Source organism: Saccostrea cucullata, unplaced genomic scaffold (genome assembly GCF_032062105.1).
Source record: "Saccostrea cucullata isolate Sc308-1 unplaced genomic scaffold, CSIRO_AGI_Scuc_v1 ctg530, whole genome shotgun sequence".
Classification (NCBI taxonomy): Eukaryota; Metazoa; Mollusca; class Bivalvia; order Ostreida; family Ostreidae; genus Saccostrea; species Saccostrea cuccullata.
In genome coordinates, this window is record NW_026934319.1 from 446,071 (window position 1) to 590,249 (window position 144,179).

General features: G+C 34.3%; 2 protein-coding genes across 3 annotated transcripts; both read right to left on the bottom strand.

The window, feature by feature from the left end:
* Positions 1–37,736: 37,736 nt before the first annotated feature.
* Positions 37,737–42,589, bottom strand: LOC134240482 (uncharacterized). 2 transcript variants are annotated; one of them, XM_062722567.1, is made up of 3 exons: positions 42,451–42,589; positions 39,776–39,911; positions 37,737–37,952 (listed from the first exon to the last, which is right to left on the bottom strand). In XM_062722567.1, exons 1-3 carry the CDS (start codon positions 42,564–42,566, stop codon positions 37,749–37,751), a joined length of 456 nt encoding a protein of 151 aa, XP_062578551.1. In that variant the 5' UTR covers positions 42,567–42,589; the 3' UTR covers positions 37,737–37,748. The 2 variants fall into 2 exon arrangements, with proteins under 2 accessions (XP_062578551.1, XP_062578552.1); XM_062722568.1 differs by lacking the exon at positions 37,737–37,952 and adding an exon at positions 38,489–38,720.
* Positions 42,590–52,181: 9,592 nt separating this feature from the next.
* Positions 52,182–91,236, bottom strand: LOC134240473 (NT-3 growth factor receptor-like). The gene is made up of 13 exons (XM_062722557.1): positions 91,004–91,236; positions 67,859–67,933; positions 66,962–67,033; positions 62,501–62,569; positions 61,293–61,477; positions 60,713–60,985; positions 59,948–60,259; positions 59,105–59,241; positions 58,622–58,895; positions 58,039–58,345; positions 55,699–55,936; positions 54,591–54,749; positions 52,182–53,001 (listed from the first exon to the last, which is right to left on the bottom strand). Exons 1-13 carry the CDS (start codon positions 91,234–91,236, stop codon positions 52,810–52,812), a joined length of 2,526 nt encoding a protein of 841 aa, XP_062578541.1. The 3' UTR covers positions 52,182–52,809.
* Between the last annotated feature and the right edge of the window lie 52,943 nt (positions 91,237–144,179).

Below are 144,179 nucleotides of genomic sequence, written 5' to 3' on the forward strand. Positions count from 1 at the left end.
TTCAGTTACAGAAGCAAAAGCCCCGATGACACACGCACGGAAAGTCGTGACCTAGTTTCCGCAGCCTGCCAAGAGAACGACTACAGTCTTTTCTGTACAGAAATATAATAAGTACTTGTTTTTTGTCTTGGTTTTTAGCTCTACTGGTCAGAGACCAGAAGAGCTTATGCGACAGTAATGCGTCCGGCGTCCGTCTGTCTGTAAACAATTTTTCAAAATGCTACTCCTCCTACAGTTTTGATCTGATTTCAATATAACTTGGCATAATTGTAGACAACACTAAGATACATAATTCTGAGTATCGGTTTTTGATTTCCATGAACGGTGTTGCCGTGGTTACTAAAAATAGAAATTTCTGTGAAATTCTTTCAAAATGCTACTCCTCCTACAGTTTTGGTCTTGATTTCAATATAACTTGGCACACAAGTAGACTACACTAAGATACATAATTCTGTGTATCGGCTTTTGATTACGATGAACGGTGTTGCCGTTGTTACTACAAATAGAAAGTTCTGTGAAATTCTTTCAAAATGCTACTCCTCCTACAGTATTGGTTTGATTTCAATATAACTTGGCACACAAGTAGACTACACTAAGATACATAATTCTGTGTATCGGTTTTTGATTTTGATGAACAGTGATTTTGTTGTTACTAAAAATAGAAATTTCTGTGAAATTCTTTCAAAATGCTACGTCTCCTACAGTTTTGGTCTGATTTCAATTTAACTTGGCACAAAAGTAGATTACACTAAGATACACAATTCTGTATATCGGTTTTGACTTCGATGAACATTATTGCTTTGGTTACTAAAAATAGAAATTTCTGTTAAATATTCTCAAAATGCTACTCTAAATACAGTAGTTTTAGTCTGATTATAATATAATGTGGCATGCAAGTAGACTTCACTAAGCATAAAGGGACTTAATCAAGGAACATTATTCCATTTATTGCTGTTGTAAAGTTTCAATTCCCAACTCTCTTCCTTTGCTACAAGTACAAACCAGTAGAACTTCAGTCTTGACAGAGACTTCTGGTTAGCTCTTCGTTTGATACGAAACGATAATATCTTCTCCACAGCTACTTTCACTTCTACAGTCATTTTCCCGAACGTCGTTTAAATACGATCTCTCTGATTTGTCAAAATTTTAATGAATATTTTTATTAGAAAGATCACCCTAGGAAGATGACCCTGAATGGGGTTTCTTCAGATCCTTGTGTAGCAATCTATGTGAGCGGATCAAAGGATCTGATTTTAATCAGATTTCTGATTTGCCAAAAGGATGAGCATTGTAAGAAGTGGGGAGTTTTTTTGTTGAGGAAATCGTGTAGTTTTTTTTAGCTTGCCTGGGCTCATTAGAGCTTTTTTAAAATAACATTTTATCTGTAGTCTGTCCATCACTCTGTCTATAAATTTTTCACATTTCGGCTTCATCTCCACGCCCAATAGGCCAATTTCAATCAAACTTGCCACAATGCATCCTTTGGTAAAGGGGATTCAAGTTTGTTCAAATGACAGACAGACTGAGCCTTCTTTAAAAGGAAGATTGATTGTACATGATGTATATTGTTTGATGTCCCATTCGAGTTTAAAGGAAGATATGTAATTCAGAGAGGGTAAAAATTTGGTGGTATATTTTGAAAAATGTTCCTCTCAAGAATCATTGGACCAAAATTTGAAACTTAAAGGAAACTCCGTTTATAGTATAAATACATGTTTTGTTCAAATGATAATGCCCTGAGGTAGAGTAAGGCCACAATCGGGGATCAATGTTTTACACAGGAATGTATTGAGAATTAACGTTAAAATTCTTCAAGCCATTATTAACCATATAGAAATGGAAACATCCTCCGTAGTGTAGGTTTGGATTTGTTCAAATAATTAGCCCGAAGTAGGGTGGGGATCACAGGTCGGGATGAAAGTTTTTCATAGGTGTATGAGTAAAAGATACTTTAAAAAAGTTTTCTCAAGAACAGCAATGCTATGTTAAGGCATATAGATATTAAAACATTTTCAGGTGTTGTACATTCAAATGATGACTCTAGTCGGGGATAGAGTGAGAACACAATGATGATCATTTTTCTTACATACGATTTTATGAATAAATAACATTATATACTTATTGCAAGTTATTAGGTAAAGTATTCTTCCTTTTCTGCCACAATTATCACTTTATTCAGCAGATAGTTAACCATACAAGGATATGGTAAAAAGCTGTAATAACAAAATAAGAAAAATTAATGACAGCTACGGCTTTCCGTAGAAAAAATTTCACAAACAGGTGTTCTTAAAAGTAAGGCAAGCAGATAAACATTTTACACAATAATAAATTTCTTAAACTGAAGAGTTAAGCGTATTACTACGAAAAGATTATAATACATATTCACTCAATTTTATAGATGACAATACATGATTCAAAAACTGTTGTACATAATGGCGCACCATACTTTGAGCACATGGAATATCAAGATTTACAAATTTTATAAAAATGCAAAAGTTAGCATCTATAGCATTTAACACACAAGTAATATAGATAATGACCGAGAGATTTAACATAAAATAAAATCTATTATCAACTTACACTGTAGATAGCCGGGGTTCTAACAGAACGACAAATTCAACAATCGAGTATCGCGGCAATCATGTACAAATTAAGTTGTACGATAAATATTAGTTCGTACTTCAAATTATTCTATGAAATCTAGCCAAAATAGGAAAATTATAAAAATGAAGCCAAAACACTTCCCGAAAACAGAAAAGCCCTGTTTAATGATATTGATATGGAATTCGAAGCATCCTCGGGCAGTGTACATTAAAGTTTATATAAATGATGACCCCTGGGGGAAGGGTATGGCCACAATGGGCGATCAAAATTTTATATGGGAAGATAGGGGAAAATCTCAAGAACAAAAAACACATGTTTAGTTATATTGATATGGAAGCATTCCCATGCAGGGTAAAATTAATCCACAACCCACCCAACCTGTAAACTTTTCAATATTGAACCGATTTCTGCTTTTTCTGAGCCAGTGTGTTCAGTTGAGCGATGTGGTCCCTTGGCCTCTTTTACAAAGACGAACAAATGATAATCATTGAATTAAATAGTCCTTTTTAAATTTAAAAAAAATTGGTGGGAAATTGCATATTGCCATGCAATTGCAGCCCGAAGGACCGGGCTGCTCTATACATATAAGTTTAAGTGTTGGTGTATGGGGATTGAGCTGGGAGACGTTATTCAGAATGAAAGGTTTTCTAAACATTAAAAAGATTGTTAATCACAATGTTCTTTCCTTTTATAAATTACGAGATACATAACATATTTACTTCCATAAAGTGAATCTGTAAAAATATTTGTGTTTTTCACATTTAATATATAAAGTTGCTTATCATTTACTATCGAGAAAACGACAGGTCCCTTTTCCTAGAACACCGAATTTTATATGTCGCATAAAAACGTACACTACACAATTCGTGTTTTATATTCTTAAAGTGAAATGCATTTTTATTCAATAACTAGGTGATGCATGTGTCTGATTTCAATTTATATTTATGCAGCCAACATTTATTTGAGGAATTGATAAAGTTTAAAAGGGTATCGTTTTCGATTTTCATCCGACTATCAGTATTTAAAATATTCTCGACAATAGTCTCCATCATTTAGACGCATGCCTTTTTCACACATATATCGAAGCGGTTTGATAATCAAGAATATTTCCATTGTTTACTTTATTTATTTCCCGGGCGACAATTGATGGTCACATCAGTGTTTTAGGTCACCTGAGTAAACTTAGGTGACCTATTGCTATCTGTTTTCGTCCGTCGTGCGTTAACATTTGAACATTTTCAGCTTCTTCTCTGAAACCACTGAACCAATTTCACCCAAATTTGGCATATAGGATCTATAGGTGAAGGGGAACGAAATGGTGAATTTCATGATCCCTGCCCCCCTGGGGCCTGGGGGGGGGGGAACCACTAAAATTAGTGCAATCTTTAAAAATCTTCTTCTTTACTCCTGGACATCAAGCAGTCAAACTGTTGGTATGATTGTAATCAGCATTAAGTCTTCTATAAAAATTGTGAAATTCATGGCCCCAGGATCAGGGGTTCCAGTGCTAGGGCGGGGCTAAATAGGATATATATAGTGAAAATGCATTATTTCTTTGAAATTCTTCTTTTCTGCTCCTGGGCATTAAATAAACTAACCAAGTGCATAGTTGGGTTGAAAATGACTGCCTCTTCTAAAATTTTGAATTTAATGACCCCAGGGTCGGGTTCTAGTGCTAGGGCGGGGCCATATAGATCATTATAGTGAAATTGCAATAATTCTCTGATTTTCTTCTGTTCTGTTTGCGGGCATTAAATAAACTAACCAAGTACATAGATATGTTAAATAAGGCTTCCTCTTCTAAAATTGTGAATCTACTGGCCCCAGGGTCAGGGCTCTAATGGCAGGGCGGGGCTATATAGATTATATAGTGAAAATGCATTGTTTCTTTGATATTCTTCTTTTCTGCTCTAGGCATTAAATAAACTAACCAAGTGCATAGTTATAGTGAATAAGGCTGCCTCTTCTAAAATTGTGAATTTTATGGCCCCAGGGTCAGGGGTTCCGGTGTTAGGGTGGGGCTCTATTGATTATATAGTGAAAATGCATTATTTCTTTGAAAATCTTCTTCTCTGCTCCTGGGTGTTAAATAAACTAACTAAGAACATGGTTATTATGAGTAAGAGTGACTCTTCCACAATTTTGAATTTTATGGCCCCAGGGTCAGGGGTTCTGGTGTTAGGGTGGGGCTCTATTGTTTATATAGTGAAAATGCATAAACTCTTTAAAAATCTTCTTTTCTGCACCTGGTTATTAAACCATGAACTATGTACATAGTTATGAGGAGGAAGGATGCCTCTTCGAGATTTTTGAATTTCAGGGCCCCTGGGTCGGGGCTTCTTGTGTTAGGGCAGGGCTCTAATGTTTATATAGTGAAAATGCATAAATTCTTTGAAAATCTTTTCCTTTAATCCTGGGTATTATGGCAATGATCTTAGTATATATTTATGACGAAGAAATGCTTAATTTCCTGGCCCCTGGGACAGAGGTACTTGGTTGGGGGGGGGGGTCTGAAAATGATTTAATGCTTTTAAATCTGCACTTTGGTATTATTCAACAACATGATGAAATAAAATTTATAAAATTTCCAAAATTTTGAAAGATGTGGCCCCAGGGTCAGTGGTTCCTGTGGGATGGGGTGCACAACTTATAATGATTAAGTGGAAATGCATTTTCTCTTTGTTACTGTGATGTACATGTACCTCTGGGAATTACTAACCAAAGTACAGTACCGACCGGACACAACCTAACACCAGAGCGGACCCCGAGTTCGCTTCCTGGGTTCGCTCGGGGTCCGCTTCGGGTTCGCTTTCAGAAATTTTGGGACCGCTCCGGGTGCGCTTTGGGTGCGCTCCGGGTTCGCTCGGGGTCAGCTCTGGGTCCGCTAGAGCGAACCCGGCGTTCGCTTCCTGGGACCGCTTTACGCACTGATGCGTGAAGCGGACCCCGTTTTAATCTCACAGCCAGTAAGCCCCGCCCCTTGTATATTCCAGTAATGGTATTGTGGATCGATCATTGTTGCTTATGCGACGATGCAGACATGTACACTGTACATGTAAACAGTGATATAATAGAGAACATTGATAGTTTTCTAAAATTCAACTGTACATTCGACGTAGATTTATGTGTACATGAATAATTGATTTCCTTGATTTCTCAATCCCGAGAAATTCAAACTAATTTAACAGCGGGTTATAAGGCATTTATTTTTCTTAAGTTATAAAGAGAAAACAAAAAAGAAGAGGAAGAAACAAGTGTTGAATTGATTTTCAGTGTATCGAATGGTGTACAAGTGAAACTGACGAAAGAAATCTAAACTAAATACCTTTTAAATTCATGCTTTATATAGTTTCAAAATACATTTGTTATACCTTACGTTTAAATCGTAATTTAAATGTTTGCTTAACACGTGAATTATGATATAGCATTTATAAGTTACATGTAAGCTTTTGTACATCTGAAATATTTAGATTTCATTTATAGTAGTAACACATTAATAGTTCGTAATAAATATATACCGGACATTTTCTTAAAAAAAAAAAGTACACTGTATATATTAAGATCTTTTTCACGGTCAGAATTTTGGAGCGAGTATATGATTTTTATCAGAATAAAGAAAACTGGCAAATAATAATTGTTCTCCCGACCCGATAATAATATATTAATATAGCCCCCCTATTTCACACACACTTTGTCTTTAAAAAATTCTAATTATCTATTTATTTTATGTATGATTTCTCAATTAACGTGTTACATTAAATAATTCAAAATTTACATCAAAATTATTGATCTTCTTAATCTTCTTGGGCATGAAAAAAATGCGTGTATATGAAAATCTTCCTTCTGGATGCACAGATTGAAGTCATTCCGCCCTAATGGTATTAACAAACTGAATGACTTTACCAGAATGAACGTGAATTAGACTCAATTCCTGATGATACTTAACAAGATTATTCTTTCAATTTAGTGTAACTCTACTGTTAGTTTGCGTTACCAACTCTCGAACAACCCACATAACTATGTATTGCTTACGCCTTTATTAATTATTTTTTCCCAATAATTAGTCCTAAAACATTTCAAAATTTATAATAGATCATAATTCATATGTTAGAATATCCCCTCTATATTATATTTCTCTGATTATTCTTCGTCAAGTATAGTTACGCCATTTTGAGAGAACGAAACAATGTACGATTTACTAAATGTCGTGATTAATTAGCGTAATTAATTCGTTCAATTATGTAAATCGCACTTCACCTGATTTACAGTTATGATCTCTCTCTCTCTCTCTCTCTCTTAAATTTTGATGTTTCCTGCATCTATCTATTATTTTTAAATATTGGGAACGTTAATATTCCTGAACTGTTAGTATCTTGAGATGATGAAATTTTACAATAATTGTCGAAGACCAACTATATTTCTTTTCTCCTCTTTTTGTCTGTAAAAATTGTAATATCAATTGATTTCCATTTTCATACATTGACTGATGTATTTACCCAATTTATTTACCAAATGGACTTTAAATACTGGTATAAAAAATAAAGAAAATAAAAACGTAAATATTCATGTATAATTCTAGGTGGAAAATTAAAACATATAAATAATTAGTTGCTTTAATAAAAAAGAAAATAAATATATAAATATAAAATACAACCCGGAGAATTAAAATAAATAAATATTATGTAATATTTTAATTGTCATAATAGATTTACACAGCACATTCACACATTTTGCTTGTATGTACAGTGTTTGGATTTATATCGAATTAAATCAATACGTTCGATTTTATATCCCAATTGACAGATCAATATGCTATTTTGATTGGTTGATGCGCTGATTGGTTAATCGCTAATCCTGATTGACAGCTCTGTAAAGTAATACCGAACCCGCGTTCGCTCTCTGGGACCGCTACTGAATTTGGGTTTCGCTCTCTGGGTCCGCTTCGGGTTCGCTTTGGGTCCGCTCCGGGTTCGCTCGGGGGCAGCCCTAGCGGACCCCGAGCGAACCCGGAGCGGACCCAGAGAGCGAACCCGGGGTCCGCTCCGGGTTCGCTTTCTGTTAGGTTGTGTCCGGTCGGTACTGTATGCTGAATGCATAATTATGATAAGCAATGGTGCATCTTTCAAAATTGTGAATTTCATGGCTTGAAGATTAAAACATGAATCAAATTCAATTGTTGGAAAGTTGTTGCATGATACTCAGGTGACCTATAAGGCCCATGGGCCTCTTGTCTTGTTTGTTATTATTAACTCGTATCGGCTGAATTAGAGTTATTGCTAATGATTGGTCAGCTACTTAATCAAATATAACTGTACTTGTACTTTAAAAGCCAACAGCTGTTCTCTAAATGCGAACATCTAATCACATAGTGCAATAACCTATTTTTTTGATGCGTATGAACTATAATTTTATCCATAAAAGCTAAGAAATCGTGGCAACCTCATTAAACAAGAGGCCCATGGGCCACATAGCTCACCTGAGTAACTTTGGTGATGCCGTTCTTTACCAGATTTCCTCCCCTTTAATACCTATTGTAGCCTCGCCGTTCCCTCCCACCCCATGTCATAATTTTTACAATTTAGAATCTACACTACCCCAGGAGTCTTTCACATAAGTTTCAGCTTTTCTGGCCCAGTGATTTTATTAGAAGATTACTTTTAAAGTTTTTCCCTATATATTTCTATGTAAAACTTTGATGCCCTATTGAGGTCCCGCCCTACCCCCAGTGGTCATGATCTGAACAAATTAGAATCTACGCTACTACCAATGCTTCCATATAAGTTTCAGAGTTTTTTGAACAGTGGTTTTTAAGAAGATTTTTGAATGACCCCACCCTATTTTTGTCTTTTCTTGATTATCACCCCTTTTGAAGGGATTTGGCTCTTTATTTTAACAGAAACCCTTGGCAAGGGAAGATGTTTTTGACCTTCAATAATGATATATTTCGCTATAAATACATTGATTGCTTCTAGTTTTTACAATAAATTGTGTAATAAATCCTTATTCCTGAATCGATTTCATTAAGAAAGCGAAAGATCATTTTATAGATACAGTTACACACGTCAAGTAATTGATTATGCTGACCATCTTCAAACCGAGGCAACATGTATTGCAATCCCTAAAAGGTTTCACGAGGTTTGTTCCAAAAGTTCGTGGGCGATATCAATCTTCGTTATACTGCCTGTACTATTTGAACACACATGCACAACTTGCATGTGACATATTTTCTTGATTCCTCCAAAATTTTAAGAGTTTATTCAGTGTTTTTCTGAGTAAAACACAAATTTGCATCGTTATGTACTGCTCCGTGACGTTTTTAAAACGTTGGCTCATCGTTTCTGTCGTTTTCAATAAGGACTACCAATCTTCTCAAGTTGATTTCTTTTCAACAAAGCAAAATATAAAACCAGAATTTGGTATACGAATCGATGTAACAATTCTTAACTTGAATTTCTAGGTTGTTTTTCGTTTTTGCTCCATTTTACAGAGAATATGACTACAGACATTATATAGTGTATTGTCTGTAACTTACTAAATTTTGACCTGCTCCGCGATCCGATTTTTGCATTTTTAAAATCTGGATAAGTTATGAAAAAATCGTAAATTTTGGAAAAATTTAATTCAAATTATTTGGATTTATTGAAAAATATTTCTACCGAATTTGGACAACATATGACGTCAAATAAAAAAGATATGACAGTTGTCCACGAACTTTTCGAACAACCCTCGTATAAATACCGGTAGTTTTTCAAAACTCATCATATATAAGATATTATATAATTATGAGTCATGTAAATGTTACGAGCTGAAATAAGTGCAATTCTTATTGTCAAATTATGCAAAAAAGCAATGTTGCAATATTTTGTCTATACTCTTCCGCTGATCAAAGAGAAATTAGCTTTTGTTAGGCTTTTGTTAGAGACAGCACAAAATTGAAAAAAAGAAAGCATCATAAACAGGTTAAAATTATTGTTATTGTGAAATGTTAATACGATTTACTGAAACATTTCATTTGTAAATGTGTTCTGTCTTATTGCAAAATATGAACGTAGAAAGTTATTTTTTGTAAGTTTTGCTAAGGAAAATACAAAGGAGAAGCCTATATTAAATTGTCGATCAAATATTACTATGGTAAAGAGTTAAAAGTGGCCTTTTTTGTTAAAATGTCGCCTTCAGCGTTTGCATTAAGAAAAGCTTCTTCAAATATTTTTCGTAAGTTGTTTTTCAAAATATATTTTCCACTATCACGTGTTTTATCATCGTCGCAAACCACGGCCAAAATGTACGATCCTCTCCCTCTCTGGTAGCCGAGAGCTATATGCGGACTCCGGACCGTGGCTTGAGACGATGGTGTTTTATTGATTTTGGAATTGTAGTATCCGCACTAAACAAAAATAATTGAAGTTTTATTTTAAGCTCTACTGGAGACCAGAAGCACTTATAAATGCGAAAGTAATGTCTGGTCTAACCTATACCAGAGATACACTGTGAGGTTACATGTAATTAATTGTGTAATTAATTGTGCGTTTTTGCCAGTATTCTAGTGTTAATTCTGTATTGGGGTATCTCTTAGCTGTCTGTTAACATTTTTTTTCATAACGCTACTCCTCTTACAGTTTTTTTAAGTTTGCTTTCACTGCCTTTCAGTCAAACATGGCGCACAAGCTACAGATCTTATACAATAACAATAGTCAGAGATTCATAGTGATTATATTTTTAGCTCTACTAGTCAGACCAGAAGAGCTTATGCGACAATAATGCGTCCGGCGTCCGTCCGTCTGTAAACAATTTTTCAAAATGCTACTTCCCCTACAGTTTTGGTCTGATTTCATTATTACTTGGCATACAGGTAGACTACACTAAGATACATAATTCTATTTATCGGTTTTTGATTTCGATGAATGGTGTTGCCGTGGTTACTAAAAATAGAAATTTCTGAGAAATACTTTCAAAATGCTACTCCTCCTACAGTTTTGATCTGATTTCAATATAACTTGGCACACAAGTAGACTACACTGAGAAAGATAAATCCGTTTATCAGTGTTGCCGTGGTTACTAAATATAGAAATTTCTGTGAAATACTTTCAAAATGCTACTCCTCCTACAGTTTTAGTCTGATTTCAATACCCGGGTATAACTTGGCACACAAGTAGACAACACTAAGATACATAATTCTGTGTATCGGTTTTTGATTTTGATGAACGGTGTTGCCTTGGTTACTAAAAATAGAAATTTCTGTGAAGTACTTCAAATGCTACTCCTCCTACAGTTTTGGTCTGATTTCAGTACAACTTGGCGCACAAGTTGACTACACTAAGTTACATAATTCTGTATATCGGTTTTGATTTCTATGAACGGTTTCGCCATGGTTACTAAAATTAAAAATGCTGTAAAATTTATTAAAAGCTACTCCTACAGCTGTAGTCTTATTGCATTATCTTGCCACAAAAAGAGCTCAATCAAGCATCATTATTCTGTTTATTACTGTTGTAAAGTTCCAAGTCCCAACTGCTTCATTTCTCTTCATTTGTTATAAGTATAAACCGGTACAGCTTCAGTCTCGACAGACTTCTGGTTTCAACGTTCAGTGAACTACGAGGGTTGTTCAAAAAGCTCGTGGACGCTGTCAATCTTTGTTATATTACTCACTAGAAATTTTAAATAAGCACAATATTATGAATAAAAGTATTTGTTTTGTTGATGTGTGAAGTTTCATTCCATTCGATTAAACAGTAATTTATTTAATTTTAAATTCAACATGTTTTGTACCCGCGGAGCACACTTAAAGGCAATGTAGCATCAAAACATAGCGTCAAGAATGTCTTTAAAAAACACTACCCTTATACATTTCACACCGTGTTATCCAATACCCACTTATTAAAAACCTTTTTCTAATACTTTACATTTATTTTTTAACAATTGTTCTCAATGCATTATTTCCTTTGTTAAGGTTTTAATTTCTTTTATTACTTAACTCTGCTTTCACAGGATAAGACAATCTGAAGCGCATATGTCTTTCCTTGACGTTCCAACATTTTAAAAGGTTTTTGTTCAGATTTTTACAGTAAACCGGTTTTTCACATATTGTCTTCATCCAATACAGAGTCTTTATCACTCAAATACTGCATGTATTAATTTGTCCACATATGCACAACTCGTTTGTGACGTATGTTTTACTCCTCCAGCATTGTAAGAGATTATTCGGAATTTTTCCTGAGTTCAACACAAAATTGCATCGTTATTTGCTGCTCAGTGTTCCCGTTTTTGTCGTTTTCAACACGGGACTACATACCTTCTCAAGTTGGTTTCTTTTCATCGAAGCAAAATATCAAGCCAGAATTTGGAATACGAATCGATGTGACAATTTTTGATTTGAATTTCTAGGTTGTTTTTCGTTTTTGCTCCATTTTACAAAGAATATGACTTCAGACATTATTTAGTGTATTGTTTGTAACTTATTAAATTTTGACCTGCTCCGCGACCCGATTTTTGCATTTTTTAAATCTAGATAAGTTCTTGATATTTAAAAAAAATTAATAAAAATCATTTAAATTAATTGTTAAAATTATATTTCTACCGAATTTGGATAAAACATGACGTCAAATAAAAAAGATATGACAGAAGTCCACGAAGTTTTCGAACAACCCTCGTATATATGAAAATTAAAAGAGGAATGTGTGTACACTTCTTTCAAAGGCTCTTTCTCCTACGGTTATTGTTTGCAATAAAATTTGCCACAAAAAAGACTAAACCAAGGATCATTATTCTATCAATTGCAGTTGTTAAGTATAAAATCCAAGTGCTTATTTTCTTTTCCTTTGTTATAAGTACAATGTATTTGTACAAACTAAACGAAATACAATCTCCTCAAAAATCTTTTAGTCTTCATAAAAAAATCCATCGAATAAAATATTTCTTGAGCAATCACGGTTCTTAGTTTTACAAAATTGGACTTTCAAAACAAATTCTCTACAATAATATGCTTGTTTATAAAACTTAAATTGGCATTCAAAGTAATGACATACATACATGTATATTTACTTTCGAAGAGTTAACCTGAAGGAGTAAAGAAAAAAAAAGAGTAAACATAAATACCCCCTTTTTTATGATTGATTGTATATTGCTTAAGGTCCCTCTCGAGAATTTTTCACTCATATGGAGACGCCACCACTTGCAGGTGGAGAGCTGCAAATTTAGTCCTATGCTCGGCACTCAGGGCCATTGAGCAGGGAGGGATCTTTTACGTGCCAACACGTAGGCAACTGCGACACGGGACCTCGATTTATACGGTCTCATCCGAAGGACCGGTCTCTATGCACGTCCCACAGTGGGATTCGAACCCGCGTCGTGAGGACCAACTCCTTACTTCGCGACTCTAGAGCAGACGCTCTAACCACTGCGCCACGCGGGCGACCCCTCTTTTTTTACAATTAAAATTGGCTAAATAATATTTTTCAGTTTATGAGTGGTCAGTATTTGTTGATGAAAGTTAATACAAAATTTACATTGAGACAACTAACTTCTATCAAAAACACTCTTGGTTTTAGCCAAACTTTCACTCTCAGGGGTGCGGGAACCAAATATTTGACGACCGACACACAGCGAATGATCCCCCGAGTGACAGATGACCATAAAAAACACAAAAGATGCTTACGAGTACAAACACATACAATTTATTTGACAAATTTGGTTAGAAAATGGTATGTTATCAGGTTTATTGCTCATTACATAAGATTTCAGAAAAGTTGGAAATGACTCTTTGATTACCTAATGTTTAATTTACAAGTATTGAAATGACTGCAGCTGAGTTTTAAAAATCTATTAATCGTGACGATATTACATCAATGTCAGTAGAACTGCCTGATTCGAGCATGATTTCCATTATCCATATGAAGAAAGGCAAACTTTTCAATTAAGCATGCTATATCAAATGAATTTATGTTCTCTTACAAATTCAGAAACCATAAACTCTTTTTATGAGAGCTGTTTAAAAGATGAAAGATTACGACTTGTTGACCAAGATTTCACACTTCCAGAATTGCGGCTATTCAACCATAATAAAATGACAAAAAAATATTTTGATTGAAAACCATTTGACATGACGCAGATTGTTCAAATGAGCAAAAGACCAATATAGCTTTCCTGATGTACTCTCACATGAATTTGAAGTTTTTTTTATCGTAAATAAAACTAGAGGTACTTTGAGCACTGAGCTCATTATATGATACCCCCGCCTCCCATAAGATGACAGAGACAACGTTTTACTCGAAGAGACCCGAAATAAGAGTGAGATCAAAAAGTTATTAAAATAGGAGGTGCACAATGGCCTTTATCGTCGTAAACCACGGCCAAAATGTACGATCCTCTCCCATTCTTGCCGTGGTTGAATGAGAAGAGAATATTTCATAGCTCATTAAAATATTGACCAACGCAAGTCGGAAAATGAACTTTGACGTGACCTTTCAATACCCAATCGCAGTTTACAAAATATTTTCGTGAACTGATGATGTAAGTTGTTGATGTCAATCGCGATTGAAACGAATATTGTCATTGATTGAACATGACGTCAATGCAAACAATTAAGCAGAAATATTTGAGATTACGACAATTTATGTGATCAAGCAGCCATGGGTAGGAGATAGCTATAAGCGGACTCTGAATCGTGGCTTGAGACGATGAATGGCCTTATGTAATAAAAAATCTGTGAAAGGATCACTAATTTTTTTCAGTGGTAAAGGAGGGGTTGCGTGAAGGATATGAAGATACATGTAACGAACAGTATTCAATATTAAAGTCCATATGCCTAAAACAATACAAAATAGGAGCAGCGCAAACACGGACCTCCGAAACATCAGAGATGGGATCAGGTGCCATGGAGGAGTGAGCATCCCCTGCTGACCGGTCACACCCGCCGTGTGCTACTTGTCATGATCGGGAAATAACGGCAAAATCCGTCGTCAATTCAGTGTATAAATAATTGACTAACAATTTACATGAAAAACGTCAGTTAGCATTTGACTCAATGATAAAATTGTATTTGCTGACAAGGTCATTGTATCGACCATAGAACTTACGAAATGATGACTTTAAACGAGAATGGTGGTATTCTTGTTTCATCAACTTGTTTGTCACTAATTTACCTCGTTTTGAAAATTGTTCATACGTAGAACATAATCTTGCGTATCGAATCAACTGAGATATACGTATTAAAGCCGTGTATGCAGGTGATGAAGGTATTTTGCTGCATAAGTAAGGGAAGTTGACGATAGAAAAGTTAAAGTCATCACGTTTATCATAGAGCTCGATTGTCAGATAACCATTAACGTCTTTTTCAAGTAAAATATCTAAATATGAAACAGATGTGCCAGACTCTGTGGTATCTTTTATCTCAAGCTCACCAGGATATATCGTATCGACATAGGAATGGAAATTACCATTGATAATTGACAATACGTCGTCGATATGTCTAAATGTTGAATAGAAGACTACAGCAAGTGTTTTCTTTTTTTCACGCATGAGATTTTGTACAAATTCTGCATCAGATGAAGACAAAAACAGGTCTGCTAATAACGGAGCGCAAGTAGTACCCATGGGAATTCCAATAGATTTTAAGAAGACCTGGTCTCCGAAAACCACATAGATATTGTCAATAATAACTCAAGCATCTTTTTGATGTCAATTTCAGAGTACTTGTTTGTGCAATCAGAGTCTGTTTTAACGAAATAATTTTGACCGATGACCAGGTAAGTAAAATTACGAGTTCCATTTTTACTGAAAAAGCAGCTGTCAATGATATCAAAAAGCCTGGACTTTTTGGAAAGTCATAAGTTTTTAAGCTGTTGATTATGGTAAAATCTTGTGATTTCAAATTGTCCAAAAGTTCTTTGGAATTTTTGAGTATCCACATATGATTCACACCTCTTCTTAAATGCATTGTTCAATACTGTCAATATCTTAGTGAGGAGTAAAGAAAGAAGCTTGGTTGAACATTTACTGGAACCTGTAATTTATCTTTGTAAGGATTCTTATGAAGTTTCGAAATCCAATATATATAGGGTTGTTCAAATTTATTTTGGTTCTTCGGAATATTTAAAATATTCAAGACTGACATATGATTTTATACGAGATGGATACCAAGTATGGCAGTGTCCATATTTTGCTATTCCGAAATAATGTAACTGGTCTAAAAATAAAATGAGGTGCACATTGGCACTATGCAACAAAGATTCTATAAAAGTCTCGATAAATTTCATTTAGTAGTTTAAGACTTAGAGGAGTTATTGATACATAACTCATTCTTCAATACTGGTGAATTTTTAAAATATATTTATTTTCTCCTTTATTTTCCAATAAATAATGTGTAAGCAGATAGATTGTTATTGATATGATTTGATACTTGTATAAGGATATAGTATAAATAGTTTTATGAATGTGAGTTGAGGAATAAAAAAATATTGGTCATTGTTGTATTGCATTTAGGGGATTTCAATCACAGAAAATGTGACATAATTTTTGAATAGGCATAAAGATATTGCTTCATTAAAAAATAAAATCATTTGGGATGATATATTTGTACATTGTCTTAGCATATAAATGAAATAATATATTTTTTTTGTCAAACATGCTGAAATTATCCTAATTATTTTTTTATTAACTTAAAAATATATGGTTTATGTTCGTAATGCATTGTGTCCATATGCATTGAAGTTTTTGACACCTCTCTACAAACACTAAACAATTTGTCAAGTTCAATTTTTGTGTTTAATTAATGAGCATTTGTGTTATAGTATTTTTAACAATATGCTTCATGAACATAACTCAGTTCTTTTTGTAATTTTAAAATGATCTCTGATTGTAAAATGTTTGGTGTCTTGACCGTTATGAACATAATCATAGCTTTCAGTATGATTGCTAAAATATCAGCCAATGAATCATAAGTTTGGCCCAGGAAGTCCGTAGCAGTGTTATAATTATAAATTGAAAACAATAGTAGAAAGGTGGCGCAGCTGTCTGCTAGAAAACATGGCGATGCTCACTGTGTCCATGTGGAAAAAAAGAAGTTACGTACATAATAGATTTGGTAAGTATATTCATATTGTATCAATTTGAGTGAATGTTTAACACATAAATACAGTCATTGTATCTTTATATCATGTAGCTATTAATCAGAAACTAAAATGTGTCAATTATGACCATACAAAATGCATAAATCTGTCCGAGTCGAGTACTTTCGGTTTAACATTTGACTTTTGATTCGCGTCTAAATTGTTACGAACATAAGTGTTTTTACATTATTTGTATAATCTATTAATGATAAAGTTATATTTTATTATATTTTATTCTATATTTGTTAGTTTTGTTCTGTTCTTATCAAAGGATGAATACTTATTGAATATTTTTTTTAATATTACCATATCGTTTACGCAATTACGTTCGTAAAGTAGACACGAAAACTTGAAGTAGTGACATAATTTGTGCTTTTATTGCCTTGTTTCTGTTTTTTTTCAAGGATATATAATAAATATAATTAATCAGCATATGTATTGATTACATCATGGTGTATTTTGTTTTATATCTTTTTTTTTCTTTCAGATTTACAAGAAATGACTGAATTATGTTCGTAACAATGACACAAAGATCCACAAGACTCAAAATAGAAGACCTAGGATATTTAGCAATCCATCTGACAATTTACTTGTCTGCATTAATTCTCTTTGAAAGCTAGTCTTTTATTAGGTCACCTGAGTAAACTCAGGTGACCTATTGCTATCACTTTTCGTCCGTCGTCGTTCGTCGTCCGTCGTTTGTCGTTCGTCGTTCGTCGTGCGTTAACATTTGAACATTTTCAGCTTCTCCTCTGAAACCACAGACCCAATTTCAACCAAATTTGGCATATAGCATCTATGGGTAAAGGGGAACAAAAATTGTGAATTTCATGGTCCCTGCCCCCCTGGGGCCTGGGGGGTGGGGCAAAAACCACTAAAATTAGTGCAATCTTTAAAAATCTTCTTCTTTACTCCTGGACATCAAGCAGTCAAACTGTTTGCATGATTGTAATCAGCATTGAGTCCTCTACCAAAATTGTGAAATTCATGGCCCCGGGGTCATGGGTTCTAGTGCTAGGGCGGGGCCAAATAAGTATATAGTGAAAATGCATTATTTCTTTGAAAATCTTCTTTTCTGGTGCTGGGTATTAAATAAACCTACTAAGTACATAGTTATGATGAGCAAGAGTGCCTCTACCAAAATTGTGAATTTTATGGCCCCAGGGTCAGGGATTCTTGTGTAGGGGGGGGGGGGCTCTATAGATTATATAGTGAAATTACATGAATTCTTTGAAAATCTTCTTCTCTGCTTCTTGATATTAAATAAACTAACTAAGTGCAAAGTTATGATGAGCAAGATTGCCTCTACCAAAATTGTGAATTTTATGGCCCCAGGATTAGGGGTTCTGGTATAGGGGTGGGGCTCCTTAGATTATATAGTGAAAATTCATGAATTCTTTGAAAATCTTCTTCTCTGCTCCTGGGTATTAAATTAACTAACTAAGTGCATAGTTATGATGAGCAAGAGTGCTTTTACCAAAATTGTAAATTTTATGGCCCCAGGGTCAGGGATTCTGGTGTTGGGGGGGGGGGGGGGGGGGCTCTATAGATTATAATAGTGAAATTACATGAATTCTTTGAAAATCTTCTTCTCTGCTCCTGGATATTAAATAAACTAAGTAAGTGCATAGTTATGATGAGCAAGAGCGCTTCTACCAATTTTGTGAATTTTATGACCCCAGGGTCAGGGGTTCTGGTGTAGGGGGGGGGGGCCTCTATAGATTATATAGTGAAATTACATGAATTCTTTGAAAATCTTCTTCTCTGCTCCTTGATATTAAATAAACTAAGTAAATGCATAGTTATGATGAGCAAGAGTGCCTCTACCAAAATTGTGAATTTTATGGCCCCAGGGTCAGGAGTTATGGTGTACGGGGGGTCTATAGATTATATAGTGAAATTACACAGATTCTTTGAAAATCTTCTTCTCTGCTCCTAGGAATGAAATAAGCTAATTACATAGTTATGATGAGTAAGATTACCTCTTCCAAAATTGTGAATTTTATGGCCGTAGGGTCAGGGGTTCTAATGATAGGGCGGGGCTCTATTGATTATATAGTGAAAATACATTGAATCTTTGAAAGTTTTCTTCTCTGCTACTTGGTATTAAGCAGATGAACTACCTTTATAGTTATGATGAGCAAGGGTACTAATCTTCCAGAATTGTGAATTTCAAGGCCCCAGGGTCAGGGGTACCATAAAGGAGATAGGGGGGCTGTACTTATATAATGAAACTGGATGAATTGTTCAAAATATGCTCCTTGGTATTAATCAAATATTTTTGAAAAACAAGGGTGCCTTTTCAAAAATTGTGCAATGTGTGGATCTAGGCCTAAGGGTCAGGGGTTCATGTGTGATTGGGGCATTACTGATCATGCTGAATATTACTGATTACTTGAAATGCATTTTTTGTTCCCCTACCCTGCCTATGGGTATTAAGTAAACAAACTAAGCAACTGCTAAGTGTATTGTTATGATGATCAATGGGGCCTCTTTCAAAATTGTGAATGTCATAGCATCTGGATTAAAACATGAATCAAATTCAATCACTGGAAAGTTGTTGCATAATGCTCAGGTGACCTATAAGGCCCATGGGCCTCTTGTTAAGCTTTGAAATGAAATATTAAAAGTATTAAAGACAAGTGTTCGATTGTCTTGTTACTTTTTGTTCCTTTTTAAAGCCTGATTCGGAGTTTGGTGTCCATGTTACTTACATAATTTCTCCTTTTTTGAAACTAGAAATAAAAATTGTGACTTTTTAAATAAATTCCATTTAATATAACACTAAACATGATTTCATCATACCTTATTGATTATATTATTTTCATATTTTAACAACTTGTAAATCTCTAGTAATATGTAACTTGTTTAGTGCTTATGTAAGTAACGGTGTCCATTTGTCTTCTTGGATATATTTTCTGATTATAATGGAATGAGGCAGAAATAAGTCAAGCAATAAAACATGCAAACTAGTGTTTATATACTTCAAAAAGGATTCACCAGAAAAGAATAGCTTATTGATTTAAAAAACAGTCACTGTGGACACCAAGTTACGTACATAAAATTTCAGACATGCTTGTACATTTGGACACCTATCTCTTCTTTAAGACTTCAAATTATCTTCCCGTCAATTTTTTTCAGAAACAGGAAGGGTAATGACTCAATTAATATACATAAATTATGAAATTGATTATTTTTAAAAAATAGCCCTTTGGTCACACATCTGAATTCAGTTCTGAAGAATGAGTTACATGTAAGAGATGGGTACCACGAAAACTTTGTGCTTTTTATTCAAGTTAAAAATCCAATCTGCTTGACGACTACGGCCCGTGCATGGCCTTTTTGCGCCTTGACAGATAATTCTTGATTCCATGTCACCAAACCAGAAGTGAATCCCGTTGGGAATATTTGTTCTTTATGTTACGAAAATTATAGAAAAAGTTTATATCATACAATCAAAACTGTACCCATGTTATCCTTTAATTATAGGATATGGATAAATTTAAATCATAAAAAATGGAATATGTGCTTATGAAATTATTCGGACCCCGCTCTGCAGGCGGCCTTTAGTGATCAGTATGTCTGTCCGAGATTTCTTGTCCCGAGCATATCTTCTCTCTCCCTGGCCTAATCTGACTCATACTTTACAAACAAAGTCCTTTTGAGACAAGGGTGTACAGTGAGCCATGTTTCTAGACCTAAGGTTGAGGTCATAGCAGAAATATTCGAAAAATTCCTTCCGGAGCATATCTTTTTTCCCCTTGGTCCATTGTGGCTCATGTGATTACTTAATTCACAGAGTGCCATTGGTCAATGGATGTGCAGATCTAAAAATGAAGTTTCATCGTCAAGGGTCTAGGTAAAAAAAATAGCCTCCCTGTTTAGAATCTTTGTTCGGTGCATAATTTCTTTCCCTTAAGTCCAGTCAGCCTCAAATTTTACCAACTGACTTAAAGTACGGAACATTTGTGATTTTCCTTCCATATTTTGATAGAAGATATGCAACAATTTTCATAGAGGATATGCAGCATTCGAGATTTTTGTGCCCTTTTTTGACAGAGAGTATGGAGGACTCGTGATTTTTTTAAAAATATTTTTAATTCATTAAATACATATTCTTTTCTTAATTTTTTTTTATTTTTTTCAAAGAGTAGTTACTTAAATGTTCCCTTTAGATTCACACAACACATTCCTTAATAGTACACAAATGTTCACTGGGGCCCTTTGAGATGGCCACCATCTCAATGATATAATTTTATATAGTTTAAGTATAAGCTACCACAAAAGACTACTCTCAGAAAAGGAGGGAGGCTTTCGCTCCCCCGCGACATATAGGTCTGATTAGGTATACAATATTATACATTAGGGATGGCATCTTGTAACCGGTTAACCGATTACTCGGTCGGAACGATGGCAATCGGTTAAAAAATTTGTAATAGGTCAGTCGAAAAAAAAATCCAGCGCAATTTTCTTTAATTTTTTAAAAAAAAAATCGCTGCATATGTGGTTGAAAATATAGCGTTTAACAAAATTATTCAAACTGATTTGGAGATTATTATTGCTCTCCGGGTAGAGACCATGGGATAATTGGTCAGTTTGTTTAGCGTTAATTATTGTACACACACCATGCCGCTATACAGACCGTCCGATATTTCTTTAATGATGATATAATTAATTGAGAGCACAGTCAAATGGTACGTTTGTCGTAATTAGTTCTATATCTAAAATTATTAGACAAACATTGTAAGTTAAGGGCTCCGTTTCAGACTTAGTTTTGATTATTCTGATTATTTTATTTTGCACGACATCTGTTCTATAAACTAGCTTGAGAATTTTTAAAGTTTTTTTTCTCTAAATTGTTTTGAAATTGAAATAAAAATATAGTTTTCTGACACAAAATCCAGAGAAATGAATTGTTTTAATTTCTACCATCTTTTAAATTTTCTATGTACATTAAGAAAGAGCTACATGATCTTTGATAATGTTGTACTTTGATGATACGATTAATCGGTCGGAACGTCTTGCGGTTAACTGATTAGCAATTCTGCATTCGATAGCCGTCCCTACAATACATGTACTATGTAAAATAGAACGGACAATTGCAGGCACATCGAGTTATTTTGAGATCAGTCAAACACAGCGTTGTTATATAAATGGATACCAACGAAAAAAAACACAAGCCCGGTGGTACTGAATCTATGTGTCATTGGCTCTTTTTTTATTAGTATCAGCAGATTGGGTATTGTGCGGAATTGTTCCATTACACAATTCAGAATTGAAGCATTTAACCGATAGGACATTGTTTCGTACAATACTATTATTATAGTGTTTTCTTGACATGCAGGTACATGCCACACAGATCCCAAATTGCTATCATATGAAGCTAGATTCATACTTGTTATCATGCAATAACAGAAGTGTATAATATTCTCTCTCTCTCTCTCTCTCTCTGAAAGAGTACCGTTTAAAATCAAAATGTTATAACTTGGAAAATGATATTTACTCATTCAAATACCGTACGCATGGAATGTAAATTCTTTCTGTCTCTCAAAGCCAACCACCTAAGCATATAAATTCTAGGTTCCCCTTTTGTTTTGACGATATTGACAATTAACATTTAAAAAATATATTCATACTTTTCAGCAAAACACGCTTCCAGCAACCTGCAATAGACGAGCAAAATTGTTTCTTTTTGTAATATATGTACATCATGTCTCCTCACGTTTTTCCTAAGAAAATTGAAAATGAAGTGAAGTTATGTAATGGTTAAAAGATGAACCAAAACAGACGTATAGCGAGAGACGTACAATTGGCTGATAAACAAAGTAACATTTAATGGTTCTGACATTTGTGTCTCTATTAAACGTCATACATTTAGAACATGGAACAGTCACATAAAATGATCCGTGACATTTTTTCAATATTATATTTTTTATATTTTTACCTTGAAATGTAGTCAATAAGTTCCAAGATACCCTAAACCATAATTTAAAAATAATGGCTTAATAAGTAAATTTTAAAATCCAAATTGGAATATATTAATTAAGCATTATATATATGCTACTTGAAAATAGTGTTTTTACACGAAGCTTAAGTCTAAAACCAGTGTGTGATGGTAGTTTTAAGATAAATTACTCGATCGTATAATTGGCAAAAGATCTGTCTTTTTCCTTATCAATAAAAACGATACATTTCTTACGAAGTCGAGCAGAGTGAAATGACTTTCAACAGCTTATCTTATCCCAAACCGCTAAACTATCGCTAGACTCTTAAATCACACAGCCTTGTAATGTTTATCGAGTTCCATAATTCTTTAAGTCAATTTTGTACCACTGACAAAGATTATGATATTTAAGCTGTTAACTCATCCCTTTTACGTTGCGTGAGGTCCCCCCTGATGGGTTAATAACACCCACATCAAAATGAAAGTTGTGAATGTTTTAAAACGTATCCTACTACATATATGTCGTATTTGCACCCTTTTTAGAAAGCTGTCATTGGAGATAAACATCTTAATAAACTGTCAAGAGAGAGGCGTCTTAGTTTATATTACTCATAAGTGTAGGTAATGATTTAATACACAGATATAAATATATGTCCATAGGACACGAATGCCCCGCCGAGTGTATTTTTATAGGGCATTATGAAAAGTTGTACATTGTATTAGTGTATAAAGATTGATGAGAATATCTTGAAAAAAATCTTTAAAATTGACATTGAAATTATTAAAAATGGAAATAGATGATAAATTCTCCCCAAACTATTCATAAGTGCATAAGTTTACTTAAAATATTTTATGTATCGGCATTTTAAGTTTGATAAAATCTTCGATGGTATCTTCAAAACCGAGCTAATTATTTATTATGAAGAGTGAAGTCAAGGTCAAAAGAAAGGTAAAAATTTAACGCAGTTAAATAATTAACATCACTATGCATTTAGCATATGAATTTTTTGTGTGTATCAGAAATAGTTTCTTTAACACTGAGCTAAACACTAATTTAAGAAAGGTGAGGCCAAGGTCAATGGAAATGTCAAGGTCATCAAATTTTTATGCGGTTGAATAGCTTACATCAGTGTATATTTATTTAGCATATGAAGTTTGATAAAAATAGCTTGAATGGTTTCTTAAAAATTAGCTAAACAAGTAAATTTAAGAGAAGTGAGGTCAATGTCACAGGTTAAGGTCAACAAACATTGATAAAATTGATAGCTTGCATCAATATGAATAAGCATACGCATAAGCATATTTCAGCTGGTAAAAATATTTTTGACCTTGTCCTATAAACTTTGACCTTTTTCATAACTTTTGAACAGTAAGAACTAGGGCTTTCGTATTTCATAGGTGTATATCTTGTAAGACCTACCTTTGGGTACCAACACTTTTGACCTTGACCTCTGGAGTTTGACATGAATTTGAGAGAATTCAACCCTTGCCATAAGCTGCCATACGGGGCATAAATGCATCCTGTTTTTTTGTTTTTTTGACATACCTGTATCTTGTACTATCTTCCGTAATGTAAACCTCAGTTCCTTCACTGTTAAACACCAACGAATGGAAACGAGATTAAGGTCTGACCATTGTGTGACCTAAGTGATCTAATATCTCATCGACAGGTCCAACATCTTACCCTAGCGGTCAAACAACTATTTTTTTATGCCCACTCAGTTACACTTTGCATTTTATCATGGGTGTTTATATTTCATGGAGACAAGAACAAAAAGTCAAAAGTGTAAAATTAATAAAGCGGTTATTGACTTTTGAATTCGGTCTACTCGTGACTGTACGGACCTGGTCAGGTATTACCTTACCTCGGCCTTCAGCCTCTGTCAACCAATACCTGACCAGGTCCGTAGGTGATTATACGGACCTGGTCAGGTTTTACTTAACCTAGGCCTTCGGCGTCGGTCAACCAATACCTGATTAGGTCCGTATAGTCACGAGTAGACCTTACTCCTACAAGTAAGAGCCTCGGTTAACGTCCCTACGCTCCTTATATACCTCGGACTCTTACATCCGAAGGCCATTTTCTAACGAGCTCGTTCCGCCTGAGATTTTGGGCGGAACGTATTATGCGTGAAATAAACTGTTAACAAGTAATTTTCAGGTACCTACGTGTTTGCATGGGGTATAAAAGCCACAAGAAATAATAAAATCCATTTTATTCAGTATGCATTATTGTAAATTAATGAAAATTGTCATTATTCCAATTTGTCACCAGAAGTACTTTCGATTTGACTTCACATTAATTTTGCGGATTGCTTGCCAGAAAACGAAATTTTCGTTGCATTACACTAGTTTCGTTTCGTCAGATTTTCTGAATTTTAAACAGACGACTTGTTTCAATTTCTGCTTCGATTTAAAAAATAATGGATTTATTGCTAATACGAGAGGTTAACAGTGTTTTATGCGCAAGTTTTATCGTAAATATTGAGTATTTTATTATTTCGTACCATTCGTTAATATACAAAGCCTTATTTCTTAATAAAATAATTTATTTCCACTTGGGGTTTCAGCGGCGAGAATTTTTACAATGGATGCTACAGGTTACGCGGCGCCAAGTCAAAAGTATCTCGCCGTGAACCTCTAGCATGCTGGAGTAGAGTAGACCTCATCAAAAGTTAATTATTGTATAATATTTCCATTTCTAATTTTTCTATCTGTGATAACTCTTCGAAAGTTAGCGGAGTTAATTTCTTGATAATTCTACCGGAATGTAAATTAGGCAGGTCAATAGGTCAGGAGCTAAGGAGGCCAAATATGCATGAAAATCTCGTGCGGCTGCCGTTGTGTTTGACGTCAGTGGGCGAGGACTATTGAAATTGGGATGGGTATCTTCGTGTTATTTAAATCTATATCTGCATTTTTAAAGTCTAAATCTACAATTTTATTTCACAATGAAATGGAAATATAAGGAATCTCTGTCTAGTTAGTATAGTATGCAAGGGACATCAACAATAGTATGAAACATGGGATAATTTATGCATAACGGGCTTCGCCTGGCATACTATACAAACTAGACAGTGGTTCCTTAAATATAACAGTCTTGTCATGTTTGTTACGAATGCAATTTTCTGTGTTTTTAATACAGAGTCGAATATTAATGTGCATTTTGTATAACTGTCAAAAGATTAAGATTCTTGATCTGTTAACTCAACACTTTAACATTATCGGCCCCTCCTAAGGGGTTATAACACTCACATTTAAAACTAGAAATCTGTGAGCCAATGCTCACTAGTAATACCCCCGCTCTGATGTAAATAAGCACTATCATGTTAATATACACAAGTTCAATTACAGGCAGATGCACAAAAAATATGAAGTTGACATCAGATTCATATCAAAATTAATCCCACCATATGGCATGCCTCAAAAAAGTCTGTAATAAAATTTCAAGCATCTGCTATGAATAGCTAATGAGAAAACTGCGACGAAGATTTGTTATGTATGAAACGGACAGACGCACAGACAAACTGGAAGTTGATATCGGATTCAAACAAAAATGTATCCCACCACATGGCATGCCTCAGAGAAGAGTATGTTAAAATTTCAAGCATCTGTGATGAGTAGTTGCTGAGAAAACTGCGACGAATTTTTTTTATGTATGAAACAGAGGGACGCACAGACAAACAGGAAGTTGACATCGGATTTGAACAAAAATGTATCCCAATGTATGGCATGCCTCAGAGAAGACTGTGTTAAAAGGAGATGGGTGAACATGACGAGAGATAAGCCCACAGCGCGACAAACATGAAGGTGAAAAATTAAATCTCAATTAATTCAAAATTGTCCTCAATATTTCATCTAACATTAAAATATACTTTGTGTAAATCCTCTACAACTTGCACAAAGAATGAAGATTGAAGTAATTTGCCTATGTAATATTATACACACACGAAAGAGGACAAAACGAGTCATTTTTTCCACACTATAACACTATTTTTCGTTATGAGTGGGTCTTCTCTCCATTTTTAGCTCTACTGGTCAGAGACCAGAAGAGCTTATGCGATAGTAATGCGTCCGGCGTCCGTCCGTCTGTCTGTCTGTCTGTCCGTCTGTCTGTAAACAATTTTTCAAAACGCTACTCCTCCTACAATTTTAGTCTGATTTCAATTTAACTTGGCACACAAGTAGACTACACTAAGATACATAGAATAGTGCATGGGTTTTTAATTTTGATGAACGGTGTTGCCATGGTTACTAAAAATAGAATTTTTTGTGAAATTCCTTTAAAACGCTACTCCTTCCACAGTTTTGGTCTGATTTCAATATAACTTGGCACACAAGTAGACTACACTAAGATACATAGAATAGTGCATCTGTTTTTGATTTCGATGAACGGTGTTGCCATGGTTACTAAAAATAGAATTTTCTGTGAAATTCCTTTAAAACGCTACTTCTTCCAGTTTTGGTCTGATTTCAATATAACTTGGCACACAAGTAGACTACACTAAGATACATAAAATAGTGCATCGGTTTTTGATTTCGATGAACGGTGTTGCCATGGTTACTAAAAATAGAATTTTCTGTGAAATTCCTTTAAAACGCTACTCCTTCTACAGTTTTGGTCTGATTTCAATATAACTTGGCACACAAGCAGGCTACACTAAGATACATAGAATAGTGCATCGGTTTTTAATTTCGATGAACGGTGTTGCCATGGTTACTATAAATAGAATTTTCTGTGAAATTCCTTAAAAACGCTACTCCTTCTACAGTTCTAGTTTGATTTCAATATAACTTGGCACACAAGTAGACTACACTAAGATACATAGAATAGTGCATCGGTTTTTAATTTCGATGAAGGATGTTGCCATGGTTACTAAAAATAGAATTTTCTGTGAAATTCCTTAAAAACGCTACTTCTTCTACAGTTTTGGTCTGATTTCAATATAACTTGGCACACAAGTAGACTATACTAAGATACATAGAATAGTGCATCGGTTTCTAATTTCGATGAAGGATGTTGCCATGGTTACTAAAAATAGAATTTTCTGTGAAATTCTTTAAAAACGCTATTCCTTCTACAGTTTTGGTCTGATTTCAGTATAACTTGGCACACAAGTAGACTACCCTAAGATACATAGAATAGTGCATCGGTTTCTAATTTCGATGAACGGTGTTGCCATGGTTACTAAAAATAGAATTTTCTGTGAAATTCCTTTAAAACGCTACTCCTTCTACAGTTCTAGTTTGATTTCAAAATAAGTTGGCACACAAGTAGACTACACAAAGATACATAAAATAGTGCAATGGTTTTTGATAAGTACATACCAGTAGAGCTACAGTCTCGACAGAGACTTCTGGTTTTGAAAGGTAATCCTCAAAGTTTGCATAAAATATACATATTTTGGTTTTCAAAATTATGGAGCAAAGACCCACTATACCTTAAAAATATAATTTCATGACATAACTTTCGTATCTTTTCGAGAAATACTTGAAGTCCCATAAGTCAATGGTCATATCAATGCCACAATTCATCAGGACTTGTGTAGCGAAGTGGTTAGCGTCCTAGTCTCGACATAGAATGCAACTTAGGATTCTTATTGCCAGGGTTCGAATTCAATGGATACCACATTAATTTTTTATATAAAAGAATAAATTTTAACGAAAAATTTTCCTCAAACTTTTTGTTTCTCATGATTTCATAAAAATCAATGATGAGATGTTTACTCTAAATACTAAATTCACAAAATTTGAATATGATTTTTATTATCTGAAGCTATTGGGCTTTCTGCACGCTAAGTTCACCCATCTCCTTTCAAGCATCTGCGATGAGTAGTTGCTGAGAAAACTGCGACAAAAATTTGTTATGTATGAAACGGAAAGACGCACAGACAAACAGGAAGTTGACATCAGATTTGAACGAAAATGTATCCCAATGTATGGCATGCCTCAGAAAAGATTATATTAAAATTTCAAGCATCTGCGATGAGTAGTTGCTGAGAAAACTGCGACGAAAATTTGTTATGTATGAAAAGGACAGACGCTAAGACAAACAGGAAGTTGACATCGGATTTGAGCAGAAATGTATCCCACCATATGGCATGCCTCAGAGAAAATTGTGTTAAATTTCAAGCATCTACGATGAGTAGTTGCTGAGAAAACTGCGGCGAAAATTTCTTATGTATGAAACGGACAGACGCACAGAAAAACAGGAAGTTGACATCGGATTTGAGCAGAAATGTATCCCACCATATGGCATGCCTCAGAGAAGATTGTGTTAAAATTTCAAGCATCTACGATGAGTAGTTGCTGAGAAAACTGCGACAAAATTTTGTTATGTATGAAACGGACAGACGCACAGACAAACAGGAAGTTGACATCGGATTTGAGCAAAAATGTATCCCACCATATGCCATATGGCATACCTCAAAGAAGATTGTGTTAAAATTTCAAGCATCTGCGATGAGTAGTTGCTGAGAAAACTGTGACGAAAATTTGTTTCGGACGGACACACAGACAGACGGACAGACACACAAGGGTAAAACAGTATACCCCCCTCTCCTTCGGAGCGGGGGTATAATAAAAAGTATGTATGTTATAAATCTCCTGCTCTGTCACACACTACTGTTACACCCTTCTTGCAGAGCTGTCAATGAAAAGTAAGGGTAATAAACTGGCGTCTTCAGATACATAAATCCTCAGAAGTAAAGGTTTTGATGCAGTGACGTGAATACACGGATATTAATGATTATTTTCCTCTGTAGAAAAAAATCAGGAATTTTATTACACAAAATAAAACGAACAAAATTGCCTATAATTGAGTATTATTACAGTTACAACCTGACTAAAAGGTTAAAACACGTGTTGTTCTTTTAAGGATTATTCCGTTGATTGTCTAACAAAGTAGTTAACTATAATTTACCAAAGTTAACTTTTAGTAGTTCACTATTGTTAATCGATTAATCGCTCGCTCAAGAGTTCGAATCTCGGCCGCGACTGACCACGGGCAGCAAATGTTCCTTCGCAACGCTCGGTACTTGAAATTAAAGTTACTGGTCCTTCGGACAAGACCCTAAAACCGAGGTCCCGTATCACGGCAGGCATAGGCACTATAAAGATTCGTCACTGCTCAATGGCCCTGAGTGCCAAGTAAAGTTCAAAAATTGAAGCCCTTCACCGGTATAAGGTTCTAGGTCTCTACGTGTGTGAAACATTCTCGAATGGGACGTAAAACAACGTACAACAAATCAATTTACAGCCTTGAAATCATAAAACTCACACCAGTAATGCATTATTTTCGGTCAGAATTCTAGTAATTATGCAAATAAACATTAGTAACACATTTATTATGCCTCCAGGTCAAAAGATTCCGGGGGTATATTGTTTTTGGCCTGTCTATCTGATTGCCTGTTTATCTGTCTGTCTCTCTGACTGTTGTCAAATTTAACCTAGTTCATAATTATTGAGTTGGTGGGGCTATGGCTTTTATATTTCACAGGTGTATTCTTTGTGACAAGACCTTTTTCTTGGTACCACCAAATTTGACCTCTTGACCTTGGAGTTTGACGTACTTTTACAAAAAATACCACACTTTAACCTTAGTAACTTTCTAACAGTTGGAGCTAGGGCTTTTATACTTCACATGTGTATTCATTATGACAAGACCTTTCAGCTGATATAAATGTTTTTGACCTTGACCTAAGAGTTTGACCCATTTTTTAAAAAAAATATATACTTAAATAAAATACACGTTTATGTATTCTGTTACAGTAGTAGTTACTGTATTTTAAAAAAAAAAAGAAAGCACATATTCTGGATGCTCTTACATGTAGCTGATACATTTTTATGCGCCCGGATCGATATATCGGGGGCGCATATTGTTTTTTTCCTGTCTGTCTGTCTGTTGTCAACTTTAACCTTCGACTTAACCATAGGAGATAGACTTCGTATTTGGTATGCATACTCCATTTATTAAGTTCTTTCAAATGACACCAGGTCAATGACCTTATGATCTTGACTGTGACCTCAATCGCCCTCAAGCATGATAGACAACCCCATCAAGTTTACTATAAACCCTGTTTATCTGTATCTGACAGCCTGGGGTTTAATAATCTTGTTACATCATTGACAAAGAGTACATGGATACATGTATATTGTTATTTTTTGTTTTCAGTATTCTCCTTTATAAAACTTTATCAGGTACATTGTAAAGAATTTAAAAAACTTTCAAAGATTGTAAATTATTGTGTTTTTTTTTATCTTTCTGGGTGAAGAATTCTTAAATTATGGAGTAATGAAGAAATCAGCATAATAAAATATGTAATATTTTTATGCAATATGGTAAAATGGGCTTTGTTACAGAGTATATTACATGCTTTTATCTGTAAAGTTAACTAAATACATGTAGCAATCTGACTTATAGTTGTAGTATAAAATTATATTCTTTCAACCGTTGATAAATCAAAGAAATGGATAATGATTCTTTATTGCAAAGGCAAAATCAATTTTACACTCATTTTATATGGATTAGGCCTACACCAGAACTGACAAGGAATTCGATATTTAAAAGATGAAATATATAACTTGATGGATTTCCTTCTGACTTCGATTACTGAGAAATATTCCGAAATGATACTGAGGAATGTAATTTATTTAAACTGTTGTTATAAAGTTTAAATTCATTGAGAACACGATGTACCTTTAATCTCTGTTTTTCAAAAAATAAACTTTATTGGTCAAGTCAAGTTTTTAGTCTCAAGTTATATTGAACTACGTAGTTGACACGAAGAGTTCTATTACAATTTTGTAGTACTTAGCAAAAATACATGTACATTGGCATTAGAAATTTTACTATAAATTTACTCAAAAATGAAGGTAAAATAATAATTTTAATATCCCTCGATCACAGACAATGTCTAACTGTATACTGTTTTAATACGGGTTTTCGGTCAAGAAAAATCGTTCAGAAAAGTAAAGCGGGTCAAAGTGCAAAAAAAAAATGTTATCTCACACATGTAGGCTACACTGTACTACATAATGACCACAGTGCAGGCGTACTCTGCAAATATATTTTACCTAACCAAAAAAAAAAATGCTATGTATTCATTTCACAAAACTGATGAATCAGATTTATTTGAAGTAGAACGGTAAACTTAAAATGACTAGATGCCACATGTTTTAGGTAAGAGAAGATATGACAAACTTGCAAGATATTTAAATAAGGTTATCACCTTCATACGGGTATAGTAAGACAGTGCGTTGATAAGAATTAACAACACTTTCCGACTGTTACAGATAACAAAAATGGCCACCGAGGATTCTGTTCATTTGGTGAAAAGAACTGCACGATCCCTAATTGCAAAAACTAAAGTGATCGAGAAATATCTCGAAGAGAGAGTTAGTGAGGACGATGTAGAATTTGTTCCTAGGGAGCTGACAGAGAAAGATATAGTAGAAATATTTGGAAAACTTATGAAAACTGGCGAAGAGATGCCAATAGAAACTAGTGAATTCCAATGTGAAAATAGCGAATTTAAACGGAGTTCATATTTTTATCTGCCAAGCGACGGTCCCGTTGATTTGTTAAGCAGCGAAAATTGTCAACCAAATGAAGTGTTTGTTTCCAATGATCCTAAACAGATCGTGCTGTCTGATTTCAATGGAGAACCGCTGTGGACGATCCCGGTGAGTGATCCGCCAGAATCCATCACCCATACACCTGATGGATATCTTCTGATGTCCCTTTCCAAACAGCGTGAGCTCCGAGGCATCCGGCAGACGGATTCCAACCTTAAAACTTACTTGTCCGTCAAACCACTCTGCCCTCTTGGAATATACTGCGAATCTGACGGCACTATTCTTGTATGTCTTGTGGAAAAGTTTGATTTCACACCTAACCCAAATAGTCATCGCCTTGTTCGAAGATATGCAAGACAAGGGACTGTAATGAATTCTATTGAAAGATACATGGGGAAGCGCATTTATTTTTGTCCATTTAGAGTAGCAGGGGGATTCTGCAAAAGAGTTCATGTCATCGACATCACCTCTGCTAATGGCGGAAAAATAGTTGTAACTACGCAAGAGGGAAAGCCGGTTTTTAGTTTTGACAATGGGGGTATAGAATCATTTTGCCCTACTGCCCTATCCGTGGACACCGACGGATATTTGTTTGTTACGGAAAGACACACAAAATCGATATTTACCCTGGACAGCAATGGAATATTGGTTCAAAAACTTGATATTTTTCGAACCACGCAGCCATCCTCGTTATCGGTTTGCAACGGACATAAAATTGCTGTCGGTTTCAACAATAACCAAGTCTCCATTTATGAACCCTTCTTTCTGCCCCCAGTATACGAGGAGGCTTGCGTTGAAAACGCTAAAACTGCTGTGTCTGCTTTATAACAATTAACATTATTCTAGAATAATTATTTAAACTATTTAGCCTATAGTTATACAAGAAAAATTAAATATACTGTATTTTTGAATTCAAATGGGTTTATTTTCAATTCTATATAAAGATTAAGTACTGTATTGAACTTTAAGTTGGTCAAGGTCAATTTTCAATAAAATGATCATTAATTCATTGCGTGTATTCTTTTATCTCAAGAAAACTCGCACAAAGAACTTTTCTTTACAGAACTCAGCATTTTATAGATCTATGTGGAATGGTGTAATAATAAAATATGAATCACCTTGTGCAACAATCCATTGTAAAACTGAAACTTGATATAAATACATATTTTCAAGGTGAATTTACACTACCAACCTGACAGAAAGCAGTTTCAGAGCAGTCCCTGGGACTGCATTCTAGGACTGCTTGGGTATCGGATTTAGTCTGGTTGTTACTGTACATGTATACATGCAGTGTACAAAGTTTCATTTACTTTGATTGAGCATTCGGAATGCTCCGCGTACCAGGCTAAGGTGGCATATCATCCTTGTTTGGGTGATAAGAAAAGGGGCATGCTTAATATTTAACTTTGACTTACTTCTAAGATTAGAATATCAGTTTAAACAAAGGAAATTTATTTGTTGTGCCGTTCTTCAGAGAGATTTCAGATAAATATTTTCTTAATGTTGTATGGATATTTTTTGTAACATCTTGTCAGTCTTGATACTTAATATGAGGTTGAATATAAAATTATAATACTTAGTAGTACATTTAATACGAGAACCACAGTCTTAAGTGGACCGATGTATATTGTACATGTTGGTGTATAGTGTATATCGACTTCATAGTCTTGACAATGTTTCCTTAAAAAAAGTAGCATTATCTGTTTTCCCAAAATTTGTTCTGTGTAACAACAAAATGGATGAAATCATGGAAAAGGAATTTTAATTTTGTTTCAAAAAAGACAACATATCCTGTATGCTTTAAAATTCAAATTCTTTATTTGATTATTGTGAGTTTTATATACTGTATTAAGTAGATCATACAATTACCAAGTCTATCGGTACATGTAAATTGTCTGGAAGTCAAAAGAATGATAATCGCTTATAATTTGCAATCAAAGCTATTATCTCCTCGTAACGACGTTAGAAGTGATATATGAACGAATGAGTGTGTGGGTGGGTGAGTAACTATCGGGATCTATGTTCTCAATAGCGAGGGGATACTTTGCGGTGCTCTTGTTTGCATAGATAACACCCTATCCTTAAGATAATTTGTATGTGAAATTAAAAGATAAACTGATAACATCTTATAAGTAAACATACGATTGATATAAACTGTTCACAGTAAGAGAAAATCGCAAGCCGTGAAATACTGCATGAATAATGGAGGATAATCAACGTTCTTTAAATGATCAAGAGTATATTGAATCCATGGCAAATACAATATGCCAAAAAACTTTAAAAGTTAAGCAGTTCTTATTAGAATACGTAAAGAAAGATGGAGCTAAACTAGAAAGAAGAGAAATATTTGAAGGGAATATTTTGCTATTATTTGGGACTTTAAGCATGAACAATGTTGTCGTAGAACAAGTAGACAATGTAGAAAAACAAAATGGGTTTGAGCTAAAGATTCCTGAAGTAAAGAGAGAAGGTACTGGCGCAATTGGTATGCTTTCTGGATCCAACTGTGAAAGAGACGAACTTTTAGTGTCCAATAAACCCAATCAAATTGAACTTCTAAATGTAAGTGGACGTGTTTTGTGGAGATTGTGCATGGACTTCGCCCCTCAAGCCTTCTCTCTGACACCAGACGGTTATTTGTTATTGAGTCATTTTAAATTGATGGAAATTTCATTCGCACGGAAGTACGAAAAAACTGTAAAATCCTACGTATCCACTGCACCACTTTTACCACTTGGTTTGTACTGCGAAAGCAATGGTACGATCCTGGTATGCTTAGTTGAAAGCTTCTCTTTCGTCGTTAATAAAAAGAGCCGCAGGCTAGTCCGACGATACTCAAGCCAAGGAACTTCTTTACATGACATCGAGTTTGCAGACAACAGAAACCGCTTGTTTTGCTGTCCATACCGCGTGGTCGGGCTACCAGATACATGCAACAGGGTGCATGTTCTTGATGTCACAGGTAAAAGTAAAGGAAAAATTACTGCAACGAAAGACACGGGAGAAGTTTTGTATGAATTCAAAGCAGATGGAGAGAATTTTAGTCCCATTGACTTGTGTGTGGACAGATTCTGCAATGTGTACATTGCTGATGCTCATTCCAACTCTATTTTCGTCCTTGATCAAAGAGGTGCAATTGCCGCAAAACTTTCAAACTTCGTGTCAGGGAAACTGTCCTCGATTGCGAGCTTATGGGAATGTTTAGTGGGTGTAGGTTTAGAGGATGGAAAGCTACAAATATATGAATGGACAGATCGCAAGGTGATGTCAGATGAAGAGAATGTGAAAAACATTTCATCCTTTGAAATCGAAAAGTAGATTTGAATGTTGTTTAAATACGGTTTCACAATGAAAAAATTATTTGCAAGTGGGAATTTAGGAAAGTAGATGTGTGGAATTGTCAGACAAAATAGGGCTTGGTTTTGCTTTTTGTCATTTATTGTCATACGCATTTTGTACTCTTCCACATCAAGAGATTTAATTTTTGTAACAGAAGCAACAGTTTCCTGTTATCTTAACACACGATTCCTGCACTTTTTGCCTTTACTGTTAGAGTTACCACCTTGAGTTGCCGGGAATGTGTAAAATCTGATTATTATTATATGTACATTATCTGTTACCTCTAATATATAGGGTCATATACATACCCAGTAGAAAGACGTCAATGTAACAGCAAACTGGGTTTTCCTTGTGTGATCAGAACTGGTATTACTCTAGAAAACAATAAACCTGTTGTGAATTTTCACTTTATTTTACCTAGAAAACTTGCTGGAATGAAATGAGCTGGCCAAGATCATGACACACCCTCGCCTTATATATACATGTATGACCTCGAACTCTGTATAAAGTTCAAACTTCCAATGATTCGTTACAGTCAGGAAAAGAATTTTTAATTTTTCTGCCGATGACCTTGTCCTTGCTAAGATTATCTTGGATCAAGGTCAAGACATATTTTTAGATAGTTTTTTGGGTTAATCCGTTAGATGGACAATGGGATTCCTGTAAAGATGGCTACTGACAGGCTGGTTGCCCCCTCCCCACTTTTTTCTTGCAGTATAATCAAATTAGGGTAATATTATCTGTAGTTTATGTATGATTTAAAAAATCATACTGAAAAAATTTCGACACCACCCCCCCCCCCTCCCCGAATAGGATTTTCGAGTTTGGACAATGAGTTTCCTATTTTGAATTACGGTATTAATTAAATGCATGCTGAAGGATTAATGGATTCATAAGAGAATATATACATTTGTGGTATCTCTCCATTATATAAACATACAGAGAGAAAATATCTTCAATTCTGTATGAAGTTTGTCAGAGGTCAGTACGTGACCTAATCACACGGCGCAATAATATCTACAGGTATAAAATTATAAAATGACCTGCTTTTCATGTTTAAAAATGAATAAAATAAGCAAGTAAAATGATAATTATTTTATTTTAAATGTAAACAAGTATTTCATACAGTTTTTGGGCTATCGATTCAACCTGTGTACACAGAGAAAACTAGGAGCCAAGCGTTTGTTTACATTTTTCTTCATTTTTGTCAGCTGCACAGTCTCTAACGTTCATCCTTATTTTTTGCATAGACCTTTGGTTAAATTTTCATGATAAACTTTTATTTTATCTTTAAATTTTACTCACGATAAATGTGTAAATCTGTTCGAAAATATCTTTGCAATCATGCCATGAACAGCTGCCAAACACCTCGGCGTTTTCGTAGTTAAATGTAAAGCTGTCGCCAGTCTCCGTGTTTATCAGTGTCTTACGATAAGTATGCTTTTAGTTTCCGAAACCGTGGAATGTTTTTGATCAAATTGCAAATTAACTGGCTCGGACAAGTGTCTCAGTCCATCGGATCCATCCATCCCTTTCCAGCGACCGAAATTCCTCCAACTTTTTATCATCAAACTTCGGACGTGTTTCTTGTGTCTTTTCAGCATCGATTATCATTTTTCACGAATAAAATATTCCCAGACAACAATCTGTTCACTATTACTGATCACAAGTAGCCTTTCACAAAATATTCCCTTCGAAATAGATTCATTAGCCTAATGAATTCGAAGCGTAACCGCCATGCAAGCCGATTTACACCTTGCGTCATTTTTCAAAATCTACGACGGACGGTTAGTGCAATAATTTAAATTCGAAAATATTCAATCGTCTGTCTCAATTGTATATATAAGTAATAAATAACAATGCTGACGTGATCAAATCTTCTGAGAAGGCCTTCGGCCTTCACAGGATTTGATTGACCGACCCACTTCAATTCCCATTGAAGTTTATAAACTTGTTATTTATTTCTTAATAAAGGAGAAATTATTCATTCAATGGTAATATTATTTTTTGAATAAGAAATGTATTTTTTTGTTCTTGTTCTTTTTGATTTAAGTTGAGATAAAATGATCAGAACTGCAAAAGAGAAATGTCAATGACTGGTAATAATAATAGGATATTTATTTACAATGAACGTAAAATTAATTATTTATACAGTAATGTAAATCTGTAATCAAATCCGCTCATCCAAAATTCCAGTCGAACAGTTTGAACCAGTAGTAGGTCATATGGTATCCCTCCCTAGAGTCCATTACAAAGCAGTTGGGAAGTAGTGACATGCCGGGGTTCTTGGCCGTTGGGACGAGGTATGTCCCATTGAATTGTATTTCACATTCAGGTGGAGACGCATCCTCAATGACGGAGGAGTGAAAGGTCAAGTGCACAGTCTGTAATGGTAATTTTTTAGTAGTTACATGTACATTATAACATGCTTCTGATTAATTTTTGTGTTTAAAATCTCAGTTTCAAGTACTAGATTAATTTCATGCTCCTTAATATAAATATGATTATATTAGGTTCTGATATGAGGAGGTTAAATCATTAAAACCCCTAAAACCTATTTAAAAGCAAGTTTTATTGTGTTTTAAACTAATACATGTATCTGAAAAAGCGCTGCCAGTTATTTCATTTTTCAAAGATCTGGGAAGAAAGAGCTCGAATAGAAAAGAATAAGCTTAAAATATAATTTAATTCATAGGCATTTTTAAAATGCAAAAAAATTAAAAAGGGACGGCTAATACTTTTTTTATCATTCTGTTTACGAAAAAAAAAATGTTCAGTCCATAAAACAACTAAAACATTTTGGAAACTATTAGTTAATTTTATTTCAAGTTCTAAGGTCATAATTTATTCACGTTCTACATGTAAAACGTCGAGGAGTTACTTCAATGAGGAATAAAAGATTGTTGCATCAAACAAATTTATTCATTTGAAAGTCATATAAAAAATATTCATCCATATGTCCAGTCGAAGATTTTGAACCAGTAATACGTCATATGGTACCCCTCCCTGGAATCTCCCGTCATACAGTTTGGAAGGAGGGACATTTCTCGATCGTCAGCTTTGGGGACAAGATAGGAACCCGTGAACGGAATTTTACAGGTAGGAGGGGACGCATCGACTATCACAGAGGAGTGAAAAGTTAAGTCAACGATCTGAAATAATATATGAACATAATGTTATTATTTAAAATTGTTAAAATGTCAATCCACATTTAACTGGCAAATTTTAAAATTCAAAATTTCATACATCTAGGTCAGTACATGAATCGCTTGAGTGCTCATGCCCCATTTACAGCAAATTTAATGAAACTTCTGGCCCCAAGTCCCTCTAATTGAATTGGTGGTGCTAAAGTATATCGTTTAATTAGATATTATGTTTATAAATTAATAATGAATAACTGTGCTTGGTTATTATTGGATCATGTAATAATAAATGTTAACTTTTTATACTTACAAATAGTTTAATCAGAATATTACTTTGGCCAATACAGTCCATCAGTTTACATAAATAGAGGATATTCAATGTTTTGTAGTTGAATAGTTTAATCAGATATATTGAAAATATTCACGAGTGAAATAAATTCCATATTCAACTACAAAACAGAATTTTCTGTTTATTACATTTAAAAAAAAAATCTTTAAGTCTTTTTTTACATATAATAATAATTAATAAGGAGGTAAAAACACGGTAAACATGGATTTAGCAACATTTTGACAGTTTTATGCCAGAATGGTTTATTTATTTCCATCTACCTTATATTAGGTCAAGGAAGATTTTTTTACAGCGATCTTCGTTATAGGAAGAGAAAACGAGAGTTTTCCCGCACTTCTGATATTCGTCACACCGTGACAGGATATCATTTTGATATGCTTTCACACTGTGACAGGATATCATTTTTATTCAATGAATAGATTACAGTATTTCACAGGTAAAAAATGTAATAATAACAAATAGTACATGTAACATATATAACAATGTCTCTCAATGAGTTGATTGGGGGGGGGGGTTAAATCCCTGTCAAGTGATTCTCAGTATATATTAAGGCACGTGTTTCTATTCATCTATTTATTTTAGAGTGATTATAAAAAAACCTCATTTCTGGAGACAACATTGCTACATTTACAATTCAATACGTAAAGGTTTGACAGATAAAAAATACATGTATCTGTCATCCCTTGAAATAAGATATACCGGTAAATGCATGTACCATGGAAGTATTAGCAGCGTTTTGGCCAGATAAAACATTGAATTCTAATGGTCCTTCATCGCACCCTCCTACAAATATCTTCACCCCCTTTGTCGATGGTTTTATCCATGGAGTCTTGATGGTGGCAATACAATCACTGCAAAAAACAAAAGATGTTTGTGAGACATATTACCCCAAAACGGATCTTGACCTAGAATTTTTTATGATAAATCTGTATACCAAGTTTCATTTCAGTATGACCGTTCACAGTAGCTCAGTCGGTAGAGCGCTCGCTCCGTGATCGGGAGGTCGTTCTCGGCCGCGACTGACCTAGTCGTTAAAATTGGTAGCATCTGTTCCTTCGCCATGCGCTCGGCACTTTGAAGTGAAAGTTGCGGGTCCTTCGGATGAGACCTTAAAAACCGAGGCCATGTGTCAGCGGCAGGCGTTGGCACGATAAAGATCCCTCACTGTTCAATGGGCATGAGTGCCGAGTAAAGGTCAAAATTTGAAGCCCTTCATCGGCATACGGTGACGTCTCCATATGAGTGAAAAATTCTCGAGAAGGACGTTAAACAATATACAATTAATCATTTCAGTAGGGGTGGGACGATACACAGATCTTGCGATACGATACATATCTCGATATATTAGCACGATACTATACGTATCTCGATACTATGATGAATTATAAAACTTATTAAAAAAATAGTATTTCATTTTTTGTCTTGACATTAAATCAACAAATTATTCTTTATCAAATTTAAATTATGTATGCTTTGAAATTAATACTTGAAGTTCATCAATTTCATTAAACTAAACTTGCAAAAACAATAATACATGTACACATTATTATTACCAAATTTTTATTAACAAGTTGTTTACAAATAGTTGACAAGTGTAGTTCATCAAAGAACACTGACTAAAAATTCATTAAAAAAACCCAACACATTTACATTATGATTAATTGCTGAAAGTCTGTAGCCAAGTTGAGATTACAAAAAAGTACGGGATGGACTAGCAATTACTATATAATATGAAATGTTTTGGAAACGGTGCTTTCTGTGCATTGCACGCTTTACATACTGAACTTTTCTTGTCCAATCTTCCGAGGCCGCTTAAAAGTGAAAAACCTTTTATCCCTAATCAACGACTTATTAGTTCTAAAGTGTGTTTTCAATATCAACATCATCTCTTCGCTTCGTACAAGCCGCCATTTTCCAAGGACAGGTACTTTCATTTTCATTTTTGGATAGGTCGTTCGTGTATCGTTTCGTACCGATATTTGAATGCTTGTATCGTAAACCGTATCTTAGAGAAAAATATCGATATGTATCGGTGTATCGGTATATCGTCCCACCCCTACATTTCAGTATGAGCAACCTTTGCAAAGAAAATTAACGGGGAGTGCAAATAATTGGACGCTTTCTAAGTCCAAGGGACACAACGCTGTCGAAAACTGCATGATCGTAACCAAAAACAAAACCAACCTGATTTTGATATTTTTAATATAAATCTGTATACCAAATTGAATCTCATGTGCAACCTCTGTAAGGAAAATGAAGAGAAACGGTTGGTGGACCGACAGACAGCAGCGAAGTATTGTGTCCTCCCTTTTTCGAAGGGGAACATAATAATTCAGTACATGTAGTGTCGCTTTCACAGGATAAAGTAAAATTTTGAAGACCCGTATAAGTAATATGGCACGGGTGTTAGGATTATCAATATCGGGATTGTCCCAAAAACCCGGGAGCTGAGGGATTTTCCCGTTTATAATTCCCCGGTTATTTAGGTATTTTCCTTTTAAAGTCCCCCTCTATTTCAATTCTTAGGGAAACCCTGCAATAAACATGTACCAAAAGTTCTCTATAAAAATGCTCAAGGTAAGGAATACTGTAAAACGAGAATATTTGGATCACTACTAATTTTACCGCCTTTGGCGCAAGAGCCCCTGAGCGCTAAAATATATTGTGCGCTAAAGGATTTCTAAATATCATTTTTTGTGTGTGTTCAACATTTTTTTTTTACATAAGTACATGTAAACCGGGACACGCGATTACGTAATGTCGAAGGGTCATTGGATTTCATATACGTACTAAGACTGCACATGTTCGGAAGACAGAAAGTTCTGCCAAATTAAAATTTAATTAAACTATTGTTACCCCAGTAGTTGTTACCCGATTATTATCACTAGCACCTTCAAAGTTTGGCTTCTCCGCATGTCAATCATCTATTACCTCGAGGTAAACAATGCAATCAAGCATGGCGATTGATCTAACAGACAATACCAGATTAGGATTACCGTTTTATCTAAGTAATTTTCTGTCAATGCATGCATTGTTTTGATATGATTTAAATGAGTAAATATACTCCATTTCTTTCAATTAAAAATAGAAATAAAATAAATGTTAACACTGTACCACGTCTATGTGATAGCAAAACGTACCGCGGTTAATGAATGTTTACTGATATACGGGAGTACTAATATGTTTCCGTCCTTGACTTACTAAAAAGTCAAATACGGACGTGGATAAAAAAAATCACATTTATATATTTTACTGACAAGTGCAAGCGCTAAACTTTATTTGCGCGAATGCATTTCCACTTGCGTTTGCGCTAAAATACGTATGCGCCAAATTTTCTCGTTTTACAGTATCTTTGTTTCACTTTAGTATTGCAAAAGTAATATGACTTACTTGAAGGTCGTGTTAACAGTGACTAGAAATTGAAGAGAGGTTACTTTCTGCAGCTGTCCATTCGAACACCCCACTAAGGCTAGTACAATTCCGAGGACAGGTATTGTAAAGCCCATGATTGTATGAGACAATAACAGGTGTTTGTCCTATAAGGGAAAAATTCGTAGATAAAATTTTAATATATTATCTATCAATGCATAATGGTATAAAAAGATCTTAATGCCCATAATCATATTTGACAAAAATGTGTATTTAATTATTATTTATTGATTACAATATTTTGCAGTAAACATCATGATCTAAGTAAGTTCAAAAGATAAAGAAAGTAATGTGGACTAGAGGTACCGTGAGCAATGATCTCACTAAATGATAATCCCGATTAAAATGGCAAAGTTCATATTTTGCTCTGGGAGACCAAAAAGATCAAAAAGTAAAATAGGAGGTCACAGTGGCAATATCTAATAAAAATATGTGAAAGTATCATTAAATTTTATTCAGTGGTATAAGAGGAGTTAGGGATAAGGGATGGGTACCCTTCAATATCATAGGAAGAATGTCAGCGGGGGTATAAAGACATCACAAGAACTGTCTTATTCGTTTCGTATATATCGACAAAGGCCAACTAACAACTACAATTAAGAAATAAACAACAATGTTACAAAGTTATCTGGGAAATGAACTTTTAGTTGGTCAGGTGATCAAATCCTGTGAAGCCCGAAGGGCTTCTCAGTAGATTTGATCACGTACCAACTAAACGTTCATTTCCCTGTGAACTTTTTAACATTGTTGTTTATTACTTATATTTACATTTGAGACGAATGAATTTCGAGTGAAATTGCACTTATTAAACAAACGGACCGCCGTATTGCTATGTTGTGACGCGCAATGACATAGAAGTTGGTTGGTCCAAGTTAGTTTACCTTGCTCCAACAATTGAATGTTTTCATGTTTAGCAGTCCAGTTCAGGAAATATCTGTATATAGTGAAAGAACAATGATCGCTGCTGAAAATAATCTTACTATTTCTTAAGTTCTCACAATATTTGAAGATAAATGCGGTGGTATCGCCTGTTTTAGTTTACATAACTTCAAAGAAATGTCGGGTTAAAAAGGCAAGTGCGGTTTTAGGCTGACTATAGCATTCAAAACCTTATTCACATCAAAAGAAGATTTATTGTACATCTCGTGATTGAAAAATATCCATATTGCTTACCATTATCTTTTTCATCGTTAGTAAGTTAGAAATATTCCAAATCAAGTTGCACCGTGACAGATATATGTAGACAAAATATCACTTCGCTCTGTGATTCGGTCGTGCTATGACCTCTGACCCCCAAATAGCATTCACACAGAATTGAACATATTTTTTCTTCAATAGGTTCATTTAAGAAAGATATTTGCAAATGTAAATATTATATAAATATTGCATGTAGTTGAGTGTAACATTGAAAATTTTCATCCCAAGAAAACCATTGTCAACCGAGGCGCAGCCGAGGTTGACAATGGTTTTCGGGGGGTGAAAATTTTCAATGTTACACTCAACTACATGCTATATGTGTTATATTATACTGAATGTTTTAAACAAATGCATATAACAGTGAACCGTGTGCACATAAATTCCGCGCAGTCGCTATTTTTTGGAATACCACCCGTCGTCAAGCAATGTTGACTGTTGCTACGCTGGAGGGTGGCTTCATTATTCAGCGGGTAATAGTGTTTTTTAACAAATGTTTCTCGACCAATCAGATTCAACTAATTCACATGAAAGTATTGTAAATTGTATGATATATTATCATCATCTTTTCTTACTTGATATGGAGTAATATCACACATCACCTGCTAATAGCTAGTGTTGATGTTTCCCAGATTTTTGCTACTCATGAGCATGCTTTGAAAACGATAATTATTGAAAACTGAGACAGATACTCACACAAAAGTAGATGTAACAGGGGTTTTAACAACCTCATTTAAAGTTAGCATTTCGTATACGTTGTTTCTGTGGTCGTTGTTTTGACCTTATTAGTAAATATAACCTTTCACTGGGACATAGTTTGCTGACATGATCCTTGTTTTTATACAAGATTTGACTATAGAATGTTCTGTCCATTTGAGCAATAAATAGACCTTACGACTGAGTTGACTTGTCAACACGGGAAAGCTTATTCCTCCAAGGCACCTGATCCTACCTCTAATATTTCCACGGGCCCATGCTATAAGTCCTCTTCACAGCTTTGTATTGCTTTTAGATTCGAGATTGGACACTATTCGTTGGTTAATTATCTTTGCCTTTTTATTAGAAAATCACTCCTGGAGTTATCGCTACTATCGGAGGGTCAGGGAATATTAAAATTTAATTTTATTACGCGATGCTTTATTAAATCAGGGAAATTAAAAACTACAGTGCCTTTGAGTTGTTTTTGGTGATATGAAGCCAGAACTAGGTACAATAATTTCCCTATATTCCTTTATTTTAGAAAGAAAATCAATACACATTCAAACCCTTGGTTAGGGAATTCATAACTTGTTTTGGTTATCTTTCTTATAACGCTGTTGAATCTAAGAATCAAAAAGAATGCTTTATGTACAACATTTGAGAGATAATGTGCATGGTAAGCACTTAATTTCCCAGACAGGATTTTATTTCTAATCATTGACTTTAAATTTAAAAATGAATATTTTTATGTGATTGAACGCTTTAAAAATATACATAATGCATAAAAGCTTGGAATGAAATATATGCCATTGGAGATTTTTCTATATGATGTACATATTTACCATCTTCATTGGAGTACAGTATGTAGAGTTGAAGCATTTTTTCGTACTACATGTATGTAGGCCTATTTCATATCTTCTATTAATAGGTATTTCATATCTTCTATTAATAGGAGAAAGTGGACATTTTCAAATTTTCATTGTTTAAAATGTTGTTCAAAACAAGGGACATAATTTTTGGTGAATTTTCATACGACAACAATTTTTTGCAGATTTTTTATTCTTTCAAAAATAAAAAAGAAACAAGATGTGCTTGTTAAACATTGTGCGCTACGGAAGCGTATTAGGGTCGCAGCAGTATCTTTTTTTTAATTTGTTTTAACAAATTATTAATTTGTTTAAACAAATTATTAATTTGTTATAACAAATTAATAATTTGTTATAACAAATTAATAATTTGTTATAACAAATTACTAACTTGTTAAAACAAATTAATAATTTGTTATAACAAATTACTAATTTGATATAACAAATTATTAATTTGATATAACAGATTAATAATTTGATATAACAAATTGATATAACAGATTAATAATTTGTTATAACAAATTACTAATTTGTTATAACAGATTATTAATTTGATATAACAGATTATTAATTTGTTAAAACAAATTATTAATTTGTTATAACAAATTATTAATTTGATAAAACAAATTACTATTTTTGACAAAATTTGAAATGTGTACAATCTACGAAAGCCAGATCAAATCATAAATCTTAGTATATGTCGGATTTATGAAAATAATTTGCAACTGTCAAAGTTTTTGGGCAATAATAAGGCTTTAGTGGGACTATTGAGAGATTTTCCAGCAGGCTCTTTTTTATTATATAAAAATTTCATGCATACAAAAGAATGGAATGACACAATAGGAATTTAATATTAAATTTCACCAAGAGCTACCCACTCAAGGATATTGTGGTTTAATTTTTTTCGTTCGTTTTCCGGGGAAGGTTGTTACGGAATGTATTTTTTTTTCTTAATAATTTATCCGCAAATTCATTTTGGTCAATGTTGCCTCTGTTGCTCACAGCTTTATACGAAACCGTGGAGGTTCACCACGGGAGCAGATCCAGGATTTTGCATACGTGGAATTGGGTTTGGTTTAAAGATTTTATTCTTTATGTACATGAATTGGGTTGAACAGTAGACATAAATGCCTGTCGAAAAGCAGTATTCAAAGTAGATCATGTCACATGTAAAGAAATTAAGAATCCAGAGAGAGTGAGAGATCTTCAGAGAGAGAGAGAGAGAGAGAGTTAAAATGAACAAAAACAAAACACAGATAAAACAATTTATATTGTAACATTCTGTTGCATGCATCAAATAAGATAATACTTTTTATCTAGCATACGAATTGGGTGATATGACTGTGCAGAGTCGGAAAGGGGGGGGGGCGTATGGACAAAGTTTCATTAAAGTATCTAAGAACAAGTTATAAGGAATAGAATTTAGGACATTGATGCAATTTATCATGACATTGATGTTTGGAGTGAAAACTCTGAGCTGCAAGAAGAAATATATAGGTCAAAAGCTTTGCAGACCGTGTGCTTATTGTTTCACAAATTCAATATTTTAATGAATTCTAATCTGATATAGATTCCATAGTTCTGTGTACATGTCAAATGTCCAAAAAATAGTAATTTGTTATAACCAATTACTAATTTGTTATAACAAATTTTTAATCTGTTATAACAAATTACTAATTTGTTATAACAGATTACTTATTTGTTATAACAAATTAATAATTTGTTTTATCAAATTAATAATTTGTTATAACAAATTACTAATTTGTTATAACAGATTAATGATTTGTTTTATCAAATTAATAATTTGTTATATCAAATTATTAATCTGTTATAACAAATTATCAATCTGTTATAATAACACATTATTAATTTGTTATAACAAATTATTAATTTGATATAACAAATTATTAATTTGATAAAACAAATTATTAATCTGTTATAACATATTAGTAATTGGTTATAACAAATCATTAATTTGTTATAACAAATTATTAATTTGTTTAAACAAATTAATAATTTGTTTAAACAAATTGCTAATTTGTTAAAACAAATTACTAATTTGTTAAAACAAATTACTAATTTGTTAAAACAAATTAAAAAAAGATACTGCTGCGGCCCTAATACGCTTCCGTAGTGCGCCCGGCGGCAACAATAGTAGAAAAAAACTATTTTCAGCAGAAAAGTCACAGTCAAGGTCACAAGGTCATTGACTTTGGTGTCATTTGAAAGAACTAAATTAGTGGAGTAGGCTTACCAAATGTTAAGTTTTTATCTTCTATGCATCAAAAGTAATGGCGAAAGATCGAAAAAGCTATTTTTAGTGTCACTGACATTGATGTCTTTTGAAAGGACTTCATTAGTGATGTGATCATACCAAATATGAAGTCTCTATCATTCATGGTTCAAAAGTTATGGCGAATGTTCGGAAAAAAGCTATTTTAGCATAAAGGTCAAGGTCACAAGGTCACCGACCTTGAAGTCAAAGGCATTGACCTTGGTGTCGTGTCATGTGAAGGAACTTCATTAGTGGAGTATGCATACCAAATATGAAGCCTCTATCTCTCAAGGTTCAAAAGTTAAGGCGAAGGTTAAAGTTGACAACAGACAAACAAACAGATAAACAGACAGGACAAAAACAATATACGCCCCGGATCTATTGATCCGGGCGCATAATAAAAAAAGATCTGTTTGTGAAACACTGATGTCCCAGTATGGCAGCTTATTGCAAAGGTTGAAGATTATCAAATGCAAGTCAAATTCCGAGGTCAAGGTCAAAATTGTTGGTATCAAGAGGAAGGTCCTTTAAAGTAGTCATAATGAATATTTTCACTTATAAGAAGAAAATATGTCAGAAAGACACTAGCACTAATGGTTTAAAAGTTATGACCAAGGTAAAAGTTATTTTTACAAAATGGGTCAAACTGTAAGTTCAAGGTTAAAAGGTTAAAATATGTATACTTACATGTATTGAAAGTCCTTGTCACAATGAAAATTTTAGCACACTCTTTGCTTAGGAATGTCATGTGGTTGGATTCTTTGAATCCTTACGTCATTTTCCTATGTCTGACCAAATTCACATCAGAGCAGAGATACTCCTCCAGTATAACTAATAACCATTGGTTTATAAAGCTTTAGCTAGTTCTCTCTTCTGATTAGCGTTTACCTATCAAAATGTCTTTCAGTAACCTACCAATTTATTCACAAGAGCCTAAAGAAAATAAACAACATGCTTTTTTTAAGAAAATGCGCCCGAATTTAACGTATATTGTTTTTGTCCTGTCTGTCTGTTTGTCTGTTTATCTGTTGTCTGTTTATCTGTTTGTCTGTCTGTTGTCAACTTTAACCTTTGCCATAACTTTTAAACCGTGAGAGATAGAGACTTTATATTTGGTATGCATACTCCACTAATTAAGCGCTTTCAACTGACACCAAGGTCAATGACCTTGTGACCTTGACTGTGACCTATATGCCAAAATTAGCTTTTTAGAACTTCGTTGCCGCCGGGAGCATAGTGTTTCACAAACACATCTATATTGTTCTAATGAAAGTAAATTCCTTCACAAAGTCAAGGATATCTAAAGTATAAACCTAATATGACATGATCAACAGCTGTTAACTATGGAACGCTATGGCTGCCTTATGTTACATATGAACATAATTTTATTTTATACTTTGGGTCTATAATTAAATGCTGTGGGTTCTTAATAATATGCTGTGGAAGCATTTTTGTATGCTGTTGGTTCATAATAATATGCTGTGGTTATATAATTATATGCTATGGGTTCATAATTATATGCTGTGGTTCTATTATTATATGCTGTGGTTCATAATTATATGCTGCGGTTTTATTATTATACATTTATGCTGTGGGTTCATAATTATATGCTGATTTTTTTATTGTATGTTGTAGTTTCATTATTATATGTTGTGGCTTTATAATTATATGTTCCCATCAGCCACAACGGCACTGACATAATATTAAACAAGAGATGTTTGTAAAACACTTATGCCCCCTCCCCAAAATATAGGAATTTTTCTAAGTACGTCCAAAGTACATAACTCTGTCCGAAATTGCTTGATCATACCTAAATCAGAACTTGGTCTAGAAATTCATATCATAAATCTGTATACCAAATTTCATTTCAGTATGTGCAACTGCTGAAGAGGAAATGAACGGAGACTGCAAATGATGGGAATTTTTCTAAGTCCAAGGGGCATAAATCTGTCAAAAATTGCTCGATCGTATCCAAAACATAACTTGACCTAGATAGTCTTATGATAAATCTGTTTACCAAATTTCATTTCAGTATATTTAATATGTGAAGAAATGAACGGATATTGGTGGACCGAGAGACCGACCGACAGACCGCAGCAAAGCAATATGCCTTTTCTTCTTCGAAGGGGGCATAAAATCGAGCATACATGTATATCGATTTTTTGACCTCAAATTTCACTTATTCTTAAAATGATATAAAGAGCAATAATTTTAATTAAACCTCCTTAAAAATTTGAAAATGTAAGACATATTGCCTATAAAAGGAGACCAAAAATATGTTAACCAACGTGAGCAACATTTACCAGGTTCAAATTATTTTAAACAAGTAGAGCAACGGTCTCCCTGGAGAACTTTGGTTTATCAATGTATCGTTATTATGTCGTTCTTTTAAGAGTTTAAGTGGGTGTTTTTCTCCCTTTAATGAAATGAAATTGCATTTTTTCCCTTTTTTTTTTTTTTACAATTTAAATGTCAAACCGAAAAAGAACTTTCACCGCAAATAAACTTAAAAATACCGCGCACGATACAGTATATAGATTATTGCAATGAAAGCCGACTTCTCGAACTATTTATCAAATCATAGTAAGATTAAAAATCGTGAGCATTGTTGATAAAAAAGCAATATTTCCGCGTTGCATTTATTTTTTGCATTTTTTTCAATGGAAATTTAATAAGTTTGATATCATGACATGCAAGGAGCGGCTTCATTTTTCATATAATGCCTTTAAGATTAAATTGATGTAAAATTTGCAAGGAAGATTATTTTATATACTTATAAAGAGGTCAAAGAAAATTAGGTACAGTGTACTTTGTAAGAAAATAATTCTAAATCTTAGGACAATTTTCAAAATACCCAAACAAGCCCCTGCAATTATAAAACAGCTTATATAGAATTTTGCAAAACAATGATAAAATCAATGAAACTTCAGGGGCGTAGCAACGGCCCCCCCACTTTTTTTCCCAACCTTACTTATACATGTACTATAGAAAAGGTTAATTGAAAACCTCGTTGGCCCCCCAGTTTTAGCGATGTTCCGAAAATGAAGTATTAGAATTGGTACTGAAAGTATTTGACACTGAAAAAAGTTAGACTACCCCCCCCTCCCCCCACGAAATAAGATTTTCGACTTTGGGCAACTTTCAATTTTTCTTTCCCCCCCTTTCTTTCTTTTTTTTTTTTTTTTTTTTTTGCTTGTCAACTTTTTCAGGTAAGTAAAAAAAAAAAAATTCCTCTGGCTGGCCCCCCCACTTTCAAAAACGATGCTACGCCACTGAACTTCAAGATTTTGGAAATATTTTATTTGTAACAGGCATGTAAGTGTTTGCATTCACTCAATAAAACTCAATAAAACAATATACATGTACACATTTTGGATTTTTTAAAAATACATTTATAAATGTCTGAAAATAAGAAAAATTCGGTTCCAGCCGTATGAAAAACAATGTTCCATATTTACAAATGTTCCAAGTGTCAGCATCACAGGTACATGTTAAGAGTACAGATTCCTAAATAAATAGAGCCGTACAAGCATCTATAGAAAAGTCTGAAACATGTATGTGTACAATACATATGTACATACAAACTTTCAAAACTAGAAATAATAATTAAATGACCTTCTTTACCAGAACAAAGTATGTAATGTTAGATAAAGCAATTGCACGTTTCATTGTCTCAAAGCGTATTATATGCATTTACAGAACAGTTGATTGCAATTGGAAATTTAATCAGTCTGAAGAAAATATGTGTTTTCAGGTAACTGGCCGACCGACTCTAGTTTTACCACCGCATCTGTTCTATAGTGTATCTTTATTTATACACGTGTATGTACACATGTACATGCCGAAAAGTGTTTTTTGATTAATAAACTGATGCTAACAAAAAAAGTTTTTAAAAAGTTATCACCTAGTGTCTACCCTACTCTTTGGCATGTGTTACCGAAAACACACAATTCTTTTCTTCGGCCTCACACAGTAAGAAGACACTACGATCTCTTACTCTCTTTGATTCTCTTCCTCAAAATAAAAATATTCATATTTCCTGTTAACAACCAAACCAACTGACACCGTAGAAAAAGTCGTGTCAGGATTGATCATCTTCAAGGAATTATTTGGATCAGTTTGTCGCTTTGTCTGAGTCCCCTTGTGGTGCCCCTTTGTCCGGATCAATCGATTAGTTAATAAACTTTGAGTGGCAAATTCCATTAGGTTAGGACAGCAGACTCTATCGAATGTCTCCTTAGTGTTTAAAAAATATCCCATCAGTCCTGTCAACTTATAACGGCAAGTTTGTGTTTGGCTACCGACACAAAAATAAAACAGAAAATTTATGCAAAAGTACAATGTACATGTACTTGCCAGCTTCAAGGAATTTTAGCGCAATTATCGGTGTTTTAACGGTTTTGATCAAACTTGAAAAAAATCTTTCAATAAGTACAACTAAGGTAGTGATTGGCTCTTTCTACAGCAGGCACACAGAGCAATATCATAATTTTAAAGGTTTTTTCTTCCTTGAGGGGCAATATATATTCAAATTAAGCGTTCACGATTTTTTTTTTAAAGAAGCAATTAGATTTTTTAAAATTAGAATACATTACCTTAAAAACCAATTTTTTGAAAAAGAAAAACTATTGATTCTACATTTTTATGTAACCTAATTATATAATTTTTGCAAAGACAATGATAAACATGTAGACCCTACACGGAAATCCTAGAAAATGTCCGTTGAAGACAACACCTGAAAACAAAGTGATTGAGTATTTCAGATATTTCATTTTCTTTGCACGTACATGTACATGGAAATGCATCGTGACACCGGTCGATACCACATTCAGTCAGCAGCATGAAGTAGTGTTATACTGCCAGTAAACTGACAGTTTTTAAAACATTGGAATTCTATATTCAAAGGCAAGTTTATATCAAGTTTCATGAAAAAGAAACAAAGAATGATATTTCTCCACCAAAAATATCCCCTTTATGTTCTCAGCAGACCTGTCTGTTATCTCACGTGGGCACTCAAAGGCCTTTTCATCCCAGTCGATAGCGACCCTTTCATCGTCGAGACTTGTTTTTGTAAATTCCTATAAAAAGGTAACTCAGAACAAATTATATTGATTATCCCTCGAAAACTGTGATAATAAAGAGGATTTTTATATACACATCAGAGGTTCTGCTTCTGTCACTCTCCACAAATGATGAAAAAATCCCGGAAGTCTCGAAGAAACCACGTCTGGAATGAAGCCTTGAGGACACGGCATTATTCCGACTCAGCGCTTATGACGCTAGATTTCAGGCTATTAAGTCCAGATACGTCGGTTGTGACATACATATTCTATCAAGTTTGTAGTGAATTTCTTTTATTGATAAACGATCATGAGGTTGCCTTTTCCAACATGACGCCATCAATTTTGCAACGTCTTCCGGGCATATGTCAGTTCCGGGTGGCTGTAACGTACTTCCGTTTGTTACGTAATGAATGACCTGCAAAAGAAAGCATTTTTTTTTTAGGAAATTGGTATCAAAATGCACTACGTGCAATACTAGGTAGTATACTATAGTATTTCAGTAAGCTTTCACGCGTATGTTTCATCTTCACAGCCCTACTGGTTCTGGAAAATAATATTTTTAGATTACTCCACCCATAACATGCTTCAAAGATGCATTTCAATCATATGCATAGTTTTCAACTTAAATATTGTAAAGTCTTCAATATTAAAGTTAGACTCGTTTTGAAATTTACAGGAGTTATATTATTAATGAAAGAAAAAGTGAGCTAGCTCACATACCCCACGCTCCCCCAAAACTTGACGGTGAAGCACATAATGAAAGCCACAGTGCACTTTAAATACATAGTAAAGATCAAAAAGGGCAATAATTGCAAAAAAATCTTCACATCAAAATGTCTTACATATGAGGACATTTAAAAATAGATAAATAATGGAATCAAAATTTCTTGGCATTATACAAATCCAAACATTAATTTGAAGTGGTGGGGGGGGGGGGGAGAAATTTTCTTGAATAATAGGCAAAACTCTTTGGGATAAAAGAAACTATGTACAACAGTTTAAGAGGAGTGGTGCTAACAAACTGTTCATCTCTATATTCTAAATATGGCCAAAAAGTCTAAGTTGGAAAGTGTGGAAATTCCCGGAAAAATAAAGGAATCGGAATTTCCTGGTAATATGCACATCTACACATTGTGTCCTAAATATCTACAAAGTTTGACGAAATTCTGTGCAGCGGTTTATGAGGAGTTGCGCTGACAAACTGTTCATCTCTATATTCAAGGTATGGCCAAATGCCTAAGTTTAAAAGTGCGGAAATTCCCGGAAAAAATATTGGAATCGGAATTTCCTGGTAATATGCACATCTACACATTGTGTCCTAAATACCTGCAAAGTTTGACGAAATTCTGTGCAGCGGTTTATGAGGAGTTGCGCTGACAAACTGTTCATCTCTATATTCAAGGCATGGCCAAATGCCTAAGTTAAAAAGTGCGGAAATTCCCGGAAAAAATATTGGAATCGGAATTTCCTGGTAATATGCACATCTACACATTGTGTCCTAAATATCTACAAAGTTTGACGAAATTCTGTGCAGCGGTTTATGAGGAGTTGCGCTGACAAACTGTTCATCTCTATATTCAAGGCATGGCCAAATGATTAGGTTAAAAAGTGCGGAAATTCCCGGAAAAAATAATGGAATCGGAATTTCCTGGTAATATGCACATCTACACATTGTGTCCTAAATACCTGCAAAGTTTGACGAAAGACTGTGCAGCGGTTTATGAGGAGTTGCGCTGACAAACTGTTCATCTCTATATTCAAGGCATGGCCAAATGAGGAAAATAACGGAAAAATAAAGGAATCGGAATTTTTAATATGCACATCTACACATTGTGTCCTAAATACCTGCAAAGTTTGACGAAATTCTGTGCAGCGGTTTATGAGGAGTTGCGCTGACAAAAAAGAGGACTGACTGACGGACTGACTGACTGACTGACTGACGGACGGGTCAAAAACATTATACCTCCCGCAACTAGTTGCGTGGGGTATAAAAACAGTTCTCACCTCATGATTTGACAATTCGTACCACGGTTGTCTCCCGTATGTAAAAATTTCCCATAAAACCACACCAAAACTCCAAACATCCGATTCAACGGTAAATGTTCTATAAAGCAAGGATTCAGGTGGCATCCACCTCACTGGAAGCATAGTAGATCCGCCTACCTGAAGACAAAATAATATGATGAAGATTCCCTTTCAAAGAAAGCTATTTATAGCATTCAATGTTTCGTATTTGTCGAAGAATGTTGATAATTGCAAATTACGTCAAGGGGATGGATTGTCTTCGTAAAATTTAATGAACTTGATTTTTTGGCTGATTTTTTTCTCTAGACCAAATTTAATTAACCGAACAATAGAAAATGGATAAACAAATATACATTTTAGTCTCCAGATCACGTGATTCAAAAAATATCTTTAAACCCTCTGATTTTAAAATTACTTTTACTTAAAAACACTCCTTTAATTAATAGGAGTGCAATGGAGTGTAGGGGGTCGATATACATTTTGTACATGTAAGTATAGAGGAAAATTCAACCCCTGCATGTTTTTTGAAACAGTTTTTTGTAGGAAATACCGATTTTTTTTACTTCGAATGTATATTGACTGTATATGTTTCCTATTTATGTATCAACAACGGGAAACTTTAGCCTCGGAGAAATTCTCCAAAGCGCCCACGCGTTAATTTAAATATCTGTCCTTTGTATTCTACGAATCTGTCAATTATTAAACAGAGCTTGAAACCGGAAGAAATGACATCCAAAGATTATTGTACCAATTACACATTAATCTTCCGAACAAAAACAATTTGACTTTCATTCTTTAATCTAAAATATTATGTCATTTTCTCATCCTAATGTCTGTTTGGATTATTGTTAATATCCTTTGTCGTTTATCGAGCTGCTTCTTAAAAGTACAGCATATTTTATAAAGAGGGCAAAAATAATGTCTATTTTGATCGAAAGTCCAAAGTATTTTAAAATGTCGATCTCATAAATTTTTTAAAATTATTTTTATTTACAAATTTCAAACATTTTTATTTTCAAATTTCCAAAAGCCTCTGTAATTTTAAAGAGTTATCATTGCTAAAACTGACTAGAAAAAGTACACTTACCCTGTAATAGTCTGTGCTGTAGACATCACGTGACATTCCAAAATCTCCAATTTTGACGATCATTTTGTCTCCAACCAAACAATTCCTTGTTGCCAAGTCTCGATGAACAAAATGCTGGGACGCAAGGTATTCCATCCCGTTGGCAATTTGATTTGAAATATGAAGTAGTTCGATTTTGGAAAGGGGTTTTACAAACGATGTACTCTTATTGAGGAATTTGGCATCTGGACCGTTGCATCTGAAAGACAGTTTCAAATTTACTAAAGACTCTAAATTACATGTACCAGACTGAAAAGAATGTTACTAATAGACCTTAAAAACAAGAGGCCCATGGGCCACAGCACTCACCTGAGAACATCGGCTAGGAAAAAGCACATATCAGATCAGAACTTAGTTTACTGAGGTAAGGGGGGGGGGGGAGAGGCTTGAATTTTAACCCCCCCATGGGATCATGATTTGAACAAACTAGAATCTACACTACCTGAGAATGATTCCATATAAATATAACTAATCATGGCTTTGAAGTACTTGAAAAGAAGATTTTAAAAGGTTTTCCTATATATTCCTATACAAAACTTTTTTGGCCCCACCCTACCCCCAGGGGTCATGATTTGAACAAACTTGAATTAACACTACCTGAGGATGATTCCACATGAGTTTCATCTTTCCTGGTCCAGAGGTTCTTGAGAAAAAGATTTTAAAAGATTTTTCTTATATATTCCTATGTAAAACTTTGGTCGGCCTTTTTGGTCCCACCCTTGCCCCGGGGGGGTCATGATTTGAACAAACTTGAATCTATACTATCTGAGGATACTTCCACATGAGTTTCATCTTTCCTGGCCCAGTGGTTCTTGAGAAGAAGATTTTTAAAGATTTTTCCTATATATATATATTCCTATGTAAAACTTTGATCGGCCATTTTGGCCCCACCCTAGCCCAGGGGGTCATGATTTGAACAAACTTGAATCTACACTACCTGAGGTTGATTCCACATGAGTTTCATCTTTCCTTGTCCAGAGGTTCTTGAGAAGAAGATTTTTAAAGATTTTTCCTATATATTCCTATGTAAAACTTTGGTCGGCCATTTTGGCCCCACCCTAGCCCCGAAGGGACATGATTTGAACAAACTTGAATCTACACTACCTGAGGATGCTTTCACATGAGTTTCATCTCTCTTGGCCAAGTGGTTCTTGAGAAGAAGATTTTTAAGGATTTTTCCTATATAATCTTATGTAAAACTTTGTTCGGCCATTTTGGCCCAACCCTAGCCCCGGGGGTCATGATTTGAATAAACTTGAATCTACACTACCTGAGGATGATTCCACATGAGTTTCATCTCTTTTGGCCCAGTGGTTCTTGAGAAGATTTTTTAAAAATGCCATTAATTTTTCACTAATTCAGAATTATCTCCCCTTGGAAGTGGGCGTGGCCCTTCATTTTAACAAACTTGAATCCCCTTCACCTAAGGATACTTTGTGGCAAGTTTGGTTGAAATTGGCCCAGTGGTTTTTGAGAAGAAGATGAAAATGTGAAAAGTTTACGCCGACGACAACGACGACAGACAACGGACAAATTTTTTTTAAAGATGTTGCCTTACATGGTAAAACTGTTGGGCCAATCGGTAGGTTGGGAATTTTTTTCCTGAAAATATCATCATAATGGTTGACGGGATTAAAGAAAAGAAAAAATATTATGTCGTGGAATGTAAAAAAAAAAAAAAGGTGCGAGTCGGGCCATTATGTTAGTCGGTCGGGAGATGAAGGCAGAACATTTTTTAAAGATGGCCTTACAGTGTATGTTGACAGTGAAAAATTAAAACTTTTTGAGAGAGAACCGACCGAGGCCCGTAGTTAACATTGTTATATCCAATCTTTACAAGATAGAGATCCTGTTTGAATATTGCTAATTTACGACTTAATTAAATTTGGCAACTGTAAGTTTATTATAATAAACAGATCCTTTTCACTTGTGCATTTTAAAAGTGCGCATTGTCCATTATGGAAATATCGTATCTAAATATAGAGATGAATTCGTTTCCCTGAACTTTAAAAAAAAATCATAATGTACGTTCATCTTTATAATCCCCAAGACACTGAGAAAATAATCACTGGTCTTTAGTAATACAGATACAAGTGTACTTTACGAATAGTTAAATTAAAAAGGAATTGTATAACGTTGATATGTTTTTTAGCGCGCTTTAATAATACATGTCTTGGAATAATTTTGATGACTAGTATCACATCCTGTAATTTTCTATTAAAGGACAGCATTGAATGTTGGAAAAAATATAAGATGCGTTCCTGTAATTTCGTAGATATCATATCATCAAGTTAAAAATACCTTAAAAAATTATTCAGGTCACCATTTTCCATATACTCAAATACCATCATAGAGGTATCCGTGTCGACACACACTCCGTAAAACGTGACTATGTTGTCATGCAGTAAAGTAGCTAATAACTCCGCCTCTCGGTCAAAGTTCACCTTCGCGTCTTCCATGGCAGCATCTTTCAGTGTCTTAATGGCTACCATGGTAACCTCGCCTGGTGACGTAAGGTCCTTACAGGTTCCCAAGAAAACTCGCCCAAACGCCCCTTCTCCTAATTCTCGCACGAATTCAATAGCTGCTCTTTTTATATAAAATATGGCTAAAATGATGAAAATATGTACTTATGTTAAGAATTCTTTTCTTTTATCACATCTTTAAAAGTAAGCATAATTGTAGATTATATGATTTAAGGCATGGTGTTGATTTTGCAAAAGAAAGAAAAATGGCAAAAATAAATTCAGCATACTAGTATATGTAAATATATCTTATTTCAGTTAGGTGAGACTCTGAATTTGATTACAATGAAATCTGTTAAACATCAAAAAGTGATGCCAATCTCTCACTGATTACATCTAACATTGCACAACATACTTACAAGAGTTTTTACAGTTTGCACTCTTGATTTGATATGCTGGGTTTTCTACTATTTTCATGGAGGTCAGAGGCATGACAGTCATTTGATGCGGTTGGGTTTTTGATGACACGGTACTATCAGAATTCAGCAGTGGTCGCTGTGAGCTATTGGATGAGAAGGTCACGTGATGTGTGTGACGTGTAGCTTTTTGGCGATAATGACGAACAACAAAGAAAATGGTCGCCAACACAACGGCGAGGAAAACAAAAACTGATATTCCAATGGCGATATACACCTAAAATAAGAATAATCTTCAACTGCGAAATAGTTCATATAAGTCAATGTCGAATCTACAAGAAAATAAACTTGCGAAATTCAGGCATCAATATAAAATGTTATCAATCGAAAAATGTATATATAAAAACAGAGGTGTTCCGATAAGTCTAGACAAACTTCAATGTAAAGGAATATAAACCGATAAACTGTAGATCACGTGTCACTTACAGCCGGAGAATCCTGTTTCTTTACAAACGTTGTGGTTGGAGGGTCTTTTTCTTTAGAGCTCCTTTGAAAAGGTAATAAGGGATTGACATTTCTCCGTCCCGGAAGTCTGGGCTTCAGAAAAGACCCGGATGCCGGACCTGCATGATTATTAAAATCACAATTTTTTTAAATGGTGCTCAAAGATGGTAAATTTTTATTAAGGGGAGAGAAAATCAGTTTTTATACTTTTTTTTTATGAAACAGAAAAATCAATATTTCAATGATTTTGGTATTTTACTCTTTTGGAATGAAAACTTTCCATATTTCTTTATATTCATATAAAAAAAAAGGTGAAAGTAAGACAACGTAACATCAAAAATGTTCCTGTGCTGTAATTTAATGAATACATGCACTTTCAGAACTTGAATCCCTATTTGAACTCAAAGTACACTCTGTAGGCCTAAAGCACTGCAAGAGTACTAACTTAATGAAATTTAATGATGTATACTATGACAAGATACCTCAGGGAAATATTCTTTTGGTATAATTTTCCCTAAATAATTTATTTTTAAAGACTTGTAGTTCTTTATTTCAAGCGAACACATCATACTTGTTTGAACTTTAACACAGTTAGAAATTACAAAATTCCCCTAAGTCACCTTGCTCATTAAATCTTTATCCCTTTTAAATCAGCATTTTCTTCACATATTCTACGAATGATGGTTCTTGTTCTTAGAAAATGAAGTTAAAACAAAACAAAACAAACAGCAATTTTTGAAGAAAAAAAACCCCAAAAGAAACATAATAGTAAATCAATTATTGTAAATCATTACTTGTAAACTTAATTTTGAGATAGTTAGTTACCGATTACTGCAGCCGATCCGACCATGAAATCAGCTTTTACTGTCTTATTAGCAATTCCAAAGTCATTTTTGGCAATTAAAGTGTAGATTCCATTATATTTAGCATTTTTCATCTCAAAAATTAAACATCCGGTAGTTTTAAATATTCCTTTCGGTTGTTCGGAATAATAGGTGTACACTGTAGATTTCTTTCTCAGCTTCTCGCCCTCGTGCAACCAAGATATCTCCGGGATAGGATATCCGGACACCTCGAATTGGATACAGTAATGGAATCTCTGAACGGGAGGTTTTAAAACAAGGATCTGAGGTGGAGCTGAAAGTACAAAAAAGAACCATAAGGCCATTAAAAATGTGTTTCAACTATTGGTTTGCCCTCTCCGACTGACTAAAACTGGTCCGAATCAAACCTTTTCTTAACCTCCAGGAAAAAAATTATTTTTATGTATTCTGGAAAAAATATTGAACAAATATAGCTTTGAAATTGAAATCTTTTGGTAAATTTATTTTTTCTCACCTACCTACCGACCCCAATTTTTTGTACCCTGAGTCGGGAGAGGATAAGCAAAATTTATTTTAAAGCTGGCCTTATGTGATATTTTGATAAGAATATGCTCACTTATTCCTATGATTCCAGGGGTGTATTTTAATATACACTTAATGTACAATATAGTACGAGGTTTATACTCATAGTTAACTATTTTGAAAATCGATATACTGTGATTTAATTGCATGTGAAAATTTAAAAACATTCTGAATTTAATCTTACAATTTACTCTTAACAGCATTGTGTCTGCTGTTTTTCCCGCCACATTTCGAGCACTGCATGTCAGCCAACCCGAGTCGCTGGCATTGGCACTCGTGATAACAAGGTCAACCACACTGCCCTCTTCTCTGGATTTGACGTAGAACGACGAATTTAGATACTGGGTCTCCCAGGCAACTGTTGGTTTGGGTTCGCCTGTACCCTTACACGTGAGCACGATTTGGCTGCTCTCGTTTATGATAGGCGTTTTTGGTTTGATGTCAACCGACGGTAAAACTGAAATTTTGATGTACATTTTTTTAAAGTTTAGTTTTGTACATTTTCAGCAGAAAACATGTTTATATGAAATAAGAATAAATATCGGTCATCAAAACAAACATAAAAAAAGGGATGTATTTCAAGCAGGGTGTTTTGAGGTTTAAAAATTGAAAAATAAAAATCGTTGTGGTTTAAAATCAGCTTAAGTATAACAAAATAATAATATTCTTAAATAGTTAATGTTCTTACAGATGTACTCTTGTGGTTTCGTTGTTTATTTGCCTTTAACGCTGAAATTTAAGTCTTATTTGGAGAAAAAACTCACCACAACCCTGAAGCCTTACATTCCTGAGTTTTTGCATTATTGGCCCTGATGACTCATCGGTATCCGGTACGAGGCACCTTAAATCTTCAGAGGCAAGTGCCCCTAACACGTGATTTTTCTTTTTCTGCAGCTCTTGAATCCATTTGGAGGAACAATTGCACGGCAAGGGATTATCGTTTAAGTACCTGTGACCGAAAAAAGGGTTTAGAATAACACTGAATAAAAACACATTAAAATTCTATTGGTAAGGTTGTATACATGTAAGTCCATATTTACATATATACCTATTTGCAAGTGTTAGACTCGCACGTACATTGACCCGACATACATAATACCGGTATACTATTTACCAAAAATGCCCCATCTTTTAGAATAAATATGCTCTATAGTTCAGTAATTTAAAAATGAACATTTATTAATAACTTTTTTCTAATAATTCATCCAGACTCCTTTTACCAGTTCTACACCACAAAAACATTTCTACACCACAAAAGATAAAAAAAAAATGGATAAATAAGGATCAAAAGTAATTTTATTTATTTCCAATCGCTCGATGCTACATGTACTATAAGGTTTATATCTTAGACTTTTATTTCAGTTTTAGAGCATTCCTCCAAAAAATCGTATCGTTATTGTTAATATCTTATTCGTTAGCTTCCTGCCTTATTTGAACAATATCTTTGTGTAAAATTTAATCTCTATATTTCAGTATGTTGTTTTAGTCTTTGACTCTTGTTACATTAATTTTATACATGTGAGGAATTTGTTTGACAGACAACGCTTAACAAACTGATGAACTTTTTTTCTTCATTAAAGTCTAGCAGTACCTCAAAGGTCATGAAAACAATCAAAAGAACTATAATTATAGAACAAACTTTAGGTCTGGAGGGATAAAACTAGTAATCTTTTATCCGAAAAAAGCATAAAACACTAGATCTGAATTGAAAAAAAAATGGGATGAGAGCTTTCTGGTAGTAAAACGTAACCACAATTATATAATGGATAAAATTTCCCGAGAAACAGTTAAAGATATCTTCTAAACAAGGGCACCACAAAGCGGATCACCCCCACCCCCATTCAAAGAAATTATCTATAAATCAAAACAATACTACACATCGATCCCGATGCAAATTATCTCACTTCCGTTTCGTAAATTAAAGCGTTAACTCACTCACCCACAAATAAACATTGCATAGAATAACACTCACAGTTTAAGAATCGGCAAATCCACAATTACTTCCCAAGAAAGGTACGTCAGCTTGTTACGTCTTAAAAACCTTTAATTAAAGCAAGAAAAATATAAGAAGAAGGTTAATTAAAACGCAGTTCGGTATTACTATGATGGAACAAAGCATAAAGCCAATCTCAGTTCCATTTCTAAGATCTAATTGTTTTTTCTAAGGGTGACTGAGGTTCATTGTGTTTAATTATCGTAGAATAGCATTTTTTTTAACAACAAAACGTAATTATGAACTCGCAAAACATGACCAAGTCGAAAATAATCTAGCATATACAATTGTAGGAGAGAGAGAGAGAGAGAGAGAGAGAGAGAGAGAGAGAGAGAGAGAGAGAGAAGCTGGATTTATTCATACTATAATTAAAAGAATTCTTGCTCAGTTAGAACATATTAATTTTTTGAAACTCGCCATTGTTTAATAGTAGGCTTGGCTAAAGTCGTACATAAAAGTATTCTCCGAGGTTTTTTCCCCTCAAATTGAGACGCCAAATAAAGTATGCAAACTTTTAATATGTCCATGAGATAAAATTATAATTTGAAGTCTCTCGGTATGTGTTATATTATCGACATACGAAGAGTGCTTTAATTTTGGACTGGTATACTACTATGTTTGTCTTTCATCTCTATGAGAAATGAAATTACTTATTTCCTTTCGTAAATGCAAAAGTTTTGCTTTGTCATTGATAAACTCTTATAACTATATATATTAATTGATAGCCTAAAAACATAATCCAATGATGATCAAAGTTTCTTTCAGCCCGGGCTCACTTGACATTTTGATGAAATTGCTCCAAAAAATATGACTTACGAATGAAATATAGGACTTTTTCCGGGAATTTAAAGATCGTTTTGTTTTTTTATTTTTGTCCTGATATTTTGTAAGCTTTTAATCTCTGTTTAAAAGGTAAAAATTTCGGTAATAATACGAAGTTAAACAAAATTAAGATGAATCCTTCCCATGGGGGACACTGATATCTTATGACTAATCGCTTAAACCTTTAAATTATTCAAGCTTAAAATGTTCAACATTTTTACAATGATTGTGAAGTATTCCAATAATCCAAAAATGAAAAACGAAATAAAATTTGTACTTTTACCGAGTTTTACAGCCTATGTGAACATAAATATCATTGAAATTTTCGCTATATAATAACCAATTATGAACTTTGCAGCAATCACTAGATACTATGACAAAGAAAACGAGTTTTTGAAATCAATTCATAAACATACGTGATAAAATAGTTAACGACACTCAAGGAATTAAATATCATTATGATTACAATGGATACATCCGTAGTGATGAAAACATATCGCAGCTTTGCAAGTTTTGGGTTAGAACACTCGAATTATTTTATGGACTTGAACTATTTTTAGCTTCATGACCTTGATTTTGGAGATGATCTTGATCAGTCAGGTGTTTGAAAATATAAAATCTAATGACCTCATTGTCAAATGATAGAACTTCTTAAGCAAAGATAAAGGTCAAGATCAAGAGCAACATCATAAACTAATTTACAATCCTATCAAATAAATGTTTTATTATTTTTATCGCAAAACAGATTTTTATGAAGAACAAATACTGTTGGTATTGTATGTATCGCTCAATGAGATCTACGTCACCAATCTCATGGGAAAAAAAAAAACATATTTCCTTAGGTTTAATGTTTAATTTTGTCAGGTCTTTCTGTTTTCATTGATAAACGCCTCGAATTCGTATACTAGTATTTCCGGTCTTGATTTAAAGTTGAGTTGATTCCTTTCATTATTAACTAGTTTCTGCCTGACTCTAGCATACGCACAGAGAACTACAATTAATGTTTAAAAAATGTATAAATAATTATAAATATACGATTAAAAAACGGCATATTTTAACTGCATGAATCCGTATACTGTCTATATATTATCAAAATATCAAGCTCCAAAACATTGACTGTTTGCATTTTCCCTTTTCCTGACGATAAATATAAAAGATCTGCCACTTATACTTAAAGTAAAGTACATAGTGTATGTAAATGTTTTTCTACATATATGTATGTATCACAATGTTACCTTTTGTGCATATAAAATCTACATTTCATTTACCATAGACATATTTTACAAAGCCATAGACAGCCATTGGGTGCATAGAACGTATATCCTTGAAAATGAGCCATTAATCACCTGATTTTTCATTTCTCAAGAGAAAAACACTCTTTTTGGTTGTACATAAATACTGTTTCATAAGACATAATGGGTATAATCATGAAGCTTCAGACTGTGGGATGTAGGAAGTCAAAAGATATATGACTAATAGGAGATTTGTCATTGAAAAGGCGTGTTAGGTTAGATTTATTAATTAATATCGTTTTAAATTAACACCTACAGGCATGACCAAAAATATCTTCGATGTGTTACATGTATTTGTAAAGCTTACCTTAGTGTCTATGGCAAATGATGTTAAATTATGAAAAGATTGTTAATTAACTAGAGCATGGTGTTTAACTGAGCAATCATTAATCAGCTATAATCTTGACAATATTTGCTTGATCTGAAATATAATGTTAATCACTTCATTGCTAGAAAACGCTTAAGGAAACCAAATGAACACTTTTCTTAAAATTAAGTTTCTCAGGAATTGGGAGGTATATTCAACTAGTATAATTACAAATCTGGAGTTGGCTTGAATGTCGACTTCACTTTTTAAACAAAATCTTTGGCAATAACTTCCACACTAAGTTTTCTCGTTTACTCGAAACGACACGATAAAAAGCGTACAGCAGGTGTGAACGGCCGATAGAGGATGCTCACTCCTTCATTGCTCCAGATCCTGCCACTGTTTCTGAAGTACCCCGTTTTGCCTCTGCTTACAATTTTTATTGTTTAATGGAGGTTTTCCAGTATGATAATCGTTTTCTTCAAATATCGTTCATTGTAAACTGTATATCTGGCAATAAACCCCACCCTAGCTTCGTAGAAAAGGGGGGGGGTTAAGGGGAAAAATCGTATAATACACTTAAAAGAATTATTATACCACTTTTGAGTAAATAAATAGAAATGAAAAAGCACAGATAATTAAAAACTCACTAATGAAATTTAAGAACCAGTGGTCATTTACAATACAAACGGAATAGTCTTCAAAAGACAAAGAAGAAAATAAAGCATTTGATATGGTAAATATTGGATTTTCATTTACTCGGAACTCTCAAGATAACTTTTGAATCAAACATTAGTCAAGTGCTTTGTTCAATAAGTGATTGTGTTTAGCCCACAGGAGAACAACATGTAGCGAGATTGTTTATTCAATCAGTTCCAAATACTATACTAGTATTTGTGGTTGCCGGCGCAGGGGTTAAAAAGAACAACCATGCAATTCCCGTTTTTCCCTTCTTCCCTTTGAGCCCCTTTGAAAATTTTTCACTCTAAATATGTGGACACCACTAATTGTGAAGAAAACTGCAAAATAGGACCATTTTCAGCTAAGTTTGAACTTTCAGTAAGGCGTGGCATTCTCGACGTTACATAATTATCTTCTAGAATTTACACAGCTTTCCTTCACTGTTGAAATACATGTATACATGGGATAGAAATTCGGGCAAATGTCAATTACTGTATCGAATAACCAATTACATTGTTTCCTCCTGCAAAGAGGTGGAGCTTAAGTCGTGTCGTCGTTGTCAACAACAATTTAAAATTCCTGATGTTATTAATTTTTTAACCAATGAGAATGTATTCGCCATTAGACAGGCGGTAAACATGTAGCGCCGAAAATGCCAGGTCTTACCGAAAGTCCAAACTAAGCTGGCAATGGTTCTAAGATCTAAGAGCATCAAATAATGTCGAATACGGTCATTGAGAAATCGAGAGATTATAAGTGTCTTTCGAACAATATCAAAGATAGGGGGGGGCGTGGTTGTTAGTGTGAATCAGAGATGTTCACAAAGATCTTTTGCTTGTTTGAGCTAGAGAAAATTAAATGAAGACAGTTCGCTTTATTGGTGAAAAAAAAATTACAGAATTGTGTTTTTCATTACCCTCGTCTAGAATGTTTTAGTTTTACGCTCTGGGTGGCTTTCCGCTCTGTCATTATACGCTCATGTTCTATCAAAAGACGGATATTGGATATTAGAGGGGGTGTGCTTTTACAAATTGTAAACATGTTTTTCTTTTATAAATGTGCTATGACAAGATACTTTAATCCGGTCAAAATAACTTTGTGAAACGCTTCCCTGTTTTATTTTTATTCGCCGTAGATTAATTCCTATCAGTAGTCCTTTGAAAACATACTATTTACAATGATTATGTACATTCTTTATACTTGTAAATAATTTTCCATCATCTTAAAAGAAAAGCTCACTTAAGCCACTAAGGTAAATAAAACAAAATTAAAACCATATAAATAAATAATTAAGCTTTTGTCCACAATTTATTATCTAGATGTTAATTATTTACTTACAAAGTTTTCAGCTGTTTGTTCGGTTTGAGAGCATTGGAGTCTATCCACTTCAATCCAGTATCTTCAATCAATCTATTAATAAAATGTTACATAAAATAAAAGTATCTTCAGTTTATGATTTGTATATACTAGTATGCAGTCTTTTTTTAAATAAGGACATTTTGTCCTTGGAAAAAAATGTACGAATAAATGAAAGCTTCCGAAGTACTAGAAGCTATACATGTGTATTTGTACCCTGGTCTATTGTAATATATGCACAAAATTTTTTGTCTGAAAAGTAAAGGATCTGACTAATTGGAGCTCTTATTAACATGACTACAATATATTTAAGGAATCACTGTCTTATTAGTAGAGTATGCCAGGGCATCAACGATAGTTGGAAACGTGGGATAATTTTCATAACTGGCGAAGCTAGACAGTGATTCCATATATTTCCATTTCATTATGAAATAAAATTGTAAATTTATATTGAAAAATGTTGTCCCATAGATTTTAATTTTTACAAGGCCTCCCATGTCAATTTCAATAGTACCCGCCCACTGACGTCAAACACAAGGACAGACGCACGAGATTTTTGTGCATATAAGACATTCTAAGCTCCTGACCTTTCGCTTGACGAAATTTACATTCCGGTAGAATGATCAAGTAATCAACTCCCCTAATATTCAAAGAGATATCACAGAGAAAACAAATAGAAATGGAAATTTCTACAACTGGTTAAAGTTTCAGAAAGATGTATAACAGTTTTAAACTCAAAGATAATCTTGAGTCGTTCATTTTCTTCAAATGTTAGCCGTAAATCGATATGTCAGTACTTAATATCAAACTATCTTGACACTGCTAGCAGTCTTAGAATAGCGTTTATTAAAACTTGATGTTACACTTCGTTTAACTTACAATCGTTCCAGATTTGAGTAGTATTGAAGAGTTGAATTGTCTAGATGTGTAAAATTTGATTGCTTCTCAATTAACCTGAAAGAGAAATTAAAAGATGTAAAATCTGCTTTCTATTATTACAAAACAACTGAAAACAGTTACGAAAGTAGTTACCCGAAAAAAGTTATATTTTGATATATTTGATTTTCTTATATAAAAAATGCATGAATATACACTGTACATGTTTTTTCTTGATTCTGGTTTAAAATGTATATTCTGATAGAGAATACTTTTATACTTGTAAGGTCGGCACAAACAGAATTGTCATTTCACTTAAAATTACCAGGATTTAAAGAGTTTTATCCTGTGTCAATTGCATCTAAGTTAATTTCATCTTTTCTTTTTTAAATTCAGTATAGGAAGAAATCGTGCAAAATGTTTCTAGAAATACACAATTTTCATTTAATTTTCATTACGTTGAGACCATACAGCAGGAAATCACATTTAGGTAATATGAAGACTTTTCTTTAAAAGAATAATTCAATTTATTACAACACTGCCGTCCAAAGGATATTACAATATATTCACGAGTAAGCTTTTTTCTTTATATGAGAAGGGGAATCGGCATTATATTTACAGAATTGAGTTTCACGGCGTTGGAAATTCAGATATCTGTATTCCATCTTCACGATTCGCATTACCTTTAGTTAGTCCGTTGCAACCTGGAATTCCTCATAAATAAAAAGTGGTGAAAGTGTTTTTCGAACTTGTTCAGTCCGATTGGAAACAACACTAAATATTGTTCCAATAATAGACAAGTTCTGTTTTGTTTTAGTTACTTTATTTAGCTTTGTTTTTGAGATTTAATTGATAAGTGTTTCTAAAAAAATTCTTCAAGATGAGGTTCAGGGCAGGTTTATTTCTTATCAACAAAGGGCACCGCGACATCCATCGCAAATACATGTAGCATGACTATAGATAGATCTACAAACCAAGGGATCCCGAAGCAAATTTAGTCACTTCCATTTTCCACAGAGTCAAACAAAATGTAAATACATACACTAACACACACAAGCGTTTTACGATATCCCCATCAACTCCGGTGCAAAAGGATAGCATGCAGGCTGCACTTAAGATAGTCAGTAACGTAATATCGCGATTACCTCGCAGTTATCTAACTTACTACCGCTCTTTTGCGGGGGAGTCGAGAAAGCTCTCAATTTCTTAGGTACATGACATTGTTTACAATAGTGACAATCGAATGATTTGAATAATTTTTTGCCGAAAGTACAATGTATTGCCAAGGCTTAAACTCCAAATAGTAGATTGTCAAATAAGGGAAGTTTAGGATTATATTTTATCAGCTTTAAAATGTGACGATTTCAATGAAAATATAATGAGGAGTCCGCTTAGTTAAAAATATCGTTAAATTTGTAACATTTTAGGATTAGCTCCTCTCAAAAATTGATAAGGCTGGTTCAGCAATTGTTAAGCAAATTCTTTTTTTTTTTACCACCAGATATAAATTCGATCTACAAATTTTGCATTGCATTCAATAGCACATTTGCCCCCATCCAGCAGACGTTTCCTACCTCCATCACGAAAGAGTTAAGCCATAATCGTTAGTTAAGTAATCGGGATACCAGTATCAATTATCAAAGTGACAACTCAAAGAAATTTGAACGCCAAGTTTGTATTCATTAAAGTAGTGTACTAAAGGTAACTTGTTTTTGCCTGCATTTCTTTGGACCTTTTCCATTTTAGTTGTTGGTCAAAATTCAGCCGTTCTGTATGTCGTTGAAATTTATTATTTTTACTAGTATTGAATTCAAACACTTGTAATTTTGACAGATGTTCAGGTCTCCAAAATCAGATAATTACACAAGAGATCCACAAGCCTTATAGGTCACCTGAGCCATGTAACAACTTTCCAGCAATTGAATTAGGAACACAGGAAAAGAATTTTCACATAATTAATGAATTTTCACTATATAAACCAACTTTTATTCGCGACGACTTTATTTCGCGATTTATCAGGAGTAAACTACTTCGCGACGATTAATTTTCGCGATTGAGCTTCTTTTATCTGTAGTTAATAGAAACAGAGACTTTTAGGACCGGTTCGCGGTGAGAAATATTCGCGATTAACAGGCTCTCGCGAACTTCGTGAAAATTTCTCGCACGCGAATAAAAGTTGGTTTACAGTAATCATTAGTTTCAGCCGAACCATAATACCAGAACCCCTGAGCCAGGGGCCATGAAGTTCATAATTTTAGAAGAGGCACCCTTCCTCACCATTACTGTGTATATGTAAAGTGTTGATAGTTTGTTTGATACCAGTAGAAGATTTTCAAAGAATTACATTGTGTAAGTAATTTTCATTATACACTGTATAATCAAAAGATCCCCTCTCTAACACCAGAAACTCGGATCCAAGGGTCATAAGATTCACAATTTTCGAGGAGGTCCCCTTCTTCATCATTGCTATGTACCGGTAGGCAGTTCATTTAATTTAATTTCAAGGAACAGAGGAAAAGCTTTTTAGGAAATAATGCATTTTCACTAGATATTTACTAGAACCCCGCTCTAGCACCGGAGCCTCTGACCCTGGGGCCATGAATTTCATAATTTTGGTAGAGTGTGCTGATTAATTCTGATTAAAACCATGCAACACATAGTTGCTTGATATCCTAAGGTTAAGAGGAAGATTGTTTAATATTGCATTTACAGTGCATTTTGATGGTTTAAGCACCACTCCTCAGGCCCTAGAGGGCCTGCAGGGGCTGAAATTCAAAGATTTTATTCCGGTTTACCCATAGATGCTATATGCCAAAATTGGTTTAAATTCGATCAGTAGTTTCAAAGAAGAAGCTTAAAACATTGGCGTCGGAAGCAAATTGAAAGTGGTGGGCTAAGTGAAAAGACGGACGACGACAGACAAAAGCAGATAGCAATTGGTCATCTGTCAGTAAGTGACCTAATAAAAGTGACCAAATGCTTTGATGTTAAAAGTTTTTACTTAAGATTGGCTTATCGCAAGTAAACATGCAAGCTTTATGTTACTTGTTTATCGTGAAAGTTTCGAGCTGCAGAACTCTAGCCTTATGGTTTTATGTATCAGTTTTTGATTAACGCTACAGATCCCGTAATGCAAAGAAGGTGCAATTTACGGTGCAAGATTATCTGCGCACTGTTTGGAAGAATTTCTCCACTTTCCAGCAATCAATCGACTACCTTCAGTTCTGCAGCTAAAGAATGATGTAAAAAAGAACATTATAATTTTTCCAATAAGCTTTGAATAATATTTTTTTCTTATCAAGTCTAAAAAGGCTACTTTTCTTATTAGATGGAAACCTGATCGGCTCATAATATTGCATTATAATAACATGTGCATATTGCCTTGGACGGACTTTGTACTTGGTCAAAGGTTTATGTCCTCAGAAAACACGGAAATCATCAGTTCAAACTTTCACCACTGCGTCGACCGACAGCCGGAACTTATTGGATAATTTAACGAAGTGGCAATAATTTTTATGATTTTTCACATTAATCCTGCATGTTAATGGAAAAAGTGTGAATAAAATACTTAAGTATATCAACAGAAGCAATCAAGCTTCACTGTCAAGCAAGGTCATGCAAGGCATTACGAAACAGAGTACGATGGAAAAATTGTGTAGGGATTTGGACAAGGATTAGTGCCATCGCACATGTGTTAACAAATGTTACAACAAAGGATTTTTTACAGCATACTTATTATGTGAAATGCACTTTAACTTAATATTACGCGTTTTTATCTCTAGCTTTTGTCAATTATGTTTTTGCCTGTCTGGTCAAAAACAAGCTTAGTTAACTTGGCAAGGTATTTCTAATGTCAATGGAACATGAATATATTTTTGTCTATATCTTTGATCCTTGGCTTGCAAAGTTGATATTTTAAAGGATCAAAACTCGTAAATTATACATAATTGTACATTGTATGTACTTTCAATGATTACCAATCAAGAAAGCAATGGAAATACTTTTTGATTGTCACATCTTCTATTTTCTAACCAGAGAAAAAGGACTTTCAAAGAATTGCAGTTATATCTTCTGTGTCCAAAATATAGAAATGTACAAAGTAACGCAAATGTTGATAATGACTTTTGCGTGACTTTAATGCATTACCTTTGTAAGGAAAATAGTCATGTATTTCAATCTATAGAAATGCTGTTCCCAGAAAAAAAGGCATAGATAATAATTACATGTCACACCTATTTCAAATGGATTTTCTAAATCATTTGTCTATACCACTAGATATCCTGTGAAATCTGCTCTATACCTTTCATAAATGTTCATTTTTGCTCGTTCCTTGAATGGGTTTTTTCTCAGCAGGTGAAACTTCAATGGTACACCAGTTGATTCATTAAATTTGGAAATGACGTACTGAAAATATCAGTGACGGTAATTGGACCCATGGCAATTTTATTGGTTAGTTTATTAATGACATTTTTTACTTTACAAATACCCCGTTATGGTATTCTCTTCAATAACGCTGACGAATTTGGATAAGTGGCAGATTTAAACCACTTTCATTCAATAACTCAGAATAAAGAGCAAATTGCACTTTTGATGCAAATAAAACATCTATTTTTAAAGACAATCCAGACGATTGTTTTTGATCCACTTCAGAAGACAATTTATTGGGTACTTTTTCGTGAACAGTAATTTGACCTTGGTCATAACTATGATTTTTGACCCACGACCTTTAGTCAGGACCTACTTTCAAAATAAATCATAAAATAGACGGGGCGTTCTCAATATAAACGTGCATTACCTTTCAGGAGACGGTGAGACCTTTCAATAGATACGATGATTTTTACCCTACCTTGAACATGTTGAAGTTTGACATTTTTTAAAAATGTTAATTTAAACGTTAACATTGAGAATATCTTTTAATGAGGGAAGATTCAACATGCGCATTTCATGCGAGTAGAAAGTTTCAAAATCAATCGAGCGGAAAAGGACAACAAAACTTAAAAAAAAAAAAAAGATTGCCTCATTGATAACTAGATAGAAAAGAAAAATGTGTCTCAAGAAAGAAGATAAATCAACAGAAATATTGTTATCCATAGAAATCTTAGGTGTTATAATTTGATAAATATGCATGCACATGGGCATGTTTATTTATTCTCTTACTTATATTAAGCAGAACTAAATTTTGTAAAGAAAATCAAAGTACTCAGAATTACAGAGAGCCGGGCTCATTTACAGAGTAGAATGGATTTCTTACATGAATCACGTTTATATTCTGATGAAAAAAATATTTTAAAACTATCAATATAAATGATAAGACACTGACAGTGAGTTTTTCAATCCTAATACCACGGTCCGATTTTGTCAGAATCAGAACTAATCTGGTACCGCAGCTGAATGTTAACAAACAGGCCAGTCTGGTTCCCCCTCCTGCTTTACCTCGTATGTGTAGAGAACTACGGTAACACGGATTATCAAAAATCCTTACGCTAATGAACTATATTCTTTGACTTATGAAGTTTTCAAAGTCATTACTACTAATGTTTATTTTATATAGATAAAACTTCGTTTTATTTTTGTTGCTTTATTTAGCGTTTGTATTATCTCAAAAGCGGTTGAGAGTAAGAAATATATTTTTGCACGTAACTTTGAAATGGCGACTATGGGGTTAACATCCTGCCTTGAACAGGATCACATAAGCCGGCAATTGCTCTTTGAGCAATAAGCCCGGCTAAAAACGAGGAAACAAGAAAAAAAATGTAAGCTTGTTCAGTTGAAGCTTGAACTGATACAGAAATTTGCAATAATGAGGAAGATATTCCCATGTGAATCGCTGGTTAGAATATGCATGAAAGACAAGAGGCCCATGGGCCTTATAGGTCACCTGAGCATTATGCAACAACTTTCCAGTGATTGAATTTGATTCATGTTTTAATCCAGATGCTATGGCATTCACAATTTTGAAAAAGGCACCATTGATCATCATAACAATACACTTAGCAGTTGTTTAGTTTGTTTACTTAATACCCATAGGCAGGGTAGGGGATCAAAAAATGCATTTCAAGTAATCAGTAATATTCAGCATGATCAGTAATGCCCCAATCACACATGAACCCCTGGCCCTTAGGCCTAGTTCCACACATTGCACAATTTTTAAAAAGGTACCCTTGCTTTTCAAAAATATTTGATTAATACCAAGGAGAGATTTCGAACAATTCATCCAGTTTCAGTATATAAGTACAGCCCCCCCTCCTTTATGGTACCCCTGACCCTGGGGCCTTGAAATTCACAATTCTGGAAGATTAGTACCCTATTCACAATTCTGGAAGATTAGTACCCTTGCTCATCATAACTATATAGGGAGTTCATCTGCTTAATACCCAGGAGCAGAGAAGAAAGATTCAATGTATTTTCACTATATAATCAATAGAGCCCCGCCCTATCACTAGAACCCCTGACCCTGGGGCCATAAAATTCACAATTTTGGTAGAGGCACTCTTTCTCATCATAACTATGCACTTAGTTAGTTTATTTAATACCCACGAGCAATGAATTTGATTTTCAAAGAATTCATTTATTTTCACTATATAATCTATAGAGCCCCCCCCCCTTACACCAGAACCCCTGACCCTGGGGCCATAAAATTCACAATTTTGGTAGAGGCACTCTTGCTCATCATAACTATGCACTTAGTTAGTTTATTTAATACCCAGGAGCAGAGAAGAAGATTTTCAAAGAATTCATGTATTTTCACTTTATAATCTATAGAGCCCCCCCCCCCCCCCCTTACACCAGAACCCCTGACCCTGGGGCCATAGAATTCACAATTTTGGTAGAGGCACTCTTGCTCATCATAACTATGCACTTAGTTAGTTTATTTAATACCCAGGAGCAGAGAAGATTTTCAAAGAATTTATGTAATTTCACTATTATAATCTATAGAGCCCCACCCTAACACCAGAACCCCTGACCCTGGGGCCATAAAATTCACAATTTTGGTAGAGGCACTCTTGCTCATCATAACTATGCACTTAGTTAGTTTATTTAATACCCAGGAGCAGAGAAGAAGATTTTCAAAGAATTCATGTTATTTCACTATATAATCTATAGAGCCCCCTCCCCTTACACCAGAACCCCTGACCCTGGGGCCAAAAAATTCACAATTTTGGTAGAGGCACCCTTGCTCATCATAACTATGCACTTAGTGAGTTTATTTAATACCCAGGAGCAGAGAAGAAGATTTTCAAAGAATTCATGTTAATTCACTATATAATTTATAGAGCCCCACCCTCACACCAGAACCCCTGACCCTGGGGCCAAAAAATTTAAAATTTTGGTAGAGGCACTCTTGTTCATCATAACTATGCACTTAATTAGTTTATTTAATACCCAGGAGCAGAGAAGAAGATTTTCAAAGAATTCATGTAATTTCACTATTATAATCTATAGAGCCCCATCCTAGCACTAGAACCCCTGACCCTGGGGCCATAAAATTCACAATTTTGGTAGAGACACTCTTGCTCATCATAACTATGTACTTAGTAGGTTTATTTAATACCCAGGAGCAGAGAAGAACATTTTCAAAGAAATAAGCATTTTCACTATATACTTATCTAGCCCCGCCCTAGCACTAGAACCCATGACCCCAGGGCCATGAATTTCACAATTTTGGTAGAGGCACTCTTGCTCATCATAACTATGCACTTAGTTTATTTAATACCCAGGAGCAGAGAAGAAGATTTTCAAAGAATTCATGTTATTTCACTATATAATCTATAGAGCCCCCCCCCCTTACACCAGAACCCCTGACCCTGGGGCCAAAAAATTCACAATTTTGGTAGAGGCACTCTTGCTCATCATAACTATGCACTTAGTTAGTTTATTTAATACCCAGGAGCAGAGAAGAAGATTTTCAAAGAATTCATGTTATTTCACTATATAATCTATAGAGCACCCCCCCCCCCTTACACCAGAACCCCTGACCCTGGGGCCAAAAAATTCATAATTTTGGTAGAGGCACTCTTGCTCATCATAACTATGCACTTAGTTAGTTTATTTAATACCTAGGAGCAGAGAAGAAGATTTTCAAAGAATTCATGTAATTTCACTATTATAATCTATAGAGCCCCACCCTAGCACTAGAACCCCTGACCCTGGGGCCATAAAATTCACAATTTTGGTAGAGGCACTCTTGCTCATCATAACTATGTACTTAGTAGGTTTATTTAATACCCAGTAGCAGAGAAGAAGATTTTCAAAGAAATAATGCATTTTCACTATATACTTATTTAGCCCCGCCCTAGCACTAGAACCCATGACCCCGGGGCCATGAATTTCACAAGTTTGATAGAGGACTCAATGCTGATTACAATCATGCAAACAGTTTGACTGCTTGATGTCCAGGAGTAAAGAAGAAGATTTTTAAAGATTGCACTAATTTTTGTGGTTTTTGCCCCACCCCCAGGCCCCAGGGGGGCAGGGACAATGAAATTCACAATTTTTGTTCCCCTTTACCCATAGATGCTATATTTTAAATTTGGTTGAAATTGGTTCAGTGGTTTCAGAGAAGAAGCTGAAAATGTTCAAATGCTCACGCACGACGAACGACGACGGACGAAAAGTGATAGCAATAGGTCACCCGAGTTTACTCAGGTGACCTAAAACAAGAATTGTGCTAGTTCCGTCACTGTAAATAACCATATTTAGGAGATACTAAGGAAAGTCCATTTGCTGCAATAGCAAAACACTAGGTCTGATAAAGAAGAAAGTGACATAGACTAACCATCAGTCATTGAAAGGGGATCGAGGGTTTGGTCTCCTCAAAATCCAGAATTTCTGAATTCCACAGGAACCCCTGTCACTGGGCCAAGCATTTTACAAATTCGGAAAAGGAAACCTTGCTGATTTGCTCATAATAAATTTTTGATTAATACCAAGGTGAATATTTCAAAGCATCAATTCGTTTTCAGTATAAGGCACCCAAGGGCATTGTAAATCACAATTCCGGACGAAGAACCTTTGCACATCATATATATGTATATGTACTTAGATATCGGCAAAATACCCAGATTTTCAAAGAATTAATGCATTTTCACTATTTGATCAAATGAGCCCCACCTTAACATCAGAATCCCATGCCCAGCGGCCATGAAATTCACATTTTTTGAAGAGGTGTGCTTCCTCATGATAATACGTACTAACTTTATTGGCTAAATATCCAAGAGCAGAGAAGATTTTTAAAAGAATTAATGCAATTTTACTATATGACCATTAAAGCCCCACCCTATAGCACCAGAAGCCCTGCAGGACCCTGAGCCATGAATTTAACAATTTATTGGTATAGAATGGTCGATGCTCATAACAATCATACCAACAGTTTGACTGCTTGATGTCCAGAAGTAAAGAAGATTTTTAAAGATTACATTAATTTTTATGGTTTTAGCCCTACCCATCTGGTCACAGGAGTAGGGGCCATGAATTTTACAATTTTATTCCCCTTCATCCATAGATGCTATATGCCAAAATTGGTTAAAATTGGTTCAAGATAAGAAGGTTAAAATGTTCAAGAGCTTGCGAACGATTGTCGACGAACGACGACGGACAAAAACGGATAACAGTAGGTCACCTGAGTGACTCGGGTGATCGTAAAAAAAGGAAGACAAGCAAGCCACACAATATAATCAAAATACACTGAACCTTAATAATGATCTCTGTATATAGTCACATCTAAAACTATTTTACTTGAAAGAATTTACTTTTTGAATTAACATATCGAAATTGTTATTTGATTCATGTTTTATGCTCAAAATTAACCTTTTCATGGAAAAGTACAAAGATTTTTACTGGATGTACATGTATGTTACATGTTGAATCTAGCTTTATATATATACATCACATTATAGATATAAATTATATACATTTAAAAATGTAACCACCCTGTATAAACCGAAGGCCCGCGTGTTGCTATTGGAATAGGTGCTGACACAAAAATGATCAATCACTGCTAAAAGACCCTACATGTATCTACCAAGTACAAGCCCTTCGCACTTAAGAAGGGTGCAAATTCTTTAAAGTATGTTAAACAAAACTTTCCCAAAAAGTTTTTTTTTTACTGAAGTGCTCATGCTACATTTATTGAAATAACACAAGCAAGGCAACTTAAGGACTAACTGAAAAAAATATACGTAGTAATATGATAAATCATATCTATTAAATGACAAGACGATAAAGAAATAAAAAAAAATTGTGTTCGGATCAAATTAAAGCTAAAACGTGACTTGAAATGCAATATTCCAATATTCAACCACACGCAGTGGACACTGAAATATTTATATTGTAATGTTTTGCTTGAAATTCTCGAACAATTTTTTTTAAACATTATTATAAAACATAAATTTTATAGTGCACTACAATATCATTTTAATTGACTAGATCGTGCTAGTAATAAATCTTTAACTGCAGAAAAAGGCAAGCGAACAGATAATATGTTCATTGACTTTCCTCACTTTTGCTTTAATTTACATTTTGCATTAATTGCATATTACGTATATTATTACCACTTTCCTACAATTTTTTTTTAATGCGTATTACTTTTGCAGGGGTAAAATTAATAACACTGTGCTTACGATGAAATACAGGGGTGTTGCTAAAATGCGGAAAGGAAAACGGAAAGGAAAGCGGAACGGAACGGAAAACGGAAATTATGTTTTGGATGAAATCACTTAAAATACACAAATTTTATCGTAAACGATATATTTTGTACATATTCAATCCCCCACTATTAAATACAATTGCAAGATGATTTTGTCATGCTCAGTCTCTTATTTACGAAAATCACTACCATAGCAGTCACCTAGAATCGAATTTGAAAAGGGGGAGGACGAACTTGAAAAGTATTTGACAAGCAAAAACACAAAAAGAAGACAATTGTTTGATTCGGAAAAGTTCCAACTCCAACATCTTTCAGTACTATTTTTTTTTTACACGAACTTACTACATGTACATTTATATTTTATAATTAATTACATTCACAAAAAGTGTGAGGATGTCAACTTGAATGAACATTCCCGTAGTAAAAAGGTTATGACTGGGGGGGGGGGGGGTATTTGATATCTAGATGAACCATGGAAAGAGAAATAAAATATTTGAAAAAATTTATAAGGTTACATTTAGGGAAATCTTTACGGCAAGCTCGAATAAACATCTCTTATACACACTGGTTGTTAAAATTTTATTCAAAATAGACTCGCTTTCTGTATATTTAACTTCTGGATAGACAAATTTGGAAAATTTTCATGTGGTAGATATAATGCAGAATCTTTGCATTCAATGAAGTTAAAATTTGTTTGTTTGCGGTACATATGTGTGTGTGTGTTTGGGGGGGGGTGTATATGAATGACCTCGTAATAAATGAGTTTGATTTCCCGCTCATCTGAAAGGTCTGAGAAGTTGTAATAGGTCTGCCCCCTTTTTGTGTCCAAAATATACATAAGGTTTAATAAATCAATTTTTAATGTGGCTGTGGGCCCCTACCCAGGCCCGAAACTGCCACTCCCCCTTTCATGGTTCGTGAATTCGAGACTGCGCGCATAATCTGAATATAATAACTAGTTATTTTTGTCTTTACAGACATTGGCATTGGGAAAAAATTGAAAGAGGGAGTTGCGGGGGTCAGCAAAAAATTTCCAACATACAAAAAATTTCACAAGCAAAAGAAAGGGGGATGTGTCCTTTGCCCAAACACGAAAATCTTATTTCGTGTGTGTGTGTGTGTGTGTGTTTGGGGGGGGGTCGAATTTCTTTCAGTACCATTTTTTTCCCAAACACTACCACTTAACCTTCCTTGACAGAATCTGCGACGGGGCCTGTTGAAAGGGGTTGGGGCATTGCTTGTACACCAGTTCTGAACTGAGGGCGTGAATGACTCAGGAATATTTTACAATAAAGTTTTATTAGAAATGACTTTTACAACAAGAGTATTGCTCTCTTATCTGATTTATATCGAATCTATGTTATTTGTTTGACAAAAATTTTCCGTTTTCCGTTCCGTTCCGTTTTCCGTTCCGCGTTTTAGCAACACCCGAAATACAGAGTAAAATTAATGAACTTTTTGCACACTGAAAGCACGTTATTCACCCAACAATGTGAGAACGCTTGAAGATAAAGGAACGTTGATAAAAATCATACACAAGCAAATTCTTAGTAATGTCGACAGATTGAACATTATGCACTGAACGCCCTCGATGATGTTCAAAGTGTACATGATTTACTTACGGTTTACATGATTAACCTACGGTCGCGGTTTACATAATTTACCTACGGTTAATATGATTAACCTACGGTTGATTACTGTGGACGCGCTTTTGACGTTTAGAAAATTGCCAAAAATCCAATTGGAAATCTATATGCTATGGTGGCATATTTCTGCCCCTTGTGTGCAAGTTATTTTTCTATCAAATATGACGACATGCAAGATAGTTATGCCAACATGCAAGATAGTTATGTCAACATGCAACATAAATATGTTGACATGCAAGAAAATTGCAATCAAATAAATAATATAAAAAAAATCTTCAAAAATCTCAAATATCGCCCACATGTGACATCCAACATGCAAGATGCTACTTATTTATGTTAACGTGCAAGATAAATATGTTGACATGCAACTTATTTATGTTGACATGCAACTTATTTATGCTGACATGCAACTTATTTATGTAAACATGCGACATATTTATGTCGACAAGCAACTTATTTATGTAAACATGCGACATATTTATGTCGACATGCAACTCATTTATTTTGGCATGCAACTTAGTTATGTTGACATGCGAGATAAAAATGTTGACATGCAACTTAATTATGTAAACATGCGACATATTTATGTTGACATGCAACTTATAAGTTGCATGTCAACATAAATATGTCGCATGTCTACATAATTAAGTTGCATGTCGACATAAATAAGTTGCATGTTAACATAAATAAGTTGCATGTTAACATATATAAGTTGCATGTCGACATAAATAAGTTGCATGTCAACATAAATAAGTTGCATGTCAACATAAATAAGTTGCATGTCAACATATTTATCTTGCATGTTAACATAAATAAGTAGCATTTAGCATGTTGGATGTCACATGTGGGCAATATTTGAGATTTATGAAGATTTTTTATGATTTTTATTTTATTGCAATTTTCTTGCATGTCAACATATTTATGTTGCATGTTGACATAGTTTTGTTGCATGTCAACATATCTATCTTGCATGTCGACATATTTGATAGAAAAATAACTTGCAAACAAGGGGCAGAAATATGCCACCATAATATGCAGATGTATTTTGGTCCCTGTTAGTACCCGTTATTATCATTTTTATAAACAAAACATCTATCACTCTTTTTATATCAGTATTCTATAGAAATCATTGATCAGAGAGAAAGAGAAAAAAAACACAATAGTTTACATGCTAGATAATTAACTTTTAACAACAGGAGGAAAAACAACACATAAAAATGGCATTACGTAATCAAGGTGTTCTCAGATAAAAAGGTACTTTGATTGTGATAAACAAGATCTCGTGTATATTGGTTAATTTGTTCCGGAATTCTGAAATCTGGGGACTTACCGTCTAAAGTTAACTAGCAATCGTCGGAAAAAATACCCATTAAATGGTAAAACAAATAATGCTGAAAGCAATTGCTAGTTTTCGAAGACTCTGGATTTTTAAAAAAAAAGAATTGGTGATATAATTTCGTGTCAGATTTGTTACTATTCGTGTAGTCGGAAGACACACATTCATCAATAATTAACAGGCACAAGTCTTTGCCACAAATTAATGTAATTCAGTTTAACAGAATTATTCAGCCGTGATTCCAGTGAAAAGTTAAGCATTCCGTCTAGGCTTTCAGAATAGAGCCACCCTTGTATTTGTTCAGCATTACCTTTGACTTTATTGGGGGTATTCTGAAGATGTTTTAGTCATTATCATGACAGTTTTAAAACCACTCGGGATTTAGCACAAGAAATAGATACATGTACTAATATTTCACATAAAACTAGTGCTAATTGTAACGGGGACCGTTACAGATGTTCCCCAAACGCTCCCCAACTCCCTTTTGGTGCCATATTCCCTGTAAGCTTCATTAAATAAGACAACCTCTATGCATCTGAGATTTTAACAACATTAACAAAGAAGTGTACAAAAATCATTTAAACTTTAGCATTGCACGCGTGCATATGTGAATGCATCATGACCATATCATCTTGTCTACACAATCTATATTTTTAATATACTGAATATTAAAGTATTTAATCCAAAATTATTTTTTTAAAAATACGCTCATTCAAGTGTATGTTTGATTTTACTCATTTCACGTGCACGCACGTGCATACATGAGCATGGTGACCATACCTTCTTGTAGAAGTCCATTACATCTATCTATGTTCTAAATTCCACCCCGTTTGGGTGAAAACTAAGGGAGTTATAGCTGTTTAAAGTTTCAGCCAATCAGATTGCAGCACATGTACACGCACGTGTATGCATGTGCATGGTGACCATACCTACTTGTAGAAGTCCATTATATCTATCTATGTTCCAAATCCCATCCTGTTTGGTTGAAAATCAAGGGAGTTATAGCTGTTTAAAGTTTCAGCCAATCAGATTGCAGCGCACGTGCATGCACGTGTTTTCATGATAATTGCTTTATTTCATGTTGTAGGATATCCTAATGCATGGCTATGTTCAAAATTTCAAAGGATTTCGTCAAAAAACAAGAAAGATATTGAGACTTTAGTTGCAGCCAATCAGAGCGAAGTGCACGTGCATGCGCGTGAGATCTTGCTATTTTCACCATGTCGTCATGTCTATACTACTAATATATCCTCACATAATGAGTTTCAAAGCATTTCATTTAAAAATAGAACAGTTGTGGCTATATCTATTATATTGGTCATTTCACGTGTTGCACGTGCACGCTCTTGCAAGCACGTGCGCGCAAAATGACCTTGATTCCGCAAATCTACATAACATGTCTACTAACCCTAAAAAGGTTTTACTTACATCGGACGAACAGTTTACAAGATCATTCCCGGACAAAAAAGTTCCAGGAAGAAGAAGAAAAATAATAATAATAATAACTAGTGCTAATTGTAACGGGAACCGTTACAGATGTTCCCCAAACGCTCCCCAACTCCCTTTTGGTGCTATATTCCATGTAAGTCTTATCAAATAAGACAACATCTGTGCATTTTTGACTTTAACAACGTTTTCCCAGGAGGATACCAATTATATTCTAAGTTTAACATTGCAGGCGTGCGCATGTGAATGCACGTGCGTAATGATCATATCGTCTTATTAGCTGCAGATCTGTAGCGTTATTTTATATATTTGTATTTTACCATGGTCAAAGACAAATATATAAAAACAATAACGCTACAGATCTGCAGCTAATCGTCTTATCTACACTTTCTATTTATTTAAATATACTCTATATTAAAGCATTTAGTCGAAAAGTATTAAAAATCACCCATTCAATTTCACTCATTCCAAATGCACGCACGTACGTGCATGTGCATGATGACCATACCTTCTTGTAGTAGGCCCTTATATCTATCTATGTTGTAAATCCCATCCTGTTTGGTTGAAAACCAAGGGAGTTATAGCCATTTCAAGTTTCAGCCAATCAGATTGCAGCACACGTGCATCCGCGTGATTTCATGATTTTTTTTTCTAAACCATATTGTAGGATATCCTAATGCATGACTATGCTTTAAATTTCAAAGCATTTCGTCAAAAAACAAAGGAGATATAGCCATTTAAAGTTTCAGCCAATCAGATTGCAGCACACGTGCATGCGCGTGATTTCTTGAATTTTTTGTCTGTCATATTGCAGGATATCCTAATGCATGACTATGTTTTAAATTTCAAAGCATTTCGTCAAAAAACAAAGGAGATATAGCCATTTAAAGTTTCAGCCAATCAGATTGCAGCACACGTGCATGCGCGTGTTTTCGTGAAAATTGTTATATATCATACTGTAGTATATCTTAATGCATGACTATGTTTAAAATTTCAAAGCATTTCCGCAAAAAACAAAAAAGATATTGAGATTTTTGTTTCAGCCAATCAGAAGGCAGCGCACGTGCATGCGCGTGAGTTCGTGATTAATTGACCATGTCATATTATCTACATTATTAATATATCCTCATATAATGAGTTTTAAAGTATTTCAACAAAAAATGTAAAAGTTATGGCCATATAAATTATATCAGTCATTTCACTCACTTCACGCGCCCGCACGTGCATGCGTATGCGCGCAAAATGACCTTCGTTCTGCACATCTACACAACACACCTATTAACCCTAAAAAGGTTTTAACTTTGTTTGGTGAACAATTTCTGAGAACACTCGCGGACAAAAAAGTACCGGAGAAGAAATAAGAAGAAAAAAGAATAATAATAATAATAATAATAATAATAATAATAAGAAACAGAGTAAAAACAATATGTTCCCCAACTTCGTTTGGGGAACATAATAATAAGAAACAGAGTAAAAACAATATGTTCCCCAACTTCGTTTGGGGAACATAACAATACATCTGTTTATTCAATTTTTTTTAAATAATATTGAATCCTCATTTGACACAATTGTGTTGAATTATCTGAGGTTACATATACAAATTTATATACAGTTGTACGCTCACAGTGTAAAATCAATTGACATTTGCGCTTGACCATGCTTTCACATAGAAACAAGTCTAACAGTCAAGATTTGATACATGAAGTTGTATAAATATTTTTCTCCAATAAATATTTCACTTGTTGTTTTCTTTTCCCAAATGTTGAAATGTTTTAATAAAACCTATTTTGTACGAAAAACAAGTTTTAAATTCGGAAACCATCCCAACAAAACATTAGTTTAATGGAATAAAAAACAATTTATAGCCAATAGGCCTAATGCATGTATTGCATTTATAATATGAATGCTTGGAATCAAATAAACAGGTGTCCGGTCCTGAGGTCATTAGTTTTAACAAAGTCCTTGTTTTATTAGAAATGACCAACACTGGTCTGCCTTTGGGCCTCATAACAATAGTCCCGGAGTCCCGTCACAGCGGAGTGCCAATGTTACGTGAAGTCGATATCGAACCAGGTTCTATCGGACAATAGAGGAGTAAATGTGGCTTTAATTAAATTTTGCAAATAGTGTCCATACTTATAATGAAAGAATATCGATATTGGTACTAAACACTGCCAAAAGGACGAATAGTTGTAATTACTGAGTTTCTCATAAGTCAAGAGTGAAATTTTGTTTAAATAATTCACTTTAAGCACATAATTTTATTGATCAACGTTTCTCTTGTTTTTTTTCTCAAGAAAAACAATAATAATAAAAATATGTTCATAAATATATTTTAAACTGTATTATCTCTCACTGATGTGAATAACTACATTCATGTATTAAGCAAGAGGGAAAAAATCTTGAGTCTTGATTTGAATGCACTGTCTTGTTGTAAAATTTTGAATGTACCGGGACAAAATTCACAACATGAAAATACTGTTACTTGCCTTGAACATATTGTTAAGCATTCATTCAATTTTTCGTATATAATTGTGTGACCAATATGAAAAAGACATATATATATATATAAATATTCCACTGTTCTTGTAAAAGTGAAAGCATTTTTTCTTTAAGTATTATATATATTTCGTAAATATACATGTACAGGGCATTAACCTTAGTTTTAAAACAAAAACCTGTTCAGAAAATCCGTCGCGTGTTCTGAGATAAACGTGTTTAAATTCATTTATTTTGTATCTGGCAACTAAAAGCGCAATGCAAGTCTGCAGTTTGCAAGGTTTAAGATATTTTTGTAGACAATTGGTCAAACTCCAAGGTCAATAGGTCCAATTTTGTGGTACCCGAAGAAAAGTCTTGTCATCTGTGAAATTTGAAAACCATAGCTCCACCATTTTAAAAGGTTATGAGCAAGGTTTAAGTTTTTGCGGACAGACAGACGGACGGTCAGGACAAAAAATATGTACGATTACGGGGCATAACCCCTGTTCAAAAATGACTTTCCGCCATTTCATTTGCCAAAAAAAAATATCCTACATGTAAACAAAATCAACAATAATATAATGGGGGTATCATTTTTTTGAGCTCATTAATTTTATTGAAAACAGGCGTATTTACCAACTGATACAAATAAACATGTAAGTTGGTTAATATATGTCCGTCTGATCAAAAAACAACGGTTTTTAAAGCACGGAATGCACTTTTGAGGCACATCGCAACGGTTTAATTACAATAATGCATGCGACAATAAGTACATGTCTCCTCATTGAAAGAAATTATGCAGAGCGATATCACGTTGACGGGATTTTTTCAAAGAAATAAAAACACTTCCACCTAACGTTAAACCATTTCCGTCGATGTTAAATCAAGTAAATGATCGTTTGATGTGGTTAAAATACAACGACATAGTTTTCATCGTTACGGATGACTGAGGATTGAAAGATAAATTGACGTACGATTGGAAATGAATTAATGATGTCACGTGTCACAAATAGCTCAATGCAAAGTACATGTTTGAATGGAACAAAACTGAGTGGTCTTCGCAAAACATTTCAAAGACCAAAATCTCAGAATATTCTAATAATAATTGAAAATTACAGGACGCGTTGTTTTTGAAGTATAAATGTGTTAAATTATTTAAATTTGGCATTTCTTACGAGGACTTAAAATGTTATGATACGTTAACGATGGAATAAAAACAAGACTCCCTTTCCTGCGCAATTTGCATCCATCTGACATATAATTACGTGGGCACCTAGTGAAATAACTGATAGCAGAAAAAAATCATTAATTGTTCTTTTAATTTGAGTGTTTATTCACTTTATTGTAATTAATTAGTTGCCTTTAGATTATATCCTCACTTTTCAACTGTTTGATAATAAAATGATTTTAATTAATGGCACGTTATTTATGCTATTGAATTTTAAATAATTAAATCCAACTATGAAGCTACCGTGTTGTTTTGGTCCTCTGTATAAACATTATTTAATAGGTTGTGGATTGAAAAAAATATATAAAAAGATATAATTCTATAATATCAAATGTTTAAGAATTAGAATTTTCTTTCAATTTGAAAAGCAACAGTTCGAAGGTTAATATTTTATGCCCTACCTTCCGCATGGCGCAGTGGTTAGCGCGTCTGCTCTAAGAGTCGCGAAGTAAGGAGATGATCCTTACGACGCGGGTTCGAATTCCACTGTGGGAAGTGGAGACTGCTCCTTCGGATGAGACCGTATAAACCGAGGTCCCGTGTCGCAGTAGGTGCTGACACGAAAAAGATCCCTCCCTGCTCAATGGCCCTAAATGCCGAATATAGGACAAAAGTGGCAGCTCTCCACCGGCAAGTGCTGGCCTCTCCATATGAATGAAAAATTCTCGAGAAGGACATCAAACAACATACTATCAATCAATCATACGCCCTGTTCATTAGTCTGTGAAACTTGCAGTCGGCTTTTCATTTTGGATAATAAGAGGCTAGAGACATCGAGCAAATTCAACAATTTTTGTCTTTTCGAATGAGGCTGAGTTGGTTTGCTTGTTTCTGATTAATACATTTACATATACATGTTAAGATTAAACTACCATATCAATATACATGTACACTAAATCGGAATCGGCATTCGTCCTAAATTGATTTGGAGTTTGGTAAGGATTGATTTTAACCTTATTAGTTAGGTAAAACTTTTTTTATTTATAAGAAACCTTTGCCGTTTTTAACAACATTTTTAAGAGTTCATTTCTGATCTAACATTTTTGCAAATTGACTAAATCAAAGAGAGATAAAATTTTGAATTTTTTCCCAAATGTTTTGCAAAAACATATTGAAAGGAAAACTAAAATTTGACAAACTCATATAGGTCATTCATTTATTGAAACATTCTTTTGTTTGTCTACATTTTCAAGATTGAAAATCTTGAAAAAAATATTGAGTTGTTTTAATAATTAAATATTATCAAAAGAAATTTATTCATCTTGCCTTAATTAAACAGAATGCACCTACAGAGTTTAATACCAATCACAAAAGAGGGTAAGTGCATTAAAGTCCGAATAATGTAATAATACTTCAACTTTGTACACTGTCTTGTAAGAAATGCTTGTAAGAAATGCCATAATGATAATGATATATAATTGTATATAAAAAATTAATATCTGTCTACTAGACTCTCATAAAAACACATAAATTCTACGCCCAGGAACTATTGTTTCCATTGAAACTAATATATATGTCTTCGAGGTCATTTTGCGCTAAAAATTAACACATCTTTTTTTCCCTGTTTATGCCAGGTTTTCACACAGTAATGATTATGCCACTGGCCAGTATACGATAACGCTACTGGTTGGACAGTGTTTTGTTTTCATTAACCCTGTTGTATATTTTCTTAAACTTACAAATAAATCCCGCTTTAAAAAAGTATTAATGGTAAAAAGTAAACTAATTTTAAGTTTAAGCTGTTGCTTCTAATTTATCTCGATGGGAGAAAATCTATTGATTTTATGACAGGTCCACTGTTGTCATGAACTAATTTTAGTATTTATCCAAGCAGGGAAATGCATAGTACATGTAAAAGAAATATCAAGCTTAAGATTTGTAAAATAGACCCTAATTAAACACAAAACAATGTTAGACTATTCTTTCAAGAAAATAACATACTGGCATAAGGTTAAACTGTTTGCCTTACTTAGGTGTGGTTGTGGGAATGGAATATACTGGAATTAGGCCCTGTATACAGATAAAGAGTTAGGCAAGATAGCTAATGTAAATAGGCCCTGCAAAATACATAAAAAATGAAGCTTGTGTATCCTCATGTGATCACTACCCATGTTTATTCATTAAGTTTTTGACCCAAAGTCTTAGGGCGGACCCAAGCTTCGTATGTTGTTATGCAGTACATGTATCAAAACCTACATGTATGCCGTATCCGGAAAACAAGCAATTTTCTTTCCTTTCACTCGGGTGTTTAAATAAGAATTGCAGCGGTTTTCGCGGTATTTAGATTTTAATCTTCTTCAAAATTGTTCTGCGGCTTTTTCCAAAAGTCTTTGACACTTTCAGAGATAAATGAAAATTCAATAGCTCCTCTGGCATTTCTTTCTAAGAGTGATTTATAACAAAGATGGGCTAAATTCTGACAATGCTATAAATCTACACTTTGAAATTTGTGACAATGCATAGGAAGGCAATCACGCCAAGAGGGATATTGATTAAAGAAATGTACACTTGTTTTTATTTAATTAATGTCACTGATGTCACTGATTTTTATCAGTGTGAAATAGCATTTTAAGCAAAATCTTTTAAAATATCAAAAGACTTTAATATATGATTGAGACTCGCTTTCCCGCTTATTAGTAATATACTAGTACTATACAGGTATATTGACAAGTAAATTGAAAGTTAGCTGCCGATTTTCTAAAGCTTAAATGACTGATTTTTTTTATCAATGTGAAATAGCTTTTTTAAAATACTAATAATCTTTTTAAATATCAAAAGAACTATATCATTGAGACTTGCTTTCCTCCTCATTAGTACTATACCTATCCAATATACTATATATTGACAATTAAATTGAAACAACTTGTAGATTTTCTACAGCTTTAATGACTTCGGAGGGCGTTGCTTGCGCTAACAAAAAAGTGAGACATTTGAAATCGTCACATGGAACTAATATGACGAATACCGTTAAGTATACTTATGTACTGATCCAACATTTCAAATATCTTTGAATTCAATTTAACGTACCAGATTCTAAAAATCAAAATCTACATTTGATGTTGTTGGTATAGGAAAAGTGTAACGTAGCCTGCGTATAGTAATTGTTTTATCCATATTGAAACTGAGAAGTTAGCCAATCTCTAACGAAGCAAGGATAGGAGTTGTAATAGAAACAAACTGCAAAAATCATCTTGTTTTAAAATAAAAACCATACATTAAATCTGTAGTTTCAAATAACAATTAAAACCAGATATATTTGTTTTTTACCTGTCGCGTATGTTTTTACACACTTTACAGTTCATGACCATTCCGGATATAAATTTACTTTATGAAACAAGAATACGAGTAGGGATATATATATATAACTGTACTATGTAACTTTTTATGATTGATTGTACATATGTATATTGTTTAACGCCGAGTCGGGAATTTTTCAGCCATGTTTCGGTGGGCTTTCTATATGGAGAAATCCAGCATACTTGGACAATTTCCCTGGCCAAAAATCTTTGTAATGTGAAAAATCTAGTTATCCCCTCCGTTTATAGTCTTTCCATCGTTCTATCAGTTAAAGCAAGAAGTGGTCCCCTAGGACCCACGATATCGACCAGTCAAAGACCAAAGTGTTTATTATTGAATAATTTCAAGGAAATAAACAGATGTGTCATTTTTCTTTCGCTGGTCTATTGGTTACTTGTATCATCCAGATGGTGGTAGGCGAATTAAAGGAAGAAGAAACGAAATTTAAAGTACAGACGGACACATTTAATTAAGATAGTTATAAATCAGCTATGTTTGATTATTGTTATTTTTTTTAATATTTCATTTTTGCAGATATTGTTAAAGTTCTCTTTAAAAAAAATCTAAAAGGTACCAAAATAGGAGCAAATTGTCATTACACACTGACCAAATTGAAAACAAATAGTACATGTTCATAGTATGTAGATTTAGCCATGTTTAACATTGTAATGAATTCGATTATAATGTACATGTATACTGCTTGGCCGCCCGCGTGGCGCAGTGGTTAGAGCATCTCCTCTAGATTCTCAAATTAGGGAATTCAAACCGATCCTTACGCCGCGTGTTCGAATCCACTTCGGGAGGTGGAGACTGATGAGACCGTATAAACCGAGGTCCCATGTTGCAGTAGGTCCCAAGATCCCTCACTGCTCAATGGCCCTAAGTGCCGAGTGTAGGCCTCCACCTTCATACGAGTGAAAAATTCTGGAGAGGGACGGTAAACAGTTATAATATTATGACATAATATTATATCATCAGGGTGACCATCTCACCTTGATCTTGTTACAAGATCATAATGTAGCCATCTGACATTTACATTTTGTCTGGATATAGATTAGTTTCTACTTACAGCTCGGTGACATTGGCCATTAAATCTGGATCAATTCGAGGGATACCAGAAATCGTATCTTTCTTTCTACACTCCATCACCAAAATGTTTTTGGCGCCTCCGTCTATCTTTTCACAGGTGCAATCACTAGTACAATTTCTGTTAAGCTTGGCTGCCGAAAGCATGGGTGGCAAAACAAAGTCCAGCAAAAGTAAGGTGAGTTTAAACGCAAACACGTGAATACCAGTCTTCATATTTGATTAAATATATATAATATTTTCAACATCTGCTAGATGTTCACATAATTTTCAAGAGTTGACACCTGTTGAAGGAAAAATTGGCTGATCAATTAGTCACGATTCGTATCCATCTAATTAAGCCGTGATAAAAGTAAATCCCTTTTGATGTTGCTCTTTTAATGATTATTCCAATTTTTCATAGAAATCCTGACATATAGAGTCCACTGACAGTGCAGAATCTCACAACATAACTGTTATAATGAAAATCAGAAAATGGACTTAACCCATTTCAACTCCACAATAAGATATCTGCTATACGTATGTGTGGGAAGAGATATTGATTTCTGTTAGCCATCCATACTCTCGGATACCGGTACCTTTAAATGATGTTTCGCAGCTACAGGTGCGATGATTTCCAATGGCCCGATTCATTTATTAATTGGAAGCTGAATGTAGTTATGTTTTATTTATTTTCAGTATAAAAAATTATATTGGCGGTGTTTTCACTGAAGGAATTCATTATGAATTCGCCAAGGAGCATTTGTTGCACTTTGTGCCGAGGTCGATCGCAAGTTCATGTTGGTCATGATAAAAGCGTAAATAAGAAAAATGAATAAATAAACAGAAGCAGGTAGTCTTAGAAATCATATTACGTCGGCGTATTGTAAGTGTTGAGATACCCCCCCCCCCCCCCCCCCAAAAAAAAAATAATAATCCTTTAGTATATATCAATATCAAATAATACCTGAAGAATGTCGAAAGGATTTTTGTTAATTACCTTATAAATTGAAGAAATACAGTTTTTGTAATAATGAAACGTTTAGACCACAGGCTTTTGGATCGCTTGAAAAAAAAAATTGTGTGTAAAAAAAAAATAAAGGTACTGAACTCTTACACCGGGTACCAAATTGCTCTGATAAAATATTTTTTATGCACATGCTTTAAAATTCTACTTTCTATTTAAATGCATTCATAGATAAACATTCTTCATTTCTACCAAAGCTCATTCCGAAATTCCGTATTTTTTCTCGAGATATTCTGAAATCAATCTCAAAAATGACCTACTTTTTTTTACTCGACATTAGCTTGGGCCCCTAGCCATTCACATGTAAACAGACGGTGTTTGAAGTGCAGCGAAGAGTTGCATAGTATTTGCAAGATCTTTCAGCATTTAAAAGTTGATTTCTTACTCCGGATTGTAGGGTTAAGTCCGTATTAATTCCTTTCGCGAAAAATTAACTTGAAAACGTCTGCATCAACAACTACACCGCCATGTTGATTATGAATGTAAAAGAAGCCATGGTCGAACGATTTATTCCTAGAATGCAGTATATACCTTTCGATTTTCAAAACAATTAGACCGCTAAAATGTTGTTTGTGACTAAGTAAGTTAAATCATATTATCAAATTAGAGAAAATCCATGTAAAGCTCGAATGCAAATGAGCAAATATTTATTGAGCTTAGAATAAACTCCGGGGAAAATTTGTCCCGTCGTTCCCGCTTAGAAATTAGTGTAGCCCTCAGATGGCCCAAGCTGATGTCGAGTAAAAAAATTTAGGTCAATTTTGGAATTGATTTCAGAATATCTTGAGAAGTATAAGGAATTAAGGAATGAAATTTGGTAGTAATGAAATTTGTTTATATATGAATAGATATGGATAAAAAGTAAAATTGTAAAGCATCTGATTTAAAAGAATTTTATTGGCGAAAGTTGGTACCCTATGAAAAGAGGCGAAAAGAGTTCCGTACCTTTATTTTTTTTTCAACACCTCAATTTTTTTTCTAAGCGAACTTAAGGCCTGTGGTTTAGACCTTAAAAAAAACTGCTAGGTCATTTTAGTTATCTATTTCTGAAAAGAAAGCATGTATACCATTAATTTGCAGTGGTGGATTCAGAAATTTTGAAAAAGGGGGGGGGGCACTCTCCTCTAAATCCGCAAGTGCTGCATGTATGCCATAAAATAATATAAGAAGGAAACGTGGATTACTATTGATAAACTGAACTACAGTACTTGTCCTCTTTTATACATTGTTATAAATATTACATGTACTTAAAGATAAACAGTACTTCCAAGAACTTTTTGTTCCGCGTTGTACACATACTAATGTTCGCTATGTACACTCCTACAAAGAAAGTGGGCACACTAGATTGGCATTCGGCAGGAATCACTGACACGAAACAATTCAGGTTTAAATGTCCAAGCACCGCGTTGTACTTTTACATATATGTTATACAATAAACCTAGATACTTTATGGGAATAGATTTCTGGATTACTGTTTATTTGTTTATTTGATTTTAATTGTTTCAATTAAAAACCTTCTCGAAAGATAAATTGTCTATGCTGGATACATTTAATAAAATATAATAAAAGAAAAACACTAAATAATGTTTATGCTCCCTTTTCATATTCACTGAAAATATTGAATGTAACAGAACAAAGTTGCTAGTTTTTGAAATATATTCAGTATTTTTCATCAGGTGCAACTTTGTGCTTACAAGTACAATTGTCACATGATGTATGGTTATTTGGAGCTAACATTATAAATGACAGAATCAGAACGCATTGAAAAAATATAACATTGTAAAATAATTTGTAAAATATATTTTGCATCATTTTTTTCAACGGGTAATTATATACTCCCAAATCAATAATTTCAAGAAAAAAAATTAATTTAAAAAAATTACTTCCCCGTATTCGAACCTAAAACGCTACGTATATGTTACACAGTTCCAGCGCCAAACCAATGTAGCTAACCGAGACAGTAAACATAGTGTTTTTAAATTGTTATTTGAAGTCACAGTTCAATACACTTGGACTTAGTCAATTTTCTCTCCAAAATTAAGTGAAAAAGTTAAGATTTTGATGCTTCTGGGTCGTCTCTCCATTTTTTAAACAACTGGAATAAATTTTATGGTTAAAAATACACTGATAACGCATGTCAAATTCATGGAGAGAAGACCCAGAAACAACAAAATAATTAAAAAAAACTGCTTTAAAAGAGCCGATTTTTGCATCTCTTGATTCGTACGGCTATATTCGGGTGCATGTTTAGATGAAATCAAACATATTCAACCGAACATTTGCCCATTTTACATTCATCTACAACACTGTCAATGGATAGGTTTTGAAAAAAATGCAATAATCAATAATATTTTTATTCTTTTTATGTGCCACTATTCCTGCCGAATCGCCATCTAAAGCGCCCACTTTCTTTTCCGTAGAATATTTCCTATCTTACTAATACACGCATATTGTGAGTGTCTAAGAAATCCGCCTAATTTTCTACCTGCGTTTAAACAGAAATAGATATTCCACGGAATTATGAACCCATGGGAAAAAGTACGTCTACAGTATTTAAAAACAAGAGGCCCATGGGCCTTATAGGTCACCTGAGCATTATGCAACAACTTTCCAGTGATTGAATTTGATTCATGTTTTAAGCCAGATGATATGGCAATCACAATTTTGAAAGAGGCACCATTGATCATCATAACAAATGAATACACTTAGCAATTGCTTAGTTTGATTACTTAGGGGAAGACCATTTGATTCTCATGAGGGGGGGGGGGGGGGGGGGGGGGGGCTGGCAAATTTTTTTGAGACGGATTATTTATTTTCATGCCTGTCAAGGACAGATTATTTATTTTCAAGGTCACCGAGGACAGATTATTTATTTTCTTCTTTGTCTTACGGCACCTTGATCGATTGATTCTAAAAGACTAATCATTTATATACCATAGGCGGATTCAGGATGGGGGGCGTGTATAACTTCGTTCAGGAAAGAGGCCTGGGGCCGCCTTAAGGCCCCCAGTGGGTCCTGGGCGAAGCACTGGTGGAGGCCAACGGAAGGAAATTCCCCAGAATCTCTTGGGTTTTCGGGTAGTTTAAGATAAAACCAGGACAATTATACGTGTAGTGGTATTGGTTATTATGTACCAAAGTATGACATTATTAATATTGGTCATGTCATACTTTGAATGAAGGGGGTCCAGGGGGTGAAGCCCCTTGAAGCTCGTGGGTTTTTGTGTATTTTCAGAGTAAAACCAACTGGCACAATTATGTAGGAATTGGTTAGTTATGTTCCAAAGTATGACATAATTAATACTAGTCATATCATACTTTGAATGAAGGGGGCCCAGGGAGCGAAGCTCCCTGAAGCTCTTGGGTTTTTGTGTATTTTAAGAGTAAAACTAGGCACAAAAATATTGGTAATTAGTTAGAATGATCTAACTGTGTCTCGGTACAAGCCCTCACCACAGTTAGAATACGTCCCATATACTTGCAATGTAGCAAATCGGAGCGGATCCCCTCCGAAACGATTTTGAAGAAAATAAAAGGATTTGCACTGGAAATAACTACCAAATTAATCAAAACAAACCTTTTTGAGATTGCTTATGCCTTTTATCCCAGAAAATAATCCATCTAAAGACGAAAATCCAATTAATTTTCTCAACGTTTTTCTCTCGCTTCAAATTTACCTGCCATGTTTAAATTCCGAACTCTCTAGATTGTTCGTAGTAAATGCACTGAGTTATAGTGTGTACGAGTTATCGCCCATGTTTCTTTTGCTACATTACGAATACACGGAACGAATTCTATCGTTAAACCGGGTCCGTAGGACAATATCATTTTAACGATAGAACATTCTATCTAATTGGTATTGTACTAAAGTATGGCAATTATTAATATTATTCATATCATACTTTGAAATTTTAGGGGAGGGGTCATACACATGTACGCCTTCCTTTAATCCGCCACTGTATACCGGGTACTTTGTATCAATTTATCGGGATGTATACTTCTTTGACAAGAAAATTTATCGTTTGTGGTGTTTAAGAACTGGTTGTAAAAAGTGATTCATCACACCTACTGAGTGCACATTGCCATGCTGATCAACTGACTAACAAGTATCCAGTCTAGTAATCTGATTTTAAATACTATTTAGTTCTAAGATGGCGAGCGAAGCGAGCCAAAAAAATGCTGAATTGAAGATTCTGAGGTTAATTACACGGAAATAAAAAGGTATTTTCACAATATTTAAATATCATAAGTCAAGGTCAGATTAATTATTTTCTTTGCAGAGGAGGACAGATTATTTATTTTCAACATTTTCAGGGACAGATTATTTATTTCCAAAATCTGCCAGGCCCCCCCTTCAGAATCAAATGGTCGTCCCCTTAATACCCATAGGCAGGGTAGGGGAACAAAAATGCATTCCAACTAATCAGTAATATTCAGCAATAATCAACAGTGCCCGGTGCCCCTACCACATATGAACCCCTGACCCTTACGCCTAGATCCACACCTTGCACAATTTTTGAAAAGGCATCCTTGCTTTTCAAACATATTTGATTAATACCAAGGAGCAGATTTCAAACAATTCATTCATTTTCAGTATATAAATTTAGCCCCCCCCCCTCTATGGAACCCCTGAACCTGGGGCCTTGAAATTCACAATTCTGGAAGATTAGGGCCCTTGCTCATCATAACTATATAGGTAGTTCATCTGCTTAATATCCAGGAGCAGAGAAGAAAATTTTCAAAGATTTCATGCATTTTCACTATATAATCAACAGAGCCCCGCCCTAACACCAGAACCCCTGACCCTGGGGCCATAAAATTCACAATTGTGGTAGAGGCACTCTTGCTCATCATAACTATGCACTTAATTAGTTTATTTAATATCAAGGAGCAGAGAAGAAGATTTTCAAAGAATTCATGTATTTTCACTATATAATCAATGGGGCCCCACTCTAACGCCAGAACCCCTGACCCTGGGGCCATAAAATTCACAATTTTGTTAGAAGCACTCTTGCTCATCATAACTATGTACTTAGTTTATTTATTTAATACCCAGGAGCAGAGAAGAAGATTTTCAAAGAAATAATACATTTTCACTATGTAATCTAAAACCCCTGACCCCAGGGCCATGAATTTCACCATTTTGGTAGAGGACTCAATGCTCATTAAATTCATGCCAACAGTTTGACTGCTTGATGCATGTCCAGGAGCAAAGAAGAAGATTATTAAAGATTGCACTAATTTTATAGGTTTAGGCCCCACCCCTAAGGCCCCGGGGGGGGGGGGTAGGGATCATGAAATTCACAATTTTTGTTTCCCTTCACCCATAGATGGTTTGTGCCAAAATTCGTTGAAATTGGTTGAGCGGTTGCAGAGAAGAAGCTGAAAATGTTCAAATGTTAACGCACGACGCACAACGCACGACGACGGACGAAAACGGATAGCAATAGCATGTTTTTAGGTCACCTGAGTAAACTCAGGTGACCTAAAAACATGCAGATATAATGGCAATTATGATAGCAAATATGAAAGTTGTGTTCAAAATGGACTTCAATATGTAAAAACAGCAATCGTACGTCACGCTAGCAATTAATCTTGTTACCAATACAAATTGAAAATATTAGATACTTTTAATAACATTCACACTGTGCCATAAATACAATGTAATGATATTTTGATTATCTACTGGTAAGTATTATCCAGATTAAATACTTGTTTCCGATAACATATCGCGTTTGAAATTAATTCAAAATGTATGCGGAGGCGACTATTATAGGTGAAGCTATAAATTGAAGAAACAAGATTTATGGAATCTTAAAGGATTAATTCATATTTTATTATGTGTCCTTGATAGCTACACTGTCCTAGATAATATATCAAAATATATTGTTTACATCTAATCTCAGTATAGTTAACGTTTTAATACATATTAATCTATATTCTAAAGAGACGAATTGTATTTGCATGGTTGTTTGTCCGTCTGACTGTTTGATTGTCAAAACAGTACTATTATATATGCAAAAACATGACTGTATGATCTGATACTATACACCTGAGTGCATACTCGTCTTGTCTTTGTCCATGATCTACAGATTTCAAATTCTACACTTAAAATGTCAGGGTCACGTGGCAATTCGTTTTGAAAATGGCAGTTTGACGAAAACTTGGGAACGCATGAATTAATTCAAACCTTTCATTTGTGGAACAAATATTCCTTATGTCGACTTGATATTTCCCTGTGAAATCGAAATACCGGTAAAAGACACTGTACTGGTATCCGTGTTAACGTTCTCTTTCGCCTAATATGATTAGTCAGTAATAAAACTGTAACTTGTCGACCAATCAGGTAAAGCGAAAAGAAAAAAACAACACCATGAAATCTCCTATATCGCTGTCTTAGAAAATGTCTGTCCGCCTAGCAAGTCTTTTGAATATGGCCTAAGGTGGGATTTATATGGAATTGACGGAGAAATCCAATATCTTTTTTTTTTTCAAAGAAAATGGACTGTATACTTTAGAATGAAATATATGGAAATAGCCAACAGTTTTCGAGCTCGAAAGTCCATTAAATACAAATCAGGATCAGAGCAAACATGGACCTCTAAAACATCAGAGGTGGGAACAGGTGCCATGGAGGAGTGAGCATCCTCTGCCGACCGGTCACTCCCGAACATAATTGGATTTGGGGGTTAGGGTACATATCTCCGTTTCAGGTGCATATGATGAAAATAGATGTAACGTTCACCCAGGGCCAAGTCGCCGCGTGGCGCAGTGGTTAGAGTGCCTGCTCTAAAGCAGCGAACTAAGGAGTTGGTCCTTACGTCGCGGGTTCGAATTCCACTATGGAACGTGGAGACCGGTCGACCGTATAAACCGATGTCCCGTGTCGAAATAGGTGAAAAAGATCCCTCCCTGTTCAATGGCCCCGAGTGCCAAGTATAAAACAAAATTTGCAGCTCTACACCGTTTAAGTGGTGGCGTCTCCATATGTAGAGGGACGTTAAACAACATAAATACAAACACCTAGGGCCAGTTAGTAGGAAAATTTCAATTCCAACTCTGGCAACTCACATCCAAGTGAGTTTATGCACCATTTGATTCGAAGTTGACGCAAAGCAATTAAATACCAACGACTGCGTAAGCTGGCATTCAAAATTTAAAATCTTTTTTATGTGAAACTGATGCAGTAAAATATCCCCCAGTCACCAAAATTTCAAACCTTATAGATATTAGTCGTTGTGACGTACATATTCCGTAATTGTCCGATAGTCGTCTGCCTTTCTCATTTGGTCTGGTTGAATCGTATGTTCACGGAAATGATAATGTACAGTTTGTACTTTTATGTTTATCAATGACACATGATATTCACAAATTTTTACGGAAACAATTAAAGCAAATTAGCTAAATCATTAAAGTGATACACGTAACCATAGAAAAGGAACGGCATTTTGACGACTTTCTTTTCCTTCTTAAGATACAGAGAGTCTATACATATTTATGTTTTTGATGCAAAAGAGCTGAAAAATGACCCCATAAAACTATCCTTCTTTGCGTTTATGAGCACATATGCCCACAAGCCAGCGTTAACGTATTGGTCTTTACAACGCTTCATAGTAAAAATGATGTTATTATGTGGTGTAAGGACTCTCAATTCCCCAAGCCATTCCCATGACACCAGTTGAACTTACATAGAAGTCGGCCTCTAGTACACTGAAGCCTACAGTACTATATATATATTTTTTTTTAAAGTGCAAGCCAGAGGCTAAATCGCACCATGCCTAATTTGATTTTTAGATTAAAGCGCCAATGTGTGCATTTATACGTAATACAATATCATGCATGTACACTATCTAGAGCATTATCTCAAGCCATGGTCTGGAGTCCGCATATAGCATTCTCTTACCTAAATGAGGGTCGTAAATTTTTGCCGGGGTTTGCGACGATGACTTTAGAGCTTCAACATATTCACGTGTATCGAATTAAAATATTGCTACCATTTAAATGAGGAGAGGGAATGGGAACGTTTTGCTCTAGGGCCGTTAAAAAAGGAGTTGATCTCGGGTTCGAACCCCACTGTGGGACGTGGAGATTGGTCCCTCGAATAAAATTGTATAAACTGAGTCCCCTGTCTCATCTATCGGTAAATGCTGAAACAGTAAACACCCCAACCCCTTGCTCACAAGCTGCAAGTGCTTAGTAAAGTTCTAAGGTTTTAGCGCTCAAATTGTAACTACATGTACATGTATCAATGTGATCAAGTGATAAGTTCTCGAATGGACGTGTCGCAGTTAGAGCGTCTGCTCTAGAGTCGCGGAGTAAGGAGTGGATCCTTACGCTCTAGATAACCACATCATGGAATAGTAACGCGCTTGTGCATGTTTGAGGGTGGGTGAGGGAAGATAGTGGATGCGTGCGCAACGGAAGCTTTGCAAGTTAAAGTTAATGTGCTTTTTTAAGGCACTCCGATCATCAGCCAGGAAGGACAACTCTATAATTTATAATTTCAAAAAGTCTGAAAATGAAGCTTGAAAATTAAATCTTTTCATGCAACAATTTTCATTATATACCTCTCAATGTGCTTCAAGGTTCTTTCACGTTCTCAGAAAGGTCTAATTAAAAATCAAAATTTTTACCCCATAAAAGCATTTTAATACCCATTCTCTGTAACCACTTAAACTTTTGTGGCACGCATAGTCACAGATTTTTTTCAAATTTGGCTGAAAAGTACCACCTCATAAACTACTTCAAAAAATATAGTTAGATCATATGAATGTTGAGTAGTTACCATGGAAACGGTGTCTAAAGTTGATTTTTTGTGAAAAAATGCAATATTTGGGAAAGTTTTTTAAAGAAATGCGGCTACTTCAATTCATGTTACTCACAGAAATGAGAAATATAACATCTAACTTTAAAAGGCATGTTAAAACCTTGTTGGTATTCTCTCTATAAATATGAGAATTCTTTGATTAAAATAGCAGACAATAACTTTGAAATTGAATTATCTCCCTTTGATAATTGTGAGCTCTTCAGTGAGAAAGATAAAAAAAAATCATTATACAAAAATGACTGAAAGTTGTTTACAGCATACAGCTCTGTATATCCAGGAATTCAAGTAAAATCAACTGTTTTTCCTGTTTATTTAATTTGCATACAAATTTTAGCATCTGTTTATATCCTAATGCAAAAGAATAATTTTGATATGTGAAAAATGGTGAAATGTACTTGTAAGCTAGACTACATAGTTCAGGAAATCAGCTCTGTACATAAGCATTAGTCTCAAGGTCTAAGGAGTTTCAAAACGGGATTCAAGATAAATTTGAAATATCAGAATTACTTGTATTATGAATTTGTTTTTTTTAAAGAATTACTGTGTCTTACGATCAGTCAGAGTGATATACTTGAGGACTGCAATGAATACGGCGTTAGAAAGCAAATGAATTTTTAAAACTGAATGTTATTATAGAGACTAATATACTGAAAGGAAAAAGAAACGCAGGGTAGCATAATTTTCAATGAAAATTTGACCACATGGCCGAAAATTACGAAAATTGGTCAGAAGGGAAATTTAGTTGCTCTGCATCAAAATCAGTATTCAGAATTACTCAACCGTAAAATTTATGACGTCACGTAGGGAAAACGCTAAAAAGCCCAAAACACGTGCAATTTGATAACGACGAGTTTGTCAACAAATCTTGTTGCATTATTTGATGCATATGAGGTATGCACATCGTTTTTCAATATTAAGAGACATTATGAATTTATTGCCATCTTGGCACAGTTTACGAAAGTTCAATGGGGTCTTGTTTTCGAATTGCCTAATTAATGAAAAAGGCAACAACGGTTTACTAAGCAGTCTCTTGTAAATTTTCCCCCATAAAACGTTTAAGCCGTTGTCAGAGAGGGTCTAGAGTGGTTTTCAATCAACCGTGACGATAACGGTAACGCGAAACAGAGTCATGTTACGAGCGGGTTATTCGTCCTGCCATCTCTTAAATCGCCACCTTACTACCACAAAAACAGACATTTATAGAGTAGATGATTATAATCATTACATTCATACGAAATTTGAAAGAAAACAATTCTGCAATTTGGTTTTTTGAGCCAGTCAACTTACGGTTGTATTCCTCTCACTGGCGCATGCGCGCGCCGCTTGACTTATTTTTTGCGTGGTTACCCATGCTAAATATAGCCAGGATTTGAAAATTAAACACTTTGATGAAATTCCGTGCAAAGGAGAAATAAGGCTCTGACAAATGCACGAGATAGACATTGAAGATAATGAGAGTTTTCGATTTTCACTTTTGGGGGGTATCGTTATTTGAGCTTCAATAACTTATGAATAATTAGACAAAATCTTATGAGAATTTGGTTATATCTTTTTGAAAGATGGTTTTAAAAGGTAGATAAGAAAACTAATAAGTATTTTCAGAAAAACAAATTTAATTCACCTCAAAAGTTTACCCTGCGTTTCTTTTTCCTTTCAGTATAATTTTTAAAAACTGAATATGTCCTTGGCTGAAAGGAAAAACAATTATACTGAATAATAGCTACAATTCCCATCCACAGGTCGACGCTGTTATTTCAAATTCAGCAATATTTTTGAAACCCATGGTATAATATTACATATTATATATTGGTTAGAAAATTGTTACCTATACAAGCCCCCCCCCCTTCCTAAATGAAAAAGAGTTTGAGCATTTTATATATTGTTATTGTTTTTTTCTTTGATCTTAAGACTTTTTTCTGTGAAGAAGAAAATTAATAATTTTCCAAAAAAAACCATCTTGGAAATAAATGATATGTCCTGCCATGAATATAAACCTAACTTAATCCCCCCCCCCTCCCTTCTGGATCAAAGGTCGTCCCCTAACCCATAGTAAACGTAGTCATATTATGTAGTTTTTAAACAGGATAAACAAGTATAAAATGTTTTGTAACCAATAAAAAATATACTTTTGATGATTGGGGTAGTTGCATAGAAATACAAATTGTCTGTGAATCAAATTTAAAGTTAACGGTTTATCATTTCTCTGGACTAAGATACATTATGATTTAAACTTATAGCAGTACAATATTAAAATCTGTCTAGCAGTATTTTATTAATAATGAAAATAATTTTCTGACCCCCCCCCCCAAAAAAACAACAATTAATTAAAGCACTATAGCAGATTATTCGAACAGGTCCTGCAGATGTTTACAACAGATTATTATTGATTAAACTTTGGGAATATCAGATTTTTTGCGTAGATCCAGGCATATTTGTGTTGAAATATTTACCATCAACATCGCTAAAATCTCATTTTTAGCTCTACTGGTCAGAGACCAGAAGAGCTTATGCGATAGTAATGCGTCCGTCGTCCGTCCGTCTGTCTGTCTGTCTGTCTGTAAACAATTTTTCAAAATGCTACTCCTCCTACAGTTTTGGTCTGATTTCAATATAACTTGGCACACAAGTAGACTACACTAAGATACATAATTCTGTGCATCGGTTTTTGATTTTGATGAACAGTGTTGCCGAGGTTACTAAAAATAGAAATTTTTGTGAAATTGTTTCAAAATGCTACTCCTCCTACAGTTTTGGTCCGATTTCAATATAACTTGGCACACAAGTAGACTACACTAAGATACATAATTCTGTGCATCAGTTTTTGATTGTGATGAACGGTGTTGCCGAGGTTACTAAAAATAGAAATTTTTGTGAAATTGTTTCAAAATGCTACTTCTCCTACAGTTTTGGTTCGATTTCAATATAACTTGGCACACAAGTAGATTACACTAAGATACATAATTCTGTGCATCGGTATTTGATTGTGATGAACGGTGTTGCCGAGGTTACTAAAAATAGAAATTTTTGTGAAATTGTTTCAAAATGCTACTTCTCCTACAGTTTTGGTTCGATTTCAATATATAACTTGGCACACAAGTAGACTACACTAAGATACATAATTTTGTGCATTGGTTTTTGATTTCGATGAAGGGTGTTGCCGAGGTTACTAAAAATAGAAATTTTTGTGAAATTGTTTCAAAATGCTACTCCTCCTACAGTTTTGGTTCGATTTCAATATAACTTGGCACACAAGTAGACCTCACTAAGATACATAATTCTGTGCATCAGTTTTTGATTTCAATAAACGGTGTTGCCGTGGTTGCTAAAAATAGAAATTTTTGTGAAATTGTTTCAAAATGCTACGATTTTAATATAACTTGGCACACAAGTAGACTACATTAAGATACATAATTCTGTGCATCAGTTATTGATTTCAATGAACGGTGTTGCCATGGTTACTAAGAATAGAAATTTTTGTGAAATTGTTTCAAAATGCTACTCCTCCTACAGTTTTAGTTCGATTTCAATATAACTTGGCACACAAGTAGACTATACTAAGATATATAATTCTGTGCATTGGTTTTTATTTTGATGAGTGGCAAGGATCATTTTTCTATTTATTGCTGATTTAAAGTCTCAAGTCCCAACTGCTACTTTTCTCTTCCTTTGTTTTAAGTATAAACCAGTAGAGCTACAGTCTTGACAGAGACTTCTGGTTTAAAGAATGATATTATACACCTATTTACTGGCTATGAGGACAATAGCAAGTTTATCGTCCCCCAAGACAGCAAACTATTTCCCGAGGTGCAGCCGAGGGAAATAGTTTGCTGTCGAGGGGGACGATAAACTTGCTATTGTCCGAATAGTCAGTAAATAGGTGTTTTATTATACTGATGCTGACTTAACTTTTGATAACTTTTGGGAGTCCAGGGTACACACAATTATGATATTCCATATTATACCGGTTCTGACTTAACTTTTGTTACGTCATAATATATACGCGTCACAATCCATGTAAAATCAGAAGTTTTTCAGAGATGAAAAGCGAGGGAAATCGAATGCTGCCGTTGAATAGTTTGAGGACTATTCACCATGGGCAAATAGCACAAAAACTATTTCACGGTAGAGACTGTTTAGAAAAAATAGCATGTTTATTCGTCTTATTTTTATATAGAAAAAATAAACAGAGGTATAATAATTCAAAGTAAATAAGATTTTTCCGTCAACTTCTCTGAAAAAAAGTCACTGAAAAACACATTTTGACTGTCACTTGAAAAGTTCGGATTGTTAAATATGGTTTTAAAAATGTACATTTAGGAGCAAGGGATTAGTTTACTAAAACAGCAGAAGAGTGTCTTTACATGCTTGTAGCGCAATTCTCTACATACAAGAAGTCTTGCACTCAATATGGAAAGTGTATAGTCGTCCAATATTCTTAAATGCCTACCTTTATATCAATCAAACCTGAAAACTATACTTATATAAGCATTTTCACATTATGCATCAAGCTAAAGGGAGAATGTAAAACCAGTTTTCAATAAAATATATTTAATATACGGGATCGAGGTCAGGATACAACATTTACAATACCAGTATTCCGAATAACCGAGTATAAATGCATTATTAACAAGCTAATTCAAAGAATATGTGTCCCCTGCTTAAGGAGATAAGAATTTCTGTAGATTAAGGGGGGGGGGGTGTCGCAGGGTGGTTGGGTAGGGGATAGGACACTTAAAGTGGGGCGGGCGGGACCATAGAGCGTTATGAACAAAAAATAAGCTAACCTAAACGCTTTTTGAGATATCACTCGGAAATGAGAGGTTTACATACAAACAATGTTTTTTTTTTCTACCTTTACCTTTTGACCTAGAAATAAATAGGGGTCATTTTAAGCCAAAGCAAGTTGTGGTATAAACTCAAATTGAAAAAGATCATAGGCTTCTTAAGATATCCCATGATAATAAAATGTTAAAACAGACAGAGGGGGGTGGGGTATTTTTATAGACAAAAAAAAAAAACGAAAATAAATGCCTATTTTCTCCCAATTTCAAAGTGATTAACAGCTAAAACTGTGTATTTTATTAATATATATACTAGTATGTTTTACTTATTTGTGTAAAACATGAGAAAAAATCTGCATATCATTTAATTACATCCAAGATTTTTTCAAAGTATGGTGATGCTTGAAAGTCCGATTTCAATGGAAAATATCATTGACTCCTCCCCCCCCCACCCCCTTATTTCAAGAGTTGGAATAAGGGATATGAATCAAATACCATTTAACTGTTTTTTTATATTTAATAAAGATTTTATGGCTAAATTGCCATTAATGTTGAATAAAATGGTAGCAAAATGTAGGCGGGAATTGAGAGTTAGCGTGCATAGTTCTTTATATACCACTGTGACCTTGAACTTTGACCTTCTGTCCACATGGGCACACATTCATATGATGCTAGTTATTGTTGACCAGAACTGTAACTTTGTTTCTTCATTTGTTGTTTAAAACACAAATATTAGTTATGACACAGAAAAAATGTTGTTTAGTTTTCTTAAATATCTATCAAAATCGGCCATTTTGACCTTGACCTTTGACCCTTAGTCATGAAAATTGATTTTTTCACTTTGTTTTTGCTATTGTTTACCATATATCTAAATTTGATTTAATCCATTTTAAAATAATCGGGCAATTACATGGATCCTGATTGTATCTACGTATTGTACTTTTCTAGGATTTTGAAAAAAAGCATAAGTTTGTAACCATGGTAACAAGAAAACTAAATATGAATACCAAGTAGTTCTTTGTAGTGTATATTAGAACTATATGTGGACTTTCAAACCAATGTATTCATTTTTTCCAAACTATCCGCAAAAATTTATACCAGGCTTTTCAAAAGAGCCTAAAATCTACAATTTTCCACAAGAAAAATCCTACCCATAAATAAGGGATATTCTTTCTATGAGGAAAAAGTTACTGAAATACTAAAAATTTTCTAAAGCACTGTAAAATGATGTATTTTGGCAAAAAGGTAAAGTCATGTTGATAGCTTGTTCCATTAAAGACTTTTAATAAGTCAAAAAGGGTCATTTTTCATCAAAATATAGCGATTTTTAGGCCATGAAAAATGTATGTTGGTTGCCATGGTAACCATGGACCATAGCAACCATTTTATTATGAATTTTAGGTACATACATCGATATAGGAATGTATGCCAAGTTTCATAAAAATCCAAGACCATGCGTGCCACACTCCCTATATAAGAGTTTAAATGCTTACAGAGAATGGCTATTAAAATTACGTATATCAAGAAATTGATGTTCATTTTAATCTAACCATATATGCCAATGTTTATTAAGATGATATGAAATTAGAAGTGATTTATGGAGCTTTGCAATGACAGGAGAATCTTTATACACTTTGTTTTGTAAAATGATCGAAGTAAATAATAGCAGTTAAAGTACATAATATGTATAAAAATTGTGGAATTTCTTCAAAAGCCTGGATACCTATGATTTTTATTTTTAAAATGTGTTAATTGATCAAATTTGAATTGGAAAATGCATAGCAGGTGTTTTTATTCGCAATACCTGAAAATATATTTCAGATTTACTAATTTTCTCTATATAATATGATTAATTTGAAAGATGAAGTTTGAAGAATTATTATGGGTAAAAAGACGTTACTTTGAAAATTGAGAGACATTTTTGTGAGCATTTTCAATTAGTCAATGCTTGATTTTCAGAACCTGAGGATCGGAGTACCTTAAAGCGAATTATTGAAAAATTATTGAAAGCTGGCCGATACTTCCTAATGAGTGTTTTTAAGATCTGAATTTAATATTTTAATGAACATACTATATACACCATGCACATCTCTGTCGTAAATCTTCAATGAATATGATAGATTATAAAACTTAAAAGTGTAAAGTATTTACATGTACGATTAAAAAATAAGACATCAGCTTTCTCGGGTTCTTAATCGGTTTTGATCAGAAGCATCGAATAAAACAAATGACAATTCATGAATTGGATAAAGCCTTGAAAAGTAAGTCATCATGCACGGAGAAAGTAAGTCAACTTAGATAAAATAACAATAAATCAAGAGTATAGGTTACACGTACAATTTACTGTAAATACACTTTCAAAAGTACTGATATTCCGCTACAAGATGATGAATTAAAGATTGACAAAGCTAACTTTGTCATGATTTCAACACCCCATTTCAAAGACTTTGAAATTAGGACATCAGTGAGTCTTAATATGTTCCAATCGATGAATCAGATAATAATCCTCAGATCGTATTTAATACCTGATAATTTACAACAAAACAATGCAACAGGGCGTTGAACTTATCAGATGTAACATTGCGACACGGACACAGAATCTTGTTTGTGTCTACTCCAAGCAAAAAGGTCTAAGTTCGATGCACAGGAATCCTTGAATATAAAGCTAAATATTGATGAAGGTACATTCTACAGGTGAGATCAAAGTCGGATCCGGGATGTATTCAAGGTCGCTCAATAAGAATTAGCTCGACCTTGAAAATTTTAAAAAAGGAGGTTCCGGATTACGTCTGTTTTGAAAGATTGTAAAGCTATATGGTAATATTATCAAAGACCTATGTATATAATAAACAAATGCTACGTATTTAAGTTTAATATTTTATTCGAGTTGGCAGGTATTGTCCACAGTGGTCTACACAACAGTGGGGCAGCCGGCAAAATGGCGTACCCCCAACATCAACATAAGTTGTGCCCTCCCAGACGGGAAAAGTAACACGCTGGGTTGACCTCATTCGTGCTACGGACACATTTAAACACAAATTATCTTTTATAATTATATTATTTTGCTTTAGCTTTAAATTGTATAAGATATAATTTTCAAAGTCAACATCACATATATCAACATCAACCATCACATATATCAACATCAACCACAAAAAGTCAACAAAATCAACAGTTCAATGGTTAAATTGAAGGTGACGATTTCGCCACATGGGCACCGTAGGTGCCCACCGCCACCTGGTGGGGGTAGGCAACTTCAATTTAACCACCCACCATGGACTCCTAGCCTACTCAAAACCCTCAGCAACCCATCCATCGTGAACATCACTCTCTCTCATTGCCAACCCACTGTAGAACTATCCTGCATTAAAATAATTCTGGTCTCCCTTCAAATTAATTGGGCCTAACGCCCCCCCCCTCCTGAATTTATATCTTTCCAAGTTCCTAGTATATTGCTTTGAGTCTCAGATTCCATTATTAATATCCAGCTGGCAAGAGAGAACTACTACCTGGAATAATGTAAGAAAAGTATGTAGAAAATACGTTTTATTTAAATTCCCCCTCCCGCCCCCCTTTTTTATTTATTTGTTTATAAATTTGAATTCTATTTCTTATTTATTTATTTTTTAGGTGATGAAATACTTTCATGCAGAGATTAGAAACAAGATGAATGAGCACCTTTACTCTTTAACCCCCCCCCCCCTTTCCCTTTCCCTTTCAGCATGATTATGCTATTCCTGTATTGTTGACAATAATTTTTAAAATTGTGTTCACATGCCCAATTTGTAAACTGCAGAACATGTTTTGTGATATTTGGTTATGTATCTTGCCAGTTCTGAGGGAATGATGTTATACATGTATCACTTATTTTGAAAGCGAACTCTTCCAAGGACCATTTATAATTGACAGATTGATTAAATCTTGTATATAATAAGTACCTTTCAAACCAAGACACACAATGGAGGACTTTGTATTTACTGCTCATTTGTAAATGTAGTTGGACTGCAGCAGACATTGAAGGCACATATTACTAAATCCTTTATTCTAAACCCCTTCCAAGCTGATGCTCTATCAGAAATGCATGATCTTTTCTCACCTTAAGCTCCCCCCCCCCCCTCAAAAATATGTTATGGAATAGGTTATTTAAATAATAGACTTCAAAATATTTTTAAGGCTGTAGAAAATGGATTTATGATAGAGAGCATAAAAATTAATATGCTTAGACAGTGGAAACCTATCCTATATCTAATACCCTAAAATGCTGAAGAAGTTTATCTAATCTTAATACTATGAATCTTGTAACTCCTACACACATGTGGATTTGTATTTGTATCCCCCAGCTAACCTGTATTTGTACCAACTAGCTAATGCATGGATGTAAACTGCATGTACATATATATGCACCGACTAATGCATCTTAATCCCAAAGGAGATAATGTGTAAAGTAACATAAAATAATTATGCTACATGTAACTGCTCAGATGAGAGATAAACACCTATCGTATTACATGCAAATGGCACCTGGGTTTGAACTGATTTTTCAATGGGAAAATGCCCCCTGAGATATGCATATGTGTCTTAATTTCTAAATTTGATTTATTTAAAAAAAAGATTATTGATTCTTCTGTATTTTTAAGATAAAAATGAAACTCTTTTTTCAAAATCAGAAAAAGAACTTGTAAGTGAACTACATGAAGTTCTTGATTATGAATTATTTTACAAAACCCTAGACCTTTCTGTTCACATACAAAATGGTATTAAAACACTTAAATTCAGTCCTTTTTTACAAGGACAGTCAAATTTGGAAAAGGTTACGAAAATTAAGTCTCAATCATAACACTGAATCTATACTTTGAAAGAAATAACGAATAACGAAACAAATAATTTGGTGAAAGAAAACACGCGGTGACAATGCAAATAAACAAGTGCGCAAAATGTGAAAACGTCGTAAATTCCAAGTTTTGAAGGTTGAATGAACGATACATCGTTGAACATCAGTTATATATAGAATTTGCGAGTATAGAGGAAAATTGACCGTTAACACGCCAGTCCAACGTATTTTTTAGCATTCAAATGACACTCGTTTAACGAAAGTGTTTCTACTTTGAACGTATGTCATGTGATCTCATTAAGTATTCATTGAAACGCCTCCAATTCTTCACCCAATAACGTTCTTACCGGAAGTGCAGGGCATTTAAATCAAACTACACCTATTAATTCGCTGATGTGAATTAGTTCTTCTTAAGGTTTCTTCTACAAAACATCGATTCCTTAAAGCTTATGAAATTGACAGAAGTTCGATTTAAGTTTTGAAAACATTCTACTTTTTTCGATAAACTAAAAAGGTTACCCGTGCAAACAAACTAGGTTTACGCAATAGTGAATTAGTGATCAACATTCCGTGAATGACATTCTAACTTGAAAACTTCCGTTCACCGAATCCCCTCTTTCTTTGTGTTTCGGATGCAAATATTCCTTGCATGTTGTAACTATCTGATTAATGTGTCCTGCCTTGTCTGTCCATCATACAAAAACTAAATTATTGAATTAAAAATGACGGTAAAACGGCTCATGCAAGAAGTCTTATGATATAAATATAATTCAAATCAAAATGTCGTATCACTTAGTAATTTAATACAATAAAGCATTGCTTTTTCTGAAGCAAACGTTAAAGCTGAACATGACTCGATTTTTTTTTACTTCTGGAAAGAGAATACTAAATATAGCCGTATCTTTTCACATTACTGAGAAAATTATAATTATAGATTTTCTGAAGTTTCCTTTTTATTGGTCTACTACATGTATGACCCGGAAACGCATTGAAAGGCACACTTTATTTGACAGATTAAGTCTTTTATCAGTTCTCTCTTAACATTACTCCCGGTACATGTATCTGATTAAGGTAAGTCACTCGTCAAATTTGTTATATCAAGGATTTTTTGGGAAGTATATTTTGGATAAGTACTCATATAGTATGACTCAAAATCGCAGAGAAAATAGGGGGTCAGTGTGCATCTTACTGATCTATGGTACAATTAAGTTGACCTTTTTGCACTTAAATTCTAACTCTGATTCATTACTTTATCTCTAATTTTATTTTATCAGATGTTACTACGTTAAGAAATTTAATCTTATTTTACATAAAATAGTTTGAATAATATTGATCATTGAACATATCTTGCAAATTAATGCGCATTTATTATTGTGTGACCTTTTTGCACTAAAAAATAACATATTTGGGGTATTAAAAAACTAAATAGGCAATAAAATATTTTCTTATATCAAGCTTTTTAGGATTTAAGTGCTGATCAGTCACAAGTATCGAGTAGTTTAAAATAAGGAAAGAAAAAGTTGGGGTCAGTGATGTAAATTTTGAAATATTGGTCAAAATATGTGATTTTCAGGCAAAAAATGGTGTAAATTTTATCTTGACTTCTTTAATATATCTTCATTATTTGGCAAAGTTTGTTGAGGGAAGGTGTAAATCTTGTTCTTAAAATATAAATTAAGACATATATCAAATATTCCTGCAATATCATAATGGAAAATATTCTCCGAGTAAAAGTATGTGAGGCTAAAGTTTCAAGACATTAAATTTAATAAATGTGCAGATTTGCAGAAATTTCTGCTGAATATCCTTCCACCACAAGAAATAGTCCCTCATAAATCTTGCTTCTTTGTAGATTTTTAAGCAGTTTTTTCGATGAATGTTAAAAAAGTTACATTGTTAAATATATATATTTTATAAAGATTGAATTTTAATGAATATTTTTTTAAGTAAGAGGTTCTGCGTGAACTTTTCTAAAAAGCTGACGAGTGACTTACCTTAATACGAGGTTCGCTCCTCAGCCTTTCAGCAGATTTTTGTCTTGACCTCTATTTTAAAAAAAATCTACATAATGTTTCACTTCTTACAATAAATGTGGATTCTATAATGCTAATTAAACTATATTCAATTAAAACTCCATAACTAAATTCAAACCGAAAACATTTAGCGAGGAACTATATTTTGTAGCGGAAGGTTTTTTTTACATGCAGCATGCACACCGAGTCTCAAATTAGGCTGAAAAATGAAAATCAGCACTATTTTAGTAATATCTTAAAAATAAACATAATATGATTACAGATCCTACCTTTTTAATTCATTTTCTGAATATTTATTAAGAGAATTTTAACCACTCTGCTAAAATTCAGAAAAATGTCATTACATTCAAATGATTTTATTGATTTTCTAAATTTTTAACACCAAAAAATAACATTTTTGATTCCAGAAAGGTCAAATAATTGACATGGGGAAGTAATTTGAAACTATTTTTGATGTCACAATTTTTAATGTGACCATTTAAGATGAGAAAAGACTGATCCAAAAATTCGTTTGGATAAATAATCTTTCAGGAAAACCTTTTTAAAAAATTAATTAAATGAAAAAAATAATTTATGTGTTAGACGTAATTACAACATGCAAAAAGTTCAATTATTTGCTCCTTAATGCTAAAAGAAGCGCACGGACCCCCATTTTTTGTTTAGATTTTTAGGTCACCTGAGTAAACTCAGGTGACCTATTGCAATCCGTTTTCGTCCGTAGTCGTGCGTTAACTGTTGAACATTTTCAGCCTTTTCTCTGAAACCACTCAACCAATTTCAACCAAATTTGGCACAAAGCGTCTATAGGTGAAGGGAAACAAAAATTGAGAATTTTATGGTCCCTGCCTTCCTGGGGCCTGAGGGGTGGGGCTAAAACCACTAAAATTAATGCAATCTTTAAAAATCTTCTTCTTTATTCCTGGACATCAAGCAGTCAAACTGTTGGCATGATTGTAATCAGCATTGAGTCCTCTATCAAAATTGTGAAATTCATGGGCCCTGGTTCAGGGGCTCAAGTGCTACATGTAGGGCGGGGCTAAATAGATTATATAATGAAAATGCATAAATTCTTTGAAAATCTTCTTCTCTGTTCCTGGGCATTAAATAAACTAAATAAGTACATAGTTATGATGAGCAAGACTGCCTCTACCAAAATTGTGAAATTCATGGCCCCTGGATCAGGGGGTTCTAGTGTTAGGGCGGGGCTCTATTGATTATATAGTGAAATTGCATAAGTTCTTTGAAAATCTTCTTCTTTGCTCCTTGGTATTAAATAAACTAACCAAGTACAAAGTTATGTTGAATAAGACTGCCTCTTCCTAAATTGTGAATGTCATGGCCCTTGGTTAGGGGTTCTGGTGTTAAGGCGGGGCTCTATTGATTTTATAGTGAAAATACATTAATTCTTTAAAAATCTTTTTCTCTACTCCTGGGCATTAAATAAACTAACCAAGTACATAGTTATGTTAAATAAGGTTGTCTCTTCACAATTTGTGAATTTCAGGGCCCCTGTGTCAGGGGTTCTGGTGTTAGGGAGGGGCTCAAATGACTATATAGTGAAATGCATGAATTCTTTGAACATCTTTTCCTTTGCTCCTGGTTAATTAGCCAATAATCTACATGTAATTACATATTTAATGCCAGCATCTTTATTTTAATTTTTAGGTATACAAACCCGCCGCTCAAGTTTTTGAATTTTCAGGGGAAAAAAACACAGAATTTTTTGTCGGGATCGATGACATGCTGGTGAGATGATTATGTATTCGTATTCAAAAGTATCTAATTTTTTTCCTCCAACAGGTTTAAAACTGCCCGTGGTAGATATTGCCAGCAACATTGTTTAGGTCTCTGTTATAGCTTATAGTCTAAGCATCATTCTTCAGAAAAGGGTCACTTATGCATCAGATGTATTGAATAAAACTATGGGAGAAGTTAAGTCAAACTGAGGAAGAAATAAATAATAGCCAGAAGAAATTTTAAAAAATTCAACTATTAAAAAGCAGGTATATACAAATATATACAGGCATGTAGTATCGTTTGTGGCAGCCAGAAAAATTATTTTACACTAAATATAATTGAAAAAATGTTCACCTTACTCCCAAATACTCCCTGTCTGTTTTATGATAGGAATTATAATTTTAGGTATCAAGCATATTTTAGAACAACGTCTACACAATCACCCAACACATATTCAAAAAATGAAGATATAATGTAAGAGTTTTAAAGAATTGATTTTTTAAAATATATTTTGATCAATATCACAAAATCTATAGCACTGGCCCGAACTGGCAGATGATGAAATAAACAATGTTCTACTTTCCTATTTGTAACCATCATGTGTCCAGTGGCACGGAGCCTGTTTGGACAGCATAAAAAAAGAAGCAAAAATGAATGTACTAATGTAAATAATTTATGCAAAATTCTTTTAATTTTTTTTATTGCCTCCTCCTACGGGACTTTTCATTCTGATGTTCATAAGTAAACCTAAAAATAAATAAATGCTGGCCTTATTATGAAGAAAGGTGCCTCTTTCAAAATGGTTATTTTCAGGGCCTCTCGGTCAGGGGTACCGGGAGGTGGTACTTTGTCTAAAAATGAATTAATGCTTTGAAATCTGCTCTTTGATAAGCAGTGGTGCCTCTTTCAAAATTGTGCATTGCACGGCTTTTGGATTAAAACACGAACCAAATTCAATTGATGGATAGTTGTTACATGATACTCAGGTGACCTATAAGGCCCGTGGGCATCTTGTTTATTAAGCTATGTGTGTAGATTCTACAAAATAATATACATGTGCTTGACAAATATATATTGTAGTTATAGAAACTTATAATTAAAGTCTTTTCAATGGGAGTACTACAAAAATACATTTCGAAGAACGTCTTGAGCATTAAGACAATGTAACAGAATACCAATTATCAGTTCTAAGGACAGCTATTACCTTTGATATAGGATTAGGAAAACATTATTTGCCGTTTGTATTTCCTTGAAAAAAGAACATCATGTCTCGTCTAAGTTGTAAAGGGTGACTGACCAGATAATCGATTTGTATGAAGCAGAAAAATATGGACTGAAAGGATACCACCAATTACAACTTATATTGCAGTTACGACAAGATAATAGGCTTTTTTCGACATGATTTATATTCGGAATGATTTATATTGATAATTAACACGCCTACTAATCAACGATTTTCAAATTCTCAAGGTCAAAATAAAGTAACAACATAATAATGTTATTATCCCCTGTATATAGTAACACAGTCGTTTGTGTTCATTTGTGTATGAGTAAGCGAATATTGTGCGAAACGGAAGTGGAGTGATTTGCATCGGGATCGACGTCGAATGCTGCGCATGCCTTGATTGACATTTCATTGGATACCAACATTTTTAGCTCTACTGGTCAGAGATAGTAATGCGGCCGTCGTCCGTCTGTCTGTCTGTCCGTCTGTCTGTCTGTAAACAATTTTTCAAAATGCTACTCCTCCTACAGTTTTGGTCTGATTTCAATAAAACTGGGCACACAAGTAGACTACACTAAGATACATAATTCTGTGTATCGGTTTTTGATTTCGATGAACGGTGTTGCCGTGGTTACTAAAAATAGAAATTTCTGTGAAATTCTTTCAAAATGCTACTCCTCCTACAGTTTTAGTCTGATTTCAATATAACGTGGGACACAAGTAGACTACACTAAGATACATAATTCTGTGCATCAGTTTTTGATTTCGATGAACGGTGTTTCTGTTGTTACTAAACATAGAAATTTCTGTGAAATTTGTTTAAAATGCTACTCCTCCTACAGTTTTGGTCAGATTTCAGTATAACATGGGACACAAGTAGACTACACTAAGATACATAATTCTGTGCATCGGTTTTTGATTTCGAAGAACGGTCTTGCCGTGGTTACTAAAAGTAAAAATTTCTTTGAAATTCTTTCAAAATGCTACTCCTCCTACAGTTTTGGTCTGATTTCAGTATAACTTGGCGCAAAAGTAGATTACACTATTAAAGATTCATAATTCTATGCATCGGTTTTTGATTTCGATGAACGGTGTTGCCATGGTTACTAAAATTAGAAATTTCTGTGAAATTCTTTCAAAATGCTACTCCTCCTACAGTTTTGGTCTGATTTCAATATAACGTGGGACACAAGTAGACTACACTAAGATACATAATTCTGTGCATCGGTTTTTGATTTCGAAGAACGGTGTTGCCATGGTTACTAAAAATAGAAATTTCTGTGAAATTTGTTCAAAATGCTACTCCTCCTACAGTTTTGGTCAGATTTCAGTATAACGTGGGACACAAGTAGACTACACTAAGAATCATAATTCTGTGCATCGGTTTTTGATTTCGAAGAACGGTGTTGCCGTGGTTACTAAAAATAGAAATTTCTTTGAAATTCATTCAAAATGCTACTCCTCCTACAGTTTAGTTCTGATTTCAGTATAACTTGGCACAAAAGTAGATTACACTATTAAAGATTCAAAATTCTGTGCATCGGTTTTTGATTTCGATGAACGGTGTTGCCATGGTTACTAAAATTAGAAATTTCTGTGAAATTCTTTCAGAATGCTACTCCTCCTACAGTTTTGGTCTGATTTCAATATAACGTGGGACACAAGTAGACTACACTAAGATGCATAATTCGGTGCATCGGTTTTTGATTTCGAAGAACGGTGTTGCCGTGGTTTCTAAAATTAGAAATTTCTGTGAAATTTGTTCAAAATGCTACTCCTCCTACAGTTTTGGTCTGATTTCAGTATAACTTGGCACACAAGTAGACTACACTAAGATACATAATTCTGTGCATCGGTTCTTATTTTGACGAGTGGCAAGGATGGTCGACGTGTTAAAAGGAAAATCAGTGTTTTGACCGGGGTAAAGGATGTGTTTTACACTTGTCAACAAAAATGTGTAAATCCTAAAAATCTAATCAACTTGGAAGATGACAGAAATAAATTTATCAAAGATATCCCAACAATGATATCATCAGTACGGAAATCTAAAGTTGATTCAAGGACTTTAGATACAGAAAATCTTATCAAAATAAAATTGGAACCGCGCAGCTCGCATCAAGATACTGTGAACATAAAACTGTTAACTATGAATTGTAGATCTGTAAAAAATAAGACTCTTGCTATTTCTGATATGATAGTTTCAAACAAAATTGACATAATGGCTATCACTGAAACTGGGTTGGATAGTGATATTGATAATGTGGTTTTGCAAGAGCTAGTACCAGAGGGATACAAATGTATTCACATACCTAGAACAAATCGAAAAGGAGGAGGGGTTGCAATGATTTTTAGCAAAAATATTAAGGTAGAACAAATTAAGTCAGACATTGAATTTTCACATTTTGAACATCTTGATTGTTTCATTTCTTCTCTTGCAACAAATTCTCGCATCTGCATTGTTTACCGCCCACCTATATCAAAAACAAACAATCTGAAAATGCGAGATTTTTTCGAGGAATGGTCCTTATATTTGAATCAGCATGTCATCGCACCGGAGGAACTGTTCATGACAGGTGATATCAATTTGCATCTCGAAAAATCTGACGATCCGACTTCCAGACAATTCCATGCGATACTCCAAGAGTATGGTCTTGTACAACACATATCCGCTCCAACTCATAAGCATGGGCATACATTGGACTTCGTTATTACACGTGAAAATAGTCATATTTTGACGAATCCCCCTACTGTTGACGACCATTTTCTTTCCGATTTGCGGGGCTTATCTACAGTTGATCATAAAGGAATATATTCATCGCTATGTCTGTCCAAACCACCTAAAATGCGAAAATCTGTGTCGTTTAGGAAACTCAAAAACATTGCTAATGATAAATTCGGAGAAGATGTCATAACTTCATTATCGAAATATCATCGTGATTTATCACCTGATGAACTCGCACAACGATATGACACAGATATGAGGGCTCTAAATGAGCAATATGCTCCATTAAAAACAAAAACCATTGTTGTGAGACCAAATACAGAGTGGTTCTCTGAGGAACTTCGCGATTCAAAGCGAGAAAAACGCAAAGCTGAACGCGTTTGGAGACGTACCGAGTTGACTGTGCACCGTGACATTTTTCGAGAAAAATGTATCGAACACTCAAAATTGTTGTTTCTAAGCAAGCAGTCGTATTATTCGAACAAAATTATTGAATGTGGGTCGGATAGTAAGAGTTTATATTCCATTACAAATAAACTCATGGGTAATACGAAAGAAACACCTCTTCCGGAATGTATTAGTGACAATATCTTATCAAATAAATTCAGCAAATATTTTGTGTCTAAGATTCAGAACATCAGATCATCTTTGTTGTCATCAAATTCCATGAATGACCATCATGCCGATGCACTGTCGTCTGATGTGCCATTTACGGGTGTCCCACTGAATTCATTTGACCCGACGTCTGTTGATGAGATCAGGAAACTCCTATTGTCTATGCCACCAAAATCATGCGCACTAGATGCGGTGCCAACATCGATAGTCCGAAACTGCGCTGAACAATTCGTACCTTTCATCACTGAATTGGTGAATAAATCATTAAGTCTATCTGTCATGCCGAAGGATTTCAAACAGGCTATTATTAAGCCACTATTGAAGAAACATAACCTTGACACGAACGAACTAAAAAACTATAGACCTGTTTCGAATTTATCATTCCTCTCAAAGGTTATTGAGAAAGTCGTTGGAATTCGCCTAGAACATCACCTAGACTCAAACCATTTGCACGATACTCTACAATCTGCATATCGTTCTTATCACTCAACCGAAACTGCACTGTTGCGTGTTCACAATGACATCGCTACCGCCTTAGACAATAACTCTTATGCTGTACTTGTCATGCTCGATCTTTCGGCCGCGTTCGATGTTATCCACCAGATTCTTTTCCATCGTCTTGAATACTCATACGGGATATCCGGTTCTGTGCTATCATGGATAAAGTCCTATTTAACTGACAGGAGTCAGAGAGTTTCGATAGGTGCAACCTTATCAAATGCGGAATCGCTTGAAATCGGTGTGCCTCAGGGCTCGGTTCTTGGACCCCGGTTGTACTGTTTGTTTTCGAAACCTATAGGAAATATATGCAAGCGTCATAAAATGCGGTATCACTGCTATGCAGATGATACCCAAATATATCTCGTTATTGAGCCAAGCGAAGACTTGAATAATGTGGCCTCTTCTCTCAATGCTTGTCTAGTCGACATAAAACTATGGATGTGCACCAATCTTTTAGAATTAAATCATGAAAAGACTGAATTGATGTTCTTTTGTCCAAAACATAAAATAAAAGACGTTTCTACATTCAATCTTGTTTTTGAAGAGAGCTCAATTAGTGACTCTCCTTTTGTGAAGAACCTTGGAGCCTATTTCGACCGGACTCTAAGTATGGAGAAAAACTGCAGTTCAATAGTTAGAACATGCTTCAATAATATCCGGAAAATCGGTCGCATCCGTCCGTACATCACAGACGACGCATGTAAAACTTTGATAAATTCACTTGTGACTTCCCGACTCGATTATGCAAACTCGTTGATGTATGGCATAAATAAGCAACTTGTGAATAAACTGCAAAAAGTCCAAAATACTGCTGCGCGGCTGATAACTCGTACCAGGAAATCTGATCACGTGACCCCAATCTTGAAAGATCTCCACTGGCTCCCTGTCCAATACAGAAGTCAATATAAAATACTTCTGTTTGTATACAATGCATTGAACAATCGTGCTCCAAATTACTTGTCCGAGCTTCTCAAAATATACTCTCCTTCCAGGTCCTTGCGTTCACAGTGTTCTTTTCTTTTGGATGTTCCTAAAGTTAGAACTGTTACGTACGGCAGTCGTCGATTTGACTACGCCGCTGCCTCACTATGGAACTCTCTTCCTCTGTGTCTTAAAAATTCCAAATCTGTTTCCGCTTTTAAAAAAGGACTTAAAACTCACCTCTTTGAACGAGCTTACGAGGGAATGTAAATATTGTTTTTTATAGTGATATATATACCTAATGTAAAAGGACACTTAACTGATCTAAAAGATTTTAATATTTTTTTTATTTCGTGCTCTACTGATCGAGTACAGGTTCCTTTAATATTTATTTTTTTTTAAATGTTTCATTAGTTGTAAATTTATTAAAGTGACTCCCACGCAACGTAATATTTTATGGTCTTTTAGTACACATAAAGTCTTTTAGATATCCTATTTTTATGCACAAATATGCATTATGTATTTTTTTTAAAGTAATTTGTTCGCCATTTTGTAAGCTTATATCTATTTTAATGTGAAGCGCACTAGAGTGTCATTATTATAATGCGCTATAGAAATTATTGTATTGTATTGTTGTTGTATTGTATTTTTCCTATTGATTGCTGTTTTAAAGTCTCAAGTCCCAACTGCTACTTTTCTCTTCCTTTGTTTTAAGTATAAACCAGTAGAGCTACAGTCTCGACAGAGACTTCTGGTTTACCTTAGAGATTAATGTACTAAACAAAAAACTTTAACGTACCTTGGCCATAACGTTTGAACGGTAAGGACTAAGGCTTTCAAACTTTACATATGTAATTCTTGTGAGAAGATCTTTCATCAGCACGAATTTACACGGTGTCGATCTCAAAATACTCCACGAGGCATTACGAAATTTTGGGAAACCACGTGAAAAATGAAAGGTGAAAAGTGATTGGGTAAAAGGTTCAAGAACATTGTTGACCAATCACGTTCCGCGTTCAGTTGGTTGCAGTATTGAGGGAATTTAATGGATGAATAAAATTGCAAGATAGCATGTGGAGTTTGTGGAACATGACTTATTCATTTGATAATGATCAACATATGTAATATAGCACAATAATTGCTGAATGATTCCAGTCGTTATTCCATTGGATGCAATTGCAAAGTATTTAAAAGAAAAATGCAGAGATTATTTTTCCAATTTGACCCCCTATAAATTCGTGTTTATACAGATATTACAATCAACCTGATAAGAGAAGAAAATTTTTTGTTGTTTTTATTAAAGCTGCTCACTGTTACTTGCTGAAAGCATAGTTGCAAAGATATTGGAAGTTCTTGAGTCCCATAACATCATGGTGGATGGGAGATAAGCAGCTCTAGGGAGTGATGGAGCAGCAGTATTGACTGGAAGAAAATGGGGTGTTGTATTACTGCTACAGAAGGTAAATTTATTAATTAATATTTTAGTTTTTTTTTAAATTGTTCGACACTGATAATTAAACTTAATGTTTTTTGTAGATAAATTAATGGTACTCCTTTAAAAATCATATGGAACTTTTGCAGGTTTCTGGAATTTTGTTGGGGAATCATTGTATTGCACACAAATTGGCATGGGCTAGTAGACAAGAAGGTGATGCTATCCCTGGTATCCAAAAATTTAGCACCAATTTGAATGAGCTGTTTAAATTTGTTGAAAACTCAATTGCCCGACATACAGCACTGAGAGAAATACATGTATATTTTTTTTCTTTTAAGAAAATAATTGAAGAACTGTCAACAAGGAACTGTTTTCTTCGTACATTATTCATTTTGAGGTTGCATGTGACAACCCAAAGCTATAACTAAAACAAATTGAATGAGATGGCTCAGCCATGATAATGCGCGCGATACACTCCGTAGAATCTTACCAAGTGTGTTGTGATGAGTCTTGAGTGAGAGGATTCAGAAAGAAATGACATCCTTGCCATGGAAATTGTAAAAAGAAAATGCCATGTCTGTCCAATTTATAATGACTTAAAATTGGACAGACATGGCATTTTTTGACTCTGCACATCATATGTGATATTCTGCATCAACTTTCAATGCTTTCCATGTCATTTCAAGTAAGATTCGCAACAAAGTCATATTCATGACCTTAATTGAGTTTCTAAAAAAAACATTCCTATGAATTTTATTTTATTTTAATATTCATGGTATTTCGTATTTAGCTATCAGGAATGGATTGCACTAATGTTCAAGAAATGTTGGAAGTGTACTAGGACCTTCCTTGATGCAAGACTTCAGCGACCTGGTCCTTTTTTTTTAGCTCTACTGGTCAGAGACCAGAAGAGCTAATGCGATAGTAATGCGTCCGTCGTCCGTCTGTCTGTCTGTCTGTCTGTCCGTCTGTCTGTCTGTAAACAATTTTTCAAAATGCTACTCCTCCTACAGTTTTGGTCTGATTTCAATATAACTTGGCACACAAGTAGACTACACTAAGATACATAATTCTGTGTATCGGTTTTTGATTTCGATGAACGGTGTTGCCGTGGTTACTAAAAATAGAAATTTCTGTGAAATTCTTTCAAAATGCTACTCCTTCTACAGTTTTAGTCTGATTTCAATATAACTTGGCACACAAGTAGACTACACTAAGATACACAATTCTGTGTATCGGTTTTTGATTTCGATGAACGGTGTTGCCGTGGTTACTGAAAATAGAAATTTCTGTGAAATTCTTTCAAAATGCTACTACTTCTACAGTTTTAGTCTGATTTCAATATAACTTGGCACACAAGTAGACTACAGTAAGATACATAATTCTGTGTATCAGTTTTTGATTTCGATGAACGATGTTGCCGTGGTTACTAAAAATAGAAATTTCTGTGAAATTCTTTCAAAATGCTACTCCTTCTACAGTTTTAGTCTGATTTCAATATAACTTGGCACATAAAATGGACTACAATAAGATACATAATTCTGTGTATCGGTTTTTGATTTCGATGAACGGTGTTGCCGTGGTTACTAAAAATAGACATTTCTGTGAAATTCTTTCAAAATGCTACTCCAAATACAATTTTAGTCTGATTATAATATAAATGTGGCATGCAAGTAGACTGCACTAAGAACATAAAGAGACTTAATCAAGGATCATTATAATTCTATTTATTGCTGTTGAAAAGTTTCAATTTCCAACTGCTTAAGTACTTTTCTCTTCCTTTGCTATAAGTACAAACCAGTAGAGCTTCAGTCTCGACAGAGACTTCTGGTTTTTGCAAGTACCTGAAGTTGTTGAATCATTTAGACCTGTCACGAAAGTACCTTAATTCTTTATCAAGCATGAAAAATGAACGTGCATATCAGTTTTGTTAAATTTGTATCAAAATTCAGTTCAAGTCAAATTGACATTTCAGATCCATGGCAAATTCATTCTGGTCTTAGACAAGAATCATGAAGAGAGATTCCAAGATGTTGGAGTCATCTCAGTCTTCTCATGCATGGATCCATCTACCCTAAAGTTTCTGCAAGTATGTGACTTTGATTGTGTTAATGTGGAAAAACTTAAGGTAAAATTTATTTACAACTACTAAGCCCTTTAAATAATGCTATGTTCAACTATTTAGATATTTAAAATTTTTAGCATATAATCTGATGAGATTATGACTGAAGCATGTTTTTAATATGTTTCAATATGTTTTAGATTCTTATTGAACACTACCACAGTATTTTGGAAGAAGAGGATAAAGTTTTCATGGATTCTCCTTCTACATGTACAGACAGATCATGCATCAAAAAGAGATATTGGAACCTGTGTGATAGTCTCAAAAGTTGCTCCAGCACTACAGCCAACTGAATCTAAACCTTTCCAAGCTTACACAGCTATGCATGGTTGTACCAGCATCAACAGCTGGTATGGCTTTATACAAATCATTACTTGCAATTGCAAAAAAACTAACCTTAGTAACTCGCTTTCATCCAGTTCAATTTCAGATGATGGAGAACCCGGACGTGACGACATTTTAGTTATGTTACTGGTTTCTGACGATTTGCAATTTGAACTAAAAGTATATATTCAAATTGAAAAAAAATGAATTGTCTAACTGATAGAAACAATTATTTTGAAGCAGAAGTATGTTTTCAACTTAAATATTTATTCAGTCTTTTCTTTCATAAACTACGGAAAATTAACACGCCACCCGTAGCGATTTTTTGAGCAATGGGTCTTCCATCTATATAACAAATAATGAAGTCTATATAGTAGAGGATACATCAGCTGACTTGACAATAGAGGTGATAATATGACCAGTATGTAGTCAACTATGATGTACCTTGCTGCTCTACGCTGAACGACCCCTAAAGCTGTTATCAGGACCTTGATGGTTGCATCTCAAACTCGCGCAGCATATTCCACTTGTGGTAGGGCCGTCTTTTACATCCCCCTGACGTTCCTTGAACAACTTCAGATATTTATGGAAGGAAGACCAAGGTTTTAGCTTTCTGTGATGTAGCTGAAATGTAGCTGAACAAGATCTTGCTGGTCTACTAGCGATTGTCCGTGGATGGTAAACGAGTTGCTGCTAATGTTTTGACTGTTGACGTCCATTATTTTGTCCAACTTAGAGCTTGTGCTTTGACAGATTATATTTATGAATGAGATCACGAAAAAAAACGTCAACAAAAAAAATCAGAGAATAGAAAGAGGGTAAATATAGAAATTGGAAAAGAGTGTATCAAGAGAAGACAACAGACTGCAGAGGACATTCAGGAAAAGGCTCAATAAAGAAGATCAGTGAAAGAATCACGTTTGAGAACACAAGCGAAACATGGCCTGCTAGTATTTTGTCAGCGGACCGACATGTCATTATTTAAACTTCTGAAAGGCATGAAAGTGATTGCAAATGCGGAGGAAAAGATCGAGTATGCAGAGATTCGAAGTAGAGAAGCAATCGGCTGAATTGTACTCCATGTTGGATTATGAACCACAGTAACATTGCATATATAGGGTTAAAGTCTGCCATGTGGCAAGTGGTCAGAGATCGCGGAGTTCATGTACCGAGTTCATCTTTACGTCTCGGTTTCGAATTCCAGTGCTGGACGTGGAGACCGGTTCTTCGAATGAAACCGCATAAATCGAGGTCCGCAAGATAAAACCCTTCAGTTATCCCCTCTTTTATATGATTTATGAGAAATTATTTTGTTACCAAAATTTTGTTATTTTGGCAATTTTAGACATCTATGTCTCTATATCCCTCAGTGCTGAATGTAGTAGACCAAGTATGATATTCACAATGTTTTGAATGACCCACGTATATATTTTGAAAACCCTCTTTTAGGTTACCTGAGTCACTCACTGTTCAATGGTCCAGAGTGTCGAATAAAGCAACTCATATGAGTGAACCAGAAGTCTCTGTTGAGACTGTAGCTCTACTGGTTTGTACTTTAAACAATGGAAGAGAGAAGCCAATGCCATCAGGCCAAAGCTGTAGGAGAAGTAGCGTTCAAAAGGAATTTCACAGAAATTTCAATTCTTAGTGACAAAGGCAACATAGTTAATCAAAATCAAAAACCGATGCACTGAATTATGTATCTTAGTGTAGTCTACTTGTGTGCCAATATTAAGAAATCAGACCAAAACTGTAGGAGGAGTAGCGTTTAAAAGGAATTTCATAGAAATTTCCATTTCAAGTAACCATGGCAACACAGTTCATCGAAATCAAAGTTATATTGTATCTTAGTGTAGTCTACTTGTGTACCAAAAATAAAATAGGAAAACTAAAGAGTAAAGTTTTAAAGGAATTTCACAGAAATTTCTATTTTTTGTAACCATGGCAACACCGTTTTCGAAATCAAAAATTTATGTATCTTAGTGTAGGCTACTTGTGTGCCAAGTTATAATGAAATGTTTATATTTTGAAATCTATTTTTAGTAACCAAACACGTTCATGAAATCAAAAAATGCACTAATTTATGAAGTGTAGTCTATTATGTGAAAAATTGAAAATTTAGGATAGCAGCATTTTGAAAAATTGACAGACTGGCGGGACGGACACCTTACTATCGCATAAGCTCTTCTGGTCTCGGACCAGTAGAATACAAATAATACAAGATTTTTACATAAAAACAAGAATGCATGAAAGATTGACCAGTAGAGCTAAAAATTATCAAATGACGCGAACCAAACAAAACTGCTTTTTGGGGTTTGATGACACTTCTTGTACGACTTGTCTTTAAACTTATACCCTCCCCAGGAGGGTATATTTCGTTAATTTTCTTCTGGTTTGAATGCTCTGTTACGCTTTGTACCAATCTCTTATCCCCAACTCCTCTCATACCACTGAATGAAATTTGATGAAACTTTACGAATCTTTATTACATATTGCCTTGTACCTCCTATTTTAATTCCGATACATATATTCGGGTTTTCCGGCCACAGCAAAACATGGACTTTGCCATTATGACTATGTGGAGGCAATTATCATTTTAAAGCTCATCGCTTTTATTAGTTTCTTTTCGTCTTTCATTATAACACTATCACGTTAATATGCAAAAATGCATTAATTGTAGTCGACTTTGTCCACTCATGATGTATGAAAAGGGGCGAAGATGACAAACAGTGTTCGATCGCATAAAAATCAACAAATAATACAAATCTGTGGAGGGGGCATAAAACATGGACCCCCTGGAATTGTAAGAGGTTGCATCGGGTGCTAAGAGGAGTAAGAAGGATATGGAGATAACGAACAGTATTCAATCTCGAAGTCCATGAAACAATACAAAATAAGAGCAGAGCAAACACGGACCTCCAAAACATGAATTAGAGATGGGATCAGGTGCCATGGAGAAGTAAGCATCCCCTGCTGACCGGTCACACCCGCCGTGTGCTCCTTGTCATGATCAGGAAATAACGCAAAAATAAATCCGTCGTCAATTCAGTGTATAAATAATGGACTAACAATTAATACGAAAAAACGTCAGTCAGCATTTGACTCAATGATAAATTGTATTTGCTGACAAAGTCATTGTATCGACCATAGAACTTACGAATTGATGACTTTAAGCATCTCCTGTCGAACCTTTTCTTCTGATCAGTATCGAGTATAAAACGAGTTTAGAGATGAAAACGCCATATGTAGATTATAGCCGGACACGAGTTCATATATGAGGAATTTGACGATGGATAATTTTGTCATACATTTTGATACTTTTGTCATACATCGTTGTTGTTTGTTGTCATTATATTACGCGAAATACATTATACACTTCTTTTTCACGTCTAGAAACATCAGATTTAAAAAAAGATTTGACTTTGATAACAAGCATTCTGATAGTATTGCATAATCAATTACTGTACATTTTAAATGTCCCCTACCCGGCTCCCCTTTCTCTTCAGGATGGATACAAGCTCGTTTTCGAACATTTATCTAGTGCATCACGAACCCGATCGTAATCCCAATTATAAAAAATTAAAAATGCCATACTTCCGTCAAAAATCTTTGACGCGGAACGAACTTAAAACTTGATATGTAATTCATCAAGATACACTTACATGAAAAAAATAAGCTCAATATCTGCAAGCATTTAGAAAAAAGGGAGGAGTACCAAGTGGGACAGACAGACGGGCGGACAGACTCAGAGGAAAAATATTAGTCCCCTCCGGTTTCATCGGTAGGGAACTTATAAATAACCATGCAGTGCCTACATTTAGTTTGGAGAACTTTAAAGAGTAATCCTGTCTTTTATGATTTATGAAAAATGATTTTGTAACCATATTTATCTTTCCGTTATGGCAATTTTAGACATCCACGTCTCAATACCCGAGAAAATCACATGATAAGCTTGTTTTATTTGTTTTATAATAAAGCAATTTTATAATGTTGACACGTTAATGCGCTTAATAGGGAGCGACTTCCTGGTTAAAAAAATGAAATCCGAACAAAATCTTTGATATAGGAAGACTCCTACGGCGCCCGATCCGACATTTATATGATATTTACCTTCAGCATGACTTATATTTCTCTTAGATATTTTTGTAATAAATATCTCTTTGACATATTTTTGTTAAAACTCCACCTACGTTATTGATAAGAAAGCAGATTGTTGGACCATCCCAATCACTTCCTATAGTTTTGATTTATTAATCAATTTTGTTGATTTATCAATATCCTGACTTTTGTACAGTATTGTAATGCTATAATTATGGAAATTATATCGATTTCCTCTCTTTCTTACTTTTTATATTTTTTGTGCAGTGAAATTTAAAAAACAAAAAACAAATTGAACTAAAATTTGATAGACATGTATTCTAAATTCCCATCATTTACCAAGAGAATTTTCTTTTACAATATATGCTCAATGATGTGAAAAAAGGAGAATTCAAAGTATATATTAATATGTTTATGTATTAGCATAAAGAATTATACAGCTGTATACAAGATTGTTTGTGTCTTGTATATATTCAATAATATAAACTTATAATTTATAAAAATGATGATACTATTTCAAAAAATATTTATATTCGGGATGGCCTATGCATGTACCTGCAATACTCATTCATGTTGAGGACGTGAGAACCCCACAAAAATTGTCGGGCATGAAGATTGCATGTTGGAAACATACTTAGTAGTCGATGTTCGGAATAGATTACAATTAGTTGAGAACGAATCAGTACAAATTACAGTATATACGAGGGGTGATCAAAGAGTTCGCAAACTGATTGAATAACTTCCATACAAGAAACAATATTTGGTTTTAATGTTGATTATATTCTAAATTAATCCTCCCCGATTTTAATGCACATCAACCACCGTTCTGCGCATGCGCGAATCACGTGATATTGGCGGTCACGTGACCCCTATTTTAACCAAATCACAAAATTTATATAACTGGCCCGTAGCGTTAGTCTGTCACAAAAGTTAAAAGATTTTTCCGAGTTTTATATTCCATGCGAGTTAATTTTTATGACAAGAACAGTTAATTTGTCAGAAATGGTCATATCTCGGCAACAGAATGGGTGGATAATAACATCCTTTCCAAAAATAAGCATGGCGACCATTAAAACAGAAATCTTCTGTCTCAGGAGAGACCTTTATTCAAGGTGGATAGAGAATGGGTGCATCCTTTTTATCATATCTAATATGTTTGAAATCTAAAGTAAACGATATCTTAGGTATTTAATACTTATATCATTGTTCAAATATTCAACTATTTTTCAAAGTGCTAAATTGGAGGTCTTTGATAGCAAATTGCTTAATTAAAAATACATATCTTTTCAAACTTGCTTTCACTGAGCAAGATGACAAGTATCATTTTTAACCATCAGCCTTCCTTTACTAAAACGATTAATCCAATCATTACTTGAATTTATAGGAACTCATTTATCTCAATAAACTGTGTACAAATTATTATATGATACTGTAGAGGGATTTCTAAGATAATACAATAAATTGTACAGTCGTTTGTTGAACGAGTTCGACTGAGACAACCATTTTTCGTCACAAGTGACCTTAATAGTGACGTTATTTTCACATTGTGACGTCACAAACAAGGAGAGAAACTTTATTCAGCATATGCTATTTATAGACCTTGTGTATGGCTATGTGTGTACCGTATTTCATTCTAGATATAGAGATAGTTTGCGAACTTTTTGATCACCCCTCGTACATGTAAAATGCATTTTTCATGCCCCGGCTGGATCCACCCATGGATATATTGTTTTTGTCCTGTCTGTCTGTCTTTCTCTTACTTAAAATAGTGCATCAGATTTTGATTTCGATGAACGGTGTTGCCATGGTTACTAAAAATAGAATTTTCTGTGAAATTCCTTTAAAATGCTACTCCTCCTACAGTTTTGATCTGATTTCAATATAACTTAACACACAAGTAGACTACACTAAGATACATAAAATAGTGCATCGGTTTCGATTTCCATGAACGGTGTTGCCATGGTTACTGAAAATAGAATTTTCTGTGCAATTCCTTTAAAATGCTACTACTTCTATAGTTTTGGTCTGATTTCAATATAACTTGGCACACAAGTAGACTACACTAAGTTACATAGAATAGTGTTTAGGTTTTTGATTCGGTGAACAGTGTTGCCATGGTTACTGAAAATGGAATTTTCTGTGAAATTCCTTTAAAATGCTACTCCTTCTACAGTTTTGGTCTGATTTCAATATAACTTGGCACACAAGTAGACTACACTAAGATACATAGAATAGTGCATAGGTTTTTGATTTCGGTGAACAGTGTTGCCATGGTTACTAAAAATGGAATTTTCTGTGAAATTCCTTTAAAATGCTACTCCTTCTACAGTTTTGGTCTGATGGCAATGGCTTCTTTTCTCATCCTTTGTCACAAGTACAAACCAGTAGAGCTACAGTCTCAACAGAGACTTCTGGTTTTCTGTCTGTTGTCAACTTTAACCTAGCCCATAACTTTTGAATGGGTGCGGGTATGGCTTTCATATTTCACAGGTGTATTTCTTGTGAAAAGACCTTTCTTTGGGTACCACCAAATATGACCTTGGAGTTTGACCTACTTTTACAAAAAAAAAAACAAAAAAAAAAAACTTTAACCTAGGCCACAACTTTTGAACAGTTAATGCTAGGGCTTTCATACTTCATATGTGTATTCAATGTGAAATGACGTTTCAATGGATATATTAATTACTTTTCACCTTGATCTTACAGTTTGACCCAATTGAAAAAAAAACTTATCCTTGGCCATAACTTTCGAAAGTTAGTAGGGCTTTCAAATTTCACAGGTTTAGTCCTTATGTCAAGACCTTCCTTTGAATACCAACAAATTTGACTTTGACCTTGAAGTTTGACTTGCATTTGAGAAACTTCAACCCTCGCCATAAGCTGCCATACGGGGGCATCAGTGTTTCACAAATTACATCTTGTTAGAATGAGGAATTGCCCTTTCTTCGCATTCATACAGAAGTTCGCTGGTTACATACTCCAATTATTGAGTATTAAAAGCATAATCTTTCTACATTAAAGGCACAATTTTTGGACTATAACAAATGAAGCTCCTTGTGAACGCGAAGCCGATCACAGTTGATTCCATGAACATTTTTAATGCATCAATCAAATTATCCATTTGCGAACACATGACGTAACCTAGTACTTTGTTTGCTTCAGGGAAATCCATGTTAACGTTAACTAAAGCACAATGAAGCTTTTCATAACGCATTGAGTTTAACTTTCAGATGGTAACATGTTCATACAGAGACAAGTACAATGGTGAAAAGCTGCCCTTTTTCAATTTTCCAAAGAATTTTATTGAATTCCAAAAAGGAACTATATCCTTTCCTTTTTGGGTAACGTTTATTCATTCTTTTGTGTTTCTACCAAGTCTAACTTGTTCGTCGAGATCATTCTTTTGTTTATTTATGAAACATAGTACATTTGTTCTCGATGATTACTTTCAAGGCAGAAAAAGGTTGTTTTGAAGTATTCTGTGTAAGTAGACATAAGAGGAGTCTTTATATTTCAAATATCAAGTTTCGAATCCACTGAGGTGGTTATCCTGCATTATTCATGACGACAGGAATATTGTTTTTAAAAAATAGCCTTACCGATGTAACCGGAGTGGATTGTTGGTTTCCACTGTGTCTGTCCTTCTGTCTGCCTGTCCGTCCATCTTCCCACTTGGTTTTTCGTACATTTTTCTAAACACGTGCAGATATTGAGATGACTTTTGGTATACGAGGTTTGCAATATTGGATTATGTTTCGCATCGAGGATTTTTTTAACGAAATTAAAGGTATTTTAGATAGTTTTCAGTTGCCGGTAGGGGACTAGTATTGCTAATAGAATACTCTCAGATTGCTTGTTCATATTCTTTTAACAGATTCACATAAGGATGATCGTTTCCTCTATACAAAACTAATTTTGTTCCTATCATGTCGCATGAGCTATGAGCTGCGTCTGGTGACAGGGGATAGTTTGTACAGAAGGCTCCGTCAATTTCTCTTTAAAAATGCGATATCAAGTCTGACGTGATATTTTCATATTATTTACTTATGTCATGTATTTGAAATAAGCACCCTCTAAAATAATTAAGTTTCTGCTCATAAAGTGTATGTTAAGATATTGTAGGTGCCTGTACACACTCAGATACGGCGGAATTTTATTAAATTTGTATAAGAGTGTTTAATAAATTATTTTTCGCTGATGAAAATATAGTTTCAGGGGTTTTCTCAAAAACTTGACACACTTTTGATTTGTTTCCCAATTTTTAAATGTTTAAAAACACTGAGAACTATAGGCAATTCAACTCAAGCATGTACTATGTTTCAAGGTTTAAAAAAAAACAATGTCAATAACCCTAAATCAAAGAAATACGTAAAAGAGACGCCTAACATCTCCACTTAGAGTGCAGTATTGTGTTCATTGATAATACGAGACTTTCTTTACAATGTCTAGAAATCCTGCTAATGATCGATCGATCGTTTGGCTTATCATCATGCCTCTTAATCCAACACAATTACAGCGAAAGCCAAATAACCATAAATATACAGATATCATTCCGCTTTAAATGGATGTTTGAACACAGCGACAGATTTTTTGTGTGACGCTGAAATTTCTGATTTTTGACAATTAAGTTGGTGTTCTGACATTGTTAAGAAATTATATTTAGATACAAGTTCTGCTTTCACCTGAAAATTCTTCTAATGAATGCTCAGGGGATTACTTATTATTATAATGAGGAAAATAGGTTACATGTATCAGGGATAGTTATTATAAAAAATTCTATGTTTAAGCAGCTTTGGTTGAATCGGTGTATTTTTACAGGCTATTAAAGGGATAAATAGCAAGGATAAATGTTCTATAGAACATATGAAAAAAGCTGATCACGTGTACAACTTTTTGAAAAGTGCCACAAAAAACAAGATGTGTTTTTGAAAAAACTATGCCCCTGATGGTAACACAAGAGTGGGGCGTAGACTGAAGTGGTATACAAGTACACTTGACTGCGCAATAGTTATGAGCTAGGTTAAAGTTGACAACAGATAGACAAACAAACAGACGGACAAAAACAATATACCCCGGGATTTTTTAGTGCAGGGGCAAAAAAAAAAAAACAAGTTCACTTTCCAGAAAGAGGAATACATTTTATTCTTTCTGTTGCATTTGAGGTAATTAGTCAAGCATAAATTTAACTCTCTAAGATATGTTTGTGTGTGTGTATTAAACGTCCTTTCGAAAAATGTTCACTGAAATTAAGCCAGTAGCCGGTGGATGTCAGCAACTTGAGACTTGTTCTCGGCACTGTTTTTAAGCAGTGACGGTGTCTTCCACCTTAGCTAAAATCTTAAAATTGTTTCAGCAGACTAGTTTCGTTAGGTGCCTGGGAATGATGCACAATTAAAGAGAGAGAGAGAGAGAGAACAAAGGAATTCAATGCAGCTGACCTAATGGCTATACTCTGTTTTAGATCAACCACAAAAAAGATCATGAATAAATTTTAATTTTGATAATGCGATGAATGGATGAGGAATTCTTTTATGCCATCATCTACTTTAACACGGAATCTCGATCGGTTTACCGAAAGACCGGAATCAGTGATTTTTTATAAGAAACTTTAAAATTGCCAAAATTTTCAAAGTTCAGTTACATGAACACATTCTACTTTTTCGCAATTCGTAAAAGTTGCATGAAATTGAACAAAATAAGACTTTTTAATATTATAGACAACTGCTTCTTAAATCAAAATGGCAAGTCGTAAATTTGCCTGCTTTTTGATTGGTTTTCAAAAAATGACAACATTTAACTACACTTTGGAGACCAGGTCTTTAAACAAGCTGTTGGAATGCCAAAAGGTATCTATTGTGTTCCTGTATTTGCTCATCATCCGATTTTACGTTCCTATAAAGCAGAATATTTTCTAAAATTTCCATTGAGAATGAGAAAATACATCCTGTAGCATTCATATTACATATAACATTTGGATATATATCGACGATGAATTATCAATTAATAATGGTTACTTTAATTTATTTATATTTCGAATCCACATATCCCAGTGAACTTGAAATTAAAGATACCAAAGAGTAAGTTACAACTGTTTATTTCCTATTTGGATGTTTTACTAAGTATGGATGACAAGGACCAACTGAATTTTATGAAAAACGAGATGATTTTTTTTCAGAGTTTACTTTCCTTGTAGTTATATATGTAGGAAATCCCATTTGCAAAATAATGATGTTGTTCAATACTCAAAAGCATACTCCCAGTTTGATCAATTTTTGATCTGATGCAGGCTACTGACAGCGGAGTTGATGTTACCAAGATTTCAGCAATCTGGTTTAAATTCAGCATTTCAGAAATTCTATGGTTATTATTGCGACCTCGTAAGCAGTTATAACCTTTTATTGGATCGTACATACTTTGGCCAACTTCTTTCGTGTCAATTCTTGGATCTTTCTTGAACACTGAATTCAACTACGTAATGTTTCATCTCCCCGAACAATGCATAGCTAGGCTCAAGGCGAGTGTGAACAGTAAACTAGGGATGCTTGTCCCTCCTAGGCACCTGATCCCACCTGTAGAAATTCAAATGGTCCGTGTTTTATATACATGTACCGTATGTATTTAAATTATTTATAGATTATTTTTAGTTCGATTATACCCTTTTCATTGTCTAATTACACGAAGATCATATACTGTCTGTGATTCTACCGATGTGTTTATATGAAGGAGAATAATAAAACTGAGAACATTTCAAAAAGTGGCATTTCATACTCGTACCCTGTTGTACTTAAATGTTGCTCGTTTCAACTTCCTCAAATACATTACGTTTATTTACATGTAAAATAGCATTATTTTATCATGATTTATCCTTTATATATTGAAATCATATTTCATTTTAGCATGATACACTTTATTTTTAACAGGGATTTGTTGAATTCGATTAGGAACATACCATGGATTAATGTTTAATAAAAAATGGAATTTTGAAAATAAATACTTTAGTTTATTAAACTGGGGAAGGTGTGTCCTTTAGATCCTTTATGATTCATCAGCTTGTACGTTAAAGGGTCAACAAAAAATTCATTAAATGAGAAGTGCAGATTGCATGTCATATGCTCTTGAATCTGATCGCTATCTCTAGATATAACCTTTTTTTTAATTCTAAGGAAAAGGAAAAAAAATTAATCTGTATTTGTGTGTTTAAGACATAGGCAGCCATGTTTATACTCAAAGTGTTGAATACGTGAGCTCATTGTACATTGTATTTTTAACTTGCGGTATTGATTTCATTGTTGAAAGTTATCTTTAATTAAGTCAAATATCTCTTGATAGTTTGATGTTTATTTTGGTGCATTTAAAAACGCCAACATTATAATTGTGATTCTCAGAACTTTAAAAAAAAAAGTATATGCCTCAGATAATTTTGATATCACTGCCATACAAAGTCAATGTATACGTACTTGATGCAAACAACGCAGAAATTTTTTAATATCACAACTGATCGAACTTGATTCTCAATACATAAATTGATGAAAAAGGTCTTTATGTTTTAAATCCACGTTTAAGTTCATCACTTAAAATCTATGATCTTTTTTTGTAAAAAGCCCAACGTGTACAATTTAGATACAATCAGTTTACTGTCTGATGCACTGCAGTAGATGCAATCAAAATAACGATTGATGCACTGCATTTTGTGTGACAAAATTAGAACTCATTTTATTGAAGAAAAAAAAAGAACTGGAATTTTCTTTCCCATGAATGTAGTTTTTTTTTTTTAATTTTGTACTCTATTTGCATTATATAAAGGGTCATTATAACACTGAGATAATTTTTTAACGACGATAGCTTAATTTAAAATAAATATAGATTTAAACACATATTTAATAGATAAATTGTACACATAATTGATGAGGTTTTCTTCTAGAGAAAAATATTTTTGTACAAATCAAATAAAAGGACTGGAATTAAAAGTTTTATAGGCAGCATTAAAATAGGTACTGACAATACAAAATAACTATGTAGCGAAGATATCAATTGTTGAATTAGAATTCGAGTTTCATTTTTATCTCTGTCCAGTACATCAAAAATGTATGGCACATAAAAATTTCTTATCTAATGGACAAAGCTCAAGTTTAGTTTTAAGATAAGGCTTGTTTTTAATAAGTAAAAATTTATAAAGATTAGACCCATTCTACCTTAGATCTTAATAAAGACGAAGATTTGAACAGATACGTGTCAACAATTACCAAATGGAAATTTTTACATATATTTTGAAATTATTCCCTAAGAATAGGTTTTGCCATTGATTTGGATAGATTGGATCCCCAGTGTCGAAACTTGCTCGACTGAATCTGTAATATAAAAAATATCTTTGGATTCATGACTGACAGGGTTTACATATAATGTACCTATGAATGATAAGTGACCCAGGAAAAATATACTGTACGTGTACTTAAAAAGCGGGCTCCATATTTAAGCGGCTTTGGCGCTGATAACGATGCGCAAATTCATGAATTCTGCTAAGAAATCATTAATTTTATAAATACAATACATGGCGCGTTACATGTACATGTAGAATAGCGCTAATTCATGAATACACCAACAGTTCGATACACAGTGCTTGTGCTAAATTGTGAACACGCTAATATACAAACACATATGGTATAACACGAATGAATAAGAAAAAAAGTCTTATTAAAAAAATTGTACTTTAAAAATATGTGATTCAGAAAATTATCAGTGTTACATAATTTTATACGACCAAGGAGAGAGAACTGTGAATATTATTTAGTGTTGCGGGATTGTCTTTTCCATGTGAAGGATTGCCGTGTCCGTGTCACACTTAGTGCGAAGGCCTTTCCTAGGAGGGGAAATGCAAATGCCACTTTATTAGATAAGTCGCCTTATTAGTGATACTTCCGGGAGCAACAGAAAGGAAACGTGAACTGATAAACTTAAGAAGCGTTTCCAAATCGATTGTAGTTCATGGCCGTAGTTGTAGTGTTAAACATAAGTATAAGTATATTTATATGACGCACGGTTAGCATTATACATGCTTTCAACAATAAAGAAGAAACATCTTAATTCGGACTGAAAACCATACTTTAATGCCAGGGGTCCCGAGTCAACGCTTTGTCAAACGGCAGCGTGTTGACTCAGGACCTCTAGAACTGCAAGGATGACTATTAAACTATCTAAAATGACTCGAAACCAGTTTTGAAAAAAATACAGTATTTTTGCATGATCTCTATATTTATTGATCAGTTAAATGCATGTATCACTGACAATAAAGTAAAGTTGAATATGCTTAACAAAAAAAATCGTGAATAAACAATGATTTTTCTCTATTTAAAGAAAGATAATCAAGATCATGTAACATAAATACTTAAAATTTTAAATTGTTTTTGTCCTTCCCTTTGAGCACCCTTAAATGCAGAGAAAAATTATGAAAAATTATATCGAAGAAAGGCTGTAAACTTCTTTTAATATCTTTAAATATATATTTGTTGTTCACATTTATTCCAACAAAATGATTTTGTCTCCTCTTATGATATAAGAATTATATTAATATGTTTTTTTACTCCAATTCTAAAATATTTTTCCCACTCTAGAGCGCCTGCTAAAGTCTCGAAGTAAGGAGTTCATCCTTACGTCGCAGTTTCGAATCCCTCTGCGGAACGTGGAGCTAGACCGGTCCTTCAGATGAGACCGTTTAAACTGAGGACGTGTCGCAGTAGGTGCTGGCATGAAAAAGATCCCTCACTGCTTAATGGCCCAGAATGCCGAGTATAGGGCAAAATTTGCAGCTCTCCACCGGCAAGTGGTGGCTTCTCCATATTAGTGAAAAATTCGCGAGAGGAACGATTAACAACATGCAAACAAATAAACGCTGACTATAAACGAATATTTTTACCTCCTGTCTCCTCCTGGGCACATAGAGGATATGTATAAAGTTAACGAGTATTTTAACATCTTTGTATCATCAACTTGTTTGGCAATAAGCTGTTTTAGAAGTTATAAGACGTAGACCATGCTCTTGCGTTTCGAGTCAATTGAGATACATAAACTCCATGCACAGGTGATTGCGATTTTTTTTTCCATTCTTCATAAACGATAAATAAAGGAAAGGGACAATAGAAAAGTTTTCATCATAAAGTTTGCATGTCAGTCTTTCATCAGTCTTTCTGCAGAGAAACATTTAACTATGAAACAGGTTTGTCAGTCTCTTTGTTGTCTTTTATTTCGAGTTCAGTTGGACATATTGAATCGGGGTGTCGGAAAAAATAGAGCATTCTTAATTACATGATATAAAGTCATAAATGTGTCTAGAGTGTATCTTTATATTGAAGGCACAACCACCTCTTTTTCTAGAAAGACGTTTTCGATAAAAGTCTACTTCTTATGAATACAAAAACCGGCCTGCTTATTACCTTCTCCAATATTGTTGAAAATTTTGATCTGGTTTAACAACTACTTAGAGAAATTGTCTGTGAAAAGTTCGCAGATAAACAGCGCAATTCATGTGGAAGAGTTTCATAAACTGTCAATTTGAAATGTATAAATATTTTTCAAGTCCATTATTTTACAAGGTTCATTGTCTGAAAATATAAATCATGATTTCGTGGTTTTACTTCAGACCAGCAAACTAAAAGGAACTGAAACTGAAAAGGAATGAGGTTTTGGGGGGGTGGGGGGTGTAAAGTTTTACCCGGTCAGTCTATCTACCTGAATGTTTGTTCGCAAAAACTTTCCTCTTGCCCAGGTCATAACTTTTGAGTGATTGGGGACTATGTCTTTCATATTTCACAGGTGTATTCCTTGTGACAAGATCTTTCTTTGGATTTGACCTCTTGGCCTTGAATTTGGCCTATTGTTACAAAATATCACACTCGCACCTTGGTCATAACTTTTGCAAAGTTGTAGCTGGGGCTTTCATACTTCACATATGTATTCATTATGACAAGATCTTTCATGATCAGTGGGTTAAATATTTTTGACCTTTTGACCTTAAAGTTTGACCAAATGTTAAACAAGAGACCCATGGGTAACATCGCTCACCTGAGCACTGTGGTTAGGAAAAATCAATTCAGTTAATACCTAAGTGGTTTCGATCCTAAGGGGGGGGGGGTATGATTTGAATCTACACTAAGGATGCTTACAAATTTTTTTGACTAAACGTGGATTTTTACCTATAAGTTTGAACTTTTATTGTGGTCCCATACAACCCTTGGGGTCACGATTTTAACAAATCTGTATCTAAACAATCTGTGGATGCTTCCACGTAAGCAAGACCAATGATGACTTTGCTGCGCTGTTCTTGAGAAGATTTTTCCTATATACTCTTATGCAAAACTTTAAACTTAGATCGTCCATTGTGGCCCCGCCCTACCCCCTTGGGTCATGATTTGAACAAGCTCGAATCTACACTACCTGAGAATGCTTCCATATAAATATGACCAATCTTGGCTTTGTTGTTCTCAAGAAGAAGATTTTTAAAGATTTTCCCTATATATTCCTGTGTAAAAATTTGACCGTCCATTGTGGCCCCGCCCTACCCCCGGGAGTCATGATTTGAACAAACTTTAATCTCCACTACCTGAGGATGTTCCCACATAAGTTTCATCTTTCCTGGCCCAGTGGTTCTTGAGAAGATTTTTGAAAATTGCCATTAATTTTTCAGTAATTTTTAATTATCTCCCCTTGGAATAGGGCGTGGCCCTTCATTTGAACAAACTTGAATCCCCTTTACACAAGGATAGTTTTGGTAAGTGAAATTGGTCCAGTGGTTCTTGAGGAGAAGTGGAAAATGTGAAAAGTTTACAAACAGACAGACGGACGTCGGACAAAATATGATCAGAAAAGCTCACTTGAGCCTTCGGCTCAGGTGAGCTAAAAACTTCAACCATTGCCATAACTTTAGAACACTTTGAATTTCAAAGGTATATTAATTTGGGTACAGACACTTTTGACCTTTACCGTTGGAGTTGAACATGCATTTGAAAAAAATTCAACCCTCGCTATAAGCTGCCATACGGATGCATCACTGTTTCACAAACGCATCTTGTTTTTATTGAAATGTGTCAGGTTGGACAATCATTTTTCATCCTTATTTGGATATTATCTATGATTTATGAACTTGCCATTTCTGGCGTTCAGGGAAAACATATTTTAAAAAGCCGGGCACGTAAAACTCTGACTATATATTAAATAAATCCATTTAAAAACCTATAAAATATGTCACCTAGAAATAACTTGAAGCTACATTTGTGAATACCTTCAATTTCATAAAACTCTTATCTCCAATTTTCATACCGTTAGTAACCTTTCTCTTAACACCCCAATTATCCCGGAACTACTGTATATTGGTTGTAAAGGTTGTTTATCGTGAACGCAAATTTAATTTCAATTATATTTAATTGCGTAATTGAAGACTTTGGCGACGCAGTTTTGAGTCAATTGCTAATGTGACGACATAAATAAATCAATGTTACTGCGTAAAAACAGAAGAGAAGGAAGTCTCCATATAAATGACACCAAAGCTTCAAAGCCAAATTAATCATCCAATCACTAGGACTACTTTCGTTTAACAAAGAATTACAGTTCCACCTTCCAACATTGATTCTAGACGAAGAAATCAATGTATTAGGCGAAATGGAGACCTGACGTTTTCATCCTCCCCCAAAGAAACCCTCTGATAGGCCTATGTATTGTCTTTTATGTCAGTTTATTACCTTAACAAATGGGGGTGAAAATTAACATTAAAGTGAACAGGACCTTATGTGATTGCATGTTTTGTTTCTGTACCTGGGTACTGCCTTGTTAAATGTTTTTTAAGAAGTTAATTGATTTGTTTTTAACTAAAGGCTTAGCCTACATGTTTTAAGCACCGTTGGTACTTACATTGTATATTTTTTGCCGATTGGATTTAGCAAGAAATGCATTTTAATTTAAACTTTAAAGAATTTTCTTCATGAATTCGTTTTTAAAAGTCCGTATGTTTATCGTCATAGTATGTAGCAAATTTTCATGCGCTCGGCACTTGGGGGTGAAAGTTGTGGGACTTTCGGACGAGACCTTAAAAACCGAGTCTATGTGCCAGGGTAATTATATATAAGCGTTGGTACGATGAAGAACCCCCACTGCCATACACTCCTGAATAAAGAACTAAAGCCACGAACCATCAAAATCAAAACCAGATTCCAAAACAATTCATTTTAGAAATGAAGCTTTGTAGCATTGTTTTTCCAATGTAAACCCAGTAAAATCATCTTTACATTGCAAATTTTAACATAATTTGTTCTGATGTTTGGTTGTTTACATTATTTTTTTAATTGTTTATTAGAATTTCATATTTATCTACCTGTAAAAAATTGTAATATTTCTACGTAACATGCAGTGAAGAATAATATTATGTAGCTGCAATAATGTACTTCTTTTCGATTCGTTTAATCTGATGTTTCCCCGACTGGAGAGGTTACAATTCCACAGCATCTCCGTAATGGTGCAAATTTATTTTTTGAATACTGGCGACTGCAGCAATTTGACATTCAACTTTCTTCCAATATGACGAAATTTTCATTCGCTGTCAACAACATAGCCAATTAAATGCGAAAATCATGTAAAATAAATCTCCGCGTTTACCAGTCGCTTTACTCAGCAGCCATGACAGTTCACGCGTGATATACTGAGACTTTCGCTTTTCGAAATTTCGAACAACTTAATAAAATGTCGATGTTGATAAATTATTGTGCTGAATGTTATCACAAAAACATCGATAAATAAAACCATTTTAAATTTATTTTTAAGCAAACAGCGATAGTTATGCTTATAATAAGGGAATTCCTAAAAGATCCGCTCCTATAGATCCTAAGTCCTCACTGGCTGGACAAAAATAAAATCTATCAATGTCAGTAAATATGGCGGATAAATTCAAGTTGTGATGTTGACATACACAAAAAATAAACTATACATGTATATGGATCGTTCAAATATTTTTAGATCGATTTATATCTTGCATCAAAATATTTTTGGAGTCCAGGTAAGAAATGTGAATAAAATATCCATTTACTGATATTGTTTTATTTTCTGAAAAGGTGGTATACAAAAGTTCAAATTAGTATAAAGACACATGTTTAGGTCAGGTCACATAATTGTATTTTACCTGTTTAGGCTTTGGAATGGTACATGCGATTTATGAAATAAATTATTTTATGACGACGATTTTCCATAATATTCATTTGTCACCCCTTGGTGAGTCTCATATTTTGTTTTGCAGTTACCCGTATAAAGCGTCTCGACTTTCCTTTAATTTCATTGGCTGATAGATAGCGTCCTTTCTGTTTTAGCCTAAGCCTAGAGGAGAACAAATATTTTGGTGATTTCAAACCATTTTTTTTATTTTGAAGACAACCTACCAAAATGGAAGGTTTAGTGCATGCGGGTATATATGACGAGGCTGCTGCTGTTCAATATGCAGGACCCTGGTATAAATGATGCCATAATTTATATTAAATAACTTGGATAAACTTCCTTCTGTTGCGTCGCCCTCGTGGCGCAGTGGGTAGAGCGTCTTCTGTAGAGTCGCGAAGTAAGGAGTTGATCCTTACTTCGCGGGTTCAAATCCCACTGTAGGACGTGGAGACCGGTCCTTCAGATGAGACCGTATAAACCGAGGTCCCGTTCCGCAGTAGGTGCTGGCACGAAAAAGATCCCTCCCTGCTCAAAGTGCCGAGTATATGACAAAGCAGCTCTCCACCGGCAAGTGATGGCGTCTCCATACGAGTGAAAAATTCTCGCGAAGGACGTTAAACAACATTCGATACATCAATCAATCCGTCTGTTGCAAAACAGACATACGCTCAGCATTTAGAATTATACATGTATCGCCTATGGATCATGAATTATATGGTTTTATGTGGGAGGACAAATAAATCTATGATAAATGAATGCCTATGAGTTGCAGAGTTAATTGAATTATCATATGTACTAGAACACGTTCTTTGTTTTGGTTCTGTTAAAAAAGTCAATGGCCGTTGGTTTCTGTTTTAAACAATAGCTATTGAACAGGTATTTGAGTTAAGCACAAATTTTACTAATAAGATCTTCGCTATAGTTACACGTACAAATATCCCGATAAGAAAATTCGGAGGAATCAGAAATTGGAAAAGAAAATAAGAGAGTCGAATCTTCTCCATATTTAACAGACATTGTTAATTTATTCACTACCGTTATAAAGAACCAATTTGACGAACTCACGGATAAACTTCATACGGAGCAGTCACAAAACTCTGACATTTGACAGAAGAAAGTGAAGGATAACATCGAGAGTAAACTCAAGTCAGAGGGAAACAAAATCCAGTATCAATTTAACGATGGTTTGAAAGAGAAGATCCTTAAACTAGAGAAAAACTGCAAAAGCCAAAGGCGATCATATATCTTTGTCAATCTTCAACAAAATAATTCACAACATAATTCCATAAAAAAATTATTTATATGGTAGGAAAAGACTGCGGCCCCTCATGACACCGGTAAAAAGCATTGTAGAAACGGGATGTTTTAGCCCTACAAAAGAGTGATCTCTGCTTTGTAAGTGTTTCCTTCGTATAACACTTTCAATCTTTCTATCTGTTTCTCTTTTAGAATAATGTTTTTCTCTCGAAAAAGAGGACAAATTTCTTCTTTCTGAAAGCGGTAGTATGTCGGGTTAGGTAAACAAGCGACCGCATTGCAAATGTATCGGCGTAGCCCTCATACAAAATGTAGGGGCTGCCGAGTGAGCCGAATGATATTAAAAATAATTATATTATTTGAATCACGGACAGATGGGTCGTTCAGGAATTGATTTTTTTTTGGATCACATTAATAGTATTAATATAGTATGCATGTACGATTATGATCAATATCTCAGATAAATCAATACTGAACGGATGGACGATAAATAATGTTATAAGATATTGTCATCTGAGGCATCATATGTGCATGTAT

Coding starts and splice junctions, on each gene's coding strand:
- LOC134240482 (XM_062722567.1), bottom strand. CDS start 42,566: ATGGGCTTTACAATACCTGTCCTCGGAATTGTACTAGCCTTAGTGGGG. Junction 39,912..42,450: donor ACTGTTAACACGACCTTCAA/GTAAGTCATATT, acceptor TGTTTTTTGCAG/TGATTGTATTGCCACCATCA. Junction 37,953..39,775: donor ACGCTGCTAATACTTCCATG/GTACATGCATTT, acceptor TTACCATTACAG/ACTGTGCACTTGACCTTTCA.
- LOC134240473 (XM_062722557.1), bottom strand. CDS start 91,236: ATGAAGACTGGTATTCACGTGTTTGCGTTTAAACTCACCTTACTTTTG. Junction 67,934..91,003: donor ATGGCCAATGTCACCGAGCT/GTAAGTAGAAAC, acceptor TTTCTCTTTCAG/GTTAATTGAGAAGCAATCAA. Junction 58,896..59,104: donor AGAAACAGGATTCTCCGGCT/GTAAGTGACACG, acceptor TTCTTATTTTAG/GTGTATATCGCCATTGGAAT.